General features: G+C 37.7%; 11 protein-coding genes across 18 annotated transcripts; 6 read left to right on the forward strand and 5 right to left on the reverse strand.

The window, feature by feature from the left end:
* Nucleotides 1-2059: 2059 nt before the first annotated feature.
* LOC306860918 (dehydrogenase/reductase SDR family member 7B-like) lies at nt 2060-8934 on the forward strand. The gene is made up of 7 exons (XM_079402942.1): nt 2060-2105; nt 3016-3173; nt 3281-3396; nt 4366-4576; nt 7921-8013; nt 8082-8234; nt 8363-8934. The coding sequence occupies exons 2-7, from the start codon at nt 3020-3022 to the stop codon at nt 8566-8568; spliced, it is 933 nt and encodes a 310-aa protein (XP_079259068.1). The 5' UTR covers nt 2060-2105; nt 3016-3019; the 3' UTR covers nt 8569-8934.
* A 2391-nt stretch (nt 8935-11325) lies between these two features.
* On the reverse strand, nt 11326-15412 carry LOC306866196 (transmembrane protein 11, mitochondrial-like). 2 transcript variants are annotated; one of them, XM_079411280.1, is made up of 2 exons: nt 14716-14767; nt 11326-13071 (listed from the first exon to the last, which is right to left on the reverse strand). In XM_079411280.1, exons 1-2 carry the CDS (start codon nt 14760-14762, stop codon nt 12555-12557), a joined length of 564 nt encoding a protein of 187 aa, XP_079267406.1. In that variant the 5' UTR covers nt 14763-14767; the 3' UTR covers nt 11326-12554. The 2 variants fall into 2 exon arrangements, with proteins under 2 accessions (XP_079267406.1, XP_079267407.1); XM_079411281.1 differs by lacking the exon at nt 14716-14767 and adding an exon at nt 15256-15412 and having other exon boundaries at nt 11509-13071.
* Nucleotides 15413-17130: 1718 nt separating this feature from the next.
* LOC306868937 (protein NATD1-like) lies at nt 17131-19528 on the reverse strand. Its single transcript, XM_079415416.1, has 3 exons — nt 19294-19528; nt 18403-18521; nt 17131-18293 (listed from the first exon to the last, which is right to left on the reverse strand). The coding sequence occupies exons 1-3, from the start codon at nt 19451-19453 to the stop codon at nt 18177-18179; spliced, it is 396 nt and encodes a 131-aa protein (XP_079271542.1). The 5' UTR covers nt 19454-19528; the 3' UTR covers nt 17131-18176.
* A 1697-nt stretch (nt 19529-21225) lies between these two features.
* LOC306868940 (putative phosphatase phospho1) lies at nt 21226-23779 on the reverse strand. The gene is made up of 3 exons (XM_079415420.1): nt 23674-23779; nt 23194-23235; nt 21226-22405 (listed from the first exon to the last, which is right to left on the reverse strand). Exon 3 carries the CDS (start codon nt 22339-22341, stop codon nt 21490-21492), a length of 852 nt encoding a protein of 283 aa, XP_079271546.1. The 5' UTR covers nt 22342-22405; nt 23194-23235; nt 23674-23779; the 3' UTR covers nt 21226-21489.
* A 908-nt stretch (nt 23780-24687) lies between these two features.
* LOC306868921 (zinc finger protein 652-like) lies at nt 24688-47335 on the reverse strand. Of its 2 annotated transcripts, none has more exons than XM_079415395.1 (7): nt 46976-47335; nt 39125-39360; nt 33063-34282; nt 30527-30674; nt 30265-30380; nt 28361-28505; nt 24688-27605 (listed from the first exon to the last, which is right to left on the reverse strand). In XM_079415395.1, exons 3-7 carry the CDS (start codon nt 34083-34085, stop codon nt 27040-27042), a joined length of 1998 nt encoding a protein of 665 aa, XP_079271521.1. In that variant the 5' UTR covers nt 34086-34282; nt 39125-39360; nt 46976-47335; the 3' UTR covers nt 24688-27039. The 2 variants fall into 2 exon arrangements, with proteins under 2 accessions (XP_079271521.1, XP_079271522.1); XM_079415396.1 differs by lacking the exon at nt 46976-47335 and adding an exon at nt 46872-46966.
* Nucleotides 47336-56473: 9138 nt separating this feature from the next.
* Nucleotides 56474-63805, reverse strand: LOC306867530 (prohibitin 1). 3 transcript variants are annotated; one of them, XM_079413243.1, is made up of 8 exons: nt 63467-63805; nt 61421-61522; nt 60846-60948; nt 60318-60479; nt 60002-60144; nt 58860-58976; nt 58688-58783; nt 56474-57871 (listed from the first exon to the last, which is right to left on the reverse strand). In XM_079413243.1, the coding sequence occupies exons 3-8, from the start codon at nt 60928-60930 to the stop codon at nt 57659-57661; spliced, it is 816 nt and encodes a 271-aa protein (XP_079269369.1). In that variant the 5' UTR covers nt 60931-60948; nt 61421-61522; nt 63467-63805; the 3' UTR covers nt 56474-57658. The 3 variants fall into 3 exon arrangements, with proteins under 3 accessions (XP_079269369.1, XP_079269368.1, XP_079269370.1); XM_079413242.1 differs by having other exon boundaries at nt 63285-63469; XM_079413244.1 differs by lacking the exon at nt 63467-63805 and having other exon boundaries at nt 61388-61430.
* Nucleotides 63806-68396: 4591 nt separating this feature from the next.
* LOC306868854 (major vault protein) lies at nt 68397-85010 on the forward strand. Of its 2 annotated transcripts, none has more exons than XM_079415266.1 (17): nt 68397-68717; nt 70293-70459; nt 71532-71727; nt 72001-72124; nt 73151-73282; nt 73519-73613; nt 73812-74048; nt 75172-75297; nt 78856-79050; nt 79791-80026; nt 80290-80487; nt 80611-80755; nt 82226-82437; nt 84057-84173; nt 84264-84390; nt 84478-84666; nt 84810-85010. In XM_079415266.1, the coding sequence occupies exons 2-17, from the start codon at nt 70323-70325 to the stop codon at nt 84933-84935; spliced, it is 2592 nt and encodes an 863-aa protein (XP_079271392.1). In that variant the 5' UTR covers nt 68397-68717; nt 70293-70322; the 3' UTR covers nt 84936-85010. The 2 variants fall into 2 exon arrangements, with proteins under 2 accessions (XP_079271392.1, XP_079271391.1); XM_079415265.1 differs by having other exon boundaries at nt 68407-68717; nt 78853-79050.
* Nucleotides 85011-89750: 4740 nt separating this feature from the next.
* LOC306868505 (uncharacterized protein) lies at nt 89751-93285 on the forward strand (the record flags this gene model as incomplete). Its single annotated transcript, XM_079414707.1, has 3 exons — nt 89751-90015; nt 92531-92823; nt 93058-93285. The coding sequence occupies 3 exons, from the start codon at nt 89751-89753 to the stop codon at nt 93283-93285; spliced, it is 786 nt and encodes a 261-aa protein (XP_079270833.1).
* A 9007-nt stretch (nt 93286-102292) lies between these two features.
* On the forward strand, nt 102293-106220 carry LOC306868982 (uncharacterized protein). The gene is made up of 2 exons (XM_079415498.1): nt 102293-102554; nt 104183-106220. The coding sequence occupies exons 1-2, from the start codon at nt 102365-102367 to the stop codon at nt 105010-105012; spliced, it is 1020 nt and encodes a 339-aa protein (XP_079271624.1). The 5' UTR covers nt 102293-102364; the 3' UTR covers nt 105013-106220.
* A 510-nt stretch (nt 106221-106730) lies between these two features.
* LOC306868981 (uncharacterized protein) lies at nt 106731-120229 on the forward strand. 3 transcript variants are annotated; one of them, XM_079415497.1, is made up of 14 exons: nt 106731-107117; nt 107635-108125; nt 108570-108923; nt 110883-111053; nt 111147-111362; nt 112315-113109; nt 113825-114052; nt 114223-115542; nt 115699-118332; nt 118498-118570; nt 118767-118850; nt 118981-119069; nt 119146-119228; nt 119345-120229. In XM_079415497.1, exons 1-9 carry the CDS (start codon nt 106928-106930, stop codon nt 115735-115737), a joined length of 3804 nt encoding a protein of 1267 aa, XP_079271623.1. In that variant the 5' UTR covers nt 106731-106927; the 3' UTR covers nt 115738-118332; nt 118498-118570; nt 118767-118850; nt 118981-119069; nt 119146-119228; nt 119345-120229. The 3 variants fall into 3 exon arrangements, with proteins under 3 accessions (XP_079271623.1, XP_079271621.1, XP_079271622.1); XM_079415495.1 differs by lacking the exons at nt 118498-118570; nt 118767-118850; nt 118981-119069; nt 119146-119228; nt 119345-120229 and having other exon boundaries at nt 114223-115707; XM_079415496.1 differs by lacking the exons at nt 118498-118570; nt 118767-118850; nt 118981-119069; nt 119146-119228; nt 119345-120229 and having other exon boundaries at nt 113828-114052; nt 114223-115707.
* A 508-nt stretch (nt 120230-120737) lies between these two features.
* LOC306868983 (uncharacterized protein) lies at nt 120738-124673 on the forward strand. Its single transcript, XM_079415499.1, has 3 exons — nt 120738-121164; nt 123331-124059; nt 124194-124673. The coding sequence occupies exons 1-3, from the start codon at nt 120975-120977 to the stop codon at nt 124259-124261; spliced, it is 987 nt and encodes a 328-aa protein (XP_079271625.1). The 5' UTR covers nt 120738-120974; the 3' UTR covers nt 124262-124673.
* Nucleotides 124674-125322: the final 649 nt, after the last annotated feature.

Consider the following 125322-nt stretch of genomic DNA (forward strand, 5'->3'; position numbering starts at 1 on the left):
TACATGCGTGTGCAGTTGCCCTGCTGTATTAAGGCTTTAATTGGGATAAAGCCATATATTAAAATCTAACAGAAGCAGTAGCACTTTCAAATAACAGCTTATCTAAAAGTATGAACCAACAACAACAACCAAAAAAAACATACCATTAAAAGCCATGCTTGCACAGGTTCTGCGTGATCCTCTTCACTAATATCCTCTCAGTCTCATTCGGGCTCAAATTGATAAGCAATATAGATGATGCCATTGTTTACAATACAATCGGAGCACATGCTGCTGAGGTAAGGGGCAGGATGTTCAGACGCGCACTAGAGGCGGTTTAGTCAATCACAACACACTGGACCAGCTAACCAATCAGATCCCATTACGCATTTCTGAGGGAGGGGCTTCATAAAACCAGGAAATAATCGGGGCGTTTATCAGAGAGGTGTGGAATAAAGGTGAATTATGTGAAAAATAATGCGTTTTTTTTTTTTTAAATAAGCATGAATACATGTTTGACTGCACCCCATATACACAATCAAGCCTAGAAAAAAAACAATCAACCACCCCTTTAAAGCAAAAGGAGCCCCTACTAAGTATTGAGTACATATACAGTAAATGAACATTCGTTCCAGAAGGCCAACAAGTCACTAAAAAGTTTCAGGTTTGCACACACTGCAGCAGGGATTTTGGCCCACTCCTCCATACAGATCTTCTCCAGATCTTTCAGGTTTTGCGGCTGTCGCTGGGCAACATGGAGTTTCAGCTCCCTCCATACATTTTCTATTGGCTAGGCCACTCCAGGACCTTGAAATGCTTCTTACGGAGCCACTCCTTAGTTCCCCTTGCTGTGCGTTTGGGGTCATTGTCATGCTGGAAGACCGAACCACGACCAATCTTCAATGCTCTTACTGAGGGAAGGAGGTTGTTGCCCAAAATCTTGCGATACATGGCCCCATCCATCCTCCCCTCAATACGGTGCAGTCGTCCTGTCCCCTTTGCTGAAAAGCACCCCCAAAGCATGATGTTTCCACCTCCATGCTTCACGGTTGGGATGGTGTTCTCGGGATTGTACTCGTCCTTCTTCTTCCAAACACGGCGAGTGGAATTTATACCAAAAAGTTCTATTTTGGTCTCATCTGACCACATGAGCTTCTCCCATGCCTCCTCTGGATCATCCAGATGGTCTTTGGCAAACTTCAGATGGACCTGGACATGTGCTGTGTTACTAATGATAACCGTTGAGACTATGGTCCCAGCTCTCTTCAGGTCATTGACTAGGTCCTCCCGTGTAGTTCTAGGCTGATCCCTCACTTTTCTCAGGATCACTGAAACTCCACGAGGTGAGATCTTGCATGGAGCCCCAGTCCGAGGGAGATTGACAGTCATCTTGAATTTCTTCCATTTTCTAATAATTGCGCCAACAGTTGTTGCCTTCTCACCAAGCTGTTTGCCTATTGTCCTGTAGCCCATCCCAGCCTTGTGCAGGTCTACAATTTTGTCCCTAGTGCCCTTAGACAGCTCTTTGGTCTTGCCCATAGTGGAGAGGTTGGAGTCTGATTGATTGAATGTGTGAACAAGTGTCTTTTGTACAGGGAACGAGTTCAAACAGGTGCAATTAATACAGGTAATGAGTGGAGGATAGGAGGGACTAACAGGTTTGTGAGAGCCAGAATTCTTGCTGGTTGGTAGGTGATCAAATACTTATTTCATGCAATAAAATGGAAATTAATTATTCAGAAATCATACAATGTGATTTTCTGGATTTTTTTTTTATATTCTGTCTCTCACAGTTGAGGTGTACCTACGGTGAAAATTACAGATTTCGCCATTCTTTGTAAGTGGGAAAACTTGAAAAATCGGCAGTGTATCAAATATTTATTGCCCCACTGTATATATATATATATATATATATATATATATATATATATATTATTAACCTAAAAGAACACTTGTGTCTGTATCTTATTTGTCCTTTATCATATCCATTGATGTGTTTGCTTGCTGGATTCTGTAGAGGGCGTAATAGCTTCGTCCCATCGGAATGTTATTGGACAGCCGAAATCACGTGATTGTGTTGATTTCCGGTTTCTCCATTCAGTCATATGGGTCTTATTTTACGGAAGGTAATGTGTTATTATTCCTGCCAGTTTATTTTATGTTTGCAAAACAGTACATGCAGGTCTTACAGATACTGATTATTAGAGATATTAAGATTGTTTTGTGAAAATAAGTTCGGTTGCATAATGCAATGAAACGTTTATACGTGATTTAATATTCAAGATAGTTGTTGTGGATTAATTAGTGTAACGTTACTATACATCAGTGATAATTACTCTGTATTATCGAACAGAATAAGGGATGTTTTAACAATAAATCAATCACGAAAATGTCTGAGCGACACCTGACCACTGATGCCCCTGACAGATGTGTGTTTTCAGTGTTTGCATAATATTATAGTATTTATTAATATTTTGAACGAATTTTGTTTTCATATTTCAGCTTTCATTTTAGTTTAAAAATACTAGTATTTTTATGTTTGTAATTTTTACTTTTTTTTTTATAAATAGTTTTTACTATTTTAAAATATTTAATGTTTTTGTCATTTGTCATCTTATTTTTATTTCAGCTTTATATCAATTAAACGTATTACATTTATTTCAATCAAAAAGGTTATGGATTTTTGGTGTGTGTGTGTTTTCTATTCGACTCTTAATTTTTTTTAAAGTGTAAGGTAAAAGTATTTTATGTGCTTAACTGGTCACCTTTTTTAGGTTTTCATCTTTTAAAAAATAATAATTTTTAAAATGCAAATATTTTATGTAAAAACGTGCGGTATAAAAGAGTTATACCGATCATATACAATGTTCTTCTATAAAATATTGTTTACAATTTACAGTTCTGTCAGCATGTAAAAAAAACATACCCACATTAAAGTTCAATGGTGTTTTCACAGAATACTGCCATGTTACATTTAGATAAAGATGCTAGGCTGAGTTTTAATATATGTGAATTAATATATGCATATGTGTACAGTCACATGGAGCGTGTGTTCGGTTTAGGCGTTGGGCCACTAGCAGCTGGGACCGTGGGGCTGCTGATTTTGCTGAAAGTGATCCAGAGATTGAGACACAAGCAGAGAGTACAGGATAAAGTGGTGGTGATCACTGGAGCCAGTTCAGGCCTGGGCAAAGGTTACATGAACAAACTCACTTATAATGCTGATCATAATGTCTTATCAATGGCATTTGGCTCTAGATATTACATCATTAATATTCTCAATCTGTCTTTTGTGTTTCAGAGTGTGCGCGGGTCTTCCATGAGGCGGGGGCCCGACTGATCCTGTGCGGACGGGACCAGAAGAGACTACAGGAGGTCGTGGAGGAGCTGGGAAACAAAACCAGTGGAAAGACACAGGTGAAAACAGGCAATCAAATCTTGCCAGTGCACTCAAAGTGATGTTATCTCTTAAGGTGTTTGTTACGGCCCGTAACCATTTTAAGGCTCGTTAATTCAAACAATTAAATAAAGGACACAGGCCGAACATATGAAAAGAATGATGTGACACCTGATGTGAATTTCAAGACGCTTCTTATTTAATTCACTTACGGTATTCAACTCAAACCTTCAGATAATAATACACAACAGTTCACAAATAATATTTATAAACAATCTTAATGAGTAATAACAAAGAAAAAAATAGTCAGCTCACGGGTAGGAAAGCTAAGAAAACAGACTCCTAACTAAACCTGTTCTCGGAACAAAGCACTTACCTGACTCCCGAAATAAAAATAAGAATAGGTGAGTCTACCGGACACCCGCTTCCCTCGCTCAGTTCTTACTAAATAAACAAAACATGAACTAGTAATTAAATACTCTACCCGCAACTGATAAGTAAAAAGAATATCACATACCAAAACACAAATTTACAAGTTAAACCTAAGCATAACGAAAAACAAAAATATAGCCTCAAAGAGGCGATGAAATATCTGGAATCCTTGATGACGTCACACGACTCTGCAGAATGGAAATCCCCCACAAGGCCACCTATGGGCTTACATTTACATTTACATTACATTTATTCATTTAGCTGACGCTTTTATCCAAAGCGACTTACAATTGCTATATATGTCAGAGCTCGCACGCCTCTGGAGCAACTAGGGGTTAAGTGGACACATTGGTGTCTCACAGTGGATTCGAACCCGGGTCTCTCACACCAAAGGCATGTGTCTTATCCACTGCGCCATCACCACCCCCTTAGAATATAAATATAAATATAAATGTCACACAGATACGCGTAACAGTGTTATATACACTAGGCAAATATATGCAAGCATACATATGTCCAGTCTCTTAACTAGGTTTATTTATGACTTTCTTTTTCAGACTTACACTCCCTGCACTGTCATCTTTGACCTCTCCAACACATCTGTGGTTTCCAGCGCCGCCGAGGAGATTTTGAAGTGCCACGGTCATGTCGATGTCCTCATCAACAATGCAGGCATTAGTTACCGTGGCAACATCCTGGACACCCATGTATCAGTACAGCGAGATGTCATGGAGACTAACTACTTCGGTCCTGTTGCTCTTACACAAGGTTAGTGGAGATGAGTCTCAGAAAGAGATCAGCGGAACAATTATATATTTGCTTATACAGTAACTTACCAAGGCTGCATTTATTTGATTAAAATACAGTTAAAACTGTAATATTGTGAAATATTACTACAATTTAAAATTTGCATATATTTTAAATTGTAATTTATTCCTGTGATGCAAAGCTGAATTTTCAGCATCATTACTCCAGTTTTCAGTGTGATGCTTCAGAAATCAGTCTGATATGCCCGATTTGCAGCTTAATAATAGTTTCTTAGTATTATATCAGTGCTGAAAACAGTTGTTCTGCTTAATATTTTTGTGGAAACCGAGATATTTATTTTTCAAATGCTGGTTTTTAACTCTCTATCAATTGTAGTATCCTGAAAAAAAAGTATTTTGTAGCACTGTCTTTACTGTCACTTTTGAGTAATTTCATGAGTCATTGCTGAATATTATTTAAAAATAAATTAATAAATAACTTTCTGGCCACCAACTTTTGAACCATAGTGTATGTGGGTCAAAGACATTAAGATGTCCGCATCAAAAGAAATTGACAAAAGTGATTTTATGTCCATAGAAAGCACATTAAATGTAAGTAATGTGTCTACTTTTAAGGTTTCAAATAAGTTTTTGGAGAATAAAATGTCAAAATTTGGTTGAAATAATGTTACATTGTCATTCAGTGTAACAATATTTATGTAAGAATTCAAACAACATGCTTATTCTGATTTCTACATATTAAAATATATAAAAAAGAATCAGGGAACATATGAAATTTCATTGTGTTTTAAATGAGTAAAATATTCTTACTAACAAATGGGCAAAACCTAGGATAGTGGCAAATTTGTAAAATGTAAAATAACAACTAATTAGTATTTGGGGTGAAGGTAATTAGTATTTTAATATGTCATAAATTTAATTTTGTTGTAAATATGCCTGACATTGTTACACTGAATGACATTTTAGTGAGTGTCTTCTGTAAATCAGGGGAAAATGTATGATATTTATTTTTTGCTCAGAAAAACAAAAACAAGACTGCAATTAAATTAAACCGAAAACTTGTTAATTGTTTTTTTTTGGGGGGGGGGGGGTGACAGCAATTTAAAGCAGTATTACACTTATTGTTTTATGCTTAAACACTTTTTCGTCTTTGACCCATGTATATTAATGTAAAAATAATATTAAATGTGAAAAAATACAAAATTATAGGCTTACACATTAGTGCTGTAAATTATATCTTCTTATCTAATTATATCTTATCTTATACCTTCAACATTTCTCACATTATCACAGTTTATTTGCTATCGTTTAGAAAATGGTAATAAAATATGACAGGAACTCAGAGCTAAATTGTGTCAGAACAAATTCATTTTGATATGTCAGATAACTTTGATAAAAAGGTATGTAATGAATTGGGTTGAATAGCTGTCAGGTGTTAAATTTAAGTACACAATTAGATAGGTCAACCAATTACCAAGCAATGCTTAATTTCGTTCAGTCTTTGTTGCATAAAGTTCTAATAAGCAACTATTAGAACGAAAAACATGGTCAGTTCAAAGTGTCTGAATCATTTTTAGTCCCACATTTTGATCAGTTTATCAATCATACAGTTTTACTGTATATGAAGAATTTTGGGGTATAATGTCACAGTTTACTTTATTGTGCTTTCCACACTTACAGTGCCTTCATTTTTTCATGTTATGTTTTGTTCCTGCCTTGTGTTAAACTGCTTTAAATTACGTTTCTTTCCACATCAATCTACACTCCATATACCATAATGGTAAAGCAAAAAACAGGTTTTTAACATCTAAAAATAAAAAACTTGAATGATTCCATTGCATAAGTAATCATACCCTTATCTGGGACAGTTGGAATTTAGTTCAGGAGCATTCATATTGCTTGTAGGTGTTACTACACTTCGAGTGAAGGTAACCTGTGGCAAATTCAATTGAATGGGTGTGATTTGGAAAGGCACATAGGTCTTAATAAAAGGTCTAACAGCTGATAATGCATATCAGAGCAAAAACCAAGCCCTGAGGTCAAAAGGACTGCCTGTAGAGCTCAGAAACAGGTTTGCGTCGAGCCACACATCTGGAGAAGAGTTCAGAAAAAACTGCTTCATTGAAGGGTCACAGAAGCATGTAATCTCTGTTACCCTTAATGGAAGAAGTTTGAAACAACCAGGACTCTTCCTAGAGCTGGACATCTGTTCAAACTGAGCAATTGTTGGAGACGGGCTTTGGTTAGAGTGGTGACGAAGAACCTGATTGTCACTCTAGTTGAGCACCATGATCGTATATGCAGATGGGAGAAACCTACAGAAGGACAAACATCACTGCAACACTCCACCGATCTGGGCTTTATGGCAGTGTGGCCAAACTCAATGCTCTCCTCAATGAAGACACATGAAGACACACTTGGAAAAAGCACTTAAAGGACCCTCAGACTCTGAGAAACAAGATTCTCTGGTCTGATGAACATCAATTCTAAGCATCCTGTTTGAAGGGAACCAGCTTTGCTCATCACCTGCAGAATACCATCCCAAAAGTAAAGTGTGCTGGTAGCAGCCTCATGCTATGGGGCTGTTTTTCAGCAGCAGGGACTGAGGGACTCATCAGAATAGAAGAAAAGCTTAATGCACCAAACTATTGAGCCTTAATGAAAACCCAGACCAGAGCATTCAGAACCTCAGACTGGGCAGAAGGTTTACCTTCCAACAGGACAGTGACCCTAAGCACACAGCAAGAGTGGCTTATACACAACGCTGTGAATGTCTTTGAGTGGCCCAGCCACAGCCTGGACTTGAACCCAATCAAATATTTCTGGAGAAACCTGAAAATGTGCATCTTCCCCCAGCCAACCTGAAAGAGCTTGAGAGGTGAAGAGGTGAGGAGACAAATGGCAGATAATTGCCAAATGTTGATGAGCAAAGCTTGTCTTGAGAGACTTGAGACTGTAAAGGTGCTTCAGCTAAATATTTAGTTCAGGGTATGAATACTTATGCAGTGTACTTTATTTTTGTTATATTAAATACATTTACGAATCTGTAACAGTTCTGTTTTTGCTTTATCAATATGGTGTATGGAGTGTAGATTGATATGATTAAAGCAGTTTAACATCAGGCAGCAACATAACATAAAATGTGAAAAAAATGAAATTAATACTTTTGCAAGGCACTGTGCATAAATGAACTATTGTCCTGCACCCACTAGTAGAAAATATATACAATTATATCTGGTGTCTGAATAATTTTTGGTTTGACTGTATAACATTATGTAGATTTTTATTATAATTAAGAATTATAATTTTAATTATTCTTATTAAAACATTTTTTATTCAATCCAGCCATTCTGCCTTCAATGGTGGATAGACGCAGTGGGCATATTGTAGTCATCAGCAGCGTGCAGGGAAAGATCTCCATACCGTACAGATCTGCATGTGAGTATACGTTCACAAAAGAAGGCATTTCTGTACCTTGCTTGCATATCTGAAATGTTTTCTGTCAGATTCTGCATCCAAGCATGCGACGCAGGCCTACTTTGACTGTTTGAGGGCAGAGGTGGACCGGTTCGGCCTGCAGGTGTCAGTCATCAGCCCTGGTTACATCAGAACCAACCTGTCCATTAATGCAGTCACGGGGGACGGCTCCAAATATGGAGGTGAGAGCATGTTGTTCTTGTCAACAATCTGAGTTATAAAAGATGTTTTGGAAAATGAGTATCATAAATGTGCAAATTTTAATATTATTCATACGTTTCTTATTGTGTGTGTTCTTTTGGATCTGAAGTAATGGACAAAACCACAGCGAGGGGGTCGGATCCGGTGGACGTGGCACATGCTGTTCTGAAAGCTGTCTGTCACAAACAGAAAGACGTTGTATTGGCTGGGCTGCTGCCTACTGCAGCCATCTATCTGCGCACCCTGTGGCCCGCTCTCTACTTCAGACTGATGGCTTCACGCGCCATAAAAGAACACAAAGTGAAGGAGGAATAAGAGAAAACAGTATCTTTGCATCTTTCTTCTGAAGATTTCAGTCTGATTTTTATGCCTAAAGATAAATGCTCATGGAATGTATTTAATAAATATTTAAAAATGGATTCAGTTGCTCGAATCATCCCTGATCTTTGAAAAACACTTATATAAGCAAAACACACATTCATCACACAAGAACCAGATTACATCTATTTAATCAAATTTCTGCTGGTCTTAAACCGTTTTAATTTGCCCTTCCACAAATTAAGGCCTTGAAAGGTCTAAAATTCAGTCAAAAGTCAAAAATGTTACATGCATTGCAATAAAAATGTATATCTTTGTCAGTATTATTGTTTTGTGTTTCAATACAAATATCTAAACATCCTTAATTTAAGATCTATTTACTTGAAATGCAAAATGAAGACACGAAGTCTTGATTTTTAATAAAATGAACAAAATTGAATGAGTTCATCTTAATAAAATGGGTATGGGGTATGAAAAGAAAGTTTCCCCTTTGAATTAAGTACTCGACTAAATAGATATTTCTGCTTTTTTTTTCAAACATGAATTCAATTAATTTTGATAAATTTCTCAGAAAACGTGTCATTTTTGAATCGATCTTGATTTTTGTGTAAAAGTTAATGGAGATTTTACATTTCATTTTCAAACTTTGAAGTGCTGCTTTAACAATTCATCCTCACAGTTTTTTCAACTGGTCTTAAAAAGTCTTACATTTACCTTCATAAAACTCACAGAAGGTCCATTATATAGTCCTGTATTCAGTAATTTGTTACTTTAGGCACCCTATTAGACTTGGTGCATTTCCATTTCACCTTTTGCCTACAGTTATAAATCAGATCACGTCTCTTTGTAGTTCCCTTTCGGTTATCACTGATTGTCATCATAGTGTTCAGGTGCCCCTTATTACAACAGGAAGTTGAAATAATCTGAACGTTCAATGATTTGTTTTAATAAAGCTTTCACCTGCCTTCTGCCCCAATTATATATTACTTGAAACATTTCCATGGCAACAAAAAACAATAAGAACCCATGTGGAGCATCACTGCAAGGACCTCATGATAATCTGCTTATGACAGATACGTGACACGTTTTGTTTTTTTTGGTAGAGATGCGCCACACATATGCAGCTCTCAATAAGAACCCGGGAAATGTTTGTGCTTTAGAAGAAAAGCAATCTCTAAGTGCAATAACTGATATATAGAGGAGGATTTTCTTCAAGAACCTTACCAGTGGGCTATGATGTTCGTTCAAATTAAAGCTGCCCATTTGCAACTTCCTTGCAACATTTTAGTCCTGAAAAACCAAAACACTAAGGACTTCGCAATGCCAGCCAGGTGATTTTTGTCTCCAAATAAGGTTGATACTGGAAACTCAGCAGACATTTCTGTCACAGCAATGTTATTTAAATGGTGTTCAAACAGTCAGTCTAAACACAACGAAAATTACTGCCTCATTCAGTCCTTAGTTTCCACCGGTTCACACACAGCTCTAAACTCCCAGATATAAAAAGGTGTCCATGAAATATGTGGTATTTTGCCCGATTCTTCTTCCACAAGTTTACCTTTAAGATGAGTTTCACATTCTCAGTTTTAAGCCTAGTTTCCTTTTAAACCCAGTAAAACATCAAAACCATTTAGGGATAACCCCAATTCCAGTCCCCTAAAAACCCTGCTCATATTTGATTAAAACCCAGCTGAATTGATGTGACAAGCATATTTTAAACAGATTTTTTAAACACACAACACATAAACTCACCTTCTGACCTGAGATCATCACAGACATGAACTATGGAAGAATTTCCTCACATGACCTATAGACATGAACTTGGTCTTTGTGTTTAAGCACTAATCTTGAATCAATTTTTACCTAAAAATGTATCTTAATTCCTAATTATTCTTGAATTAAGCATTATTTCTTTACGTAGTGTCACCTTTTAGGACATTCTAAAATATGTGGTTTTGATGAACCAACAATGCCAGGCCAAAAAATGCCATTTTTAAGAAACACTGACAAACCATGCATCTGACAAGTCAAGAATTAGGCTTTTCTATCTGGCTCCTGCAGACAAAAGATGACAAACATGTTTGACAAAATATCAATTTTGCAATTCTAGTGAGCAGAAAATTACACTTAAAGGGATAGCTCACCCAAAAATGACAATTCTGTTATTAATTACTCACCCTCATGTCGTTCCAAACCCGTAAGACCTTTGTTCATCTTCAGAACACAAATTAAGGTATTTTTGATGAAATCCGAGAGCTTTCTGATCCTCCATAGACGGCAACGCAACTGACACCTTCAAGGCCCAGAAAGGTAGTAAGGACATTGATAAAATAGTCCCTGTGACAACATTGGTTCAACTGTAATTTTACGAAGCTGAAACATGTGATTTGGAGGAGAAGAATGTTTTTGGGGTTTAGTTTGCACAAAAAAGATTTTCGTAGCTCTGGTATTTAATTAAAAATTTGTGTTCTGAAGATGAATGAAGGTCTTAAAAGGTTTGGAGCGACGTGAGGGTGAGTAATTAATGACAGAATTTACATTTTTGGGTGAAATAACCCTTTAAAATAAAGACTGACCATTTTGAGCCTACCTTTTTCTCTTTGAATATCCTGTTTCAGATATTATACTCTACAATATGTAAATAAAACATATCAGAAAACTAATTTAAGCTCGACAGGCTGGGGTGCATTCATAAAAACACTATAAATCATTTGAGGCTTAAACTTTCACAAAGTTGTCTTATGCAAACTGTTAAGCAATAGTAATTCAGTTAAACTGGTTTATCTGCTAATTCAAGGTATAGTGAATGAAGAAAAAAAATTAAACAACAGCATGGGTCTGGAACACAAGTAAATGATAAAACATTAATATATGAGTGAACTTTGCATTTCAGATGTGTTCCCATTTACTGCTCATCTTTTTTTTTTTTTTATATTCAACTTCATAAGAGCTGGATTTACACTAATCCATTTACTGCCGCATTCAGTCCTTTGTTTCAAACACAGTTCCAATCTCTCTGATTTGAAAAGGAGTCCATGTGCATTAAATATACTCTATTTTTCCACAAGTTTACCCTTCAGATTTCTTAAGATGAGTTACGCATTTCCATTTTGACCTCTAGTTTCCTTTGACAGCATATATAGGTCTAGATCATCACAAATGACAAAATTTTAGGGGCGAAGTGAACTATCCATTTCAGATGAGCTCACATTTTCTGATCACCTTTCATATTTACTTTTCATAACTTCATACGAAGATTCAAACTGATCCATTACAAACCACGGCTTGTAAAGCAAATCTGGCCGTGAGCTCTGCGTGAAGGCTAAAACTCAGATGTGCGCCAAGAAAGAATCTGAGCCCTTGAGGGTCAAATAAAGGTGGTCAGAGATGCCAGTGAAGTTAAATCTCCTACTGTTTAATGAAAAGGTGATGCACCAAAGGCAGGGTACAGTAAAACTACACAGAGGGAGAAAAGAGAGGATTCAAAGGTCATTCTTAAAACATGATCCGTCCGTCTGTCCACCACACGTTTAGTTCGACAGGTCGCTGTCCGGGTGTGGAAGTTCCGTGTGGGTGGCAGGTGACGTTTGGGGAGGGCGCCGGGACGAGGAAGGGGCTGGACAGGCACAGGGAAGGAGCGGGAAGGGGGGCTCAAGTGCACTGGTGATAACACTTTTAAAGTACAGAGAAAAGGGGAAGATTCATTCAGAACTACAAGCTCCCCCCCAACCCTTCCTCTCATCCATCCATCCAATCTTTAACCGATTGAAAGCAAAACCCTGAAAAAGCGTAAAAGAGAGAGCGACGCCTCCTTTTGTTTTCCCATCACTCTCTCCGTCGGTCCATCCATGTTTTGTTTGGTGTGTGTGTGTGTGTATCTGCCAGTGTCGGGTGTTTAGTAGTGCTTCTCACCTCCCTGTTGCGTTTTTGTGTGTACGCATATATCAGTATCTGTATGCGTGTGTGTGCATGTGCCATAGCGCTCATAGGGCGTACAGTTCATAGATCTTCTTGGCACAGTACGCCAGGGCCGCCAACGCTATCGTGTTGTGCAGTCTCTTTCTGTGCACGTCGTCTCGCCGAACCAGAACCACCGGCGAGGAGGTGGTGAGTGTGTGCAGCGGCAGCCGCGAGAGCTTCTGACTGTCGTACTCCACCTGGTATTTGCAGCAGGGGTCGAACTGCCAGGAGATGCTGTAGAGCGCGGCGCAGGCGAGGCTCAGAGCGCCAGCGGGGAGCGCCACGTAACGGGAGTATTCGACGGGAAGGGCGAGCGGCGTCAGGAGGCACGTGGCCCCTGCCAGAACGGCGGTTTTGTGCAGGCAGTTTCCCACGGCCACCCAGCGGGCCGTCTCGTCTCCGATGCGCGTGGGTTCGATTACGATGTAGCGGTACTGCGCCTCCAGAGCCTGCTCAAGCTCGTACTCAAACTGCTCCTGTGCATTCTCGCCGTTGTAGATCTCGTGGACGATGTAACACTCCGTGGCCGCCATCACTCCCCTGAAGAGAGCGATAGAAAGTGAGAATTCATCAATCTGAATTAAACCAATCCAGATTCTGAAAGTTCTGTTTATGAAACCTAAAAGCTGCAATCTGATTCACATATTCATTTACATGCATCACATGTAATCTAAACAAAACCCAGTTGGCGCAGTGAGAATTGGAGAAAACCAACCTTATATTGTCACAGGAGCGATGGGGAGTATTTTTTTTTTTTTAGCAAAAAAAAAACCCGCCCAGTTCTTAAGATGTGTGTAAACAGATGCATCACTGTGCATGAGGTATTTTTGAATGTGATTGAGAAAACTGTTGTATCAAAGCATTTATTTGTTTCCTGCTTATCGGATTATTTCAGGTCTACATCAAAAACCAGCGTAATAATGTCAATGAGTTGTTGTTTTTGCATGTCAGAAGAGTTTTTAGCTAATATTCAGTAAATATTTAGTCTCCTCCACTGACCAGTTTGTAGGACACAAGTAAACATGCTCATGTTCGTCAGACATATGTAAACATATTAAGGTATTATTGATTCACATTGAGAAAACAGTTAGATTCAATGCTTCATTTCTTCATATCGATCATTTATCATTATTTCAGGTCTACACCACCCCTACCAAACTGAAATCAACAGGGGCATTTACATGAAGCCTTTTCAGTCCATCTTTGTATTTATTTAATTGCATGTAAATTTAACTACTAAAATGTACTGTGTGGAAAAAAGTATAACGGACTACAAAAAATAGATACTTTAAGACCAGCCAACATCTACCAAGATGGGATGGTATGGTTTTTTTTTGTTAATTAAGCAGAATGTTTCAAAAAGCATTTTAAAATAACTATATAAAATCCAAAATGACCGTGTATTCTGGTCTTTATTAGACACGACCTGTCTCGTGTTATCTAAATCAGCCAGACCATCTGCGGCCTGAGTTCACAGTCAGACAAGACACTTTTGAGCGATGTTATGAAGCATAAAGGCTGATGGGAATTTTTTTACGTGTACGATGAAAGACATTTTGCTCTGGTTGGTATATAATTCAAATCTTATTTCAAAATGCCCATTATTTCAGTAAACACTGAGCTGCTAAATAAATCGACAGAGACAAGTGAGAGCGGTAACTTACGTCTTTTAAAACGGTTAAATTAACGCATACTGTCAGTTTAACAAGCAGTGCATTAAACAACCATATTATTAGGAGGAAAAATACAATTTCTTCCAGTTGTCAAGACATTTGCGGCAAACACGAAAGTTTGTATAAAGACTATAACCCCCTGCTAACTGTACACATCTCCTTGAAACCCGTTGTCGTGGCTATGAAGCGCTATTTTAACTTGTTCCTCTCGTGTCAATATGGGTAACACATACTGCAAAAAAACACGAGTGATCAATGTCGAGACTTCAGCCATAAAAACACATTTTTGCCGGTCTGTGCACTGCTAATCGGCGGAGGGACCCCAGAGTCAGTAAGCTAATCAAAACAACACATGAGCTCTATTCAAACCATATTTATTAGTGTTTGCGGCTCTACAAAACTACAAAAGTCTTAGTATTTTAAGGATACCAAACTAACTTAAATTCTGCATGAAGCCTAAAAATTTCACGTCAAGGTTTATGAAATAATGACAGGTTTTAGTCTAACTGACCTCTCCCTGTTGACTGGGACACCGCGCCTCCTTCCCAGCGACGCCATCTTGAAAATGCAACGGACTAGAATTGACGCAAAACCTGTCGCGGTGCACTGTGGGTAATGTAGTTCTAATCTCCTCCTCTGTTGATAACGTTAAACGTTCTCGTCAAACTTAATTTAGACTACAAATCCCGTGAACCAGTTTAGTAGAGGACCCTACCACCTGAACAGAATGTGTAACGATATTAATATTTGCATTGTTTTATTAAAGACAGTTGTTTTTAATATATGAAACATTCTTTCGCAACTGTAACTGATTTTGATTATAGCTTAATCCGTCAGGCTATATAATTTAGGCTTGTGTTTTTGAATAGCGGAGGTGACCAATCGAAAGCAAGGACAACACTATGGGGCTTTTAGTAGGACAAACCATTCCCAAAGCGAATGAAAACGTTGCACAAAGAATGTGGTCTGACAAAACGACTTAGCTGTTTTGTAGCGTGTCCAAAACTTTCGGTCATGTTGTGAACGTGGATGCGATCAACAAGGCACTCACCCATAATGTGGTCGGTTCTCGTTTATGCGGTGAGTCCCGTCCTCGTACGGCGCTGACGGAGCTGGTGCATCAGGGGGTGGAGGGGAGCCGTGTTATAACAACTACACGGTGGACGGTAACACGTGCAGGCTTCGCGCTCTCTGTCTCCCCCAATAGTGATGGATTGCATAACAAACATTGAAACCAATAACTTGATATCTGCATGCATTAACATAAGTGAGGAAACAAAGTGAAATAAATTAAAGAGATTTTTAAGAGAGAGAATAATGGTAATTATAGTCAACTAAAAACTCAGTTGACTATAATAACCGTTACTTGAAATAAAATGTAATTTAATTGCCTGTATTCGTTGTAAGGCCTCATGCACCGAACCTAGATGTCCGTACCGTGACTGTTCGGTATGAATACATACATACAACCCGAATTCCGGAAATGTCATGAGCCAATTCTTCACAATAGAACATAGAGAACATAACAAATGTTTAAACGGAGAAATTTTTACACTTTTAGCCACTAAATGAGCTCACTTCAAATTTGATGCCTGCTACAGGTCTCAAAAAAAGCTGGCATGGGGGCTGAAAAAGCAAGAAATTTTGAAAAGGTTCAGCTGGGAGAACATCCAGCAACTAATTAAGTTTTAAAGGGATGTCTAAGAGAGGCTCTCAGAAGTAAAGATGGGCAGAGGCTCTCCAATCTGTGAAAGAGTGCGTAAAAAGATTGTGGAATACTTTAAAAACAACGTTCCTCAACATCAAATCTCATCATCTACAGTGCATAACATCATCAAAAGATTCAGAGTAACTGGAGAAATCTCTGTGCGTAAGGGACAAGGCCGAAGACCTTTGTTGGATGCCCGTGGTCTTCAGGCCCTCAGACGACACTGCATCATTTATCGGCATGATTCTGTCATTAACATTACTAAATGGGCCCAGGAATACTTCCAGAAACCACTGTCGGTAAACACAATCCGCCGTGCCATCTAAAGATGCCAACTAAAGCTCTATCATGCAAAAAGGAAGCCATATGTGAACATGGTCCAGAAGCGCTGTCATGTCCTGTGGGCCAAGGCTCATTTAAAATGGACTGTTTCAAAGTGGAAAAGTGTTCTATGGTCAGACGAGTCCAAATTTGACATTCTTGTTGGAAATCACAGACGCCGTGTCCTCCGGGAGACCTTCCAGCGTGTTATCAGCGTTCAGTTCAAAAGCCAGCATCTCCGATGATATGGGGGTGCATAAGTGCATACGGTATGGGCAGCTTGTATGTTTTGGAAGGCACTATGAATGCTGAAATGTATATAAAGGTTTTAGAGCAACATAATGCTCCCCTCCAAACAACATCTATTTCAGGGAAGGTCTTGTGTATTTCAGCAGGACAATGCAAAACCACATACTGCAGCTATTACAACAGCATGGCTTCGTAGTAGACGAGTCCAGGTGCTGAATTGGCCTGCCTGCAGTCCAGATCTTTCACCTGTAGAGAACATTTGGTGTATCATTAAACGAAAAACACATCAAAGACAACCACAAACTCTTCAGCAGCTGGAAACCTATATCTATAACCAACACCAAAACTCCAGAAAGTCATAACCTCGATGCTCAGACGTCTTCAAACTGTTTTGAAAAGAAGAGGAGAAGCTACACCATGGTAAACATGCCCCCGTCCCAACTATTTTGAGACCTGTAGCAGGCATCAAATTTGAATCTCATTTTGTACATAAACATTTATCTATGTTCTATTGTGAATAAAATATTGGCTCATGTGATTTTAAATCTTTTAGCTTTCATTTCATTCAAATTTAAACAAATGTAAGTACACACAATGATAATGCTAAAATTATGATAATGATAACTCATGGACATAAACACTCAAGCTAAGTTTTATCTTAAAATTTTTATTCAAAACCATTGAGAGTAAGATTAAGAGTACATAAGTGTGTAAAAACAGATGAATTTCAGACATCTTTAGTCTTTATTACATCAAAAGTTGACATAACAGAGCCCAGTTGCTTTACTTAAAAAAAGATAGCCTTCATCACCAGGAATATCATGGTCATCAATGGTGTCAGCACAGAACATGGCATGATGGTCTGCTCTGTGCAGTGCCTACCCTGTAAACAACCGATCTTGCTCAAGGCAGTTCATCAACTGACTTTTAATAGGACCCCTGGGAATTTTGGGAGTAACTAACATACGCTCATATTCGGTTATTCAACGCACACACACACACATCCAGCCACATGTAACAGAATCCCCTATGCAGAGTTGCTTTATTGTTTTTATAAAGTGTGCATCCTGAGAGGTTCAGCCCTGCGAATATATGGGCAGGCGATTGTCTCCAGAGTCTGAGCTCCTCACTGGCCATAGTATACAGACACACACATGCAAAAGCACAAGATCAGCCTAGAACATGCACAGAAGAAAATAGTCATTTCTGATAGGACGGTTAGATTGTGATGTCCCTAAAACTCCACGCCAGGCTGAGTGTGCACGTTCTGCACATGTGGGAACACAAGTACACATGTATCTCTCTCGTGAGCACCACTAAATCTGAAGGTGTAAGGCCAGAGATGCATATGGAGTCTAACATCACTCTTATGATCATATCAAACAGTTGATATTTTGAGTTCATAACGGGTGTCATAATCCTCTCACTCCTCTGGATTGGCTTGAAAGTCTGCTTGAGACACTGGGAAACTAGCCCACCTCAAAGTCCACACTCTTATCTGTCCTAAGAAAACGTTTTGTATTTGCAGATCTCTCCCCTTCTTAAATCGCACTCACTCGCAAACAAAAAAATAAATCTCTTTCTTTTGTGGAGTTTCAAGACCAGTCAGACAGATTAGGGAATCCCAAAAGATACCCATCCCACCCAATCCCAAATCATCCTAGTAGAATGGAGATCGTGCCCATCTCTGGCTCTCAGTGAAGGATGTGCTCCAGGTAATGGGGGTGAGGGTTTTCTTTGACGTATTTCTGGATATACCAGCAGGTTAAATGGGCTTTCAGGTCTTCCTCTACCACAAAATCCATTGCAGCCTAGCAAAAACAATCACAAACTGTTATATAATGCACACCAACGAACAGCATAATGTAATATCATCATGTACAAACCAGTTCACAATGATCTCGAGTAACCTTCTACAACCTTGGCAAGGTGTTTGGCGATCTCTCGTCCTCGGTAAGCCTCAGGAACCTCAGTGTGCTGCAGATCCACGGTCTTCTTCCCCACATATTCATACAGCAGAACAGCCCTGTCATGGGAACCTTCAATACAGATGCAAATACATTAGACAGCGCACAGTAAACAAAGTTATTCGTGACCATGAAGAACTGCTCAGTCAGACAGGATGCATGTCTGTGCTTTGTTTTTCATTTCCACACGACCGCTTTCCGGGGAAATAGTCGCATAGTCGTGGGGGCTGGGTTTATGTCTCTATGCTACCGTCATTTTCGTGAATGCAAACCCTTTATTTTCATGTGAAACCCCGCAAGTGATAAACGCAAGTCTGTTCCTGTTCCTCCGCTGTTGCTACAGAATGACATAAACGTAGCGAGTTTGCTTTGTACCGAGATAAAGACGAGGGAACAGGAAGTAGCCTAAAACAAAGTCTGGATGGGATGGCTAGCGGGTAAGCTAGCAACTTAGTTACTGATTCAGACAGAGAAGAAAACAAAGCTTGCGTTAGAGAAACTGGTGACAGGCGAGATTTACTGCAGCTCAAAACAAAACTAATAATTGCTGCATGAATCCGACTCATTAAGCGCTTGCTAAAAGACCTACAACCCAGAAACATAAATCATATGCTGATTCGTTCCAGCAAAACAACTACTTAATGTCATATTGCATTAACTACTGGCCAGGGATCAAAGCATAAGCGTACTACTATATAAGTAGGACGGATTTTATTAGATAACGTGTTTAGAAGCGAAATGTAATCAACAAAAGGCATATTTTGCAGGCGGAGCGCACGGTGGTTTGTTTGTCCTCCTCCCCCCGCGACCACCATCTCGTTATATCTGACGCATTATTACTGACCGTTCAGTCGGATGCTGAATTGTCGTCTTTTCTTGTCGTGCTCCACTCGGAGAGGAGTGCTGATGTCCAGGACGCTCATCTGTGCAGCCTGGGCCATAACGACTGTGGGTCTGCTGTCTGGGAGAGCTGTGTGTCTGTAAGACGGCGATGAGAGGCGCATTCATGCCTCGCCGAGGTGAAGACGAGCGTCTGATCCTGCGAAAACACACCATCCGCGGAAATCAGCTGTGAAGTCACGTGCTCGCCGCCGGCCAATCAGGACACGCGCGGTCTCTTTAAAAAGAGCGTGCTGCGCGGCCGCCAGGTGGAGATAAATGTTTGCTGTTCAGTTTTATTAGCTATATATGTTCGGAGCTTATTATATAAACGAGTACAATATATTACAAAGGCATTTTAGAGAAAAAATATAAGCTTGTTTTCTCTATTCTTGTGTACTGCCTTACCAAAATCAAAATATGGTGATGTATAGTTAGTTCATTTCTTTTTAGCTGTACTTAAAGCCTAATATAAGAGTGATATAAATGCTCATTTAAAAAGAAATGATCAATTAGTTTAATCTCTCTCTCTAAGATGTTGTGATGATGTCACAGTTAAAGTTTTGCATCAAAAGTCACACAGAGGACAAAAGATCTCAAGGATCTCAAGTTTTGTCTCTCTCTCTCTCTCTCTCTTCAGTGGCGAGTGTTGCATGGTTTATAGCAGTTCATGCTTTTATTTCAGTCCTGAATCCAACTGTGCAAGATAAATGTCCTTTTTGTACTGACAGAGTTTTTCACTGTTTCATGCATTGTGAGAGATTGAGATCTGTTTACAATGATTGCTTATTTTTGGATTTAAGTATTGTTCAAAAAAAAAAAAAAAGAGGAAAGGACGCTTGTTAAATTTCATTTTAGGATAAGCAAAATGGTGATATATATTAGTAGAAGGTACAAAATCCTCTATGATACAAATTGTCAAGTTGAACTGGTTTTAAAGGGCATGTTAAATGGTTTTATTTTATTTTTTTTACCTATGAAGGAGGTGGATTAGTTTGAAGACATTTGTTGTGTTGGGTTGAAAATGATGTATTGTCTTTTGCTGAGAATATTGTATAATCTAATGAGGTGTTTTGTATGGAATGTGAGTTTTATTGGAAATTTGTATTAATTTTGTATTAAATAAAGGTGTTATCTCTCTCTCTCTCTATATATATATATATATTTATGATATCTAAGTTTTCTTTATAGTGGTTAAAACTATTTCCCAAAGCTTTTTGTGTGTCAGGTAGTCAGATTCTGATTATACAAAATGACATGTACTGTAAAAAGTGTTACACAAGTCAACATGACTTAAGTTGATTCTGGAATTTGATCTCATTGTGTCTATAGATATCCTGAAAACCATGTAAGACACATGACAGGTGCTGGGGTGTGGGGTCAAAACATACACAGGGTTGAGTAAATGGCTTTATATCCATGCTGGTGAGGTTCAGAGATTTCAGATCCATAGTCTCACATCCAAAGTTCACAGACTTTGCATAAAAGATAGGAACAAACACAAAACCAAACACAAATTCTTCAAATCACAGGTTAAAAAATACAGCACATCCTGCCAACAGAGGATAGTTTACTAATAAAAACCATAGCATACAATACACACAGTATTTCAACGGCAAATACTAACTATTGGAATTTATTTCTCATTAGTAAGATGATCATTTTAGTGAATCACTTTAGCATTTTTCACATAAATAATCACCTATAGCACCTCAGATTTGCATCTTTAAAAATAACAATATAAAATATTTGAATTTGTGGAAATGACAGTACAATACAGAAATTGGTCCTAAGCATGATAATAATAATAATAATAATAATAATAATAATAATAATGCATTTAGGGATAGACACCACTGGCCAGTCTTAGTGTTAATGTAATCAGATTTTTTTTTTTAAGTCTAAGAGGCTCAATCATACACACACACGCATTATAAATTCATTCTCATATAGATGTGTCTGTGTATTTAAATGTAAGTTTATAGCGGTGATATTTCAAATGTACAAACAATGCATCTTATTAAAAGACCCTTAACAGCCTGGCAGTTTCTAGACAGAACTAAGTTGATGCATATTTGGTAAAACCAAAATAATATAGTTTGGAATGCACTCTAGAAAGCCCTACACATTATTAGGGCCTCATTTAGGTGTATGTATATATTTAGGGCCTCTCTAATATCTTCCTCAGGGTGTTGATGACATCCTCTCCACTGTTCCAGGGCACCACACTGGCCCTGAACTCTCCAGGTTTGGCTTGTTCCATCTCTTGGATCAGCTTGTGCATGGGAAAGTCCCGGCGTGGGAATGCTATATCGCCCGGTGACAGTGTGAGTGATGGGCAAAAGTCATTGGCCCCATCGCCCACGTACAACACCTTCTGGTACGGTCGTCCGCCCCTCTCTCGCACACGCTGGGCCACGTATTGCCTCACCACCACTGTTTTGCACATGTTCGCCGGGCATCGCTGGCACTCATGGGAGTGGAAGGGGCGAAGCTGCAGCTGCCCATTATCATCAAAGTGAGCTGGGTTGGTGAAAATGCGCAGAAACAGCGGGTGGAAGCCCAGGTGCTGCAGCCACGTCTCGATGAAGACTGTATTGGCATCTGACACACAAATTACTTCAAAGTCCTTTGAAGGCTGGGAGAGCAGGAAATGCATCAAAGTGGGGATGCCTGGGCAGGGAGGGAGTTTCTCCACTGTGCCTCGAATAGCTGCCGGGGTGACGCCCTGTTCGGCGAGGTAGGCCAGCACACGCTGCATGTACTCATTGTAGCGGCCGGGAAGGTAGGTGTCTTTCAGCCAGCCGGGCAGGACTCCACCAGGCGCCACAGTAACCATAGAGTCGTCGCTGCACTCGTCCACCAGGGTCTCATCAAAGTCAAAGAATATAAGGAAACGCCTGTCGTTAAGGGGCGGAGCCTGAGCTCTGCTTCTGTGTTGGTGGGGCTCCTCCACTCCACTAGGAGGATGGGGTGGAGAAACACAGCAGTTGAAGACAGAGTCCCGCATCATGGATGGGAGGGAAGATTATGTCAGCACAGATGTCTTTTACGTCTCTGACTTTTTTGCTCCTCAACTGCAAATGAAAAGAGCAATCCAGTTATTCAAGATTCAAGAGTTTTATTTGTCACATACACAATTATACAGGGTATAACCTGCCAGATTTTGCATAGATGCCAGATATTCAAGCAGACAAAAGGAAAAGAAAAAAAAAGATAAGCAGAAAGCGGTAGCAGAAGAAAAAACAATACATTGAAACAGCTGTGAAGTAAATAAAACTTTAGCCTTAATATTGAACATTTACAAAGTCAATTCATTGCATGAGTCTCGTTCATGCTCCTTCCATAAAAAAAATAAAATAAACAAAAAGATTTTTCCCCCAGATTCAGCTACAAGGTCAAATATTTATTTTAAAGATTGACTAATCTGGCAGTCACTTGACTGAATACATGAATTGAGACTACACTTAAACTGAGTTTCTATGTATGCAGTTTTCTTCTGAATTGTTTTGAAAGTTAAGAGAATTTTGTTCACAGCGTCACAATATAAATGTATTTAATATGTAGTAATATTTTCTTTAAAAGATAAGGCATCTTATAGTTGTGTTCTTCTAGAATTTAATATATTTATTTGACATAAAACATTTATTTATTGTCTTGAGGATTGAGTTTTTATTAAGTGGTAATCTCATAAATAAAAAGAAAACAATGAAATTATGCATTTGTGTTAAGAGCATTAGTGATCATCTCTGGAAATGTTGCCATTTTATCAACTGATGTGTGTCTTATGTCAACCAATATCAGTAAGTCGATTCACAGAAGTGGTTTTGACTTGTTGAACTAAACTTATGATGATGCAACTCACCTCTTTTCACCTTAAGCTCGCCGCTGCGCATGCAGTGTCAACCTACAACAGAAGAATACAGAGAAATATGACGTTACATTTACCAACCTATACCCAACTCACAAATGTTTCCATTAAGCGAGAACAGTCTCGTTAACAGTGAGCATTCACAAAATGTGCTGTTAAACGATATAGCCAACTGAAACTGGAGTTAGATGACAGTGTGATTATTCATGTCTCGCTCTAATGGCTTGTAATCAAAAGCAGATCCGCATCGTATTTCTATGACCTTGGTTTCACGTTACATGCATTACAGAACAGATGATGCAACAGAAGCACCTGGCTTTTCCTGCGCTTCGATACTCGGCAAGGTATAGTTTTAAAGCTGAGCAGAATAATTAAATTGCCAATTAATTTCAAATATGTGCAACAGAAAGTATTTCATAAGATAATTATCCTACTAAAAATCCCACAGCATCTACAGGCAAAAAAGCAGAATACCTTGAGCAGGACGTCCAGTTTAGATGTTCATCACTACCGAAGTCTTCGGCTTCTGCCTGGCTCCTCAAAAGTGCTGGAGATTTATGGTCCGAGCCTGTTTTATGGAGCCACGGTGGCGCGCATCGGACGGGCACCGCCTCTCATCCATCACCGCATCCACTGACAACCTCGCTACAGTACAGATCAGATCATCTACTGCTAGAGCTTTTACTGAGAAAATACACAAGGAACTCTATTTATTAAATAAAAGAAATATCGCAATGTAACCTACTTGGGCTATTTGTACATTTCTATTGTACATTCAGTATACTTCCATAAGAGCGTGAGAATGGGATGACATTGTAGGGGGTTTTAAAATATACTTTTGCTTAATTTTTTTTTTTTACATTTATGCATGTATGCACTTTGTTGCATAAGTATATTTACACGTCACTCGCGTTAATAAAAATATATTAGCTACAAAAGCACATAAAAAAAAATTGTGCGCAAAAAAAGTTCTAGTATTGCATTCTAGTATCATTTATGACTAAATTAAAACTGAGAATTTTAAATGGCTTTTAACGGGGGTATAATTTAAGGTGAGTGCAGTTTGTTATAGTTCCTTCTGTTGAGAAAAGCTAATGACAGCCTGTTAAAAAAGCTATTTTTGGGAGGGGTAGAAAAGGGAACCGGTTTGTCATTATCACCATCCCTAAACAGGAAAGTCTTGATAGCCTACTTGATGGAATGTATGTTAGTATAGGCCTATAGGCTACTCTACATTCAAATGAACTCTTTCTGCAGGTCTATGTTGACTACTGATATATTCCAAGGGCATCTGGACATAAGGGCATCAGTCAATGCAGTTGCAGATGTAACTCTACACAGATAACGATCAAATAGGTAACATTGTGAAGAAAAACACTCAATGCAAATGTCCCGTTTCATTTTCATCACCAGAGTTCAATGAGTTCAGGACACTCTAATCACGTGCTTCACTGATGTATCACTTCTGCATTCAACACACACACAGTTGGGTTTCCATGTTTTATGGGGACATCACATAGGCATAATGGTTTTTATACAGTACAAAATATTATCCCTTACCCTAACCCTACCCCTAAATCTATGCCTCACACAAAACTTTCTGCTATTTTAGATGAAAAAAATTGCTGTTTTCATTTATATATTCAATATAAAGCCTTCCTTTCTCTCTCTCTCTCTATATATATATAATGTTTGTTTCACATTTAAAAGTGCTTGCCTAATATTTTTTTTCAAATCAATGCAAGACTAAAACCAAAAGAACTTGCATATAACTTTATCTAATCTTTACTAAACAAGGTCAAAAGGTATAAAGAGATTGAGGTCATACTCACAAAACAGGCCCTTTCTAGTCATTAAAAATGCCCCACTTCCAATACTGCTTTTAGTCTCCCCCAAACACAATTACAAATGCACAAATACACAAATTCAGACAAATGAGTTGTGCTTGTGGCTAATTCAATTTTACTTAAAGTTAGCAGAAAGTGTTAAATGAACAATATAAAAAAGGCCCAACATTAATGCAAGTCCATCCTGGTGTCTCAAAAACAGGAAAACAATACAAAACAGAACTCAACCAAGATCAGATGTTTCTGTACCAGACACAACGCAAAAAATAAAACACTGCTGAAGTCGTGAGGGTAGAGAAGTTGAAACAGACTAGCTGAGAAAAGATTTGAGTAAAAACACCTCACAAGAATAAACAATATTATGGTCTGCTTATTTTTCTTATCTAGCAAGGTTTTATTAGAAAGTGCATTCCATTAACTGATGGAGAATGGAGAGAATCAGACAACAAGTAGCCCAAAACACGGAATAAAAAAAAAATTGACAGCCACCTGAACCAATAACAGTACTTCTCAGGTGAGGAGGGCGGGGCATAAAGGCAAAACACAGCTTCTTACGAGACAAACTACAGTTCTCTGACGTGTAACAAAAAATCCAAATCCCCTTGCGATTCTCCCCATTTTCCAACAGCCAGCCATCTTTCACATGTCAGTCACATGATAAACAATTCTTTGTCAGTTGCACAAACCTCTTACTTGGCAGTAAAGTGCAGAGGACAGATGCCTTTGTCTAATGAAAGAGAAAAATAATTCACAATCAATCAGCCGAGTCTGATTGACTCAAGACTTTCAATCACTTTATCTGTGCTGCTCCTATCGTCACTATTTAACATATAAGCAACCATTTTAACACTCACTCACACACTAATCATCTGCATGATAAAGAATCATGTACCAGGAAAAGACAGAGAGCAACTAAAAAGCAGCTTTTGATACCAGCACCAGACATAAGATCAGTCAAAGACACACACACACACACACACTCTCCACTCCTACATTCGGTTGAATACATGATTAGAAACAAACCCTTTCTGCATCTTCCAACCCATCAGACTCTCACAAGCACACATCTCAATTCAACATAGAAATCTGATTTCCTTTTTAAAAAAGTCTCACAGAGCATCTACTTTATACAAATAAAAATATTGGTTAAGTGAGTTACGGTTGAATAGAACATACAGTAAAACTAATAAATGATCTTGTTTCGCTTTTAATTGCAGTCTTCCTATGACACATCACAGCATTGGTCTTCCTTAACAGTCTCAACCTCCGACTGGACACGCCGGAGAGCTACAGGCATTACCCAGTAAGCATATTTTTATTTTATTTTATTTAAAAAACAAAAAAAGGAAAGACAACTCCAATATCTGAATAAAATCACTGACAACCACAATCAGGCAACAGAAACTTTTCAGTCATTTAGACTACGCTGAGTTTACCGCTTAAGTGCTGTATACTATGTTTTGTGTAATGACTTGTATATGATTCATTAAGTAGAATAGGAATAGTTTACATTGTTGGGAAGACCTGCATTTCTAAAGAGGTTACACTGCATTTTTTGAAATCTAGACCTTTAACCTGTGAACGTTTAAACCCGTAGAACCTTTGCAACAGCAGCTGAGTTGATAAAGAGTTAGAGAGAGAACCACGTTTGTGCCACTGAAATCCCAGTGGCCCATCGTTTTGATTGTTGTGACAGAGTTTGAAGCGAGGTGAAGTGAATCCGAGTAATGCTTTAAGAAGTTTGCGCTTGTGTTTTTGAGATCAGTCCTGTTTGGTCACGAGTGCTAGTGGCAAGTTGGTTTGTAGTATCAGTTCTGTATCTCTCACACACACACACACACACACACACATATACATAAACATTTCATTGCATTTCACTGAGTTCCAGCTTTCAGATTCCTGTGAGAATTAGATACATGTGGTCAGTCGGTCCGCTCTGTTCTCCAGCGAGCACCTGATTTCACATTAGTGAGTTTGTGTACGAGAGACTGTTTCAGTGGTGTTGCGGAGCGGCGCCCTGTTGCAGGTACGCATCCTCGTGTGCGCAGTGGTTTATTGGCTCGCTCTTAAACAGGGCGGGGGGAGGGGGCAGGACAGAAGGCTGCACTGAGATCTGCAGAGGGGTGTGGCTCGTCATGGGGGCGTGTCCTGTGTGATGGACAGGAGTGTGAGTGTGTGCGGGGTGATGTTGCGTGGGCGCCGTCTGCATGTGCAAATGAGAGAAGCCGTGGGTGGTGACCACCTGTTGCGGACTGATCATTATGGGGCCCACGGGCGTTGACTGAGTGGGCTGGGTTGGGCTAGGGGTGTGGCTTGCAGAAGGCGTGTGGCTGGTGAGGTGAATGGGAAGCACCATGCTGGCAGGCTGAAGGGTCACCGGGCTGGTGACCCGGAAGCACTTCTCTCGGTGCGCCTTGAGCATGTTGGAAAAGCGGAAACGCTGGCCGCAGATTTCGCAAGGGTATGGCTTTTCCCCCGTGTGCGTGCGCCGGTGCCGCTTCATGTTGGGCCGACTGGTAAAACTCTTCCCACAGATCTCACAGATGAACGGCTTCTCACCTGAAGAGAAAGAGAAAGATGGGAGAGACATGGGAGAGGAAAATTTCCTAAAAAAATAATTTTCAGGGTGAACTATGACTTCAAGTCTTTTCAACAACACTAAATAAACAAATTAACAGAACTGTTCTACTCTTTACATTTTATGTAAGACATACGTCTTAAAATATTTTACAACTGCTTCTAATTGATATAGTTTTGGCCAAAACCATACTTCCTATAACCATATTTTAATTTAGTAAATGGGTTCATGATGTTATATTAAACAAATAATGCTCCAATACATTTCCAACATGTTTGTGTTGGTCCGGTGAAAGTTTAAAATGTTAGTATTTTTCTCACACACACTTCAGAAGACACTGATTCATCAACGGGGGTCATATGGATTACCGCTATGTTAGTTTTGTGTAATTTAACTTAAAAACTTTAAGGGACCCTTTCACTTGTATTATATGGACTCGTAGAGATGGCTTATAATTCTAAATATCTCAGTTTGTGTTGCACAGAATAAAGTAAGATTGTTGTGAAATGTGCTGCTTGAAAAGTGTGCTTTTTGCAAATTTCATTCGAATTGTTATTTTATTATCTAAAGCAACATCATTTATATATATATATATATATATATATATATATATAAAAGTGAGCCCAAATGTTTTTTGGGGCCACTGTAAATTAGAATAATTATTATTATAGTAAAACTCCCAAATGTGTGTGCAATAACAACACAATCAATTCATTCACCATGTAGGTCAACTCACCTGTGTGGGTCTTCATGTGCTCGTCGAAATACTGTTTCATGTTAAAGTCTTTGCCACACCACTGGCACATAAACTGCTTATGTCCTATATGGATGCTCATATGAGACCGCAGTTGGTATTTGTACTGGAACCTCTCGTCGCAGTTCTAGACACACACACACACACACACATACAGAAATAGACAGCGTGTGGGTGGATGCTGTTTTAGCCTCACTTCAAATCAGGGCCAGACTGAAGCAATCCCAACTTTGTAATACAACCATAATAACCTGTCATTACGGTTCATAAGCCTGTCATTGAAATACTATTTATAGGAATCAGGCCAATCCCACTCATTCAGACTCTCTCACACTGCACCCTTACGTGAAACCAATGAGCCCCACCCTGACCACCCTCACAGAGCGTTAACCCCCCGATGCATTTCTAAGGAAAAGATACCCCAACGAACAGCTCAGGAAAAAACCAAAAGAGAATATTAGAGATGCAAAATGAATCTGCACAGTGTGAACTGACTCAGACGCTGGTCTTAACAGTGATGACGAGACAAGTTTCCACTGACAAGCAGTTCATCCATCTACACTAGAGCTGCTTTTTTCACTTAAATATTTGCAAAAATTTAGTTACATTTAAATTTTAATAACAATTTCAGTTAGAAGGAGAAGATCAGCGAACACAAGATTTCTAAACCAACAGTCCACAAGAGAGCGCCCTAAATATAAACTAAGCAACAACGTATCATTGTTTGAAGAAAACATTGATGAGTTAAAAAATATTCTTTTTAGAATTTAGTCTATATTTTTTGACACCATGTTCATTGTGAAGAACATAACATTCATCTGGTTACAAAAATATTTTTTCTCCATTGATGACCTTAGCTGTGTATTTAATCAGCAAAAATACCACTGAAATAAATGGGAATGTTAACGGATAGTTTTCTATCCTAACACTGGTTAGGGCAGTGTCAAAAATACAGAGAAATTAGCACCAAGAGAGTAATTCATGCTGAAATAACTGATATTTCCAATGCTAATAGGGAAAAAAAAAAAAAATTGCAAATGCATTTTCTGTTGTGTATTTACACACAAGCACACAGAGGTCTGGTTACTGACTGACAAACAGCACTTTCAGAATAGCTCTAGTCCAATGGCAACACTGCAGACATAAATGAGCCAAAAGACGTCAGTAAACAAATGTAACAAACAAAATGCTATGAACAGTAATAAGCAAATCTTTATTCGCTCCCTTATTCAAATATACAGAAATACAGTGTTGTTTGTGCATCAACATCCTGCCGTGGATGTGGCATCTTACAGCATTTGCAAAAAACAAATTAAACCTGTAAATATGGAAACGCACACATTTTCAAATATAATTATTATTTAAATATTGTTTGCTTAATACTCTTTGACTTTTGGAATGTATTTTAGAGTTTTCACATCAATAAAGAGTCACTGATGACAGAAAACAGTCAAATCCACAAATAAATAGGGGGTTCAATTTGGGGAAACCATGTTGCCAACAGAGGGGGATGTAAATTCTGTACCAAATTACAGGAAGACTTTCCAGGGGAGGAAAAAGGGTTTATGTGGAGCAGTGGTTTGTAACCGGTTTTGGTTCAGGCCCCAGATTTTTCACTGGGTATCAAACAAGGATTCAACCTGTACCAACCTTGTAACCAGTATTATATCTTTCCTTTACCTGGTGTAATAAGTTTTTATTTTATTTTATAATTTTGGAATTTATGGTTTCTAGGATACGCATGTCACTTAATCAGTCTATGATCTGTATGTCTATTAACATGAACACATCCCAAATGCATGGTTTTATGTAATTTGCATTGTATTTTATGGAGTTCCTATTCAAACCAGACCACTTGCGTATCGTGTCATATAATGTGTTCATACCTCACAACGGAAGGGCTTCTCTCCTGAATGCTGCAGTGAATGCACTTTCAGTGACATGCTGCGCTTAAAAGACTTTCCACAGGTTTCACAGGTAAACGGCATGTCCTTTGTGTGAGCTAGAGACAAACAGAAGACCTGCTGTATTAGGCATACAAATGTTTGATATGCATTTTGTATAGACATTTAAAAAGATATCATATGGTTTAAAGGTTTCACTCGCGCAGTGCTGAAGTGCATCTCTGTGCACATTTACTGTACGTACCAACCATGTGCTTACGGACATGAGCCATGGTGTAGAATTTCTTCTCACAAATCTCACAGGCAAATTTCTTCTCGGCAAAGCCATGGACAATCTTAATATGCTCGTGGAGGGACCACAGCTTCTTAAAGGACTTACTACATGACACACACTGGGGCACAAAAAACAGAGACACACTGTTGTACAGTACAAGAATAACATATTTAGTGGTATATCTACTCTCAGACCCCTTTTTTCTGAGTCTCAATGGCCCTCGAAACATGAATGAAGTCTCCCTCTGCTGGTCAGGACCAATTTGAACACATTCCTAACCTTTAATGCACTTTATATTTCAAATCAGATCTAAGATGTATGCCACAGTTATCAATTTATTTGAGAATTATCTCAATTGGCTAATATTGGACATTTAGGTTAATTGCACGTTAGTTTCTCTAATTTTTACCTTTGCCACTGAAAACACTACACACTTAATAATAACACTGCTAAATGTAATCTTCAGCAAATTAATATAAAAATAATTTTGAAAATTAATATGCATCCTTCATACTGTACATTATAAAGTTGTAATGCCTAAATTCAATGTTTCAATTTATTTAATTTTTTTTAAATCTACAATTTCTGCATTTAGCAGACGATTTTATCCAGAGCGACTAACAATAAAGTAACAATCTACTGCTTTGTTGGTATTTTACTTTACATAATTTATATATTGGTCATTTATCAGCCCTAACATGAAAACAATTATTGGCATATGCAAGAATTTTAATATCAGTGCATCCTTAATTACAATAATCATTATTGAAGTACAAAGTCATATACTTTTAATTTTACTTAAGCATTTAATATGGAAAATAAAATTAAACCTTTTGCAACTTTGGCTTTTAAGCTGTAGTCAATGTTAATTTAATATTATATTTTGTATCGCACATACACCATCATTCACATGTTTGGGGCTGGTAAGATTTTTTAATGCTTTTGAAAACAAAAAAATTGTCTTATGCTCACCATGGCTACATTTATTTGACCAAAAATGCTATAAAAAAACATTAATATTGTGAATTATTATTGCAATTTGAAAACATCAATTTATTTTTGTGATGACAACAATGAAATTGAAGCCTTTCAAAAAAAAAAAAAAAAATAAGATGGAACAAAAATTGCTGGAATATCTTGTAGCAGAATCAGGGACTCACTCTGTCCCTCACAGCCTCATTTCCAATTGAGTCACATTAAAGGGGTCATGAACTGAGTGTTGTACTATAAAAACATCCAGTAAATGTCAAAACTCAAAACTTTCTCATTAGTCTAAAAACAGCTTATATTGAAGCCAATCTGACAAAACGACAGCTTGTGGAATGTTCTACTCTATGATGTAATAGAAGTGAAGTGAAGTGACATACTGCCAAGTATGGTGACCCATACTCGGAATCTGCATTTAACCCATCCAACGTGCACACACACAGCAGTGAACACACACACACACACAGCAGTGAACACACACACACCGTGAACACACACCCGGAGCAGTGGGCAGCCAGTTATGCTGCGGCGCCCGGGGAGCAGTTGGGGGTTCGGTGCCTTGCTCAAGGGCACCTCAGTCGTGGTATTGAGGGTGGAGAGAGCGCTAGACATTCACTCCCCCCACCTACAATCCCTGCCGGCCCGAGACTCGAACCCGCAACCTTTGGATTACAAGTCCGACTCTCTAACCATTAGGCCACGGCTTCCCTTTTTTATTTTTTTTTTGTTTTGTTTTAAAGAAGAAATAGTGTGGATAAGCACCGCCTCCTCAGAAGATGATCAACGCCTGCTTCTACATCACTGCCTGTTTAGCACCCCCATCGATTCATGCATGTAGCGTTTAGGAGAGGCGAACACAGGTCTACACAGAAGGCAAATGATAAAATTTGATGGACTTTATTTTTAATGAAGTTCCAAACCGCATCAGTACGAACTTTTGTTCCATTTATTTTACTGTGGATTTGTTTACAAACAAGGCACAATTCAACATGATTTTTAGAAAGACCGAAACTAAAAGACGATGCTGTGCCGACTACACTGATTCAACAGTAATGTCACAACACACAAGTGTGAGTAGCTGTTTTCATTACGTGATCACTATTGCTTTGTCTGTTATTACAGATCGTTTGACATGTATTGAGTTATTTATGCTTTTTGACCTAAATCACAGCAGGGTCCATCTATGACGAATGTACGCTGTCAAACACAACACACAATACACAATTAAATTCAATACACTACTATTAACCAATCACAGCAGTGGGTGTTTACTTCTGAGTCTACAATCCGCCACACCTATTTAAACAGCGTTCTGATGAGGGGGATAAAAACAGGACAGAAAATAGATCGTGTTTTTGATGTAAATATCTTGATAACATTATAGAGAACAGTACAAAATAATAAAAAAGACGTTTTTGACCCCTTTAAATATGTCTTCTGCTTGGACTAATGTCTTAACAATACTTGTACTTCACCAAGCATGTGGCTTTTCAATACAAGTTTGGGAAGATACTCTCACCTGGATGTTCTTCTCGCAGTCTGTCTGCTGGTGAAGAGCCAGTTCACTCTCCAGCACAAACTTCTTCCCACACTTGTCGCAGATCTGCATGCGTCTGTGCGTCACATTCATGTGCTTCTCCAGGTACCAACGGGTATTGAACACACGTGGACATTTTTCACACGCTAGCGTCTCTTTCCCCTCACCCTCTCTCTTGGCCCCTCCTCCTCCTCCTGCAACTGTCGCTCCTGAGGTGGAGGAGGCGGAGCTTCTGGGCTCCTTGGCAGGTCTACGCTTTTGGGACGGACCCTCCGCTTTCTTCCTCCGCCCCCTGGTTGTAACGCCGGCAGTCGCAGTGGTTACGCTCCCAGTTGATGAAGCGGCTACGCGGCGACTCTTTCGCCGTGGCGGAGCAGCGGCTCGACCCCTGTGCGTCCGTTGCGCTCTTGTTCGCCGACTGTTGTTTTCCTCTTCCTCATCATCTTGATCCTCCTCATCCAGATCCTCCTCTGCGCTGTAGTCATCTTCAACGCTGTCATCTTCTTCCTCCTCCTCTTCATCTTCCTCCTCCTCCTCACTATTGCTCTTGTCGTCTCCCGCAGTGTTTGCATTTGCCGCGTCGTCTCCTTTGGACACGTGCAGGGTCTGGTTATTGAGGTTAACCTCTACAATGATCTGTCCTCGTTTGAATTCATCCTCCACCCCGGCTTCCTCTTCGGCTTCAGAATCTTCCGACGTCCCACAGTTTCCGCTCTTCGTCTCAGCTGCTCCGGACCCTTCCCGGTAAAACGGTTGAGTCGGAGTAGGATGGAGATTTAGGTCTGAGGGCATCTGTGACTCGGGCCTCATAGCCATCGTGTTGTCAATGACCAAAGAGTACGGCTTGGCCGCAGCTTCTCGCTTGTACAGCTTTGCTGACAGCTCGGCATCAGGAGCAGAGGTGTTGTGGAAGTACGTTTGGGAGGGTTGAGTCATTTGCCCCTCCTCTTGAGACATCGTCTCCGGGCCGGACACCTCCTCCTTCAGTGTCTGGCAGGACTTCATCAGCAGCCGAACACTCGGTTAAATCGGAGTACTTCCCTCTTTATGTTTGAGAATAACCACTGTATGCTGTCAAGGGCGATACAGGAGGCAATGTACCCCTCCTCTCGAATGAATGAGAGGAGGGCAAGAGAGCGTAAAGGAGGAGAGATGAGGAGAGACACCTTAGCCCAGCCCAAACCGAGCCTCCATTACTTTCACTAGGACATGAAAGAGAAAGAAACAGGTATGAGAAAAGGAAAATAAAGAAAATGAATAAGACATGTTTTAGAGCTGCATTATTAATTTAACTAAAACTGAAGTTGTGATATGGCTTAGTGTGATTTACAAATTACAAAGGCTATGACTTAGCTGAATGAATAAATGCAGTACCGCCGCTCCCTATACGCAGAGTACACAGTTAGCATAGGGCACCAACTCCCAGGGGGGCACCATCCCAGTTGCTCAAAAAAAAAAAAAAAAAAAAAAAAACTTTCATTCTATATTAATATAAAAATTAACATATACATTAATAAAAATCTAAACATGAATACACACACATACATATATATATATATATATATATAGAGAGAGATAAAAAAATACAAATTTAAGGTGAACGCAGTAGGCAGGCTAAGCACACGTGATGCGCCATTCCCGCATCCGCACACGCTCGCACTATGTTTGCGGCTGAATGCAAATGATCATTATTGATAGACAACTATGCCTGTGAAAAGACATCAGCAGTCCGGTGCCGAGAAAAGAAAAAAAAGATGAAGCCTTCAGGTACATTCATAATCCAGTGAAACTTTTCTTTGGCTGTTGAGGTTAACGTGTTTTAATGGTAAAAATGTAACCACCAACAACACATCTAAAATTCTCCCTGAGGTTCCATGTTCCCTTATGAAAATTAGCCATGGTTTTTACTACGAATAAAACCAAAAATCATAGTTCTTGTAGCCATGGATGGCATCCACAAATTAACCATGGTTTTGTTAGGCTATTTCAAATAATAGTTTACAAAGAATTAAGACAGTATTACAGTAAGACAATATTCTTTGTGGTTATAAAAACAGACCTAACCCAACAACAGCCTTTAAAATTACTTAAAATGCATTATATAAAACAATGAGGCAATGATTAATTAATAATTATATGATTTCATTGAATAACACTGTTTATTTTGTATTACATTATGTATTTTAACAATTTATGTACAATACATATTACTACAAATGCCTTTAAAGAGCACCAAAGGCCTGGTATTTGCAGTTACAGGATGATCAAATCCATGTTATATTGACCAAACATTTAGGCCAATTCAAATATCCACTTAATCTTTCATTTCTGGCCACCTTTTTACGATAGAAATGTTACAGCCTCTAATTTCTTCAACAAAAACATGTGGACATCACAACCCTTAAAAAAATTAACCATGGTATAAATCGCAGTAAAACTGCTTAATTTTCTTTTGCTTGATTTTTGAATGCTTAAAAATCAATCAGACAAATTATATCCATAGGTAACTGAGATACAATTGTAATTTTTAAATAATAGTTTAATTACAATTTATTTAATTAATCAATTAATTTACTTTTATATTTTAAAGTTCTATTTTGATCCCTTTAGGTGTTTTTTTTTTAATCCACAATATTTGGGGGAGGGTGCACAACCATACAGTTCTGCTTAGGGCACCTATTTGGCCAGCAGTGGCCCTGAAAAAAAAAGTCTTAAAAGTATATGATATTTATTGTACTTGAGTCCGAAAAGTATTTTTTAAATCTTAAACGTACTTAAGTATTGAATGAAAAAGTACAAGTAAATGCAAAATGGAAAAGAAGCAAATAAATATATATTTTTTAAAAAGTTCATACACAGCTGGAGTAGCAAGTTCAGTTTTAACTCTTTCTTCGATTTTGTATTTTTGGGTAAGAATAAGAAGCACTTCATCCGGTTCTTAGTGTCTTTCATTCTAACATAAAAAAACATTTCTGGAATCTGCATCTGAAATAGCATTTAGATGTATTTACATAGTTTAATGTTTCTCAGAGGGGACATGGATGCATTTAAACTGCAGTTACAGATGCATAAATAGGCCTAATGTTTTGTTATTAACACAAAACGTAGAATACTGATATTTAAAATAATTTAAGACACGAAAAAAATAGTCGAAATGTGAAATTAAATGTGACCGCATGTGACTGTTAATGAGTGAGTCATTGAGATTCAACCGATTCACTCAAACGGCTGATTCATTCAGAAACAAAGCATTTGACTGTGTTAATGAGTGAATACTGAATCATTTATATCATCCGATTAGTTCAAAAAGCTGATTCATTCAATAAGTAAACACCGTCCATTGCTCAGAGACGCAAAACAGTGCTGTCATCTTTGTTCGGAACTATTTTACGTTGGCAAAATTGACCAAAAACAAGCAATATTATGTCTAAAATGTAAGACACTTATTGCTTTACTGAACTTGTATAAATGATTCTTAAATGTGTTATGCTGATATCTACAGAAAAACGGTACTCTTTGTGTGATATAGATTAAGTTAACTATATTAAATTATGCAAATATAAAAAGCATACATAAGCGTTTTGCCATCTAGAATTAGAATGTAGACGGCAAAACGCTTCTGAGTAAAAGTATACATTTTAATTAGGAAATGTAGTGGAGTAAAAGTAAAAGTTGGCTGAAATATAAAACTCAAGTAAAGTACAGATACTCCGAAGACTTGTGTTGCATTTCGGGGGGAAACAAAAAAACGTTGTCGAACAACAATATAAAATGCGGGAAACTATTCATTGGTTATTTTACAATCAATTGAATTACAAATTATACTACAATTGGAAAATACTAAAAATTGATAAACCGTTCGGCATGATGATGTTGAATGTCTCCGACAGCGCCTGCAGTCCCATTTAGCAACCGTATTTTTTAAGAAACACAACAGTTCCGGGTTTTCGCCTACAAAGTGACATCATAGTTCCAGCACTCTATATGGCGGGATAGTCCCACCTTCTAAATGAAAGAGCCAATCGTTGATTGGTAAAGTCATTGCGTCACTGCAGCGGCTGTTAGAAGCTCCGGTTTCCCATAGAAACCTGGGGCTGGACCAGCAGTCATAAGCGCGTTGGAGCTACGCATGCGCACTGGCTGGTTTAGCCTGAAAAATAAGCTTTTTAAACGCTATTTGAGCATAAGAAACAACATTCATGGGGCAGTTCATTTCAGATTTTATTGCTGATTTGAAATGAAATGAGCGAACTGTTTTTGAGATTTCAGGATTCCCCCCCTTCATTTAGATAGGACTTGGTCTTGTCTGAGCTGCCCAGATGCGTTGCAAATATGGCGGCCGAGTGAACGGACTTTCCTTGAAAGGGACTTTGCTAGCGTGAATTAGCAGAAGGCAATTCGCATCGCGCTCAGTGTGAAACGGCCTTCAGAGTGGCTTGTTTTGAATCTTTGCATCTGCTCTGTGTTCGGTAGCTTATAAAGTGCATTAGAAAACACTATAAACACTAATCTTTCCAAACTTGTAATGAAAAGAGCCTTTAAAGCGGTTGCCATCAACAAACGGTTGCCGCGATATCGGGTACAGCCCTAGTGTGCCTAGTAAGAGCTTGATTAGCTGCTTCAGGTGTGTTTAATTAGGGTTGGAGCTAAACTCTGCAGGACACCGGCCCTCCAGGACCGAGTTTGGACAGCCCTGGTCTAGAAAGTGCCAATCAAAAACACAGATCAGGAAGACGCAGAAACGAGCAATCTCATATGTAAGCATATGCATATGAAAATTAATGCGATCATCAAAACTAACCACATATGAATGAAAACTGCCTAATGTTACGGAGTGAAATGTCGATCCAGGAAATGGTAAAGGCCTGTGCAAGCTTTGGGAGTGCTGATGGAAGCCATCTACTGCATCTTTGCTTTGAAAATATTACTGAATATGATCCAGATGTAGTATTTGATCAAATTTAATTCTCAGGTTTTTGCTCAAAATTTTGTTTTTTTAATGAAACCTACCTACATTCAAGTTGATGAAAAGAAAACAATGCTTGAAGCTTGAATGCTTGATTTAAAAAAAATTTTTAAAGTAGAGGGTGATCTTTATTTTGATGGATTGCATGTTCAGATACTCATACAACAAAATATTCTGGGGGCCAAGAACTTTGAGTGAAAATCAGCAAAAACACTGGCGGTGGCTGGCAACTTTTTTCAAAAACAGCGGGGAAAGAGTTAAAGGTGTAGTTCACGCAAAAATGAAAATTCTGTCATTAATTACTCTCCCTCAAGTAATTAAAAAAACCATACAAACAAAAAAAGAAAAAGAAAACAAAAACAATGATTTTATTCACAATTTCTTCTCTTCTATGTCAGTGCTCAACACGTGTTCACGACAGTACCATGACACATGCGTCTGCATTCCTCTGCTTGCTAACAAGACGCTGCACATCCGGTTTCTACGGCAGAACACCGGCTCCTGCATCAGCAGCACCACACGCATGCATGGTTCTCTCGTGAATGCGTGTCGTAGACATACGGGGAAGAGAAGAATTTGTTGATTAAAGTTATTTTTGTTTTCTGTGTGCACAAAAAGTATTCTTGTAGCTTCATAAAATTAGGATTGAACCACTGATGTCACATGGACTATTTTAACAATGTCCTTACTACCTTTCTGGGCCTTGAACATGATAGTTGCATTGCTGTCTATGGAGCATCAAAAAGCTCTCGGATTTCATCAAAAATACCTTCATTTGTGTTCCGAAGATGAACGAAGGTTTTACAGGTTTGGAACGACATGAAGGTGAGCAATTAATAACAGAATTTGCATTTTTGGATGAACTATCCCTTTAAATACTATAAATCTGAAATACTTAATATTTTTAATACTGAGTATTTGTTTTGTTTAATATTTTAATTTAATAAAAAATAATAATATAATTATTATTGTTACTATAAGTTTTTATGGTCACATTGATATATTACAAAAAAAATACAGCCTTAAAAACAGGCACGGCAAACCTTTAGCCAACTCATGTAGTCTTAAAAGTACTCACATCCAAATGAAACTCGTCTTGGCTTTAGACCCAAACTTCAGTTTCTCAACAGCATCTCGGTTTCACTTGGAAAGACAATAGCGGCACCTCATCTGCAAATCTCTGCTGATTCAGCTACAAAAGCCTCCTCCTCTCTGTCAGTGATGTGACGGCGTCTCCGCGCCGTTAAACTCAGCGCTTAGATCGCGCAGTCATTACCAGCTGCTCCGAATCAACACCCTGCAGCCAGATGTTACCTGAAAGACAGCAAGAAACAATGTGAAAGGTTGCGAAAGGAATGAAAGAAAATTGAAAGCAATTATATCAGGAGTCACCCAAGACATCACATTTAATTCAGTACCTCAAAGCAGGTAAATGAACCACAACTACCATTGAAACAAGAGCAGTGTGTCATCAAACGCAGATATTCAAGAATGAGCACAACAGCGCTCCATACCTCAACAACACTTCTGAAATTATAGTCAGTGCAATGACTGTTACCTGGTAAAACCTTCTGGTCTTCTAATCAGGTGCCATACATTCTTTATATGTAAGTGTGTGTGTGTGTGTGTGTGTGTGAGAAAGAAGCAAGCAAGTGAATAAAAGAGGGGAAAAGAAAGAGAAATGAAACTGCAGCCTGGTTAAGGTGTAGACATCTAGAATCTCACTACTAATCAGATACACACACCAAACCGCAACCGTTTCGTTTTTCAGTGAAGTGTGTGTGAGCAGCTCAAAATTAAACCACAAGAAGTTATGAACAGAAAACACACTCACACAATGAGGAAGAAACCCTCCTTTTATATTTTCATACTGGACAGTCTCTCACACTTCGTTACTGCCACCTAACATGTTAACAGCGACTCGCCTCGTGCTGAAGTAGCCATGTGGTGGCTGGAGTGTTGCTTATTTGCCTAGTAGGCCTGTAGTGATTATTTAATCTGATCATGAATGTTTAACTGCGATTATTGTGCACTTTAAATTCCTGTCCCATATTCCAATCCAATAGTTTAACAAATATTGAAGCACAAATGAGCATTTTTATGCTTCTATTTCTGGTGCAGTAGCGCACATGAAAGTGAATATTTTAGGACAGAAATATGTTATTATTGCATAAAATCACAATATTATAATCCGCTTTAAAACAGACACATTTGCACCTCAATCAATAAGTCTTTTCACTGCCTCTGAGATTGTCATTTCTAACATGTCATGGCTTTGATATGATGCAATATAGTCTAAATGTCAATACCACTGTATGCTGTGAATATGCCATTGATGGATTCTTGTTGTTACAGAGATGGCAGCTATAATACAGATGCATAATGACATAATATATTAATTATAATTTTTTTTAAATGGAAAAGGAATGCTATTACCATTTGAACAAACACCTATATTAAATTTGTATATACATAATTGTACAAGTTTTAATATGTAAATATATAATTGTCAAAAGATATATAAATAAATATAACTTTCTAAAAATAACTGAACAAAAAATCATTACACCCAATCTGCTAAGTGATTGAGCTATTTGTCTTTGATCTGTATGGCATTCACTCAACAGAGAGACAGATTCAACCGAAAATTGAGACAGTTACACACTGATGAACCAAAACGAGACCACAAGTTTCAGTGTGAGTGAATTGAAACGGGTGTGGGGAGGGAGTGTGTGCGCTCAAGGAATAATCTTCCCCAATCAATGGCTCCTTTATATGCTAATATGCAACAATAGACTAAGAAATCAGATATCAGAGTGACCCTGTTAATTCACCAAGATCAAAACAAGACTCTACCTTACACGCGGAGTCATCACGATCAAAAACACCACCACCTATACAAGTAAACAGCAGCCACAAACAGGAAAAATAGCTCTGTTTTTGCGTTTTACTCTTAACGGCTTCGACCTTGACTTCCTGGCTCTCTGTGAACATCTCTGTTCTGTTTGAGTGCATGTGTGCCAGTCATCGTCTGCGTGAGCTGAACAGACATTTCTGTGAAACATACATGGCTCTTCAGAACAATACTGCATTGTAAAGCACTGGCTGTGTACAACATGCATTACATGATAAAATCTAAAGCCTTGTGACTAGCAAGATAATTACAGTCTAGTCAGTTTGCTGCATCTGTGAGAAGACCAACAGCGTGACTCACATTAACCCACCTCTATAAGTCAAAGAAAACTATGTTTTTTTATTTGTCTGACAAACTATCAGAGAGCTGCACAGTAGCAAATGTCAAATTTTATAATAATAAAGTTACAGATATGTTCATGTGTCGCAAACCCTTTGACTCATCAAGGTGTGTGTGTGAGCATCTAGAAAAGAAAATTAGTTCATTCTATCCTTGGCAACAGGAAAAGGTGTCTGACACAGCGTACGCATACATACAGTGAGCTATTCTGTGAATGTATCGTGACTGACTATCGTGTGTCTGAGGGTGGGAAGCATCATTTGAATGATGAAAAGCGAAAAAAGGGCAGTTAGGGCAGTTAAAACAGAAATATGAGGTCAGAAGAGAAATGGCATAACGTATACAGTTCACCTTTGAGTCACCTTTAGGACAGATGAGCCTACTTTACGACACATTAAAGTTAATTCTGTCATCATTTAATCAACTTCATGTCATGCTAAACCTGTGTTAAACATTTTCTATTCTAATCTATTTTTATACATAAAATTAAACATTTAATGTCAAATGTTGTTTTGGACCACTTCGACAAAAAAAAAATAATAATAATAGTAATAAATTTTTTATGTGCCACAGAAGCAGGGATGGGCGGTATGACCAAAATCTTTCATGGTAATGGTATATCTTGCAATATAGTTATTTTTGTTTTAAAAAAAGGTCTTTATGATATCAAAAAATTTTATACCATAGAAAGTTCATAATTCTTGTCACCAATGTCAATATCACAAAAAACTAACACTAGCCTAAAAAACCCACAAAAAAAAAAAACTCAAGCTCACCGAAGACAAGTAAACAGTCAGTGATTAAATAAGAATAAAAAAAACTAATTACAAGTAATAGGACAAAAAAACTACAGTAGAACAAATAAAGAAGAAATGCTACAAATACATTGTATAAAGTAATCAAATGTATAAAAACACTGCATATTCTTCACTATGGGAATTAAATATAAATATTTAAGATTACAAAAGTGATTTAGTCAAGAGCAGTGAGAGATTTTCTCTCTTTTGTTGTTTAATTAACATAAATGACAAACAACAGGAAGACTGCTGTCACTTTTGTATGAAGGACAGCTTCATACATCAGGCTGTCAGGAAGCTGAACTCCCTACCGTCCCTGCCCCCCCTCCCCTCTTTTTACCCCATACAACACTGAACTCTGACACTATGAGAGACCCCACACCCCCAGGACCAGCCATATCAAATCAATATATTATGAAATGTTAAGTGTTTTTAATGAGTAACTGATATTGGTTTGAAATGTATATTCACCCCATTTATTTTCTAAATGCATGCTGTTGATCTTATGGTGAACAATTCATCCGTGCAATTTTCCTTTTTTAAACATTATTTTGGCCTTTAATGAAAACGTCATAATTTAAACTTCCAGTAAAGTACATCGGACTTCTCCAGTCATTTGGTCCGCTGAAATGCCGCCACAATCGACTGCAAGCTCACATTCAGATCTGCCTCCATCCAATCAACAACTGATGCATAGAATCAAATTCCCATCCTGTATTTAGTTCATTTTCGACAATTTGTTTCACTCGGTTGTATGTCACAGCATGGAAAAAAGATCTCACAACTTTAAAAGAACCAGTTCATATGAGTGTTTTTTTTTTTCATGAATCAGGTGAAGTTTTTGCATGCATCCAGTGAAGACATCACCATAGAAAAATTGTGTAGGAATATTTAATTATTTTTGTAGTCTTCATCTCAGGTTATGCAGCAAACTTATAGCTCAGGTATCAATGTCTTCAGCTTTAGATTCAGCATAGCAGTAGGCTATATGATTCCTGCTTGTGTTTTGTTTACGGTAACACAGTGGAGCAAAACCTAGAAAAACACTTAAAGACAATTCAGTTAAAAACAATTCAACTCAGCCTTGCATGGTAACTACTGAGGGTGACGTTATTCGTCCGAATCATGCAGCTCTCCTGCAGCGACAGTTTACATTGCTGGAACGGCCACACATTCATGCATAAACCTACCCACACAAATAAAACCATATACACATACACAAACGCCCACACGTATACAATTATACACACACACACAAACACATACCCACACATATACAGCCATATACACACACCTCCACCTTTCTTCCTGTGCGCTTTGAAACTTTCTGAGAATTGGAGAGCGCAGTGTATGTGACCACATGATGGGTGCATAAGGGGTCACACATCTCAGAGAGTGTGCGTTGGAGTCACAGGAAAATAGCCGGCATATAACACACATATTACTGTAGGTGTATTTCAAAGACTGGCCCGGCACACTTTTCACTGTGAGTAAATTCTGTTGTGTGTTTTAAATAAAATACCAAATGGTGCTCTGCATTCATATTAAACAGACTTGCAAAGTTAATTCTTCGCTGAAGATCTCCGAAGAGCTAGTGACTCTTGACTTGAGTGCACCCATCAGAAGGATGCCAGAAATGCAGCAGCCGGAGGAGCGTGAGAATCTGCAACACAGCGTCTACAACACATCTGAGGAGGAAATGAAGGAAAACGCTCTACTTATTTACACAAGAATGCAAGACGCGTGTGTTTGCATCTACACATCTGTTGATGTCTGCAGCCACTTACAGGTCTAGAGTTTGCATGCTCCGGAGCAATACAGAAGAAGAAAAGCAGAGTGAAATTCAGTGTGAAGACAATATCAATGCATTCATTTTTCTTGCTTCAAGACCGACAAGTGCAACTGAAGTTTTGCAATGCCTCAGGCTGCTCCTCTCATCATCGTGAGCAAGTAGGTGGACGATAACGATGACTAATCCCGGGCTTCCTCGCACATGAAAAAATGCAAGCTGCTTTGATGTGGGTGACAATCACACAATCTAAATTTCTACGACCAATGAAATTACTCATCTTTTAGCTTATATATTCTGATCATATCTCCAAGCACTGGGGATCAAGCCCACCTCATCTCGTCCATTCAACAATGAACACATTTTTCTCATTCAATCACCAGAACCACTTTAATCTCTTTAACTGACACATTGCAGACAAAATAACCTTTCATGCTCTGATCTTAAGGTGGGTTTAGTACACAGGAAATGTTTTTTAAGTAGCTACACCAATGACTTCAGGATTTATTTATGCAGGTTTTAATAACTGAAAGTGAAACTTCCAACTGCTAGAAACTAAAAATGCACAGGTTTTTTTTTTTTTTGCTCTTCAATTTTCCCCCATCTCCAACTTCTCTGACCTGCTGGCCTTGTGCTGGACTCCAACAGCAGCAGATCTCTGATAATCTGACTAATTATTTAATCACGGGAGATGAACCATGACAGTACTGTGAATCCACGATCTGACTTTCTATCAGAAAGGTTCGCCGGGTTCTTTGAGCACTGTTATGCAACTGTATTAACCACAAGCAAGCAAGCTGAGTCACTCTATTCTTTTCAGATGCTCTTAAACTAACCCACCAACTGAAGGCCTTTAATACAGGTAACTCTACAGCAGCGCAGGGAGAGCACAGAAAGGATGTCAGAAACGAGCGACATCTTCAAGTCTGAATGAAATGAAAATGAACCCTATTTATAATCTAAATGCATGTTATAGATCTTATTGTGAATGATTGATCCATGTATTTTATATAAAAAAACATCTTTAATCATTCAGTCTGCTTAAACCCTGCAAGATCACCTTCGTCTGTTTTACATTTTTGAGTGCAACATCCACATCTCAAAATCCAGTCAACAACTAATGCACAAAACCCAAGTTTTCATTGCTACTTCAGTTACATCACTACTTTAAAAGTGAAGTCCATATTTCTGCAACATCTGGTTGGATAAATTAAGCCCCGCCCCAAATTCTAATGTTAATGAATTTGGAGTATTACAAGTTGCATAAAATACGGCCAAACCAGGCTTTCTGCACAACCTTTCCTTTACAGCCCTTTTGTCACTCAGAAAACATACTGGTATTGTTACACACAGAAACCTCATGGCTGGAACTGTAACAAAGCTTCGCTGAAATACATTTGCGATGAAATATCATCTTATGTCATTTTTGCATTTGTGGTTCCAGTTTTTCGTCCAAGTTATTATTATTTTTTTAAGTTTAAAATAAAATATATTATGAAAATTATTGGTGAATCATGATTTCCTTATAAAAAAAACATTTGTACGCAGATTTTTACATACAATTTTATGCATGAACACTAAGTGAATAAAACACTTTTTTATGGCACAACAAACTTAACACTTTATTTCTGCATACTAGGCTGGAATAAAAGAAAGTAACAAAAAAAACGACATACTGCCTATCTAAAAACTATATCAGTCTATATCAAGTCTTTTTGATCATCACTTTATAAAGACATTTATATACAAAATATTTCCATTTAAGAAGGGATTCGTGCAGTTTAAATTCTTTATCTTATAAAAATAATAAGTTTAGTAGCAGATGGGCCCTGAATAATATTTATATTCCCATGATACTCACACATTGCAGCCTGAATGTGTCAATGATATGTTATGAAGACAGCATTATGAAAATGTTTAGCAGACTAAGTTAAGGTAAAAGCAAGGTAAAAAAAGCTAATACTAATACTTTGTGGGTGTCATAGGACATTGTGAATTACACCAGCTCTGGAGAAAATCTCTTTGACTAATAAGTTGGTGAGACTTCATAGCAGCTTGGGAACTGGATAAAGGGAAGCGGGGGAAAACCTCACAAAATAATGAGCTAACCAAAGCTTTTTGGCTTGTCAGGCACACAGATGCATCGTTGCAGTTCCAAACTAAGTTCAACAAAGAAAGAGACCAAAATAATAAGAATAAAAGAGGTAAAACAGAGAGCAAAATTCCTTCGCCCCCTACTCCTAAAATCCGCGCTAGCAGCTCGAGCTAACGTCGCAGGTTGAGAAGGGCCTAGCGCGCGCATCCACAACACACCTCCAAACTGCAACACGTCCACCCCAAAAAAGGAGGATAAATACTGGCATACGGCGTGGATGGACCATACTATCCTGTCGGAACAGATAGAAAAGCAGCAAAGGGTGTACGGCGACTCATTGGCAAAGAGTAACTTTTTTGGGAAAGCGACGCAAAGAAAGGGTTAAACAGAAGGAAACATTGGTTGGTTGGGACGGCAGGCGTGCAGGCCGATCGGCTAGCACAGCTAACATCCCGAGTGCATGTACATACAGCTGTGTGCACTGGACTCCAGCTACGACAGGACCTGCTTTTGCAAAATTGCTAAACGCGATTACAAAAACCTCAACCGAGGTGATTTCAATCTATCTGCTTTGAAAAGCGCGTGCAACGAGAATACGACTATTTAACCCTGTGGATCATAGCAAGCTAACATCCTCGTCGTGGACGACTTTCACTTCTTGCACCCCCAAACCGCCCAGATTTATACTCCTTCAGAGATTTTTCTCTTTCATATTGACGAGCACTCGCGGTCTGCGAGCAGCTAGCTGCAGGAGACTCTCAGTGCATTTGCATGCAAAACAGCATTAGGCAAGAAAACAATAACAATTTTGACGATTCCTGCTCTATCCGAACAAAACCCTTCAGATCGACCGGTGAAAATAAGTCGTGTCGTGCATTGACAGCATCGTACCTTGACAGATGTCCGAGGGACGGTTTCTATGCATGCGGCGAACAACTGTCATCGCTGTAAATAAATGCAAACGCAGAAATTAACTTGTAGCAAAGACTACTCACCCGAGACACGAGCGCCCTCTCCCTCATATCGTCCACCTCAAGTTGTGTAGCGATCCGATAAAACACAGATCCACAAAAAACGATTTGCTTCAGATAAACTACTCCTCGCGGACACTGAGTTTTGGCGAGCAGCGTGAAGTCGCATGCACAAGCGGACAAACTATCACAAATCGCTCTGGTTTGCCTCTAGACTGAACGAGCCCACCGCTGCTCCGGTTTACAAGCCATCGCTACGTGGCTGGCCTAGGTCTCGCGCATCAACCATCCTCCGAGTTCATCCGAGGCGCTCGAGCCGCCGCTGTCTGCACTGGAGAAAGCGCGCGTGGCGTCGGGTTTTTTTTCTTCCCGTAATCAAAGAGCGAGACCAGACAGCGTTCAGTGCGCGCGCGCCTGTCTTCCTCCCTGCGGTGAACCACCTCGATAAAAGTGACTTTTCACTTGATGGACCGTTTGCCAAACAAGACGAGATATTGCAGCTGCCTGTTCAATGTTGTTAGAAAGCGCCGCTTTGTTTTCTAAACCATCACCACATCGGACCAGGCCTAATGTGAACTTAATGCTGTCAGTTGTACATTAAAATCCAATAAAAATGTAAATAAAAGTTATTTATTGGCATGCTTCCATGAAGAACCTTTAACATCCATTGAATCTTTATATGCACAAAAGGTTCTTCACACTAATAGTTAAAAAAGGTTATTTGGGGAACCAAAATTCATTCCTCTCTGGCATTGCAGTGAAAATTTGTTTATAAACCTTTATTTTAAGAATGTAGAAATGTGATTTTCTTATTCACTGTGCAATGAAATAAAGGCATTCACTTTGTGGTATTGTTTAGACACTTTTAGACGTTTTTATGAGTCTTGTTATGTTTATAAGATAGTACTAATGCACTAGGCTGAATCCAGTAAAAAGTGTTGTTATATGATTTCAAAGCTCTCCGTGGCCTAGCACCAGAGTATATTTCTGATTTAATTATTTTACATAATTTTTTGAGATCTCTTTGCTCAAATGATCAGCTGAGTCTGACAGTTTCTTGATCGCGCCATTAATGTAAAGGTGATAGAGCTTTTTATGTGGCCGCTTCTGGAACGAGCTTTCATTGTTCTTAAAAACCTCATTTATTTTCTTTAGCTTTTAGCAGTGTGTTGTAAATTGTATGGATTTTGTTGAATTTTGGCTTCATATATGATTACTTTTGTATGGTTCTGTTTGAAAGTGCTGTAGAAATATACTTAAGCTGAAAGTTGAGTTGAGCTGAGCATGGATTTAATAGGTTAGACTTAAGAATGCAGGAACTGATATTACGTATACTTTATTCATGCATTTAGCCGATGCTTTTATCCAAAGCAACTCATATTGCATACAATGTTAAATCTACTTGTGCTCCTTATTTGATTGACTAAACAGCATCTGAAGAGCTGATTTAGTAAAAAATGTGTCTGTTTACAGTGTTTCAGAATTCTATAAGTGGTGCAGAATCAAAGGGAAGCTGGCTTTTTGCAAATGTCTCTTTCAACAAAGACAGGAATGTTTTTTGCACTAATGCGACAAAGAGTAAAGGATGAACATTACATGTGTAATTGATTCATTATCTGTGTATTTTATCATTTATATGCTGCCATAAATAGATTACACAAGGCTGTCTCCTCATAAATTAGCTAGATTAGTGTTTTCTGGCCGGTTTTATTATTCTTCCTCATCAAAAGAGCACGTCAATACTCACAATTACAGCTATTACCACCAATTTGCTACTTCCATTAATTGACACGCCATTCCATCATATACAGCAATCATGTCTCTTCAGAAAACTTGGATTTGAACCGCTCGGTTAATATGGATTTATTTTACAATCTCTTTATAAACTTTTTGAAGCATCTTGGAAAGAATTTTCAATGGCGAGACAGATATCTCTCAAGTTTGTCATCTGACGCCTGTCTGATGTTTAAGATCCTAAATGGCAAAGTGTAAGAAAGTTGCGCACATCCCACAATCCCAAATCAGGTGCAGGACAAAAAAATTTTAACTATAGCAAAGGAACAAACGTAATGTCCGCACACTGAATTGACTGCTCCATAAAAATGTATATTTTATTGCAACGTTTCGACGAAGACCCAATGAAAGTTCCTCCACCACCCAACAGCAGAAAAATTTAAACAATAGATCTACAAGATCCGCTCAGAGAGGCAATTGAGGTGAAATTCCTTTCAGGTCCACCTCCTTTAGCCAATAATGCGTTTCCGTAAGAGTGTTTCATTTGTGGAATACACTTACAATTGAAATTAACGCTGCAAGCAATGTTGAAAGGGCCCTCGCACCCAGGCTCACCGCCACCCAGTGGCTTTAAGAAAACAGTGAACATTCAGCAATATGCATTTAAAAGTGGTAAATATTGGAGGAATATGTCAAAGTCATTTATATGTGACAAACTTCCTGTTGCCAGCTGGTGGTGCTATTATAACTGAATATGGGCATGGGCATGTGTTCAGGACAGGACTCTTATCAAACATGTGAAGTTTGGGGCAGATCGGACATGGCATGCCTGAGTTATAACCACTTCCTATTTCATGGTGAAACATCGAAGTTTGACATGACATGCCACAGACATGCCCTTCGAAAACGCAAGACCAAATAGTATTTAAAACCAGATAGTTTGAGCATGTACATTCAACAGAGTTGCACAACTCATTCAATATTGCACACACTGTTCAGTTAAGTTGCTGCAGTAATCAAAACAGATGGCTTAAGCATAGAAGACTGGTAATCACACATACGACAGAGTTGCACAACTCATTCAATATTGCACATAATGATCAGTTAAGTTGTTGCAGTATTTAAAACAAATATGTAAACTATTCACATCACATTCAAGAGAGATGAACACTTCTCTAAAACACATGATGTTTAGTTTACATTTTTGAAGTAGTCAGAACAGAAATAGCCTTGGCATAGAAACTATTCCTTAATCGAGTTTTTAGCACCCTGTACCTTCTGCCCAATGGTAGCAATTCAAAAAGAGAATGTCCTGGGTGAGATGGATCCTTGAGAATTTTTTGAGCTTCAAAGAGACACTGTGTAACTCTTCCATAGAGGGGAGGGGACAACCGATTACCTTCTTGGCTGTGGTGATGATCCTCTGGAGAGCCTTCCTTTCCGCAGCAGTGCAGCTTGAAAAGCACACACAAATGCAGTATGTCAGAATGCTCTCAACAGAGCAACGGTAAACGGACACCAACAGGTTTTGTGTGAGCTGGTAATTCTCAGGAAATGCAGTCTCTGCTGTGCCTTCTTGATGACAGTAGTGGTATTGACACTCCAGGTCAGATTGTCCTCTATGTGAATGCCCAGAAACCGGAAGTCCGAGACCCTCTCCACACAGTCACCGCTGATGAAAAGAGGCTGAATGTCTGTTTTCTTCCTTCTGAAGTCTATGATCAGCTCCTTGGTCTTGGTGGTGTTCAAGATCAAATTGTTTTTGTACTCCACACAGACAACTGCTCCACCTCATCCGCGGACTCGTCCCCCCCAGAGAAGATGGAAAGGGGTGCGTTGAGGGCCTAAACATGCTTGAAAACTCATGAAATTTTGCACACAGCCCAGAAGTGGCGAATATTTACATCTGGTATGGGTTTGAGAAGTGGATGTGCCAAAATGGCTCAATAGCGCCACCTATAAAATTTCAACAAAATGCCCCTTGAGCTATGTTTCACATACATGTATGAAATTCGGTAGACACATGTAACGCACCAATAACTACAAAAAAGTATCCGGTACGAAGTCCAAAACCCCACAAGAAGTCTGTTATTTTGCTGTTATTTTACAGAAATGTGGATTAATGTGTGTTGTCCTTATATATGAAATAAATAAAAATAAAAAAGTTTCCTTAAAAAATTATTTTTGGTTTAACTAAGAACTCTTCAAAGAAATTAACAAGTTTTCCACTTGTAATAATGGCTCACATGCCAGATTATGGATTCACGTGCCATAATCTCATAAATACAATATTTCCAGCATGACATTACTCACATTGAATATCAGCATGGCTATTATTACCCGTTACACAAGGCCATTCTGATATTCAGTATTCAGTAACTGCACTCCATGATCTATATCATATTCAAATGTGGGTGTGTTTTGCATTCTGTGACTGTTTGACTGTAGCATTTGCTGTAATTACACCTGTCCAGTGATGACACATGATGGCCTCTCAGCTAAACCATTAAAATAATCTCCGATATTCATCTGCCTTCCTTCCATAGCCATGATGACTGACAAACAGGAGAGAGCAGCTGCTGTTTTAATTTATTTTATATATCACTAAGCTGATGCAGAGATTTAAAAAACTCAGTCAGAGTAACTCTCACCACACTATTCACTCCGAGCACAGAAGGATGTGAGGGAATCAATGATATTTGACTATATTAATCATTTGAATTCTATGAATAGTGTCCTCTGGTTGGTATAAAACAAGTTTATAGCAAATCAATTTTTCAACAAAAGTACATTGTAAAACTTTACATAATCCTGTACAATTTATTCAAACTCCAAATCATTTGAAACGTGTCAAAGATAAACATTTGTGTTGTAGGTGCCCACAAATGTGTTTTGAGCACAAGTGTAAAACAGGAAAGAAACATCAACATCCTGTGTGTGAAGACTGTTCTGTCTGTGAAGTCTAATATAGTTATAGTAATTTTAAAACATTAGCTCACTAAAAAATAAATCATTTCTGATAAATGACTTAACCACAAACAACCTGGATTTTATGTTTCTAAATGAAACCTGGCTAGAAGACAGCTGCAGTGCAACAGTCCTCAATGACTTTAGTCCTCCTAACTTTACTTTTATAAGTGTCTGCAGGACTGTTAGGAGAGGTGGAGGTGTAGATTCTCTATTTAAGGATGTCTATCACTGCAAGCAAGTGTCATTTGGTCAGTACTTGTCTTTTGAATATCTAGGTATTGTGCTGAAAGGTGCTCCACGCATTCTGTTTATCATTATTTACAGGCCTCCAAAATACTCTCCAGCCTTTGTTGAAGAGTTCATTGACTTATCAATGATTTCCTCAGAGTTTGACTGTTTTGCTATTGCAGGGGATTTTAATATTCATATAGATAATGCAGAAATCAAAGCTACAGAAATAAAAAATGCAGAAATAAAAAAAAAAGATATCACAACTGTTTTAAACACTTTTGACCTGATTCAGCATGTGCAATTGTGCATGGACCCACACACAATCGAGGACACACTCTAGATTTACTCATCAGTAGAGGTCTAAACATTTCTTCCATTGTTATTAAGGATGTAGCACTATCTGATCACTTCTGTATTTTCTTTGATACATTGATCTCTGCTCCCACTGAAGCTAGATCTGTCTCTGTCAGAGAGAGATGCATTAACGAGAACACTAGTATGCTATTTATGAAGGCTATATCTTTAACACCAAGCATTCCTTGATTCCCTTAAATCAAAAGTTAAGAATGTTATTGATGATATTGCTCCTGTGCAGGTCGGCAAGAAGACTGGCAGACAAAAATCACCTTGAAAAAATCAACAGCAATACAGAGTATGAAAAGACAATGCAGAAAAGCTGAGCAGATGTGGCTGAAGACAAAATTTGAAATTCACTATAGTATCTATAAGCTTCATGCTTTCGATGTGGAACTAGCCACAACTAGACAGACCTTCTTCTCAAAACGTACAACTAGTGGACGACCAAAATATCCCCAAACAAATCTTTAAATGACAAATTAACATCAAATTTCAAAAACCTTGCAAACTTAGTCGAACCCAGTTGTGAGATCTTATAAAGTGTGCATTTGTATCCTGCATGATCGTATGTTCTCTGCGTAAATTTCGATCCGTGCGAATTGAATACAGGAGGAGAGTTCAGATTCACTGGAGACGCGGGATCCACAAACTTTCATCCAAACAACTCGTGATTTTAAATTATGCAACGCTTTATGCTTTTTTTGGCCACTGTCATATTCATGTAATTGTCACTGTGTTGTATGTAAAATGAGTGTTACCTTGGCTTTAGTGAAAAAATATGATTCCCAGTGTGCACAAACTTCCCAGAATACTGAGAGCCCTGTTGGTTAAAGTGTTTACTTCCTTTTTAATTATATTAAATATTTATTTATTTGTGAAAAATACTTTGTCATCTAAAGTATAAGTATGTTTATTTTACACATTTTTTTTCATCCATTTTCAAATGATTTCAAATTTCTTAAATATTAAAATAAATAAAATTATATCTGCTTTATATCGGACATCAGCCACCCTGCTTTCCAAGATATCAGCATCGGCTGTCAAAAAAACAATATCGATCGACCACTACTTATAAACAGTAACTTAAACAACACTCGCAACTCTTTTTGCTACTGTTTAGAGACTAACAACCACCCCAAGTCAGATTCCAAGTGAAATGCTCTCCGACCGCAAATGCAATGAGTTTGCTTCCTTCTTTTCTGAGAAGATCAATAATATCAGAAAGGCGATTTGCACATCCTCAAGTTATGCAGAGGTCAACCAGATTCAAATGCAATTTCAAAAAGAAGTTACTATGTCTGTTTTTCAAGCAATTGATAGCAAAATTTTGGAAGTAGTAGTACAGCACCTTAAATCGTCAACCTGCTATCTTGACTAAAAGTGTGCTTAACTGTTTAGAAGCAGATCTCTTAGAAGTGGTGAATGGCTAACTTCTTTCTGGGACTTTTCCAAATTACCTGAAAACTGCAGTTGTTAAGCCCCTTCTGAAAAAGAGCTAAAACAGCTGAACAACTACTTAAACTCAAATGGATACCTGGACAATTTTCAATCTGGTTTCCGACCGCATCACAGCACAGAGACAGCGCTCATTAAGATAATAAATGATATTCGCTTTAATTCTGATTCTGGCAAAATATCTTTGCTGGTACTACTAGATCTTAGTGCTGCGTTTGACACTGTCGATCATGACATACTTCTAGTGAGACTGGAAAACTGGGTCGGGCTTTCTGGGATGGTACTCAAATGGTTCAGGTCATACATAGAAGGGAGAGGTTATTATGTGAGTGTAGGTGAGCATAAGTCTAAGTGGACGTCCATGACACGCGGAGTCCCACAAGGCTCAATTCTTGCACCGCTCTTGTTTAGCCTGTATATCAGGGGACGGCAAGTAAGTTTGGCATCGGGCCAAAAAAAAAATTTGCCACAACATAGTCAAAAGATAATTTAAGAAATTAATTGATGAAAAATGCAACTAGAATTGCCTGTGACATACTGTTACAGTGTCTTTTGTAACTGTGAGCTGTTACTCGGTGTTACATCCTGTGGTAGGACAGTCATTAACAAAATGCCACATTTGTGTGGCGGTGACAGGCAGAGTATGCTATGTGAGCGGCGTGGATCGTCAACAATTTCCCCTCCGCGCTCTGGGCATTTAATAACTCTGCTCCTGCTCCGCTCCGGGTTCACCATTTCCCGCTCCCGCTCCACTCTGCGCTCACTGAAATCAGAAACACCGCTCTGCCTTCGCTCCGTGGCTCAAGTATTTCAGTATCACAGTTCTGTTCATAGGCCTATATTAAAAAATTAAATAAATAAAAGATTGTTTCAACGTGGCTTATTGGAACACTTATTGTGTGCAAACTTTTTTTTCCTATCACATGACAAGCTAATTACATGGTTGTCAGCATTAAAAGGCATAATTGCTGCTTTTTGCAGTGCAATTTTTATTTTTTTGTGATGAAAATATCAGTACGTTTTCGTCAGTTATTTTACCTACGAATCGATGCATTTCTTACAGATTTCTGCTCATTCGAAATCGGATACAGATGAAAGATTACATTTGTTTGAATGCATTATTGAGAGAGCGATTGCGTGTGAATAAGTGTTGTAGTAGTTGTTTAAATCATGCTTTCAGCTGAAAATATTCTGTATCTAGAAGGAACAAACTAATTCCTTGACAACTATTATAACTTCCCGCTCATGTCCATTACCGTCATTCACATTCTTTCTGATTTGAGTGATCCTTCTATCAAGCTATATATTTTAAACTTGTGAATTCTTGCTAAATATGCAGTTATATTACGGCCGGGTCGTTGGCATGAATTGTAGCCTACTCTTGATGGAGCGGTGATGGAGCGAGTGAAAACCACACCGCTCCGACTTTTAAAAAATCCGCTCATCGCTACATCACACCACTCCAAGATATTATTGCTGGCGGGCCACTTTTAGCCTGTGGACGGCCTGTTGCCGATCACTGCTGTATGTGCTCCCACTAAGTCAAATAATGAGAAAGAATCAAATTGCCTATCACAGCTATGCTGATAATACCCAGATTTAACTTGCCTTTTCTCCAATGACTACAGTCCCATTGACTCCCTTTGCCAATGCATTGATGAAATTAACAGTTGGATGGGCCAGAAATTCCTTCAGTTAAACAAGGAGAAAACTCATTGCATTTGGAAACAAAGATGAAGTTCTCAAGGTGAATGCATACCTTGACTCTAGGGGTCAAACAACTAAAAAATCGTGGGGTGATTCTGGAGACAGACCTTAGTTTCAGTAGTCATGTCAAAACAGTAACTAAATCAGTATATTGTCATCCCAAAAATATTGCAAGAATTAGATGTTTTGTTTCCAGTCAAGACTTGGAGAAACTTGTTCATGCCTTTATCACCAGCAGGGTGGATTACTGTAATGGTCTCCTCACCGGCCTTCCCAAGAAGACCATTAGACAGCTGCAGCTCATCCAGAATGCTGCTGCCAGGATTCTGACTAGAACCAGAAAATCTGAGCATATCACACCAGTCCTCAGGTCCTTACACTGGCTTCCAGTTACATTTAGGATTCATTTTAAAGTACTTTCACTCTTTTATAAATCACTCAGTGGGCTAAGACCTAAATACATTGCAGATATGCTCACTGAATATACACACAGACCACTCAGATCATTAGGATCGAGTCAGTTAGAAATACCAAGGGTTCACACAAAACAAGGGGAGTCTGCTTTTAGCTATTATGCCGTCCGCAGTTGGAACCAGCTTCCAGAAGAGATCAGATGTGCTAAAACATTAGCCACATTTAAATCCAGACTCAAAACTCATCTATTTAACTGTGCATTTGTTGAATGAGCTACATCCGAACCGACTGCACTGTATTTTATGTATAATAATTAATAATGTATAATAATAATTTTCTATTTTTTAACTGTTGTAAATTAATTTTAAACCAATTTTTAAATCATTTTAAGTGTTTAAATTCCTTGTTTTATTGTTGTGATTATTTTACTTATTTTTATGTAAAGAAATGCTGTGAAGGTAAAGAGAATGAGGGCAAAGAAATACAAGTTTGTTGGTTAATCAGTTGAAAGCAGGACCTCTGAGGTGATGGTCAAAGTAGGGGGTGAAGTTGTGGAATAGTATTTTGAAAGGATTTTTCACTTAGTGGGGAAGAGTTTGAACAAAGTTTGAGAATGTTTTTTGTGTGTGTAAGAACACACCACTAACAGTTTTTAAAATTCTTGCTTTTATTGTTGTGAATATTTTTTTTATGATTATATTACTTCCTTTCATGTAAAGCACTTTGAATTACCATTGTGTATGAAATGTGCTATATAAAGTTGCCTTGCTCATTCCTGTGTATACTGTACTCCTGCAGTGAAGTTAAAGTCTGACAAAAGAATGACAAAGACAGGATGAGAAAATAACAGGTGTGTAAATTGTTACAAAATATAAAGAAAATCTCTGAAAAGAAACCAACTCGTATAAATTTGGTCTTTAAAATGGGAAAATGAGACAGGCAAAATAAATGGTCGATGTTTATTTTTCCAATAAAGAAAATCTGTATATTAGTATAACTACAATTAATGTTTCCAATTGTATTACTGCATTAAACATTGTCAATTTTTTTTGTATGCATTTCATGGTCCGATATAGTGAGCAGCTTTTTTTTTTTCATAAGCACTGGTGCTCACTAGAGGACACACACTATAAGGCATATTTGCCCTCTGAAGTGTGCTTCACAACCAGTGAGGAACAAAGTGGTCTATATATCATAAAAAAAATGTTTGTGTGTCTACAAACTATAATAATGGATCTCTATAATAATGAGAGGCATTCACCTGTATTTTGATTTAGTATAAATGAATAATTGTTTATTGATTATTTTATCCGTTCACCACTTGTGAAACAAGGGAGTTCCTTCTGCCACATACAACAACAAAAACACATTCAAACCAAAAAACAACAGTCGTTCTTGCAGGAGCTGATTGATGTCAATCATCCAGCACTCACTACTCATGAATGTACAATTTAATTTAGCTTTGCAAGGTACTTAGATCAATTTCTGTGTATATCAATTTAACTGAAATGGCTTATGGGTTTCAAATAATATTGACTCACATTTAACCAAGGAAAATGTTTCCACGTGCAAATATATGCACCTGGAGCACATTTACATACACACAGACTCTTCCCCTGGGTTTCCCTTCACTCTTTCCAAATGCTGAAACCACCTTGTGGCATTCTATACTTTTAGGACTAAAAGAGAAAAAAACACCAGGCAGCTTTGTCTCTTTAAAATTTCTCTATAGGTTGATCAGATAGTTTCATGGGTTCTACAGACATCACCATTTCCAAAAGTAGCCAAGCTTAGAGGAGAAGAAGTGAAGTGAGTGTGTGTGTGTCTCTAGTTTCCCTATCACTGTGGTAACTGAAGGAGCGTTCCTTGCCCAGACGGGAGGTAGGTAACATTGCGAGAGCGGCTGAGCTGGAAGGCGATGTCCTCTGCTGCCTCCAGCTTTCTTAGCTCCACCAGGCCATCACCAGCTACTGCCAGAGAATCAGCGATCAACAGTGCAGCCTGGGAGTCTCCCTCCGCTGATATAACGGCTGCCTGCTTCTGCTGCTCTGCCTAGGAGACAAATACAGAGAACATTAAATCACCTGTTGCTTTTGGACAAATAAAACATTATTTTTCAGTTTTATATGTTAGAATAGTTAATATTTATTGAAATCACTTTTAAATGTTTAACAAAAAAATGAAATATAATAATATAATTGTTATAAATAAATATACATAACTATAAACAAAAAATACAAATATACACTACTGTTAAAAGTTGTAGTTGATAATTTTTTAAAGAAACAAACTTATAAGGATGCATTGAAGTGACCAAAAGTGACAGTAGAGACATTTGTATCGTTACAAAAGATTTAAATAAATGCAGTTCTTTTCAACTTTCTACATAACTGTTTTCAACATTAATAATAATAATAAATGTTTGAGCACCACATCAGCATATTAGAATGATTCCTAAAAGATCATGCAGTGTTGATGACGATAAGAGACTTCCTTTAAAAGTATTACATTATGCAAACTTTTGTACAGTATTATACATGTAAAGTGTGGAAAATACAAAGGATTATTTTGCTATTATTTTAATGCAAGCAATATTCCAAACTATTTAGGTAACTGATGATACATCTTCCATCAAGAAAAATGCACATTTTATTTAGTTGATGCTTTTGGTATTTGATTCTATGCATCACTTACGACACCAAGAGTCAGATTATTATTCTTTACAATTCTACTTAATCCATATAAATATTGCTGTACCGAATAGGTTTGGAATCAAACTGGAGAGTAGTTCTGTTTTAATTACTAATCTCGTTTTACTCGCATTTGGGGAATGTTCTCTTTGGCACGGTTACATTTTGAGGCTCTTACCTTTTCTACAACAAACCTGGCTCTCTCAGCCTCCTGCTGTGCAACCTGCTTCATCTCAACAGCCTCTGTGAACTCCTTGCCAAACGTCAGATGTGTCTGAGGGGAGGTAATTTGTTAAGGTGAGGCACGGCAGTAAAGAAAAACAGAAACAGAGAAAAGCAGAGGTCTTTACCAGGGAGACGTCATCTAGAATGAGGCCGAAGGTGGATGCTCTTTCTGTCAGATCGTCACTGACCTGCCTGGACACCAGCTCTCTCTGAGTGATGAGCTCACCGGCATCAAAACGGGCCTGTGGAAAAATTCATACACTCCATTTAATCCAAGTTTTCTATTTCATCTCCTGTCCCGTATACGTTGCCCAACACCCAGCCCTGTATACACTACTGTTCAAAAGTCTGGGGTCAGTAAGATACATATATTTATGAATGTTTTTGAAAGAACTCTCATCAAGGCTGCATTTATTTGATCAAACAAACAGTTAAATTGAGAAATATTACAATTTAAAGGAACCTTTGTATTTTAATATAATTTAAAATTGACCTTTTCCACGTAATTGCGTATTACGTGACGTCACGAACATGCATCACAGAACAGAGCAAGGCCAGCATTTGTGCTTATAAAACTTAAACTTTTTTATTTATTTTTGAAATGACCGATCGTTTCGCTAGATAAGACCCTTATTCATCGTCTGGTATCGTTTAAAGCCCTTTGAAGCTGCACTGAAACTGTAATTTGGACCTTGAACCGTTTGGGTCCCATTGAAGTCCATTATATGGAGAAATGTTTTCATCAAAAACCTTAATTTCTTTTCGACTGAAGAAAGAAAGACATGGACATCTTGGATGACATGGGGGTGAGTAAATTATCAGCAAAAGTTTTTTTAAAAGTGAACTAATCCTTTAATAGCGCTCCAACATATTTACACACTGACATGCCCCCAACTTTAAGTATCCCACTTATAATTACAGTTTTATGGTGGCATTCATGTGCATTCAATTCATAAATATGATCTAATGAATGTACCACTATTATTAACCATTATTATCATCATCTATGTAAGTGGCACAGCTTAATATTTGTGTGGAAAGTGATACACTTTTTTTCAGGATCCTTTGAACAGAAAGTCCAAAAGAACAGCATTTATTTGAAATATAAATATTTTTGTAACATAAATTTTACAATTTAATCCATCCTTGCTGAATAAAAGTATTAATTTCTTTAAAAAAAATAAAATAAAAAAAATAAAAAAAAAACTTACCGACCCTTTTTTGATAGCAATAAACCCGTTTTCACAGCATTATGTATGACACTCACCACTACAGCCTTCAGAACCTCAGTGGTGATGGAGGGCAGCACTCTCTCATCATAGTCCTCTCCGATGCTGGTGAAAATCCGCGGCAGCTGTGTAGCGACCGGCCGGAAGAGGATCCTCAACGTGATGTTCACATTCTGCAAATCTGAGAGGGACAAAGACAGACCATTGTGCAGTTTCCTAAGTTTTATTAGTAAAAGCAAAAGAAAAAACATATTGTGATACGGAGAGACAGAATGATATAGGCATTAAAGAATAAATGAAGAACAGACGCCAGACAGAATCAGTAAGAGAAATAAATACTGAGGAATGACGTACCTTTGCTGCCAGTGATGACAGGCACATTGCGTGGACGGGACCTGCAGTCAAAGATGATTGGCTTCTGCACCCAGGGAATTAGGAAGTGTGTGCCCTCCCCAACAACAGAATCCTGAACACCTCGAAACCTGTCGAAGATGACCGCCCTGTGTCCCGCATCCACTGCAATGAAAAACCCCACAAAGTTAGACAACAGCTCTTCAAATATCATTTAAAACCTGGCAAAGAAACACCTGGCTTTATACAATAATTCAGAGGTCTTCAACCCTGCTCTTGGGGACCCACTCTCCTGGAAAGTTTATTTCCAACCGGCTTCAGCACACCTGCCTGCAATATTCAAGCAGTCTTCAGGAGATTGATTGGCTGCTTCAGGTGTGTTTTTGTTTGATTAGGGTTGTAGCTAAATTCTTCAGGATAGTAGGTCCCCAGGAACAGGGTTGAATACCTCTGTAATAATTGTATAAACTCAAAACAATTGTGTCACTGTTTTATTAGGTACATTACAAAGCAATTTAGCACTGAACTTACCATTGAAAAGTGCAGAGTTTACAACACCTCCTCCTACAGCCAAGGCCAATCCCAGCTTTCCAATGGACTCAAAGAGCTTTGCCATGGCAGCAATTCAACAGTCCTGGGGAGAGAAGCATATTCACCATAAGCATCTCATTATGGCATCTCTCATGAATGTAAAACCCTTCAATAATTAAACCATTCTGACTCTTCAGCAGTGACACTGACACGAATGAAACGTGCTAACCTGGTTCAGACATGAAAAGCATTGATAAAGCAACCTTACAATTATTAAACTGTCCTGGTAAAAAAGGTATTCGCTAATACAATAAATTACATCAGGGATTAAAAACTAAGAGGGATTAAAATAATCCCGTTGTAGCTAAATTTATTTAATTAGCCTGCTACACGCTAATGCTGCAACTGACATGCAATCAAGTCCCGCTGCCTACTTTAACCACCAAAACGCGCTAATCATGCTTGTTTCTCTTTCAAAACGCCACATTATTATTATCGGCCTTTATATAAAGTAAATAAACACCAAGTCCATATTAAAATACCGCTAGTTTCTTACGACGTGATCACGCACTCACCAACAGCGCTGTTAGATCAGAGTGACCTCCACCGGAGCCTGCGTAAGAACCACATGAGAAGGTGACTTCTGAGCATGCGCGGAACCTTCAACATAGAGTTCTCTGATTGGACAGAGGGACACAGAAGAGAACGCCCACATGAGTAACGATAACTGTTATTGGTCAACGTCTGCTCGTGGGTTTAAAGACTGAACAGCAGTATGAGATATGCTGCGTCCCAATGTGCCTACTTATACTAACTACGCCCTTAAAGTATGTACTCTTTTGATGAAGTACTTTTGAGTGTGTAGTGAAGAGTTTTTTTTAATTGAATGCATGAAAAAACAATAACAATAGTCATCGTCAAATCACAACAACAGTCCAGGGTCATTCAGATTTTCAGTCCAGAGGAAGTCCTTCAACAAAGCCACTGCTCTTATTGCTTTCAAGTTCGTGGAGAATTAAATAGATTTAAAATACATTTTCAATTCAAGTTTGAATCGTACAAAAAGAGGTGTACATTTGGAAAATTTACATGTATGAATATGATATTTAGCTAAAAGGAATCACTTTTTTCACAATCATGAAAGCCAAAAATGACATTGCTATAAGTAAACTCAAAATTAGGATTCACATAATATTTGATAAAGTCAAGAATGTCACACCAAAATGATGTTTAAGAGCAATTCCAGAATAAATGTAAAGACGTTTCATTGTTTTCTAAACAGAAAGAACAGTTGGTCTTAATATCATTCTGAAGTCTTTTAAGAGAGCACTTATCCGGGTAAACTCTATGAATCAACTTAAATGCAATTTCTCTCATTTTGTTAGTAATTAAATATTTGTGAGGTAATGAGCAAACTTTCTTCCAGGGAATATCACTTACTAAACCATCCCAATAAGAGATTACATACAGAAATAGACTCCATCTGAAACAAAACTCTTATTTTCTTATTGTTTTTTGACTTGGATGACGAAAGGCACTGTTTTCCAACAAATGTTTTACAAATATCCACTGAGTGACATGAGATTGGAAAAGAGCTCTGAAAAGCATGAGAACTCATGTGGCACTGCATCAGCAACAATTGCAAACTCTTTCGGACTAATTCCATGCTTAGCTAAAAACTCAGAGTAATTACAGATTGAACCATTTTGATTGAAAAGTTGAGGCACAAAAATAATAAAATTTTTAAACCAATTTTCCAAAAAAAAAAAGAGATTTATACAGTAGATTCATGTTATTCCAGATTAGAAGAGTAAGCAAGCTTTGGGACATACTATCACGTCACACAACTGCATCTTTAGGACCGCTCTGTCGCACCTGTTGCATGCACCCTGACACTGTAAACTGGCCTGTCAATCATCTTGTCACATGATGTGGTTGCTGATCTAACCTTACAAGATGTTATGTACGGAATAACGAAAGAGTGCTCTGTTTTGCATGACTTGATTAATAATATTATATTATTAGCTAAATTCTTTATACATAAATGTCGATATTTTAAATCTCCTCCCTTGTTTATTGTGTTTAAAAATGATTTAAAATACTTTTTAGATGCCCTTAGTAAAATGAAAAATCCAAAGGCAGTAAAACTGTTTAATTTGTTTGTATAATATAATTTGTTGTAATTATATTTTCTTTTTCTTTTTTTATTATAATTATTTTTTTTCGTTCCTGTTTCTTTTCTTTTTATCTTATTATGTTTTTTGGAATATTTTGTGATATGTTTTGTCTGGAATTAATATGGTATTATTGTGTTAAGCCTTCCATACCAGATTTTTTTGTATAGGCCTACTAATTAAGGCCATTTTGTTGTACTCAGATTTTGTACTCAATAATAATTCAAAAACGGTTAACATCCTCCACATTTAATTTAATTCCTACCTTATTAGAGAGAAAATAAGTAGCTCGTTGATCTTCCAGTCGCGGGTCTTTCATGCGGAGAGCTCATATTTTCTGCATAATGATGCATTTAAAAGTTAACGACCAAATTGATGTTTATAAAAGTTCACATTGCGGTTGCAGATGAAATATAACATGGATAACAATAAATATATATTTTTTACCTCTCTACTTAACTGTCGATCTCGTCATCCGCCATGTTTGTAGTTTTCTAACGCGTTTTATACGTGTTTGTAGTCCTGGAGCGAATCCTTCGCCAAAGCGCAATGAATTGTGGGCAGTTAGAGTGTGCACGTATCCACACTTCAAAAATCGACCTGAAATAGCAGACCATCCGGGGACTTTTGGCATACTCTTTTCAACATACTATGCTTTGGGACACACTTATTGTAATCTCACATAATATTTAGGATGGATAGTATGAACATTGGGACACAGGGGGTGTTTCAACCATAGACATCTCCCGCTCTCTCTCTCTCTTGAAACCAACACGGAAGTGACTTAAACTGTAATTCGCCAACTGGCCGCTAGAGACTGGCTGCAAAAGGGAGTCAATCCCATGTTAAAATGCCCAACTTTACAGCAGAAAAAAACGTTTACAGCCTGGTTCAAAAACTGATTTTGGTCTATATAGCTAATTTTGCCCTTCATGACAACTGTGAGGGGGGTGAATTTTTTTTTATAACTCATCCGTTTAAATTATATCAAGCCTTTAAAATTCTGCATAATTAAGGGCGTGGCCAATTGAGTGACAGGGATTGCCGCTGCTGGGCGGGGCGACACGCCCACCTCCAATTTCATTGGTTTATAATACAGCAGAGTTTATTGGTGTATATTTATGGTTTATGGTTATTTTTACAGTCTATGGTGTAGACCTTTGCGCAGGATCATTCCTTTATATATGTTTTTATGAATGATCTACGCTGATTGGCTGTATTACAGAAATATTAAGTGCTAACAACAGCGATTTTAGTTAGAATCAATTAGAAAATGTGTTTTTTTTATTTATTTATGACGAATTAGCTAGATTAAGTTCCTATCAAACGCTTGGTGGCTTTGGGCAGAACGTGTAATATGAGCGGCTCACAAAATAAGTCTGGGAAACAAATTCTTAATTCGTGGCCATGATATAGTCCTACCTATGCTATAAATAGTCTCACCTATGAGAAATATTAATTATGTTTCTGTGTGATGAACGTAAATAGTGGTCCTCAATCTCAACAGGTGGGTTGCATGTTAAATGAAGTCAGATATTATTGCACTTTTCACAGTACATGAAGCAGACATACTTAAACATTGAGCAGTTCTAGCTGGGCGATGCTGATAAAAATGATCCACTGTTTGAGATTTAGCTGTTTTGTATAATGTATATTTATAGCCATATTCTTTATTTTAGGATCGGTGAATAAGCAAAAACTTACGATAATACACTGTAGTTCAGTAAGACATAGGACAAACCCGCAAATGGTGTGGTGACAAATAAGACAATAATACCAACTAGTCCATCAGCATGAACTGGGGTTTTATGTGTGGATAATGGGAATAAAAACCTTGCTGAAACTATTTTTTTTTTTTGCATATAGGCCTATTTTAAATGTTTTTGTTTACTAAAACAGCTGTTATTAAATCTGACCTACAGCAAATATTATTATTAATGTTCTTTATTGCGTATTTAAACAATAAACGTTAATTTTCTCTGCAACATTTTTATTTATACTTTTATAGACTATATGAACAAATTAAATTACTGGTTTTGTGGCTCAGTCCTTTAAAAAGAACCAGGAATCACTGTACTATATTGATTTTATATTTTTATTATAGTCTTTGATAAATAATAAAATATTAATCACAGAGAATGTCTCTTTTACTCATTAAAAGTGCTCACGTAGCCTATACCTATTGCACAGATTTACAGCTCTGAGTGATTTACTATTCGATAGTTATGCAGGTCTATTTTTTAGGCCAAAATTGAAAGATTAAGTGGATATTTGTATTAAATGTTTGGTCTATAGCTATTAAACAAGGATATGCTCGTTCTGTAAGTATAGCAATTACCAGACATTTGGAGCCCTTTACAGGCATTTGTAATAACATGTAATGTTGAAAAAAACACCATCATAAAATTTTTAATGGTAATCTTTAATTTTTGGAGGACACAGGCTCTATAATTTCTTCAACAAAAATATGTGGACATCACAACCCTTATGGTTTTATCGCAGTAAAACTGCTTAATTTTCTTTAGCGTGATTTGTGAATGCTTGAGATTATTAAATCAATCAGACAACTGTATTAATAAAGTAATAGCCATAGGTAACTGTCTAGAGCTACAATTGCAATTTGTAAAATAATGCAATTTAATTACAATTTATTTATTTACTTTTATATTTTATTAAAGTTATATTTTGACCCATATAGTAGGTTTTTTTTTTTTACTTCCATAATATTTGAGGGAGGGGGCACAACAATACAATCCTTAGGGCACCCATTTGGCCAGCAGCGGCCCTGTCTAAAATACATCTAAATTATTCTAAATTATCATAATTTGCGTATAAAATCCCAATTTAGTGCCGATCCTCAAGGAAATATGAATGAAGCGCTATTCAGCCCGAAGAACCAGGAGGTGCTGTCATCAAGAGTTGTAAACAATGACTTCATCTGACTAAAATTACCATGGTTACTAAACAGATAATAATTAAGATAGGCCTATGATTCTAGAGATATCACATAATATTTCAGTAATATGGCCAAATCAATTACAAAATCGTACACAAAGGAATGCGCATGCTCGGGTCTACTCCAATAGAGAATAGAGTTACACCACCTTCTCATTCTCTATAAGATTTGCTGTGTTATAAACCAATGAAATTGGGGTGTGTGTCGCTCAATGTGTCGCCCCGCCCCAATCGTCCAGATTGCACTCTGGAAAGTACTTGCTGCTGTCACCACTGTCGTGCTTGCCGGGCGTGGTTTCAGCAACCAGCTCCACTCACATCCCGCCTTTTTTGCCCATTTTCGATTATCTGGGAGTGACGCGAAGCCAAGATGGCGATGGCCATCTCCGCCCACTTTGAGCTTCAAAAATGCTCTTCAGAAACCAATGGGTGACGTCACGGACACTACGTCCATTTTTTTTAGTCTATGATCAGAACACGTAGTCTGTTTCAGTTGATCTTCACTGTTTGTGGTTTTGTGATGTTTGAAATGTTTAAAAGCAGTCATGAATTGCCTTTGTTTTATTTTGTTCTGTTCTCTGAGGTCCTCTTATAATGTTATCAACATATTTATTTACATCAAAAACATCATAATTTAGAGATTTTGGGCTTTTTCTGTTCTGTTTTTAACCCTTTTCATTAGAACATAGGCGTGGCAGATTCTAGACTCGGAAGTAAATGCCCACTACTATGATTGGAAATATATAAATGCTAAAAAGTAAGGGGCTTAAAATTGAACCTTGAGGAACACCCGTGCAGACAGGGCCCATCTCAGACCGTGAACCATTCATATAAACAAACTGTTGACGATCAGTGAGGTAAGATCTAAACCAAATTAAAACAGTCTCAGAAACACCAAAGACATTTTCCAGATGATTGAGTAAAAGGATGCACTAAGACCAAGAAGAATAATAATAGAGAGAGAGCCAGAATCTGAGGCTATTAGCAGATCATTGGTGACCTTGACCAAAGCTGTCTCAGTACTACGAAATTTTCAGAAGCCAGACTGAAGGGGTTCAAAAAGATTATTTACTATGAGATGATTGCGTTCTCAAATTTTTGCAAGGAATTGAAGGTTTGATGTAGGACGATAATTATTTAAGTTATCCAAGTCAGCATTATGCTTCTTTGGAACAGGTGTTAAAGCAGCAGTTTTCAATGCTGCTGGTACAACACCAGTACACAGAGAATCATTAACAATGCTGAGAACAGCTGGGCACAAAGAGTCAAAACAAGACTTAAATAAGCTTGTAGGGAGGGGATCAAGCACGCAAGTGGTGGCTTTCATACACGATACCTCCCTAGTAAGCAGCTCAGAGTCAATTTGAGAAAAAGTTGTAGACAATGTGCCATGGAAACAAGACGGGCAAACTGTAGAAGATGAAACGGGTGCAACTTGAATAAGTTTGTAAACGTTGTCAATTTTGGAACTGAAAAAATTAAGAAAATCATTACACAACTTATTTGAGACAAGTAGAGAAATACCATCATTACCTTGACACATCTTTTTCGCCAGCACCTGATCAATTAATAGTAGCACTTAGCTATTCTATTTTATTCTAATCAATTCTATTCGTTTTTGGTCTAATTTATTTATTTAAAAAACAACAACAACCTTGCTTTGTGTACTGTGCTAGACTAACTGAGACTTGTCACAGCACTTGTATACTGTTGCTCTATTGTTGATGTGATTGCTTCTATTGCTCACCTCATTTGTAAGTCGCTTTGGATAAAAGCGTCTGCTAAATGATTAAATGTAAAGGTAAATGTTTGTAAATGAATCTGCGGTGAAATTAAGTGAACAAAGGACCGAGTTCTTACTGACGCAGTCTGGAACTTCATTAAAAATAAAATTCATCAAAATAAGATTATAGTTTCTAGACCTGCATTTGCCTCTCTCGTTATTTACACTACATGTTTGAATTGGTAGGCGGGGCTAAAGCAGTGATGTAGAAGCAGGCGTTGATCTTCCTCTGTGGAGGCGGTGCTTATCCACACTATTATGTCATAAAGTGTCACATTCCTCAACCAGTCATTTTATTCAGCTGTTTTTAGACTAACAAGAAAGTTTTGAGTTCTGAAACTTACAGGATGTTTTTATGGTAATAACCTCTTATATGTCAAAAGATCAAGGGAATTTAGATTTTTCAGTTTATGAGCCTTTAAATAAAGCCATACAATGTCACATAGTCAACTGTACAAAGAAAGTTAGCCTGTTTAACTTAGTTTGATTTTAACACCACTCTAACAGTACTAAATATTTCCAATGTACTGCTTGTAGCTCATACAAGCAACCTTTAGTCTACCGCAACCTCAGTAAAAACAGGAAGTTGTGTTTTGGCAGAAGGCTATGTGGACGCAGTGGCAATCATTTGATCGCAATGTTACAAAGTGAATACACAGGTGGTTGATTAAGAGAGGGAGCTGCCAGAAAGACCTGCCACCCCTTTACTGCTGATTAACGCTTTGAAATAAAGTTATTATTTATTTGCTGAAATAGGCCTGTATCACACGATCTAGGATGTACTCTCTCTATACCCAGCTCCAGTATGCCACGTGATACTGCTCCCCTCCTCCTTCTCGGAACGACACACCTCTACCAGCGCGAGTTATTATAAACCATCGCACAGCATTCATACAGTCGTCTTAAACTCACAGATTCAACCTCGGACTGGCAGCTTTAAGGACGCACTCTTCTGAAAATGTGAGTCTTGTTTGTGTCGCAATTTTTGGAAGACGAGTCTTGAAAGGATAAATTAGTACAACATTCATCTAACTTGCTTAGTTGTGAATGTTGCTGCGTTGTCATGATGAACGAATGAAAATGTAAAGCATGGAGGATGATGTATTTTTTTTAAGCAGTTAAGTTATTTAGTCAGTTCTTTCATAAGCCATGGGATGCTGCAGTTTTTATAGTCGCTAAAGTAATAGATTGCATTAATGTAATTCTGTTATTTCCGCGTGCATCTTCTACTGTTTTACTATTGGTGCACCTTGAACTTGGCCAGCCCTCCTGCTGACGTCTGGGCATGATTGATTGATTTGAGACGATGTGTTTGTTTTACGGGTGTAGCTGTGGAGAGTCAATTTGTGTATGCCTAAATTTACGTATTACAGCCAATAAACACAAAATATGTACCAGGGACATAAGATGTTTGGGTTTTTTTTCTGTTCTGAATGCAGCCATAAATAATAAAACATCTGCTTATGGTGTTTTAATAGTTATTTCAAATGTTAATTTGATCACTGTCAGACAAGGCCAGATAAAATGTGTAGGAGGATTATCTAGAAGTTTTGTAATAGTATACAACATTAAGAAATGAGAGAAATCTAACCCTGCAATAATAATTATTATGACCGTATATTATAACTAAAATAAAGTCTCCAATTCACACTGAAACAGTACAGCTGTTATTGATAAAGTTCTAAGACATAAATATAGTAGTTAAAATTTGCCACAAAGTCCACCTTGCTTAATTTCAAAATAATATGCTCTTTGTCAGAAAGAAACAATGTCATAGGTGACTTTGTAGCACCTAATCCAATAATCCTTTGAAATTTGCGTGGCACCAATTGATAAATGAATAAAGACACACCAGAGAAAGGTGATGTCCATTACAATGCACACGCAGTCTGAAGGGATTCATGAAAAATTACACTTTCTTCTTTGAAGAACAGTTAGATTTCATGGCATTGCTTAATTGAAATAATAATATACTGAAATAATAAATAACTGAACTTGCCAGGTAATCGACTTGACTAGTTTAGGATAAGGAGCGATGAAAGTGTTGGGCAACATTCTTAGAGGTTGGTGTAACAATTGTTTGGGTGTGTGTGAGATAAGAATTTTGATTGACAGATTTTTCTTGCACCAAACTAAATCTATAATTTAGACTTGATAAAATCAAGGATTTATCAGCATTTTATCACTTATAATCCCAGTTTAAAAAGACAACAAGCTAAGTGTTGTCATCTGACCCTTAGCAGCGCTATCATGAATTTGCCCCAAAGAGATAAGAAGCTGAGGTGTGTTCGATCATGAAAACGAATTCTGCTGACCTTTATATTATTGGATTTTTCATGCATAATACAAACTGACATAGACAGAGGTAGGTTTTTAAAGTATCGTGGAGCGAATGGAAGGCAGCATAAATGTTTAATCAGATTGTGGGAGTAATATCACATGACCCTGAAGAAGTAGTCGCATGCACAGATTATCATTATCTCTCTGTTATTTTACTGCATTTTGGTCACTAATCTCTACATTTCTCCAAATTAGAGTTTGTGAGGAGTACCAGTGGGAAGAAACATGGACGCTGATCATCTGCTCGGGGCCTCAATCATCAGGATCCCACCTCACCACTACATCCATGTGTTGGATCAGAACACCAACATTGCACGGGTGGAACTCGGCCCTCTCACCTATATACGCCAGGACAATGAGAGGTAACCTGGAAAACATCAGGTTAACTACTGTGTGATGCAACAGCCGTTGAAATACAGGTTCCCACTGGTTTGATCGTTTTTTTAACTGTTTATTGAATTTTATTCTGTGGAACAGTTGTATAAAACAAAAAGCAGAAGTACAAATTTAGAACCCATCCCAAAAATAAAATAAATAATAATAATAAAAATACAGTATATTAATTAATATTAATAGATCAACTTTTTACAAAGATTTTAGAAAAGATCTAAATAGATTTTTAATTTTAATGTATACAAATACATTTTAGTGGCTAAACTGGGACATTATATGTAGGACATTTGCAAATTAGGAGCGTGTCCGGTTTCAAGCGGTGATGAAAGATGAAGGGATACATGGTGTGTAATCAAGCTTATTTCAAATCCTCCATTGCCCAGAATCCAAACAACAGCTGATTTGAACTATTTATTAATAGTGTCAGTGTCCTGTTTCATAGATTTTATTTGTAGTCTATCAGTTTCTTTTTTACTCTTCTTTACAAAACGTCATCTTGAAGCTGTTTTTCAGGTTTTTTTCTACAAATACAAATCACCATTTCAATTCAGAAGTTTGTGTTTAATAAAATTTGTTAATGTTTTTGAAAGAAGCCTCTTATGCTCACCAAGGCTACATTTATTTGATCAAAAATACAGTGAAAACAGTTATATTCTGAAATAATTAATTTTTGTTTATAATTTTCAGCATAATTACTCCAGTCTTCAGTGTCACATGATCCTTCAGAAATCATTCTAATATACTGATTTGCTTAAGAAACATTTCTTATTATTATTAATATTGAAAACCGTTGTGCTGCTTAATATTTTTGTGCAAACTGTGTTTTTTTTTTTTTAACATTAAGATTCTTTGGTTAATAAAAAGTTCACGAGAGCAGCATTTATTAGATATATTTTGTAATATTATGTGTCTTTACTCTGATATTTAATCAATCAAATGCATCCTTACTGAATAAAAGTACCAACCCCATACTTTTGAATGAGAGTGCATATGTCCTGATATTACGTGATTCACTGAAATCTTCCTCCCGTTTTCTCTCAGGGTTCTGTTTGCCCCTGTCCGCATGATCATGGTGCCGCCCAGGCACTATTGTGTTGTGCTCAACCCTGTTGCCCGTAATGACGAAGGCCAAGTTCAGTTTGATGCATCCGGTCAAGCTAAGCTCAGACATGCTGACCTGGAGATCCGCCTGACCCAGGACCCCTTCCCCCTCTACCCTGGTGAAGAAATTCAGAAGGTATGGAGTTGAGAAACATGTTGCTTTGCAGCTTGTGGCTTAAGAGCTCAGACTTGTGGGTAGTTTCAACAGGTGGTGGTTTCCGCCTAAAAGTGGCAAATCTGTGTCACTTACGTTTTTTTTCCATCAGCTCACGTTGACTAGATCACAGCGAGCACCATTTTGCAGTAGTTCTCTTATCATTATATCATAATTTCTATTAATTATTAATATATATTTTCTTCTTCTTATTATTGTTATTAAATACTTGTTCTATTTCTCTGTCTCTCACAGGATGTGACGCCACTGCAGATTGTGTACCCGGACACAGCCCTGCGTCTGCAGGCCCTGCTGGACTTTGAAGAGGAGGGAGAAGAGAAGAGGGTAGCAGGAGACGAGTGGCTGTTTGAGGGACCAGGTACCACTGTTGCACAACGAGTTTTGTGTGCCAGGCTGGACTAGTTTACCTGCTCAAAGCAATTGACAGTTTAAAATAATGAAGTTCAGAGGGAAATAAAAGGCAGTAAAGATGTTCCTCATGGGGCAATGCTACAGTACATAGAAGAACACTATTCAGTTGTTGTTTCCTACACATCATAAGTGAAAACCAAATAATTTTCAAGAAGGTTTTTTGCTTATTTAGTTTTGCCTGCTTTGTAAAATCCGATAAGTTCAGAAAACTGAGAAACTTTTAAGTAAGCCAACTCAAAGATTAAGTTAATAGAAAAATACATTTGTACTACACAAACATGTTAATTACAGTTTAATTGAAATATTCATAACGAAGTCATTGATTATATTGTTTGCATATTTTGCTTTATGGTTAAGTACTAGTTATCAATAGCACACTTGCATGTGCTAACATAACTATCTAAGAGACTATTACTATATACTTGCATGTATATGTTAAGCAACATGCAGTATATATCGTCTTCGAGCTTTGAAGCCCTTCTGCAGCCTAACCACAGCTGTTTGCAACACAACTTGCCTCCATAATATGACAACAGGATGCGTAATGAGAAAACAGTGAATTAGGATATTTAATGAGAAAAAAAGGGAGATTGGACTTGATTTTGATCTTTAGGAAAGTAATTGACTGGATTGTGAAAAGTTGCTATTACATACCTGAATGGAGCCAGTGAATGAAGACAAACATTTTCTGGAAAGGCATTCATAGATAAACCCAGAAACATGCAGTAAATAGGGGTCAAATTTGAGTCCAGCAGTAGCTTGTTCAGGAATTATTATGGAATAACATTCTTGACTTGACTTAAATTGTATTTTCATGGTGACTATGAATTGAAAAAAATGGTGAAAAGGGGGGGATGCAAGTTACTCTCAATCACAGTAAAGTGCACTGCATCCATCGTAATGTATGCATGCATTATAGGTGACGTCATATGATGTAAGATGTTTAACCTGGTGAGCGTTTTATTTCCGGCAGGGACGTACATTCCCAGGAAGGAGGTGGCGGTACTTGAAGTCATAAAGGCCACAGTGATCAGAGATAATCAGGCCATTCGCCTCCGAGCACGCAAAGAGGGCCTGGACCGCAGTGGAGTCCAAAGAGTTACCGGTTTGTGAGATAGTTCACCCCCGAAAATTCACATTTTCATTACTTGTTCACCCTCGTGTTGTTCCAAACTTGGATGACTTTTATCCTTCTGTGGAACACACAAAGGATATTTTATGTCTATACAATGGAAGTCAGTGGCCTTTTAGTGGCCAATTGCCTTTTATTGTGTAGGCAAACATAGTTCATATTTTGCATGCATATTCAAATACATATGGCTGAAATTGTGTGTGCTTCAGGTGAGGAATGGCAGGTCAGTAAGGTGGGAGCTTATCTGCCTGGAGCTCACGAGGAGGTGGTGGATATCGTCAATGCTTTCATCCTCACGGACAAGGTACCCTCTTCTGTTCCTTTCCCTGTAGTTCCCAGGAGCATGTTTTATTTCTCCATTCACACTTTAAGTAGATGGGTAATAAGGGATTGCGGGGTTAATTGGTTAACGTATAGCACATACTGATTAAGGATGAAAACGATTTTAGATTTTGCTCCAAGCTTAATTATCAACGCCTGCTTGTCATTCCCCCATGATTAGAAAGCTTTGCATGTGCGCGCTCTCCGTCCGTTCCGTGACGCCGGGGGCCGAGATCGGCGCACCGGAGAAGAGTGGCTGGTGACCGTGGCAGACAGAGAGGCTCACATTCCCTCTGTGGCTGAGGAGGTTGTCGGGGTGGTGGATGTAACGACCCTGAACAGCAGGCAGTACTGCGTGGTTCTGGACCCCGTGGGGGCTGATGGGAAACCTCAGCTCGGGCAGAAGAGAGTGGTGAAGGTGAGCGAATCGTTCTGTGGTTTCAACACAGGAAAATTACAGCTTTTAATGTTAAGTGCCTATTACTGAAACCCATCATTACATTTAAGGCTGCTGCACTAGATAAGCAGGGGCCTAATAAAGAACTCTTAAGTCACACATAAAAATATATGAATGAAATTAAATGAATGAAAATGGCATCTGTAAACAAGCAAATGATTTTTTTTTTTTTTTAGCAAAAATAAATACAATGCAAAGGGTGCAAGATGTGAAGTTTCCAACATAATTATCATGAGCATGTGTAACAAAAGTTAAGACAAATTTAACAAAGAAACGGTAATATTGATAAATATATTTTAAAATGTCATTTATTCCTGTGATGTCAAAGCTGAATTTTCATCATCATCACTCCAGTCTTCAGTGTCACATGATGCTTCAGAAATGATTCAGGCATGCTGATTTGGTGCTCAAGAAACATTTTGTATTTCTTGTTATTGCTTAATATTCTTGTGGGAACTGTGATGCATTTTTTCAGGATTCTATTATACATAGTAATAATTTATTTGAAATTGAAATGTTTTCTAATGTTTTTCTTAAAGTGTCTTATAGCTATTAATTAATTTTACATATTATAATCCAATGTGATGGACATTTTTGCAGCCACTGCACTTTAAACCTAATCATAAAATACTAATTGACTAGAGAATCATCACTAGCTATTTAAGTTTTTATGTTGTATGTTGAAACCACTGTAAATTCGGTAACACTTTAGTATTGGGACCAATTCTCACTATTATTTGCTTATTATCATGCCTTTTATTAACATATTGGCTGTTTATTAGTGCTTATAAAGCACATATTCTGCATGACCGTATTCTACATCCCTAATCCTAAACTTGACAACTAATTTAATAACTCTTAGTAAGCAGCAAATTAGGAGTTTGAGGCAAAAGTCGCATGGTTTGTTAATAGTGAGAATTGGACCTTAAAATAAAACGCGACCATAAATTCTAATAGAACCATACATATAGATTATACATTAGTTTTCTAATTGAAAGAAACTTGCAAATTCAACGTATAAGAACTTTGCTATGTAAATTTCAAATGTAACTTGCATCGACTCCTTTCATCCTATTTCTTACAGGGTGAGCGTTCGTTCTTCCTCCGGCCAGGAGAGCATTTGGAGAATGGCATTCAGGATGTGTACGTGCTGTCAGAGGAGGAGGGGCTTGTGCTGCGTGCTGTCGAAGCCTTCATTGACACTGAGGGGGTAAAGGACATGTTTGATCATCCGTAATGAATTACTAAAATCACTCATGTAGTACATAATGAACTAGAAATTGAGTGTATGAACAGCTGTTAAGGTCGTTGAATGTGCAGCTTGAAGGTGTTCTGAACACCTGCGGTCTGCAGTAGGAAAATGAAGAGAGCAGTATTCAAACAAGGAGAGAAATGAGTGAAAATGCAGGGTGTAGCCCGACTAGGTTGTTGGAGATTTCAGAACAAAAGAAGGCAAATAGAGAGTGGGTGTATTGTGCTTACAGACGTTACCTGTTTCATAGGGTGCTGCCGTTGCCCAGATCATATAGATCATATAACTCTTTCAGCATTCCCGAAATGTTTGTCTTTGTTTATGATATAAGACAAGAGAGTGCTTTTTGAGTGCGTTTAGAGCACTATAGGCGGCTGCATATATGAAAAAAAACCACCTGACCCTAAAAAAATTCTAACAAAAGGTTTCTCAGTTGTTTTTTGTGGTAATAGGTGTCCTTAATAACATACTAAAAGTTTACCAAAGTTTGACCACTAGAAAGGTGTAATTTTCAAGATGGTGTCCAAGATGGGCAGGAAGCCCTTAAAATATCCTAACTCCTTCATTATTTGACCTAGCCAAGTAATCTTGGTATCTAACCCCATGTTTTCTTGGTCTATGAATCCATTGGACTTGTCTAAATTGCACTGACATGATTACATACTTATGGAATACATGATTTTGTGAGATTACTGTAAGGTTTTATCATTGTTTGGGGTGAACCAGAGATGTAAACGATTTAGCTTATGTCATGTAACTCCTACTCAGTAAGTGTTTTTGGACACATACCCTTTTTTTTTGCTAAATAGATGTTTTCCTCTATAGATGTTTTGAGTATAAAGGTGGCATTATACTTATCCCAACAAAACTAAATTCACAATTTTCAGCAATTCAGAAGATGGTGGAAGAGAATACTGACATTTTGATATTGCTTGTCTCATTGAAATGTTGTTGGCAGCACAGTGTATACCATTTTGCTCAAACAAAATTCATCCTTGACTACTTAAACCACCCCCCCCCCCCACCAAGATTTCTAACACATGAAAAAGGCCAACAATGTGTGAGTGTGTTAAGAGAGGATGACATTGTTGAATTAGCTTGAGAAAAAAAGTACACTCCAAATGCAATTTTGACCATGAGTCATGTTGTTGTAAACCAAGAAACCTGCCCCATTTGCTGTAAAAACTTAAGAGATGGCTCTGATGTGGTTGAGGTTCATCAGAAGGGAGCTGATGGAATCAACAATGCAAGTGTACAAAGAGACGACGACGTACACATTTCCGCTGGTGAAATAGTACACTCAAAATGTTGACAGAAGTACATAAATAAAAAAGACATTAAAATCCAACAAGATAATAAATCTGAGCCACCAAAAAGAAGTACCAGAGAAGCAACTGGTCCTTTCAATAGCCAAACTGATTGTCTTTTCTGTGGGACTACGATAACACATGGAAATAAAGACACAAGTAGTGTTAAGACTGATACGCTCGCAGAGTCCATTCTTGAGTGTTGTGACAATCGTGCAGATCAATGGGCTTTCACTGGATTGGAAAGGAAGACATGAACACAGTGGATTGGGGATGGAAACTGGTGAACAACCGGTTCCTGCCAGTTATGACTAGTAAGACTGCTGCCCCAGAAAGCCTCCTGCAGATGATCCACTGTAATTGCACAACTGCCTGCCGAACACAACGGTGCTGTTGCAGGGCATATGGACTACGGTGCATGCCTGCTTTACCCCTTTTCCACCAAAGCAGTTCCAGTGCTGGTTCGGAGCCAGAGCCGGTTGTTTCAAACCGGTTCTTTAGTTTTTTCGACACCCAAAGCACCAGCTCCGAACCAGTAAAAGTGGTTCGTAAGTAGCACCAAAACATTGCTGGGCTAGAAGGAAGAACCTCTTGCGTCAGGGGCTGGGGGTGGGGTTACTGTGACCAACAAGACGAACAGAAACTTGGACCGCCATATTTGAAATAGCAGCTAAATGCTAACACGTTTGATTCGCCGTGTTTGGATGCCGATGTAGGTTCGCAAAGCCATGAACATCAATAGCAACGCAACGTCCGCCATTGATGATAGTTTGTTTAGGCTTGTCCGGGATGGATCGGCGCTGCGTGGACTGGTCGGTGCGAGGCATATCGGAGTGCTGTGGGAGCGACTGGAAAGCAGACGGCTCTATATGCTTTTGGATCGCTCTCGCGGTGCTTTAGTGTGTTGTATGCCGATCGATCTGCGTGGCGCTGATGCACCTCGAACAAGCCTGTTGTACCGCGCTAGTGAACCGAAACATGAAACGTATTCAGTGACGTAAGCCCTGGCTCTGTATTGGCTCTCTAGCCTGTGGAAAAGCAACCGGTTCTTAAAGGGTTCGCCAGTCGAACCAACTAAGAACCAGCTATAGCACTGGCTCTGAACTAGCACCTGGAACTGCTTTGGTGGAAAAGGGGTACTTGTAGACCATGTCAAGTTGGGAATTGTGAGAATCACTATAATCAACCTCTATGGGAGGAAGAGTGTGACGACTAATGGTAAATCTAGTGAAGGTCACAGTGCAAAAAAGTATAACATATAAACCAGAATAAGAGGAAACAACTGAAGAAAATAGAAAAGTATAAAATATATATATATATATATATATATATATATATATATATATATATATATATATATATATAAAAAACAAAAGGCAAAAAAAAAAAACCCATTAAAAAAAATATAAAAAACATTTTAAAAAATAAAACACTATTAAAACAGTAATTTTACAGTACCACACAGTTTTAATGAATTTATTATTTATTGGAATCAAAAGAATTATGAACCACAGAAACCACCAACACTAGGCAAAACAATATGAGAAAGGAGAAATATGCAATTACTTAAGGGGAATTGTACTTATTTTTCGCATAAATATGCTTGTAACCAATTGATTTAATATATAATTGTACTTGTAATCACTTATCTATAATGCAAATATGCTAATTAGAATATTACATGGCCAAAACATGTATCAGGCACCAGTATTCCTGGTCTAGGAGGAATACAAAGGAGTAATGGTCATTTTAAGGACCTGACAGCCGCCATTTTGAAAATGGGGCCTTTCTTGGAGTCAAACTTTGGTAAACTTTTAGTATGTTTTTAAGTACATCTGATACTACTGTAAACCACTGAGAAACCTTTTGTTAGAATTTTTTTGGGGTCAAGCCATATTTGCAGCTGACTACTAATATGGTAGAAAGAGGGGCAAATCACTTTCTTCATTAATTCATTCCCTTCTTCCCCATCCCTATTATGAATCCTTTAATTCCCATCCTCATTTGTTTTGATAAATATAATTTTTATGCATTCTCTTAATTTTTTCTTGTCATTCACCTTGGCTTATGCACACACACATACACACAGTCTGATCGCATGCCACTTGTGCTGCAGTGTCTGTCCCTAACTTACACTAATGTTTGCTATTGTTACTCCTCCCTCCTGCTTTCTTTCACCTCACCTCCCCACTCCTCAATGCTTCAGCAGGAAGAGGTGGATGAAGAAGAAGGGGAAAGCCGAGCCAAAAAGAGGGGAATACAGCGGCGTCCAGGTGACCGTTGGATGCTGCGCGGCCCAATCGAATACGTGCCACCCGCCACCGTAGAGGTGTTGGTTAGACGAGATGCTATCCCGCTGGATGAGAATGAGGGTATATACGTCCGTGACATCAAAACTGGAAAGGCAAGATTTGAAGATTATAAAGAATCGATCGAGCAAATGCATTCTTGAAATTTCTAAGATTTCCAGAATCACATATGAGTGTTTAAACTCTTTAGAATAGTCACGTGGGACAATTAGGCGATATTTTGAGACTAGGCCTGAGAGCATAAAGTTCAGTGTCAGTTAAAGCAATTGTTCAGACAAAGACAAAAATGAAATTTTGTCAAGCTTTACAGAGACTGAAATGTACAACTTTATTTGTTGTAAAGTGTGCATCCAATGACCTCATATATTTGATTATAAGCCACAGCAGAGGGGAAGATTTGTTTTAAATATTGGCTTACATTTCAGATTATTTCACACACAAAGCTGTCATATGGCTTCAGAATATTAAAATAACAGATATACTATTAAAATAAATATTATTATTAATATTTAGGTTACACTTTATTTTAAGGTGTCCTTTTTACAGTGTAATTATACATTTATAAAAATATAAGAATAAAAAATAAAGATTTTTTTTTAATTTTGAGGTGAAACATTCCTTAATCTTTTATTTCAGTTTAGTAAATTAAAGAGATGTAACATAATAAGGCAGAATCATGTTTCTTATTGGAGAAATACAGTGTAACTTGAGTTTGATTAATTAAATTAATATTCACAAAACCAAACAAGCTCAAGGGTAAATGCTAAAACTTCACAAACAACATAATGAAATGAAAGTGCTTTATATCCCTGCTGACCGTACATCTGTTTTTCAGGTGCGTGCTGTTATTGGCCAGACCTACATGCTAACGCATGATGAGGAACTGTGGGAGAAAGAGCTTCCAGCCAATGTGGAGACTCTTCTGTCTCAATCCCGTGACCCGCTAGCTGACCGCTCGGATCGAGGAAGAATCTCTGCGCAAGCTGAGAGAGATAAAACCAGAGTGGTGTCCTATCGTGTCCCACACAATGCAGCCTTGCAGGTGTACGACTACAGAGAGAAGAAGGCCAGGTATGCAGTGATACTTGTTTGAGTGACAGTTATTTGGTTATGCAATGTCTTTCCTAAGACCATTAGGTCCATATTTAAGTGCTGTGGAATTCTTCAAAGTATTTTTATTTTTATTATTTATTTGTTTTATAAAAATTTTTGTGTGTGTGTGTAGCTAATTGTTACATTTCTAAGTTAAAAACTTTAATTAGAACTCTGATTTCATAATTTGGACATTCTAAATCAGCTTTGCCATTCTCTTTCTCATTCTGTTTCTCTCACAGGGTGGTGTTTGGCCCTGAAATGGTGATGCTGGGTCCTGATGAGCAGTTTACAGTTCTTTCCCTTTCCGGAGACAAACCCAAACGTCCTAATGTCATCAAAACCATTTGTCTCCTGCTTGGCCCAGACTTTTGCACGGACATCATCACCATCGAGACGGCCGATCACGCTCGCTTGCAGCTGCAGCTCTCTTACAACTGGTATGTAGTGTCTGTGTGTGCTCTAAAGACTTATTAGAAAACGTCTTGAGGAGTAAAAATCAAGTGCAAATAAACAATAGGCTGATCAGAGGAGTGAGCTCACTTTCTTTCTCTCTGTGTCAGGCACTTTGATATCAAACAGCCCACTGAAGCGGCCAAGGCTACGGCTCTGTTCTCTGTGCCAGACTTTGTGGGTGACGCGTGCAAAGCCATTGCTTCCAGAATCCGAGGAGCAGTTGCCTCAGTGCAGTTTGATGATTTCCACAAGGTATGTGACACTCCTTTAGGCTTTAGAGTTTTATTGCTCTGATACCTCTCTTTGTTTAGTGCTCTGGCTTTTGGCCATGATTGTAAGTGTGGCAGTTGAAGTTAAACTTTGCACTGCTATTCAAAAGTTTGGGGTCATTAAGGCTACGTCCACACGAAGCCAGATTTCTCCCTATCCGATCTTTTTTTTTTGCCTCAAATTCCATAAACACGGAGTCGTCTCAGGAAATATCTGCGTCCACACGGAATCACTGAAACCGACTGAAAACGATGTAGTACACATGCCAGGCCAATATGTGGCGCTGTAATTCTGCCACAGAGATACAAAAAAACAGAGAAGAAGACTTGGACCATGTGCGTAAACCTTGCTCGCTGAATATTAACTAACACACAAAGCAGAAGATTTTGCTTTAATAAAGTTAATGAGCTCAGTGGGTTCTGCAGCACGAACACAGGCACGTAGTCTGACGTTGTTGTTGTCGCTATTATGTGACGTAGCGCTATTATGTGACGCAGCCCACGTCTCGCCCCCTGATTAGGGGCGAGACGTGGGCTGATGACGTCATCGTTTCAGAAAATATACGGATTCGCCGTCCACACGAAAACGTGAAAACGGCGTTTTCAAATTTATCCACCCTGGGACCCGGTTTCAATAATAATCAGTTTCACTCTTCGAAAACGCCGGATTCGTGTGGACGAAACGCCTATACGGTAAAAAATGTATGCGTATACAGCGAAACGCGTCTTCGTGTGGACGGGGGCCTAAGATATGCACTTTTTTAAATTAACATAGCACATTTATATAACAAGGATGCAATGTTAATGTGCAAAGTTACATTAAAAAAATAGTTTAACGTTTCTCTTCTTTAAATAATCCTGAGAAAATGTATCAAGGTTTCCACAAAAATATTTAGCTGTTACAACATTTATAAGAAATATATAGAAGAAACATTTCTTGAGCAGCAAATCAACATATCAGAATGATTTCTGAAGGATCATATGACACTGAAAACTAGAGTAATGCTGAAAATTCAGTTTTTCCATCACAGGAATTAACTACATTTAAAATAGCAAACAGTTATTTTAAATTGTAATAATATTTGAAAGTTTTTACTGCTTATTTGGTTAAAGAAATGCAGGTGAGCATATAATACTTCTTTCAAAAGCGTTAAAATTCTTACCCAACCCAAGCTTGAGAACAGTAATGTATATTGTTGTCTTTTCTATCTTTGACCTGTGTGTCCATAAGTGTTACAAATTGCTTTGAAAACTTTAGAAAATTCCTAAAATATTGCAGCTGCATTTGTTATTTACTGTAAAGCTTTCATGTTGTGTTTCTCTTGATTTGTTCATTTTCAATGTATGCTTAATCACCTAAAAGCAAAGAAAGCAGCATATATCCCAAAGACGTCAATTCAAGGATGTGATCAGGCTTGTTCGTCTTATGTCTTTGCATCTATTCCTTTTTCAGAACTCCATCAGGATCATCTGTTCGGCTGTCTTTGGTTTTGATGAGAAGCTTGCGGTGCGGTCCAGCCTGCGCTTTAATCAGAACGGGTTAGTTATCAGCAGCGTGGACATTCAGTCTGTGGAGCCGGTGGACCAGCGCACACGTGATGCCCTGCAGAAGAGTGTACAACTAGCCATCGAAATCACCACCAATTCACAGGAGGCTACTGCACGGTACAAACCAAACACTTCATCTTACCGTCTTTATAGTCTTTTCTTTAAATTATTTTTTATTTAAATAAATTATTTAAACATTAAACATTTAAATTCTTTCATTTACATATAATTTTAATAATTTAAGTATAATAATTTAAATTAAAATCCTTAAATTCAACATTATAACATACTTTTAAGATGTCTTTTCACTATCTCCGACAAACAACAGATTAATTTCCAATAAGAGTAGTGCAGGAGCTGCGTAATGTTACAATCAAATGCGTATGCAGACTTTTACTGATCCAGAGCTTCAGATGCATTGGAATATTCAAACCTTTTAGCTTTTCTAGCCAGTTTTAAATTGGTTAGTACATTAAGATTAGTTTATTGTTGTTTTCTGATTAATGTGTATGCATATATATATATATATATATATATATATATATATATATATATATATATATATATATATATATATATATATATATATAACACATTTTCTGTACAGCACTGTTGCTTTTAAATGTGCTATAGAAATGCATTTTGACTTGACTTAATAATTTATATTAATTAGCCCTAGGAAACCACCTATGTTTTTTTCAGATGTATTGACAGTCATTGTTTTTTTTGTGTGGATATATATATATTTATAAATTCATTATTTATTAATTTTCCCCTGGTGAATAAGCGGAGGGTAACTGCTCCTTCATAAATAATGTATAAATAAAGTTCTGTGCGACTGCCACTATGAGGCAGAATGCAACAATCGTATGCAAGTGTCAGCCGGTATTGGGGAGAGTTACTTTTAAAAGTAATGCATTACAATATTGCGTTACTCCCTAAAAAAGTAACTAATTACGTTACTTGGCTACTTTTTATGGTTTGCATTACTTTTTAAATATGAGCAGGGCTTGATTGTTTTTAATACAAGAAGCTCTATTTATAGCAAATGTAAAAGCCCTTTCACACCAAAAAGTGTAATGAATGAACCTCAGGCTGAAGGAAAAGTAAATTCACGTCTGTAAAGTACAACTCGGGATAAGAAGGTTTAACACTCTTCGGCAATAAAAAAACAATGAAGCTTTTTTTTTTTTGAAAAAGTAACTCGGATATTTTCTTGTAAATTAAAAAGTAATGCGTTACTTTACTAGTTACTTGAAAAAAAATAATATTATTATGTAACTTGCTTTATTTGTAATGCGTTACCCCCAACACTGGTGTCAGCGATAATGAAAAGCTTGATGGGTATTTTTTTTTCCTTCCCCCAATGCTTAGCCTGAGAGTCCCAATGTGCATACTATCCATCCTAAATTCTATGTGATTATTAGACATTTCCAATACTATTTAGGGCAGATAGGGCTGATAATATCCACATTGGGACGCAGAGTTAGTCTCTCTGAATCTCTCAATTTACATAAACAATGGTTTCCTCTGATGTTTTCTTTAAAGGTACACTATATAACTTACAATGGTCTTTCGCAAGACACACACCGTTTCATTTATTAACTGCTAGAGTGCCAAACATTACATAGTGTACCTTTAAAGAAGACTGAAACTTCTGTTATTCTACCAGCTTTCCCTATTTTTCCTATGTATTTGTCTGTCATGCCCATTTACATTCATTTTCCTTCTTTCAGACACGAGGCAGAGCGTCTAGAGCAGGAGGCTCGGGGTCGCCTGGAGAGGCAGAAGATCACAGACCAGGCCGAGGCAGAGAAAGCCAGGAAGGAGCTGCTTGAGCTGGAGGCTCAGAGGTGAGTTCACTACGAGGGCCAATGCTATGCTAAAGTTTGTCTGCACATTTAACGTTTTCATTGTCAATAATCAGTGTGTGTGTTTCCCAGTGCTGCAGTGGAGAGTACAGGAGCGGCGAAGGCTGAGGCACAATCTAAAGCTGAGGCGGCTCGTATACAGGGAGAGGCAGCGGTCGAAGAGGCCAAACTCAAAGCAGAAGCTCAGAAAATCGAGGCCGTATGTCATCCAGACTTTGCTAGTTCTCATCTTTTTCTATTCTTAACCTGTTATAATTTGACCATTTTCCTCTGCTCTGTGTGTCAGGACGCTGAGCTGGCCCGTCTGTGTAAGGCGCGTGAGCAGGAGCTGAGTTACAAGAAGGAGATGGACCAACTGGAGGTACAGAAGCAGCAGAAATTGGCAGAGATCGAGAGCCTGCGCTTCAAGCAGTTGATCGACAGCCTGGGCACAGAAACCCTGAAGGAAATGGCCCGAGCTGGGCCCGAACTACAAGTAAGTCAGCATTGGGATAGCAAATTAACATCTTTCTGTAGTGGCTTTTCATCACAAATGTTTTATGGATGGATGTAGATTCATCAGATTGATAAATAACCTAATAAAATAATTTGTCTGACATGTACCATGTTTTCTTCCAGGTGAAGCTCCTGCAGTCTTTGGGTCTGAAGTCTACTCTTATTACAGATGGCTCCTCTCCTATTAATCTCTTTACTACTGCCAATGGCCTTCTGGGGGCTCTGCAGGGCAAAGGACAGGATGAATAAATAAAAAATAGGAGAGACAGAGGTTAAGAGGCCTTAAACCACTTGATATGCATGAATAAAAACTGTGATGCTGTACTCTGTTATTGTTTTCATTCCTAATAGCTATTACAGTAAAACCATGTAAGTGCAGCATTAGTAGTACCTTTTCTGTCTAAAGCCTGGAATACACTACGCGATTTTTGCCCCGATTTTACAGTCTGAAGAAGTTGATGCTAGTTGAGGAAAGTCAGAGCCAGTCTGTAGATTACAGCTGACAGATTCCACAGAAAATCTTGTAGTGTATGATGGTCACAGACTTTTTTAGCTTCAGACTTTGATTCTATCCAGTCAGAGGTGATATTTGCAGACGATTTTAGAACACATGTTTTCATTTATCATGCATCTCCTAGCAACAAGGCACACGTTTCTGCGTGAGTTCGTTGTGATCGGAACAACTTTAAAGTCTGGTAGTGTATGATCTTCAGTCACGTAGTGTATGATGCCCAGTTTTCCTTTGTCTATGGTGCCTTAAATAATTCAGTTCAACCAAAAGAGCTTTCTAGAATATGTTTATTTACTATGCTTTGCTTTTTACAGCAATAATACCTCAAATATCAAATAAAATATTTTGCATTGCTCATCAGCGCTCTTCATTTATTTCATTTCATAAAATTATAGTTAGACTATTTATAGTTTCGATGCTATCTATCAGTCATCAACTGTGTGTCAAGCCTCGTGGTGTAGAGCAACTGCAGGGAGCAGGATCCCGGGAGAATGATCAAGCAGACAGAGCCAAGTGTACTACCATAACAGTCTCAAGTTTATTAGGGAATATGGATCATATTTATACCACAGATTCATACAACAACATAAACGATGTCCTGGGGCTGGACATCTAATCAGAGTACTCAAAATGTGTGCGTGTGTGTGTGTGTGTACTTTATGTTTATGCTACATTGTGTGTCCCCACAAGGATAGTAAAACCTGAAGGGAAAAAAATGATTAAAAATAGTAGATGGGTTAATATAGTCTAGGTGTATCCGAGATGGACACAAAACAGAAAGGCAGTCAGAAGTAAAGCCCAAGAAATAAGAAATATTAACATAATAAACATTTTTTAATAAATGCGGGTTTTGAATGCTTGTAAATTTAAATATTTAGCTACATGTATAGTGTTTTTATTAATTTTACTCATTTAATCTTCTACTTAAAATGTTATATTTTAAACCGATTACCCATAGGTGTTCAGTCTTTGCAAAGTCTTTATCAAATCCCAAATTAGAAAAAAGAGAAATAAAAATTACTTCACCACTTGGAAGTACAGGTGCATCTAAAAAAAATAGAATATTGTGAAAAAGTAAATATTTGAATTTTTTATATTAACTTATTTCAAAAAATGAAACTTTCATATATTCTAGATTTATTACATGTAAAGTAAAACATGACAAAAGTTTTTTTTGTTTCAATTTTGATGATTAGAGCTTACAGCTTACATCCCCATTATTGTGGCTTCAAAGAACAAGAGATAGCCTGAATTTATACTGTAGAGATGGTCATTTAATGAAACTCAAATGTAAATATTCTAATATTTTGAGATACTGATTTTTGACTTTCATCAGCTGTAAGCTCTAATCATAAAAATGCTTTACTTTACATGTAATGAATGTAAAGTAAACGTAACAGTGTAACAATGTAACAGTAATATGTTTTCCATCAAACATATTAAGGTTCTGCAATATATAAATATATTGTGGAAACTTAAATTCCTGTAGAGCTGTTTTGCAACGATTTGTATCATAAAAAGCGCTATACAAATAAACTTGAATTGAATTGAATGAATCTAGAATATATGAAAGTTTCCCTTTTTGAAATAAGTTACAATAAAATGAACTTTTTCACGATATGCAATTTTTTTGAGATGCACCTGTAGTTTATGTTTCACATGACATATGCGATGAAAGCGTTCATGAATAGGCATGAAAGTAGTTCAGCTCACAACACTTAAATAAATGTGATGGATGACCTTGTGGGCGCGTCTGTCAGCTGTGGCAAGGCTTTACAGTTTTATGGAGGTTTATATCTTTGATACTTATTTTATCTTGTACATTGTTACGCCTGCAGGTGGCGACATTGCAAGGGAGTCATTAAATAGTTCACTCAACAGATTCGTTAAACACTACTTAAGTCATTCTGTTTTTTTGTTTTGTTTTTTGTTTTTATGTTAAGTATTTCTGTATAATTGATTTTGAAAGAGAGAGAAAACAACAACAACAAAGCTGAACAAAAACATATAATTATCTAAAAAACAGTATCTAATATTAAAGCATTGTTTAAACATCATAATCATTTTCTCTACAAAGTAACATCAGAGCAGATCGATTCCCTCTGTTTTTCATCTACTGTGCAAGAATTAACCTTAAATGCCACACACTCACTGGTGCCTGATGGAACCGAGCAAAAAGGAACACTGGATGAATCATGCGAATGAATCGTTTTATTCAACCGACTCAAAAGATTCGAATCACCGAATCAAAATCCCTAACACTACCCAGAGCTTTCTCTCTACGAGAAACCACCAAAAAAGAGAAACGCGGAGCACACGTACAGGTTCACGCAGTGAGGGAGAACAGAGTCATAAACGCAGTGGATCATATGCCGACAGATCACCCCACGTTTTTACACTGATACACTAGTATATGACAGGATAAAGACATTCTTTATTTTCATTCTTAATTCTGTGGCACCACATGAACTTCGATGTGCTACTGTTTATTAAATTCAAAATGAGAAATATCCTAATGATTTTTGCATTAGACTAAGGTGAGTTCACTTTCGATCTGCATGCTTGCTCCTGGTTTATTACCATCATTTCGGTCCTCGCATCAGTGCATCAGCCGTGGCTCGGGTGCTGTGGGTGTGTCTCTGTTCTTACTGCTGTTTTCTGTATGTATGTGCATGCACTGCTCCATTATTCTCACTGAATTATGATCTAGCCATTTGGCAGGTGTAGAGGACCCGTGTGTGACTGTGTGTGTTGTGTGTTAATATCTCTAGACTGGTATCTCTTTGAATTTCAAAGCTTGAGACAGATGAAAGGGGAAAGTCATTGATGTGAGATTGATTATTCAACTGATTTGAGGGTTATGTTAAAAGTGTTAAAAGAGTCAGTTGCAGTGTTCAGTTAGTATATATTGTCATAAATCATACAATGTTTATAGTTGCAGATATTTGATGCTCTTTGTTTTCTCACAGATGTTGGTGTATAGGCTATATCTAAGGCTCACGTGGGCTTTAGAGTACAGCGTGTACTTTATGTAATGAGAATACTTTGTTTCTATGAGTATGATGAATATGATTAGGGTCTTTTGTTGGTTTGATTTTACACTGAATAGGTGTTTTTCTGAGATCTTGGGTGTGACGGCTTGTTTTAAAGACCATACACAGCTACAACATGTTAGGCAGTTCATGGCTGCAGCTCTCCCACAAAAATCTGTCATCTTTCAGATCTGTACGACGAGGCGGATGAGGATCGCACACAAACAAGGCTGTGGTCTTTATGTTTCATTTTTGTCGCTGCAGGGTCTCAGGACAAAAAACTTCACTTGACAAAATGATTTACCATACCTTGGTAAATGATGGAGTAAAGAACAGATAAAGTATAGTGAATTTGTTTACATATTATCTCCAAATGATAGCAGCTTAATATAGATTTTTATTTTGGTTTCTCCTGTTCCAGCTTAATATTCAGCAACAACAATTCAGCCAATTGATTTCCTCAAAAAGTGTGGACACTGTGGCTCTGTAGCACAATCAAAATATTGCTCTGTATGTTTTAAATACCAACATTTCTGTTCAGTGTTTGGGGCATGACTATCTGTTTTTCAAACCAGAGGTAGACAGGGGTAGTGTTTGGGAAGCTGCTTTGAAAACAGACAAATTCTATTCGATGTAAAAATTACTTCACCTTTAAACAGGCCGATAAGGGCACAAGTTAGGTTTTACAAAAAAGCTCTCAAGTGCTAGTAAGAAGAGTAGTTCCAGTAATTGGTTACACATTTATACATGTTCATTTTTAGCATGTGTAAAACGTAACTGCATTGAAAAATTTACAGAATGTAATTTTAAGTTGTAAGTTTGGGGTCAGTACGATTTTTCAAAATTTCTGAATGGTTCTGAAAAACAAAAAAACAGTACTATTATTTTTAACCAAATAAATACAGTAAAAACATATTATTTATATTTATATTTATATTATATTACATTTATATTATTACCTTTTTAAATAAATGTTTGTTATTCTGATATATTTTAAAATGTAATTATTCCTGTGATAGTAAAGCTGTATTTTCAGCATCATTACTCCAGTCTTCAGTGGCACATGATCCTTCAGAAATCAGTCTAATATGCTGATTTAGTGCTAACGAAACATTTGTTATAGACTAGGCTATTGTGCTACTTACTATTTTTTTGTGGCATCCATGATACATTTGTCAGGATTCTTTGATGAATATAAAGTTTAATAGAACAACATTTTGTAATTATACAAATTAGAAACTTCTTTAGTGTCACTTTTGATCATCCTTGCTAAAAAAGTAATAATTTAGTTTTAAGAAATTATATATATATATATATATATATATACACACAAGACTGGTAGTGTAAATTATTGGCTTCATAATATAAAACGCATGTGAATAGGCATTGCAATTTATATAATGCCTTAAATATTTTTTATTGATTTTTACCCAACAGTTATCAACGAATCAGAAACCCTAAATTTATACGGACATATAAGCTTGATTTTGCCACACATCAGTTGTCATAAACATCTTGGGAATGGATGCGAATGCTGAGGCCAGCATTCCCACTGCTGCTCCCGGTGCAGTGGAGGAAGAACAGCAACAGCAACAATCAGAGCAAGAGACCAGTCAGCAACCAGGTACAGAGTCGCACCTCACCGCCAACACCTCACAGCCAGTCAAGACCGAGCAACAAGATCCACCCCCCACCACAACACCTACCCCCACTGGAGACCCCGCCCCCTCTCAGGATGCCCCACCCAGAGATCGCCTGACAGTCATCGACGAGAATATGGAAACAAGTAAATAACTTTTAAAATTATTTTAATCATGCATTTTGCATTGTTTGTTTATTAAATAGTTTATAGAATATTTTTCAATCTAAATTCATTTTAATTTTACATTTAGGGTAGTAGATTAGGACCTGCTCATATCACCTGTCATCAGACCCCATGGCAACAAAATTAGAGTTTTGTGGCATTAAGTCCATATCTGCTAGCTTTGAGGCCATCTGTATTCTAGTGTACACCTAAAAGCTTACAAAATTAACATTTAGTAGATTCAAATTGATTAGACTCATGACATTATCTTGCACTCACAGGCATATATATATTTTAGACAGCACTTCCCCAAATACCACTTGCCTCTGACTAGCAATATTAATTAGCAAATTTTGTAGCCCTTTGATATGGGCAGTCGTGGCCTAATGGTTAGAGAGTTGGACTCGTAATGCAGAGCACGAATTCCGAGTATGGGTCACCATACTTGGCAGTATGTCACTTCACTCACTTATATGACACCCCTTACTTCCTGTTTCAGTAGGAAACTTACAGCACTGTTAAAAATTTTGGGGTAAGATTTTTTTTAACGTCTTTGAAAGAAGTCTCTTATGTCTACCATTGCTGCATTTATTTGATCACAAATACAGTAAAACATTAATATTGTGATATATTATTACAATTGAATAACTATTAATAACTGTTTTCTGTTTTAATATATGTGACCCTGGACCACAAAACCAGTCATAAGTAGCTAGCACTGGTATATTTGTAGCAATAGCCAACAATACATTGTATGGGTCAAAATTATAAATTTTTCTTTAATGCCATTTGGATATTAATTAAAGATCAGGTTCCATGAAGATGTTTTGTAAATTTCCTATAGAAAATATATCAAAATTTAGATATATACAAAACATAGCATTGCTAAGGACTTCGTTTTGGACAACTTTAAAGGTGATTTTCTCAATATTTAGATTTTTTGCACCCTCAGACTCAGATTTTCAAATAGTTTTATCTTGGTCAAATATTGTCCTATCCTTACAAACCACACATCAATGGAAAGCTTATTCATTCAGCTTTTAGATTATGTAAAATATCGCTGGGAAACATTTATCGCTGGGCGATAAAACAATAACTATAATTATATAGTGATATAATTTTTTTTTCTCGAACAACCAAGTTCGATAAATATTCAATGTAATGTTTATGCGGCAAAAGCGGAACACAACAGTGCTATACTCATTTGAACCATGCCACAAGGACCATATCTGCTCGGTTCAGACAGCGGCGCTGCGCAGATCGAGCGGACTAGAGCAGATGTGTTTACTCACCGATCACACAACCACTAAACAGCGCTGTGAGATCCAGTGAGAAGCGCTTGAATTCAGCGAAGAACACAAATGACTGGTATAAACTAGTATCAGTCAATATCAGTCAACTGGTATAAATCACAGCTCTGACAAACAGCAGAAAACACTGTGTGCAACGATACAGACAGAAGGCTTTTCAATCTACAAGTCGCCATCGTTTACTATGGATTTACTGTAGTAACACTAACTGCACCATGGTATTGTGGCAGAAATGTTTGTGCATTTATAATAAATGTATTTAGACTACTGTTTTACATACAAACAGGCTACCTAGAAACCATATAGTTGCATTTTTACCACAGTATTGAGGTGCTATGTGTGTGGTTTTAACTCTGTTTATCATGATGTAAATGTATGCTACTATAGAAGAACAATGGTTAATTTGAATAAAACTCAAACAGTCAGAAAAATAATATTTCATCATATAAAAAGGAGGTTGTTGCAATTTTTACAGATGTTACTGGTTTTGATAATGAACATAAATTTACTTCTGCATTCTAACTCAAACTACTACTGTCAACTCAATGTCAAATGTGCATTTCCAAGAGACAAAAAAAAATATTATTATTGCATTTATATGAGGAGGGGGGGGGGCATGATAAAAAGGTTGGGAACCACTGTTCTAAAGAACTGCAGCAAAACCCGTTTTTGTTAATTTTATAAACAATCTCTTTGTCAGCTTTTAATAATTCAGTGCATTCTTACTAACTTTTGACAGAGTGACAGTGCATTAACAAAGGAAAGAAAACAGCACTTGTCAAGGCATGGGGTCTTTAATAATCACCATATAGTCCCACAGTGATGTACAAGCTGCTCCTTCTGTCCTTACCAGAAAAATTATCTCTCAGCTTTTTTTCTTTGAGTCTTAATCTTAGACCAGGAGCCAGACTGTTACAAAATGATTTACAACCTCGCTCTGCTTTCACTCCCTTTTATTCTCAGCTTTTGTACCATCCCCCACTCTCTTTTCTTGTCTGTTTTTCTCAAAAAGTAGATGAGTCAGATGCAGTTCCCCTCTGCCAGTAAAAACTAAGCAGGAGATATCGGTGCCTTTAGTTTAGAAACAAACAAAAGTATCTCTTCTTTTAAAAATAGACACTCTGAAATGCAGGCTTATATGCATCCAGCTATTGTATCACGTGTTTCTCTCTTTTGCATCACTCTAGGTAATGGTGTTTGCCCTGGTCCTATCGAAAGGTCTCCGAGCGCTGCTTCTCCTACTCGTCAGCAGCACGCCAAGCCCAACCATGCGCACGTAAACGGGCGAGCCAGGCGGAGCAGCCGCTCTGGATCAGTGATTCACTCTGGGTCACCTCGACCGTCACTCACCCGACAGCCCAGCGCGGCCACCGATGTCGGAGATGGATCCAAACCCAACGATTATCTCATATGGGCGATTCTGGCCTGCCTCTGCCCTGTCTGGCCCATTAACATCGTCGGCTTGACCTTCTCAGTCATGGTGTGTGCTTGTGTGTTCATGGGGTGGGATTGCTGGATACAGTTTCTGTCGAGTAAGGAGGGACTGCGATTTCACTTGTGTATGCAAGAATTATGCTACGCAGTGTACGAAAGTAACTTCTTTGCCTTTGGAGGTTCAATAGAACACATTTCTTACTAGCTGGTGATAATGGAATTATTTGTTCTCTATGTATATTTTTCCTCCTTTTCATTCAACTTCTCTTTTTACTCTCAGTCTCGAAACAGTCTGCAGCAGGGCAATCTGGATGGTGCGCGTCGTCTTGGCCAGAATGCAAAAATCCTGTCCATCGTGTCATTGGTGGGTGGGATTCTCGTCATTATTATTACTATCGTCATCAACTGGGGTGGTGAGTATCCTTCCCATGAGGCCAGAGCATGTGAAATTGAATGCAAGCTTAGAGCTCACTTTGTGATATGTATCAATGTCAAGTTGAAGCTTTAGCTTACGGTCAGGATTTGAATTAGATCTGATTACAGGTGAGATCGATCTTTGGCCTGTATCTAATGGATCTAAGTTTGTTTTTTTATAGTTTGTAGAAGTAGTGATCTGATATTATATTTTAAGGATTAGATTAGACAAATTATTAGACAATTTTTTTGTCATTTCAAGATCTGGAATGTGACATGCACCATTTAAAAGTCTGGGTCAGTACATTTTTTGAATGTTTTCTGAAAGAAGTCTCTTATACTCTTATACAAGACTGCATTTATTTGATCAAAAATATAGTATAAAATAGTATTAATGTAAAATATTAATACAATTTTAAATCACTGTTTTCTATTTTAATATATTTTAACATGGCAAGCTGAATTTCAGCATCATTACTCCAGTGGTCAGTGTAACATGATCCTTCAGAAATCATTCTAATATGTGACCCTGGACCACAAAATCAGTCATAGGTGTCAATTTTTCGAAATTGAGATTTCTGCATCATCTGAAAGCTGAATAAATAAGCTTTCCATTGATGTATGGTTTGTTATGATAGGATATTTGACCGAGATACAACTATTTGAAAATCTGGAATCTGAGGGTGCACAAAAATCTAAATATTGAGCAAATCACCAAATGAAGTTCTTAGTTATGCATATTACTGATCAAAAATTAAGTTTTAATACATTTACGGTAGGAAATTTACAAAATATTTTCATGGAACATGATCTTTACTTAAAAGCCTAATGATTTTTGGCATAAAAGAAAAATTGATAATTTTGACCCATACAATGTATTTTTGGCTATTGCTACAAATATACCATAGCAACATAAGACTGGTTTTGTGGTCCATGGTCACATATGCTGATTTGGTGCTCAAGAAACATTTATTATTATTATCAATGTAATTAATCCTTTCTGAATAAAAGCATTAATTTATTAGAAAAAAATCTTACTGGCCCCAAAAGTTTGAATGGGTTTGAAAAAATATATTCTATGCTAAAGAACAGAAACATCACAAGCTGGCTTTGTAAAGCAATATTGTTTGTTGTGTCTCTTTTTGTGTCTATTGTAGACAAAAAAAAGTTTTGTGCAAAGAAATTGTGCAACTTTTTTTATAATTAATGTTTTTTTCTATTGAATTGTTTATATGTGTATCATTTTTGAAGTAGGTATTTTGTTTGTAATTCACTATGCTTCATTCTTTCAACACCTCTTCTTCTCTTTCAGTAATACTTAAGACCTGATGGCCGTCACGACATTTAGGATGAAGTAAAATTCACAGCCAACAACCAATCCATGATGACCATTTTCTTCTTCCATGTGTTATTCATCCCTCTACATCTGAATGCTCCTGAATGCTTTTTCAGTTGTTTTGTACTCTATCTGAAGACTCCAAAGCTGGATGTTACATTTATCTTGTATCGTGCCAGAACTATAAAAAACAACATGGACTCTTCATCTCCTCGTATGCCTGGAATCACGAGCGAAGCGGCAAGGCATGCATGTTTTTTTTGTTTGATTGTTTTGTTTTTTCAACAAAAGACTCGTCGTTTGAGATGATGTCAGTGAGGAGACCACACATATGATCTCATTTCATTTGTCATGCACCCCTTGAGGATGTGAGGGAGAAAAAGAATGAGAGGGGATTTGGTTCAGAAGTATTTCTTATGCACAAGCTGATTTTAGTATCCCTGTTCAGAAGTGTGAATCCATAAAGAAAAGCTCAGATTCAAATGTAATTGATTATATAAACAGCAGATGGCTTCCGAGTTGGCATCCACCCACAGATGAGTCTGATTACCTTAAGAGCTGCTCTAGACACACTTTTGTCTAGGCTTTCTTTTTTCCTTTGATGAAAGGATGAGCTGCACCCAGCGTTTAAACATGGGCTCTTCGTTTTTGATTAGACATGATGATTTTGTCTAAAAGATTGAAAACGATGTGGAAAAACAGCACAGGAGCCTCTTTCTCTCTTTCTCTCTCGCAATGTAAAGATATTAAGATGAGAAATGATGCATCAGAGAATCCTACAGATAGAGAAGGAGGGAGAGGTGAGGAGAAAGTGGGAGGGCTCGAGACCTAGCCGCAGTCTTTTGTTTCACACAGATGGAGGGATTGAGAGAGAAGGATAGAGGAGGAGAGGAGGGGGGCAGTAGCTTCAGATGAAAAGATACCCCAGAGATGGCGAGATGTTGGGAATGCAGTAGTGTTGAGAGGGATCTGAGCTGCCTCTGATTGGCTGCTTGCGTGTGTGTGTGAGTGTGAGGAAGCCAATATCGTGACGCTCACCAACATGCCCTCCCCTCTTCCTCACAGCTATGCTCAGCCAGATCCTTCAAGGCAAACAGAAAGCAGACCATTCATTTAGTATTGTGTTTTTGCAGTATGAGGCAAAACCATGATACAAACAGTCATGTTACCGTAATTTTTACAGTAGAATCAGACACATTCAGGACGTTTCGACCATGACAAATTATTTTACACAGCTACAAACTGTTTGTTTGGTGCAATGATTTGTGTTGCTCAACAGAATGATACCTGAATCATTCCTGGTCAGGCCACACCGACTGTGCCAAAATTCAGACTCTGCCAAGACTCCAGCTTAGGTGGGCATGTTTGTGACTGAAACAGGAAATGAGAGCATGGATGCATTTTTAAGAAGGCATATATGTAGGGATGCACTGATATTAAAATTCTAGCCCATACTCATAAGCCATTAATTGTTCTCTTGTTATGGCCGATAGCAGACAAATGGCTAATATTAAATATGCATACTATTTTGTCTATAAAAAGACTGAAATGCTAAAAATGTAATTTAGGCTTGAAAAAGTGCTTAAAATGTACTTTTTAAAGATTACATTTCACAGTGTTATTGAATTATTCATGTGTTTTAAGATTAATGAGATGACAAAGGTAATCTAAATGTAAAAATAGAGGAAATCAGAATGCACATTTATAAATCCAATATAAGCCTTAAAAATTTAAAAAATGACTGATACGTTTAAATATATAACATTTTTAAAAAGAGGAAATGGGCATGCACAAGCAAATATATAATATCAACTAAAGAGTATCCAATATTGCCATGCAGATCAATTTAAATGCTACAGACTGATAATTAAATGTAAAAACAGAAGAAATTAGTATCCAGAATATCCAGATTTAACATCAATTTAAATACTACCAAACTGTATATTTAAAAGATCAGGATCTTATTGTGCATCCCTACATATGGAGTTCTTTTATAGATACAATTACAAATCCCTCATTTTCATGGCTTCAGGTCTCTTGCATGCAGAATGTGACTGTTTAATTGATGTTTACATATTTTTGATGGTGATAGGGGCACTTGTTAACTCTCTGAAATCAAGTATTCTAATTTTTTTTTTACAAGGCAAAACCTTTGCTGTGTAGCACTTTGTAAATGTTCTGTATCTAGCGCAACATATTCTTTACCACAAACAGTATGAATGTCGATAAGCATGCTGACTCAGGTTGGGCGATGAGAGGGTGAGAGGCCCCCATTTTTGGGGCTTACTTTGGGTTCGGCTTGCATGAACGGACGGGGCTACAATCGTCGTTTTGATACATTTCAGTTTGCAACTACATCCCCACCACTCAAATATGAATGAGCGTAGCATGCACATTTGATCCAACCGCGTGCAGTCAGTGAATGCAAGCTTGACTTTTGTTCTCTTGAATTTTTCTGCTCAGCTATATTTATATTTAACTAAATATATTTATTTCATGCTTGTATATACGTATGTATGTATATATGTGTCTGTACATATTTGTATCGCTTCCATTCGTGTCTGGTAATCTGAATCGATGGACATGAACAGTGTTCGTAATGCAAATGTTGACTGTTAACACAGCAGTGCTTTCACAAATTTGATCATTCTTGAGTATTTTTATTGGTATGTATTTTGAAATTGGCCCTCTCAGCGTACAATAAGTCCGCGGCCATTTGTTTTGTATGCCGTTTGTGCTTTGCTGAAACTTTGACCTTACAAGCATGTTTACACACCGATTACAGGTCGCCTATGCTGCACAGTGCAATTCTATAAAGAAATGTTTCAGCGACACCAGCCGAGTCTATTCTCTGGGTTAAAAGTTCTACCTGCTGTTCAAAGTACTTGTTTATTGATGTGAAGAACAATTCTGTTTTAATTGTGTTTATTAAACATTCCCTTACAAATTAAATTGCATTTTGGTGAAAGCACCTGTGCTAGTCAAGACTTTTCCTCTGTGACATGAAATGACTTGAGAGGCATTGTGATAACACTTGTTGCTAATATATTCCTGATTTCATGCAGATCTGCCTGTGCATGCCTTAATTAATTGCTTTGGAACAACAATATGTGATGTACACTGTATCTGAACCGAAGCATTTGATAGATCTTGCGGTATTGATCCTTCTTCTGCTCTGTACCGACACTGATTATGCATCATTGAGTCCAGTGAATAAACGGTCTCTCATTATGCCACTCCTGTGTGTTCGTTCTGTGTCATTATAAACACATTTGAGGCTCCGTGTGCCAGCCGCTAGGTCTCAGATAAGGGCTTTTCACACTTTTAACCCTGGGTTATTGTCGTTCTAATCCTGCTTTTAACCTGAGTAAAGGTATCATATTTGACAGCTGTTTTACTATAGAAATGTTAAACAACCAACACTAATATCCAGTGATGCAAACTACTCAACCTTTTAATGGAAAATATATCATTTATGTGACTCCAGTCAATGACACGGACACCGCAAATATACACAGCAAAATCTCCAGAGTTAAATCAACTCTGCTCAGAGTACATATTGTCCCAATCTACAGAGTGTTAAAGTAACACTGGAGTAGAGTTACCACTGTTGAGGATTATGAGATAAATTTTCATGTCTAAAAGCCAGAGCAGTAGTTGTTCATCTTCAACATTGTTAACAACGGGTTTTCTTTTCTAATGCTCACTCATCACTTAATGAATCACTTAATTATCCCATTAACTTTAACTCTACTTCAGTGTTACTTTAACACTCTGTAGATTGGGACAATATGTACTCTGAGCAGAGTTGATTTAACTCTGGGGATTTTGCTGTGTACAATAGTAACCCATGTTTTAGGATTTTACAGTGTGAAATAACAGTGCATGTTAATTGTTAAACCATGTGTAAATTATCAAGCAAGATTCTGTTTATCCAGGGTTCAGAATGACCCAGGGTTAGCTATTTCAAGTGGGAAAAGCCCTTAGTTTATTCATTCCTCACAGGACACACTCTTTCCATCTCTGCTGTTTCCTTGCTCCCTCAATACCGCATATGTCTCCAGGACGTTACAGTTTCCAGGGCAACGGTTGGTAGGCAAGGAGGACAGTGAGGGACCGGGGTGCAGCAGGATAGGGAAAATGAGAGCGTGTGCTCAGATTTCACTGGTGTGTTTAAAAAATCTATCTCATTTGAATTTTATAGCAGCATGCATTATTAAAAGACTCTGGAGGAGTGGAGACGGCGAGAGAAAGTGTGAGTGAGTCAGGTTAATGGCAGCTGCAGAGACAGACTGGTTTAAAGTTGAAGCTTTGAAATGGAGACAGTGAAAATGGGATATTTTTGTGCAACAGACGGGAAGAGGAGGGATTGATCGAAAAAAGAAATTGCACAGACACTAAAAATGTATAAGGACATGCTGTTTTAGCCAATATGCTTGGCATATGATTATATAAGGATGTTTTGTTTAATATAGTGAGCATAATCAAGTAATATGTCGAAAAGTGAATGATAATGCTGCCAGGGAGGGTGGGCCGGACACGACAGAGAGAAAGATTTCTAACTGCAACAATTACAGCTGAAACATTATTTTGAAGAAGGATACTTCAGGTTTTGCTTAGGGGATAAAAAGGGTTCATAGAAGGTGGTTCAAGGGAGATAAACTAGACAAATAACCCAAGTCATCCTAAATGCAATGGGAAAGTTGGATGGATGAAGTAGCAGTAATAGGGTAACTTTATTTATTTGGTGCCTATTTTTATACCTAGGTCTGATTCGCATATTACATGTAGGATTGTACAACGGATGTTTTTATTATTCTATTCACATCTTGTCTAATATGTATTATATTGCAATATGTAATTACCTTAAAAAAAATATGTATTACCTTTCAAAAGTTTGGGGTCAGTAAGAATTGTTTTGGAGAAAAAAAAATTGTATTCAGCAATTATACACTAAATTGATCAAAAGTGACATTAAATGCATTTATAATGCTAAAAATATTTTTAAATGATTAAACAGCACAACTGTTTTCTTATAATAATCAGAAATGTTTCAGACTGATTTCTGAAGCAGGAGTAATGACTGCTGGAAATTCAGCTTTACCATCACAGAATAAATTACATTTGAAAAAATATTCAAATAGAAAAACGTTACGTACTTAAATAGTAATAATATGTACTGTATTTTTGGTCAAATTAGTGGTGAGCACAAGAGATTTCTTTCAACAACCTTGAAAAATTTTCCTGACACCAACCTTTTGCCTATACACATAAAATGCTAGATTTGCTAAATGGATCTCTGCTGCTATTGAATAAGCTTAATGATGCTTAAATTAACACTTCATCTGAATTTAGCCAATGCACAATTCCTAACTTCCAAATATGTTCTTATATATGCACTGAACAGATTGAGAGAGACCGGTAAAGGTTAAATGTCACTCACAAAACAGACCAGAAGTATAGTGGAGACGACAAGACGGAGTGCACACTTAACCTTGTTGGATTTAATTACACAATCTAATCAAATAACATGATTGCTAAATCTGATCTAAGTGGCAGAGATTGTATCATTGTCTGCTTGGCTGGCTTTAGGTTCTTGTTTGACTGTGATGGTAATAGCAGTTGAGAACTCAGTGAGGGTGGGAGTAATATACAGATACCGAGCTCACATTAAACCTTCTGATGCATGTTCATTACAGTGGACAGGTCTTTAAAAGCCATTTTAACTATGATGTTGCATGCAAACAACCTCTTTGAGGTTGACTGATGTATTAACATAAAACTGATCTCGGATGATTTGATCTCGGATATTTTTTTATATACACACACACACACACACACACACACACACACACACACACACACACACACACACACATACATATATATATATATATATATATATATATATATATATATATATACATATATATATATATATATATATACATATATATATATATATATATATATATATATATATATATACATATATATATATATATATATATATATATAATAAAGTATTAAATATTATTAAATGTAAATCCTTTTTATTAATTTTTTTCCCCCTATCTTCATTATTTGCCACTTCTATTTCTGATACTGCATGTAATTCCATTATGCTTGAGAATGAAATAATACAAAAAGGACACCGACTGTCTGTCATTGTGTGCCAGACTACGTAACTCTTTCACTGGCTTACAGCAGTAGACATGTTTTAGATAAGGACAACTGTGCTCAGAACTTAATTAATACCTGAGATGGAAAGAGATGTGATTACCTGCAATACAATTATCCATCTTGGGATTAAAGGCTAAGACATTTATTAGATGGAAAGCTCAGTTCCTCTGAGACAGATGAAGGTTGTCTGTAACAGGACTTAAACTACTGTGTTTATCTAAGGTTTAACTAAGTAAGGAATATTCCAGGCTCATGAAAGTTTAGAGTGTAAACTGCTCAGATATTGTATCCAAATTCTCAAGTTTCGCAACCTTGAAATATTCAACCCAAAATTAAATATGCAGTTTAGAGCAGTTTTATAAGATTGAATAGGACTGCATTGGTCGCTGCCAAACATGATATCACACAACAGCTCCTTCCTATGCTCGTCTAAAACACCACCAAGCCAAAATGTGTTTGCAGTATTTACTCCTCTCTTTGAGTAACATGTAAAGGGAATACAAACATTAACATAAATACATACATTTAAGAGTTATTATTGTTGTTATTCCGGTTTCTGACTAAGACTGCGGACTAATTTGACTTGAGTGATTACAGTCTCCAGAGTAAAACGTGAAAAGTTACTAAAATAATTTCTCAGAATATCGTTACTTGTTCATAGGTATAGTATAGTTTTAAACATCAATGAAAAAAGCACAAATAAACGCAAAGGAGTGAAAAATAATCTCTTGGTACTGTGAAAAAGTACATAGTTCGGCTAAATATGGATTCAGATTCAGTATAATGACAAAGCCTGTGAGATGAGCTGGCTCAAATCTATCTTTATAGACATAAACTCACCCAGAAATGTCAGTCAGTTGTGGAAAATTGTATTTATCCTCTTTCCTACTACTTGTTTCACTTCTGTTTCAGTTTTTAAAAATTTTCTATATAACCATTTCTCTGTTGTTTTTTTTAGCATGTGTGTTTGGCTCAGTGTTATTTTGTTAAACTAATGTAGTTTGACTTTTATTTGTTATCTATTTTAATTTTAGTTAAAGTTGGAGTAATGTCTGTCATTTTATTAGTTTTTTTATTATGTCCGAATAGGTTGTTTCATTAAATTTGAGTTTTTATTTAATTTGAGCTATTTTAGTACTTCAACAAACTATACGGAAATGAACGAATATTGAATTTATAAATGTGTATATATGTGTGTGGCTGTACATACACATATGGAGTTGTTTTTGTGTGTGTTTGGCTTAGTGTTATGCTAGAATCATTATTATACCTTTTGTTCTTTTATATTTTGAATTGTTTTTAGCTTTATTTTTTGTTTTCATTTAAATGTTAAGTTTTGATATTTTGTTGTACGCATTTGTGATTTTTATTTAATTTCTTAATTAAAAAAAAGTATATATATAGTATTTATAACGTTTTAGCTTTTAATTTTGGATGTGTTTTGAGTTGTTTTAATACTACCATTGCTTGCTTCCGTTGTCCGCATTTGTAAGTCGCTTTATGTAAATATAAATGTAAATGTTCACACAGTACAGTAGGTGGCAGAGACACGCATCTAGAGTCTGCGAACAGCCATTAAAACAAGAGGAGAATAAGCAAGTGTGGAGAGTTGCTTTTATTCGCCGGATTTATTTTCGTTTTATACTTCGTGAAAATGTCAAGACTAGATAAGATACATTCTAACCTGATGAAGCGGATGTCAATTGTCATTCGTGATATTTGGGTGGAGGTGGAAGCGACGGTGAAGGACTATCAGAAGGAAGCAGCCCAAACACGGTCAGAAAACGCGAGGCTGAAACAACAGCTCAGGGATGCGCTGAGCAAGAATCAGGCACATTTAAACGGTGAATTCACACTTAAACACACACAGACGCTTTTTGGGTCAGTTGAAGGGTCATTGCATTTTCTTTAAACTCCACATTTTATTGTAGAAATGCAGGTCGCAGAAGCGTAGATGGCATTTTGTTCACTAAGTTTCTGTCTCGCATCACTGGTCTTGTCCTTTCTCGTCATATCCTGCAATTACAATATCAGAATTTTAACAAAGCTTGTTGAATGGATATCCGATTCATTGTAAAAAAGGTAATAGCAGCTAACTCTTTTACATTCAGAAAGATGGAGACAGGACAGTGGCTACAGCTGCAGGGCCACAAAAGAAGGAAAGATAGGATTGGTGTATGAAAGCTTGACCTGTCCGCCTCAATCGTTAATTGGTCGTTTTTACTCAAAGCATTTTTAACGTTATATATATTTGGATTTGATAAAATGTCAATTTGAATGCAAGTAAAAATGTTGAACTTATATGCAAAAGTTCTAACTAAATTTAGAACTTTTAAGGTTCTAAAAGATTACAAAAGTTCTAAATTTTTACTTGCATTCAAATTAACATTACGTAACTTCAAAAAATCCAAATATACATAGTAAAAATGACCAATTAACGATTGTGGCGGACTGGTCAAGCTTTCATAACATTTTTATAACATATTTAGGATTTCAGTAAAATAAAACAATATTTTTTAATACATATTAATGTTAATTATTTATCATACTTTTATTCAGTAAGGTTGCAATAATCGAACAAAAATGACAGTAGACATTTATAATGTTACAGAATATTTCTGTTTCAAAAAATTTGTTCATCGAAGAATGTTTAAAAAACTTTAGTTATATTAAAAATATTATGCAACCCTACCACTGATGATAATAAAGAATATTCCTTGAGCACCAAATCGGTGTATAAGAATGATTTCTGAAAGATCACTGAAGGAATTAATGACATTTTTAAATGCAGAACACTTATTTTAAATAGTAATAATGCTTCACAACATTCCTGTTTTTACTGTGTACTTTGATCAAATAACGGTAGCCATAATGAAGAGAAAACATTTAAAAAAATCTTATCGATCACAGACTTTAGGCCACACCTCGTTTCTTGTTTTTGACTTCCACACTCTTTGACTCAATCAAGGGAATTCTAAAGAGTCTACTAAACTAAATTCCGTTCAATTTCATATAATAGTTTTATATAAATATTAAAATAATAGTTTAATTTTAGTGACATTAATGGATAAGAGTTCATAAAATTTGGGAACAATGGAGAAAAGTTTTGCTCTTAAATTGTCAATTTTTTTGTTCATGCAAATAATGAAAATATGATGATGACACAGAAATGATCGTTATCTTGATGAAACTAACAATGCCTTGCTTAAATGGCTGCTGTGAGTAATGCACGTAATGTGAAATGTAATTCCTCAATAGCGCACTTAACTCTGACACCAAACAGACTGTCAAACAGGTTTCAATGAGATAAACATTCAGCCATTACAACCCAAAAAGGTCACTCTGTACATCCTTATGACATCTTTAATACTGTCAAACTTAAATTTATGCATTTGATGAATAAAATGACCAGTACTGCTACTAATAATGCAAACAAGTAAGTGAATGCCGTTTTCATGCTTTCACCATACAGGAGTCCACTATGTCCCTCCTGATGAAGCCTCACCCACAGAATTACCAGCATGTGGATATGGGTCCCCAGCTGAATCGGAAGACCCAGAAGATCAGCAAACGGAGGGCGATGCCCAGAGTCAGGATTCATCTAGTGAACTGAAGCCACGCATACTAGATGTCATTTCAATTTGTAAGACAGAGGCAGAAGATAGAGATCTAGGGCATCAAAAAGATGTCTCATCTGCAGTTGAACAACGGCTCTTCCCTCAGTTTGACAGCTCGAGTACAGATGAGACGTGGAACAGGAATGCACCCACTGTGGCAACACCGAGGGTCAAGATTGAGCCCGAGGACACCATCATCACAATAACGTCTTCAGTTACTACCACCCCTGCCCACGCCGGTCCGTGTCAAGACTCAGAACCCACCCACCAGATGAGAACAGCCAGTGATGCTTCAACCCTGTTGAGGAGACCGCAGAAAAAGGAGCGCCTTCGCACACGATACACCATGGCCAGGAGAGCATCCGCAAAAGATCACGATCACGAAGAGCCGTATAAGTGTAACAAATGTGGAAGGCAGTTAAAGGACTTGGCAAAGCTGCAACTGCACAAGAAATTACATGAAAGATCCTTCATCTGCCACTGGTGCGGCAGAAACTTCTCAAAGTTTGACTACCTTCGGATGCATATGCGCACACACACCGGAGAACGGCCTTACCGCTGCAACTGGTGCTCAAAGACCTTCAGCCAGAGCGGGAACATGAGGAGACATGAGCGCACGTGCCGGAGTTTCAACGAAGAATCAACATCACACGGGCTGGAAGATCAACAGCTGCCCGCCGAGTGACCAGTGCATCTTTGTTGCCAGATCGCTGCGGGCAAACCTCGAGAAAGAACCTGTTGTTGTGATAAAGAGCTGAAATTAGATTTTTTTTCATTGGATATATTGGGATATTTATTGTTTTATCAAGTATATTAGAAGCTTCCACCTTACAGAAAATACAGAACACCGATATGCTGTTTGACCAACATTTCTATGACCTTTTCAGGCCGTATGTGTGCACAAATGTCGCCAGTAAGACAAAAAACATCATGAGAATGAACTTTTGCCCTTTTGAGGAAGATCACGTTGTGTTCCATACGGAGTACCATGACCTACCGTACTTCAAGACTGATGTTAAATATATATAAATACTCCACAGAGAGCAGTATCTAGCTAATGAAATGTTTTTTAGGCATTGCATAACTATAAAAATGTGTATTCGCTATAGTAAGGAATGAATTTCATTACTTGTTTTATTTTTCATTTTTTTCTGGCCTACACATTACAATTTGACAATTGCAGGTTTTTAGTGACTGTGGGAATTACAGAGGACGAGTTAAATCTAAAGCAGTACATTAGGATGTGAATCAGTGTGGTAGACTGAACAGCAAAATGTACTTAAACAGCAAAATTGTCAAGAAAATCATGTAATTTGAAAAGATGACTGTCAATTGAGGAACTTTGTCGTATGTAAAAACAAACGCTTGAATAAACTAGATTCAGTTTAATTTGACGTCAGTAATCGTCTGTATCTGAGGAAAATGTTTATCTGGAAATTGTGAAGTTACTGTATGTATGCGTGTGTGTAATATGCATACCTAGGTATGCTCAATTTTGCCTTCTCTTGGAAATATTTTACAACCTTGTCATTTAGCATATATTATTTATCCAAAACCTTCAGTTCAATCACTGAATCACCAGTTACTACCACTGTGGTTAAATTCATTTATATTGATTCTGTGACTAACACTGATTTATTTGTCACACATACTGCATTTAGCATTCTTTCTTTCTAAGTGATGTTTTTATATTATTATTCGTAATTTTCTTGTCTTTCTGTTCCTGTGTAGTAGACCCCGGCTTTCTCCCAGGTTTAGTGGGGTTCTGTCTTTTCACGTCTAATTTAGGCAAATGTTCAGCTAATGTAGATTTCATGTAAAACAATTAACGTTAACCTAGAGGAACTGTTACTAGTGTACACCTTTATTAAATTAATGTTTTACAAACCGCGTAAGAAGCTTTCAGAATACTTTTTTTAAACACTGTTTTAAATTAGTAAATATAATTTCAGTTACTACAGTCATTTGATGGACACTATGGTTATGATCATCGGGAGAGACAACCGGAAACCTTCTCTTGGGCCCTGTGATGATGGGTCCCCACAAGACTTTCAGTTGTATACTTGACTCATTTTAGCAGGAGCTGTGCATATTTTCAAGGAATATTCTCCAAAAATGAAAATTTTGACTAAAGAACTTTAAATGTCTGCTTAATTATTAATTGTAAGGTAACCTGAGGAGTTTTGCACAGTTATCTAAACTACTTTCAAAACACATTTTTTTGTGATATGTAAATATATTTAAAAAAGAAAAATACGTAATGACAGTATTTGTTACCACGTGAAAAAATTGCATGGTGGCAAAGTTTATGCAACTGGCCCCTGATCTCCTCCCAAATCTTCTTTTTCTCGATACTACCACGTTTATCCTTGTATATAAACAACTTTTACTACCATTTTGTTTGGACTTCCTCTCAGTTTGCTCTTGCTCAGCTGTACTGTAGTATTTATTTATCCAGTGCGGTAGGTGGCAGTCAGTAGTTCCCGGCTGCCTTCGAAATTTGGAGGAGAAAGGCAAACTCTTCATGCAACGGGGATAGCAGCTAGCGCTTTCAGTGGTTTGTGTTTGCTGCTGAATTTAACTGCTGGAAAAAATACAAGATGACCAAGCTGCAGCTTCTGCACCGCGCGCTGAACGAGCGCCTGATGGCGGCGGTGGAGCAGATCATGGAGATGGTCGGCGGTACGGTGCTGGAGTACGAGGAAGAGACGATCCGAGCACGCAAAGAAAACGAGGCTCTGAGACGCAGGCTCCGGTGGATGGAGGGGGCAAACCGAGCCGACTGGCCAGGTAGCATGACAGACCGACAGTAATGTAGTTCTAATGCAAAATACTGCGCAGGACAGATAGCACGACTTGATAATAGTCGTGAGGGGAGTTTTCTTGAAACATTTATTTGGTTGCTGCTACATAGTTGTGTTTTACTTTCTATGCACGGCCGTGGACTTTGTTTTGGTGAGATTATCCGCGTGCATTCAGCCTTTGCTCTTCATTATAAAAGAAGTTATACATACTTGTTGTCAGAACTATACTAGCAATTGCATTAGGCAATTAAACACTGATCTCTGTCCGATATTTTCGCTCCAAAACGTTCAGGGGGCACGCAGATGAAAGCTGCCCCCTCTAGAGTCCACAGGAAGAACATTTCCAGTCGCATAAACGCATTATACGACACAACAGGCCATTAACTTGCATTTCCTTTTGCACATACCAGCACATTTTACCTACAGATACTCAGTTATGTATAAACAGAAATCACACTTTATTTCATCAAAATGTTGCACTTTTTTAATCTTTTTATTCTCAGGCCCATCAGAACCTGTTACGCTTTCCACCACAGACGAGGCCAATCCATCCCGGCAACATGAGGGCGCTGTCAACTTTGGACCGGAATCAGAAGCTCTTGTGATCAAAACCGAGTCGACTGATCTCCCCCTGTGCAGCGTCACCACATTACCTCAAAGCATTGATCAGGGACCTGACAATGCCGGGACAGGCGCTGGTATTGCCTATGGCCTGGTGGACAGCATGACCTGGGACTCTGCCCAAAGTTACATGGCCCCTCTGGACTTTGATCCAACTTCAGGCCCCAGCAGGGTCCGGCACTGGAGAGGACAGAACAGAAGGCAGAGGATGTCCTTTGCCTGTCCAGACTGTGGTAAAGTCTTTGGTAGTAAACAAAGGCTGATGGTTCATATGCGCATTCATTCCACCGAGAGGCCTTATGCGTACCGCCGGCGCAAGGCGTGCTTCTACGGTGACAATAAGAAAAAGAGGAAGCTGCACATGCTCTCTCAGGTAAACAGCAGCACCATTAAAGTCTACATGACATCTAAACCGACCCATTTTTACTTTTTAATGCACTTTTTTTTTTGTCTGATTGTTGTAAATGCAATGTATTAAAAATCAAACCTACCTTTAACTTTTTCACATTTAATATACAGATTAGATTGCCTTTCAGTCATCTAACACTCAAAAGGTTTTGATAATTAACACCGTTAAATGTAATTTTAGCAGATATAAAAATGTATACATTGTTCGTGATGATTTGTTGTGTACGATTATGTTGTGTAGTGTTATTTTGAATTTGCTCAGACAAAATAATATAGAATTTGAATATTGTATTTAATTTAACATTTTAATATGTTACTATACAGGAAACTAATGAACTTTTATTAATGCAAAATGAGGACGTTTTAACAAACAATATTATAATAGCTTGTGTTATTTTCTCACACGCAGCTGTCAAGAGAAATTGTGGACGATCTGTCAGATGGCTCTGAGCAGACGAACAGGAGTAGTGCATCACCTGAAACTACTGCACCAGGCCATGAAGAAGAGCCTGAGAGTGACCACACCAGCAGTGATAAAGAACCAGAAAAGAGAATTAACACCTCTGTGCGGAATCAGCGTGAAAAAAAAAGAGTTGTAAACCAGATGTGTCGGTGCCCTCATTGCCCTCATCGAGTGTTCGCTCGGCCCTGTCAGTTAGCCTTGCACATGAAGACCCACACAGTCACAGCTCTTGTCAACCTGCCCACCCAAGCACAGTCAGGAACTCAGGACATAGTGGATGCGAACAGGAAATTACCCAAGGTACTGCACGTTCTCTAGTGTCATAAATAGTGTGTGTAGGTATGCATACATAGAGATTTTCTTTCCTTCACACATAAATCCCTCTTAAGAATGTAAACCGATAGAATGGGGAGAAAATGCTATATATATAAAAAAAAAAAAGCTATATAATTCAACCACTATTCTGAATATTTGGTGTGATGTGCATCGACACAATGTTGTTTGATGCATGCAATAAGAGTCAATAAAAGTAGTAAGAAAGTGTCAAAAAAAGATATTGCATAGTGCACATTTTGAAGTAGTGGTTGACCAATATGAGGTTTTCAACGACCGATACCAATATCTAGAAAGTAGGGTGGCTGATATTCAATAATAGCAAATGTACACAAACTTTCTGAAATAAAAAGAAAACACATTTACTCAAAATACACTTTAAAAACAAAGTTGTTTGCTATCCTTTGACAAAGTGATGAGTGGAATTTAGGGGGATATATACACTTTATGGTTATTGGCTGATGGCTCAAAATACGCAAATACAGGCTGATTCATTGGTTTTGCCACCAGCGTGTATGAATAATGACCGGTCCATAGTAGTTCAGCGAATCCTAAGATAGTAAGCATGTATCTTAGAATGAACTAAGCGCACTCATACAGCTACAACCAATCTACGAAGAGAACAAGAAAGCAACCATTGAAGCGGATGCTGTTTTAACGGTGAGTCTGAGGCCAAAAATGACAGTTATGAAAACAACAGATGATATGTGGCTTAAAACACATGCTGTTCATTCAAACAAACTTCATTTGGTCATTAGTTAAGAAATTTCAAAGAAAATTCAATGTTTTCTGGGACCCATGGTTGAAAACCCTGCATTTAAGACCAGTATCACCAGTGAGCTGAAGAAAATGTTGGATTATTTGACTATTAAATTCTTGTTGTTCATATCAAGTCAGTTATTATTAACTGTTTACTTAGTTGAAGTTCATTTTCTAGGCCTGCTTTCATCACTGCATTTAAAGCCATACCTACAATTATCTGAATGCATTCTGTGTTGTATAATATTTTATTGAAAATATATGAATATATTGAATGCAAATAAGTATCACTATAGTGTGACACAAAGCTTATGCACGTTTTTTTTTTTTTATTGCTTCACAGGTGGAGTTTGTTTCAAACCGCTGTTTTAGCAAAGTTTGGGACTACTTTTCAAAAGATGTATATGGTGAAGTCTTCTGCCATGCATGTTCAGCCAGAGTTAGCCAGGGCTCCAGCAAGGCGGCTCGGAAGAACACCTCTAATTTATGGTCTCATCTTAGAATAAACCATCGACGTGCCTATTTAAAGGCAAAAGGGTTCAGCCGACCAGTCAATATGCTGATCAACACTTTGGACACAACTCCGATTAAATTAGAGCGTTTTGAGCCAGAAGAACGCATTGTAGAGGGAGGAGGTGAAATAAAACCGGGTTTGATACCCGAAGAACCATCCAATGGAACTTTGTAAATATGTAAACAATGTTTATATATGTATATAAAAATGAGAAAATCACAAACTTTTGGATTTTTAAAAGAAAATATAAACCAGTTGTGTATATATACAGTGCAATTCTAATGCAGTTGTTTTAATAAAATTTGTTTGAAATTCATGAATTGTAGTCTTTTCTGCGGGTGGTTTGGTGGTTTACTTTAATATAGTCATATATATTTCACATTTTCGTAATGCCATGACATCTTGGGGAAAAATGTACTGTAGATTTGAAATGCCACTCATTGTCCTACAGTATCAGTGCAGTGAATTTGCCACTTTCAAGTTCACTGTTGGAGTCAGTGTTTAAATATGCTGTTTACCTGGGATGACTTCTATTAAAGAAAATACAGACATTATTCATCCACTTTCATATCCAGGGCGTAATACGTTTGGAGCTCACTGCGTATGTCTTTCCATGCTTCTCTCATTGTTAAATGGACTTGCATGTCTTTCAGAGGCAAAGAAAAAATGATGTGGAGAAGGTGGCCAAAGTTGCTGACAAAAGTGAGTTCCATTGTCCAGACTGTGGCAAAGTCTTCTTTCATGCAAGCCAGTTGCGTGTCCACATGAAGTCCCATAAGACCAAAAGGGTTTTAATTACCAAAACTCGGCCAATCAAGACTGAGGTACCTGCTCACACATTGTATAATTTTGATGGGATGTATGATCATTCTCATTAATGTGTTTCTATTAAGTTTGGATATTTGTATTCCTCGTAGCTGACTAAAGAAGAAACAATGGAGGCAGTGCCTAAAACTACAGAAGTACAGAATGTGAAGAAAACCTATGCGTGCCCGCATTGTGATAAAGTGTTTGCTCGTGAAGGATGGATGAGGCCACACATTCGCACTCGGCACGGGGATGTAAAGAACAGGAATGATTACTTTAACGTGTATGGCAATGGCCGTACAAGGTCACAACAGCTTGTAACCGAGGTTAGTTTTCATATTTGTAACTGAATATGCAGATGTTAAAGGGGTCATCGGATACAAATTCACTTTTACAAGGTGTTTGAACTGAAATGTATCTTGGCAGTGTGTGTGTACACAATACTGATGTATATAATGATAAAAATCTGAAAGTATAATGATAAAAATGATAACCCCTTTCTCAGATCAAGTTGTTCTCAGATTCTTGCCCGTGTGATGTCACAAAGACAGGCCCCTCCCACGATTGTTGATTGACACTGGTGTTTTAACTTTGACCCACCCTGAGTGAGCTGTCATCAGTCCGCCATTGTTTAGATGTCCTTGCGGTTGTAGACAAGAATGGCTCCTAAACGATTGAGGTGTTTTGTTAATGGATGTAATAATGAACATAGCAGTCGTCGTTCACTCCCGACATCTGAGACACTGAAGACGCAGTGGATTACTTTTGTTTTTGAAGGGAATGCACCCTTATCTGCCTAAAATGCCTAAATGTGTTTTTGTTCGCGCAAATCATTCGTGATCTAGCTTTACCTACAGAAGATGTGAGTATAAGTTTTTATGAATCTTTGCAAATCGCCTTTCATAATAATGCGCTAGTTAGCAAGTTCCGCGGCTAAATGCAGCTGATGTTAACAGTCTCAGAGAACGGCTCGTCACCTCACAGAAGAGAGGGGCGGGGTGAGCAGAGCTCATTAGCATTTAAAGGGACATGCATTGAAATGGGTTGCTGTGAACAGAGCTGGTTTTGACAGGGTGAAAAGGGTGTTGTTTTCCACTACCATTGAGAATTTTTTACCAAAGTATGTTATAGACTTTTCACCCTTAAGAATCATATTAATCATAACTTGTGGAAAATGGGCATCCGATGACCCCTTTAATATATACTTTACCTAGACTGATAATTTTTTTACTTTATTTCTGTATAATAACCCACATTCCTTTTTTATTGATCAATAAGCGATTACGTAAGCGCAAAGCTCAGAAACAGGAAGTCACTGAGAAGATGAGACAGAATAGCCAGAAAACTAAAGGATCAAGAAAGGTCAACGCTAAACCACGTCAAGCAAGTGATGAGTCCTTCCTGATTGTTGATGTGCCAACATTCAGAACAGATGAGGATGAAGAAAGTACAGATCTTCCTATATTGAGCACAGATGAGGCTGAAGAAAGTGAAAATCTTACTATGATGGGCACAGATGAGGCACAGCAAAGTACAGATCTTCCTAAAACGGCCACAGATGAGGCTGAAGAAAGTGAAAATCTTACTATGATGGGCACAGATGAGGCACAACAAAGTACAGATCTTCCTAAAATGGCCACAGATGAGGCTGAAGAAAGTGAAGATCTTCCTAAAACAGGAACAGATGAGGCACAACAAAGTGCAGATCTTACAATAACGGGCACAGATGAGGCACAACAAAGTGCAGATCTTCCTAAAACGGCAACAGATGAGTCAGAGAGCACTTCTAAGCAATCAAAGGACATCTCAGGCTCTGACTGTGGAACATCAAGCTCTAAATATCTGAAGAGGATGTTTCCATGCAAAATATGTGGCAAGGACTTTGTTCTGGAGAAGAGGCTGAAGAAGCACTCAAGGAAACATATAGGACGTAGGTTACAAGATGAAAAGAAAAGGAAAAGAGAGCAAGCTAAAATGGAAAAGGAGCTTGCAGAACAAGAAAAAAGTAAATGGGAGGGAAAAAAGACGCTTGATGGTGAGATGTCAACAAGTAATCACAACCCAAATACCACGGTATGTGTTCTTTACAAAAACCTGAAGAATGATCCGAATATACCTTCAAATTTCATAGTTTTAAATCACAAAAACAGACAAGCTTGATTTGTTTAATGATAAGGATCTTGAAAATCTTTCGCAATCACTGGAACCAGAATTAAGAAAATTAAGGATAAACGTGGCTCCTGTTTCTGCACAATTTCTGGTAAAGTCTATGGCTGTAAGAATTGGCATGAACGAGCGATTGATGCTAAGACAAACAATCAGAAACCAATAAGAGGCATAGAAAACAAGGAAAAGGCAATAAACTTGTACGTGGAATAATAGCAAAACTGACACGTGGGTTAGTCTACAAAATGGGTGCCATTTGATTTTCACATTGAAGTGTAAATGATAACTTTATTAGTAACTGATACCAAATTTAGTAGATAATAGTCCATTTTTTTAAAGCAAAAATCTTACAACTTTAATGTGTTTACTGAAGAATGTGTTTTTGTATATTGATTTTGTAAATTCCAATATAGGAATCTGCATGGTTAGTAATGCCTTTCCGAAAGCACTATTATGTTCCAACTTGTATTCTATCAATTTAGATTGAGATAATACATGGCAAGGTATTTTATTTTACACCTAAAATCTTATATTGTGTAAATCATTTTCGTTAAAGGCCCTAATTTTATAGATTACCTCATGCACAAATATGTATTAAAATGATTTTTTCGTACCCCTTCAGCAGACACCTCATGGATCCCCAAACAAAGACTCATTACAGAAAAGCAGAACCAGAGGTCAAGGGCCACTACCCTGCCCATTTTGTGGCAAAGTTTTTGCTTGGGAAATGCGGCTATTGATGCATATGCAGATTCACTGTGGTGAGAAACCCTACGCCTATCGGCAGCGCAAGAAACGTTTTTATGGTGTCCTGAAAAGGTGCCAACTCCCGAAAATCCATAATCAGGAGGTAGGAAAGACTCTGTGATTTAATCATTTTGACTGCTTGTTTCATCCAGTTTCATATCTTCGGGAAAAAAGAAGAATTGTTTGTGCATTGAATCCTAGGTCATGTTGACCTTAAAGACTGTTGTTGAAGTCGTTATAAGAATGGTTGATTGTCGCTTTCCCCCAATGCAGCCTTCGGGGGACAAAAGTGATGAGTCTGAAGAATCTGGGAGTGAAAAGACGGTGATTAAGGACGGATCTGCACATCTGAACAGCAATGCAACCACTGCAGTGTCTGGAGCTCTCACAAGTAGCACAGCTATTGAGCAGCCTACCACCTCTTACAAGAGTAATCAAAGAACCAAAACCGAGCTGGTCAGTGACATCATGAGCCACTTCAATATGCAGCCCAGGATTGTTCTGCAACCAATTATGACTGCATGGAAGTACTGGAGCTTAGTGCCTGGGGTAGCTGACTCAAAATCAGGTTGCTCTGAAAAAAGTAGTGGCTTTGATCATGAACAAACCTCAGTACGGGTTGATGATGAAATGGTGGATGCCGTGGAAGATAGAATTGTGGATTCCAATCTTTGCACATTGCCAGTGGAGTTCTCTGGTCATGGCATCCAAAACAATCCTGAAATATGCTACACTGAGACAGAAATGGTCTCTGTGAGGGTTGGATCTCCACAGCTTGATTCGGAAGTAGAGCATGACAAGATTGGGGGCTCACTGGCCTTTGAATCCTCTGAGGGAAATAACGCAAAGAGTCAACAAAAAGACAACTGCAACTTAAATTTTTCTGGTGTTTCAGAAAACACAGCCAGAGACCAGGTATCACTGATAGTAATAGATGATGAAATGGAGCAATCAAATGAAAGAACTGATGCTGAAAACGCTCTGTCTGAATGTGGAAGAACAAAGTGTGATTGGAAGTGTGACTGTAGGAACATTTCTGCTATGAAATTAACCGTAATGCCACAGAGTAGCGTTTTAGAATCTTTCTTCAAGGAAACTAGTTCTGGCACCATGCAGAAGAACATTGACTCAAAAATAGTTTGTGTTGTCATCTCAGATGTTGAAGACCATGTTGATGAAGATGTGTTGAGTCCCTCCAAAGGTTTAGATAAAAAGAAAACCGCCTCTGTTCCTAGCATCCAAAATGAACACTTAGATGTGGGGAGCACGCCTGGCAAAAATCCCTCCAGTGACTCCAACTTTCCAGCTCCAGATGCAACTGAATCTACCAAATCTATCGATGGTGCCTCACAACATACTGATGATCAGAGTATCTCAAATTACCCAGTCAGAGACCAGATGGCCTTTACTGCCATCAAACAAACAGAGGACAGGCCCACTAGTTCAAAGGAGAGAATATCATGTCAAACATCTGATATGGTATTTGCTGGTCAAGAATCTCTGTCGGATGTAAATTCTGACAAGGAACTGCTAGACATGGAGACTGTCAGTAGCGGTGAGATAAAAAATAAGATACTGGGTCTGAACAACCAGGTATGCAATAGTAGTAGATTGAAAAGTACAATACGGACTCAAAAGTAAATCTGTTCTTAATCAGCCTGTGGAAATGTAAAGAGATATGTAAATACTTGAACAGAGAAATCTCAATATTTAATTATGCTGTTTTCTTTTGATTTTTTTTTATGTCAGATGTCAGAATCTGTTCTGGAAGATTCAACTGACAACTGATATCTCAGGGATGAATGTACCTTCTGTACACAATTTGAAAACCATTGAGTTATTTGTGAAAAGTTCTGAAGAATTCGAAATGCCCTCAGACTTTCTCACATCCTATCAAACCTCTAACGGTAGATGCAAGACTGCAGTGAGCAGTGGAGAACAAAAAAAAAAGCAATGCTAGCTCAGGAAACCTTGCTCCAGACACCTTTAGAGCCAACTAATGCTCCTTTATCAGTTCTCTCGGATTTAGTCAATTGCCCTATTCCAGAAACTAGGACATATAAGTTGGAGAACCATGCTTTAGTGTCAGATCGTCCCCAAATTCTGTACACTAGTGATAGCCCAGCACAGAAGATTTGTGATCTGAAACCCACAAGCCCTCCGAATCTTGACTCTTGCCAAAGTGCTGCTCTGAAAACATAACTTCCAGAAGTGGAGGTGCCTACTGTTTCTAACATTGACAGCAGCATAGCTCAAATTGATCTTGATGCACAATTATTAAAGAACACCATCTGTTCTAGATTTTTATCAGGGTTCCGCATTAAATCCTGCTCATTTGGAATCTTCATTTAGTACATCACGGAACCCTGATTTGGAGATACTAGAACCACCCATACTAGATTCCTGTCAAACAACACAAGTCGTAGAATCTACAGTTCCAAGCCTTCCTATTTCAAACTCTGGTTGCAGTGTTCTTCAGCAGTCCCTTATAAAACAAACAGATCATCCCCGACTTGTGAACCAGCCATTTTCTTCAGATCCAGAAGTGTCTTGTGATCTAGAAACTGATGGTTATTCTTCTTGTGATACTGGGTGTTTTGACTTCCTTCAGCTCTCTTCGAAACTAAAGGTTCCTTCAAGTCCTGCATCCTTAAGCACTTATCCAGAATGCAATTCAGAATCAAAATGTACTCTTAATCTAGCTGTGTTTGATGATACATATTTGATCACTAATGAGACAGAGCAAACCCAAGATTCAGATGTAGAAAGGAACATCTTCATGGTCTCTGATGTGCATCCAGAAACTGAAAGTCATACTCCAGATCCTAATAGATGTAACATTGAACAAACCTAGTGTCAGCAGCCTGAAAGTATTGAAAGTCCAGATGTTGGCAGAATTGGGAATCAGCTAACAGCTGATCTAGAATTCAACTCAATTCCTTCGATTCAAGAAATCAAATCCGGAGCCATAAGACACGTGTCTTACCTTAAAATTCCAAGAGTGTGATATACAAGAAGACCCTGAGAAGATCACTGACGAGAATAGCAACAATTGTGCTGTTGAAGTTCAATATGACTCAAGCATATCAGTGACAAGCGAGCAGAAGAGAAAAAGAGTCTACCAGATCAGCTGTCTGAAAGAGGAGTCAAAGAAACCTTGTCCAAGCTCTCATTCTCAGGTTGTTAATTTTTTAAGTGTTTTTTTGTTTGTTTGTTTGATTTATGATGTAGCCTTTTAGTGCTTACTTTTCATTGAACTCTGTTGTAGTATTATACATACAACAGTGCCAATCTTTTAGTGCTAAAATGCAAAAACTGACCATATAAAGAATTTTTAATTATATTATTTGATTATTTAATTTATTATGCTCTTTTAAAATGTGGATGCATTTATTATTTGTTATTGTTTTGTTATTGTTCCATTGGTCCTGAATCCCAAACCAATTCCGCTGATGACAACTCCAGCGTATACAAGATACATCACTGCTGTTACTGCAAGCAGCCACATCATAGAATGATGGATCATCTTCAGTCAGTTCATCCTTATGAACCAGAAGTGGCAAAAGCTCTCACAATTGACAAGAGCTCACAAGAAAGGAAACAAGTTTTGAACCTTCTACAAACTTGGGGAAATATTCTACACAACACAAATGTGGTTCAAAGTAGTAAACAAGATTCAAAACCATTTGGGAAGTTTGCATCGGTTTGTTCATTTGATGATAGTGTTTATTGCATCTACTGTTTAAGGTTATTTAACAAGAAGTCTTTTGCTTCACATTTAGAGCAGTTCAAGGGCAAATATACTCACAGTGCTGAGGCTAGCTGTGGTGAAATTCTTCCTAATGCTGGGCTCATTCCTCCAACTCCTACACTTATTTCCCCCTCTAGTCCAGAAGAGATTGATGCCAATATAGAACCATCAGCTTTTCATTGCCTAAATACCCTCTATGAAGCCGATTTTGAAAACGAACAAGGAAGTTCTTCCTTTCCAGACCTCAGTTGCATTGAACAACCAGACACCTCAAGTCCAAATGAGAAGTTTAGAAACAATAGACAGGCAGAGGGTGCCATTTTACAATTCAGTAAAAAAGTAGGTAATTCTCCTAATCCAAGCACTGGTCAAGAATCAACAGACTATAAGAATGAAGGAGCAACTCTCCCAAAGTGTGATGTTGATCAAGAAAGAGCTATGACACCAACATCAGACACCAGCTCCATCGGTCCTTACCCAGAATACGACGTTCTCAGAAATGATAATCCATGTGATGATTTCAGTCCACCTCAAAATGCCCAAACTGTGTGTAATGACACACCCAAGAGTAGCGTGAAAGCCCAAACTTATGGAAGAGGAGGAGGAAGAGGCGCTCACGTGTCCATAATCAGGTAAATATCATTGATAAATTACACATTCTGAATTTTGTACTTTGTCTAATACACGGAATGTTAACACATGAGCAGAACTGCGAAGTTCTCGTTATCCAGTATATAGCCAGTATTTTCAATGAACATAGGATAAACAGTGGCATTGTTTTCTCCTCATTTGTATAGTCACTGATCATGGATGATGACTTGCTGTGTGAAGGAGAGATGTCCAACTCCAAACTGCATGTCTGCCAGCACTGTAAGGCAACTTTTGGCAGTCCATACACGCTGCGCAGACATGAATACACTCACAGTGTGTGCACTCACACTTTTGCCAGTGTGTGCAAAACAATTTTTTAATTGGTATCACACTTATAAGCAAAATAGTCACAGTGCCAAGAGCCAGGATCGTTATTTATGCTCGTTCACGTTTAGTTTTTTTCATTTCCACACAGGTGAGAGGCCATTCTGGTGCCATCAGTGTAATATGGGCTTTATCCATAAGTATTGACTTTTAAAGCACACGTTTGCATGCCATGGTGAGTTTATTCCACTTGAGTTGAGTTTACATTTGTTGAGGTTGCTTAATTCTGTATTTTTTACTTTTATGTAATTCATAAAAATCAGAGCTTTGTATGAACTGTTGAAGTGGTTTTTGTTGTCTTCAAGGGGACACACCAGATCAGGAAAAACTGAAAAGGGCAAAGATATCAATTCAAGATGAAGAGACGTCAGTGAGGGATGAAGCTAGTATAGAGGTAAAGAGAGTTTTTGCTTCAAAATACTTTGTTCTTATATAAGAGGATGGAATTAACATTCTTGTTTTATTGACAGCCAGCAACAAAGAGTCTTGAGGATTTACCAAATGCTGTTACAGATGACACGGGGGGGGGGGTGATTTGCAGACATAAAGCAAGGTAAAGTTACTGCTTGTCATGTAAACTTAAAATGCAACAAAATACCCAAAAAGTATTTTCTTGTCCATCTTTTAAAGCTTGTAACTTTTTTTTGACTGAAGATGCTTTTGTTTCAGACAGAGGTGAGAGAGTTCCAATATGAAGAAGCAGAGCACAGTACAGTCAAAGACTGACAAATTTTGCTAGAAGTTATTGTTTACATCTTAGTGTTGTTGTTTTTTATGTAAATGTTTTACAATGTTGTCTCAATCTGATGGGTTCAATACTTTTCTGCATTGATTACTTTCAGCCTGCTGTATTGTGCAGCTCATAGCATATGTTTAATAATTAACTTCAGATTGAGAATAAAAAAAGTTAGAGGAATCTAAGGGTATATTGGTCTTTTTTGTTATCTGTTATGTGACTTGAGGCAGTATTCAGTTACTCATTTCAATTTTACTCCGGTCTTCAGTGTCACATGAACCTTCAGAAATTATTCTAATATGCTGATTTGCTGCTCAAGAAACTTACCATCAGTGATGAAAACAGTTGTGCTGCTTAATGTTTTTGTGTAACTCATGATACGTTTATTTTAAGATTTGTTGTTTTCAAAGATTCTTTTTTAAGATTGATGAATAGAAAGTTCAAAAGAACAGTATTTTGAAATATAACAGTATAAAAATAATATATACACAAATCTAAAATCATTATACATGTCTTTGCTGTCACTTAATCATTTAGTATAAACCACTAAAACCACTCTTTCTTCTTCTGTTCAAAGGTCATTTACATACTTAATGCATATCGTCACCTAACTTGTTGTGCAATCATTTTTTTTCCGTTTTTTCCGTAATCTGTAATCCTTGAGAATAAGAATTAGATTGTTTGTTTGATGCTAATTATATAATAAATATATGTATTTTTATTATAAAACTACATGATAGAAAATGCAGATCCATGATGTGTGAGATGATAAAATATAATAAACGTATAATATAATAAAATAAACATTACCTTGTCATAATAGTGTTTTATCATTTATACAGATAACTATTATATTTGCCAATACATATATTATATTTATTATAATAAACAACCATATTAGAATAATATTACATATTATCTATATATATAACTTTATTGTAATAATATATAATATTGCGCGCTATCTGTCACCCACTGGAGTCTCGTCAGTGGATCACGCATGCGCAGATGGCTCTGAAGGGAGCAGGTTATCTTCTGAGAGCAAGTTGCTATGGTTACATACATGCCCTGAAAGTTACCTCTGTTTTTGGAACCGAAAGTTGAGGTTATATTGGCTTACTTACTCTTAAACATACCCGGGTATGTCACATAACCTGCTTTCTGGAACACCCCCCTGGTTTTCTTGTTGAAGGTTTTTTGTTTTTATTCCAGGTACCAAAAGATAATAGTGTTTTTGATAAAGATGGTGTCTGGCTCTGTTCTCATGTAAGCCACTATGACATCTCATAAAAGTATGTTTATTAGATTGACTGTTTATCATTACAGGTGCTGTGCATGAGTGTGAGGCTATGACTGAACATGGATCATATGAACGACGATGTTATTGGGTTTGACAGTAAAAGCTGTACTGTCTCCTCCTGTCCTGCGAAGGGTGCTAGAGTCACTTCAGTTAGCAGAGCAACCTTATGTGCTGCTGGTTTGATTTTAAAGGGGGAACTTTCACGCGCTCGTCTGTGTTGCTACCTGTATTGTCTGTATTTATCGTTTAAATAGAGCAGAACAATGACTAAACTGGATCGTCTGAACACTTTCATGACCGAGCGCTTGATGGCTGCTGTGAAGGAGATCCTCTTCACCGTCGGCAGAACGGTTCGGGAGTATGAAGAGGAAACGGAGCGAATCCGGAGCGAAAACAAGCGACTGAAAGAAATGTTGCGAGACTCTGGGTGCTTCAGTGAAGAAACACATACCGGTAAGACGAATACAATGATTAAACTCTACAAAATATGGTCAATGTTACTGTCATGTTTAGAACAGGGCGTAACATTTTGACTTGATCTGTATATTGTTTTCATTTGTCCGCGTGTTTTGGTTGTGGTCATGTTTGATTTATAACCACGAGGTAATTCATAAATGTATCTATTTTTGATTACATGGTATTCGAGGATGTGTTACTCAATACTGACCGTAATAATATGATGGAAAAATGCATAGTATAATAGTCAAGCAGTCCTTTTATATAAGATTTTTTGGTTTTAATCCAGTTTTATCTAGTGTACTCTTAAAACTTGCCGAAATAATATTAAATTCTTTCGAAATTGGAAAACGGACCAGAAATATTAATTACTCATCCTGCACTCGTGGGTGTGTCCAATTTTTGTCCAATCAGATGCTTCAGAATGACATTTCACAACAATAACTAGCATATGGTGGTTCACTGCTGTGACACAAGTTAAACTCGACATGAAGTGAAAATCGAAAAGTCTGTTTGCATGTTATTGATCTTATGAGCCATTAATCCATGCATACTTTTTTTTTATCTGACGGCTTAATATTTAATCAGGATATTATAAATCAGTCTTCTGGTGAAATAACTTTTCTCTGGAGACTTCTCCAATGCATGTCTTCTCCAATCATTTAGTCCACTTTAACCACGCCACTGCAAACTCACATTCACCTGCTTGCGTTATTGAGCACAATGCCCATGTCTCAAAATCCAGTCAACAGCTAATGACTAGAATTCAGTCCATGCCTTAGAATTTTTCAATAATTTGTTTCACTTGAATGTACATCACAATGTGAAAGAAAAGATCTGTTGCTACCTTCATTTAATCACAACGAAGACTGTTTTTCATTTTAAAGGGGTCATATGACATTGGTAAAAATAACAATATTTAGGGTATTTGGTGCAATGTGTTTGTGGTTTAAAGTAAAAAAAAAACATTATTTTCCACATACTGTACATTATTGTTGCTCCTCTATGCCCCGCCTTTCTGAAACGCGTTACAAAGCTCATCGTTCGAGAAGCGAGGCATGCTCTGATTGGCTGGCTATCCTGTGCGTTGTGATTGGCTGAATACCTCAAGCGTGAGACTGAAATGTTACACCCCTCACCGCATTGTGATGCTGTGTCCCGGCGTGATGAGACTAAAACAATAAAACCCATTACAAACGAGGCATTTGTTGCATCCAGTGGGGACATAATTAATGATTATAATGACTTATGCTGTCTTTTTACGCGTCGCGTTGCATCGCGCTGCGTAAACATTACCATGTATGCATTTGTGATCGGAGAAACGACAAACAACAGGCACTGCTCAAAACTCGCGTTTGAATCGTCAGTAGCAGAAATGTACTTACAGGCTGTGAGTCAGAAGCACCAGACTGTTCTTGCAAAGTTGGATTGCCCCACTTTATAGAAACAGCCTTTGAGCAAGCCAGCATTGTAGGCTAATGTTACTCTTCCAGGTTCAGGAAATAGTCCTCTATAAAATGCGCTGCACACACTCGACTATTTGCGTTGTACTGTTCTGAAACCGTGTTGTAAATACAACTTAACCACTGATTTCTAGTTGTGTCCTCTTTTGGAAGCCCAAACAAAGTACTTTCACTCACAATGAAACACAGCGTCTCTACGACATGGCACCGGCGGCAGCAACAATACTTCAGCCAGATTAAAAATCACGTACTCTTTCTTTGCGTAAACATTTGGCCGGTGTTATGAAAATCTCCCCACATAGTGGCGTAGACATGTGGTGGCGTGTTTGAATGAGTTGTTTTAGGAGGCGTGGACAAGTCTTAACTTTTATAAAGAATATCTCTTTGGTTTTGAGACTTTAGTCTTTGCAACTTCAGGGATTTGATCTATGCATGAACAGCTTGTAACACTCCAAAGAGAAAGGAAAACTTGAAATCGCATCATATGACCTCTTTAAAAAGTGAGGAGAAGCCCTCTAATATATTCTGTTCCAGCTTTCTGTTTTAATAAATCAACAGAGGAACAAAATCTGTTCATCTCTAAGTCTAATGTCATCAAAGATGTAGCTGTAGTGCACATTACAGATTCACGTGGATTTTCAGTTCAACAGTATCTTTTTATCTGCATGATGTAAATGTTATTATGTTGTTGTTTTTCCAGCTCCTGTGCAGTCTTATCAGCTCGTCTCCCCTGGGCAGCCCGGATGGATCTGCAGCCAGAATGAGGAGCCAGAACCCTGTGAAGAGATCCAGCAGGACCAAAGCCAGAGGCTCTGCGAACATCCCTTCATAAAACCGGAAAAGCCTGAGTACTCTGTCGATGCTTACAGGGAATCTGTAGCTTTGCCATCGAAAGCCAGCAACAATGAAGGCTCACACGTGTGCGCCGATCACACAGACACAAATCCTATTGAGGATGACATGACAAACTATCATTTCCCATCTAAAATCAAAGTTGAATTCATGAACTCCAGCTTGTGTTCAGGCGATGCAATGGGAAGCACTGAAGATGCATATCAGAGCTGGTCGCCACACAGTCCAGATTTGCCTTTAGGGACTTCAGACATCTACAGAGCACAACATCCAAACCAGCCAATATGTGCTAACAGCGAAGCTCCTGCCACAGTATCTCAGCATAGCAGTTCATCTCATGATGCCAATCACGTTTCATATCACAACATATTATGTACAAACAGGGCCTACTGTAGCAGTAAATGCTGTGAAATGCAAAAGAGGACAATAGCCAAATCAAGCCCTGTATGGAAGTATTTCTCTCTAAAAGAGGGAGACTGTAGCAAAGCAGTGTGCCTTATGTGTAAGGCCGTCATATCTCGTGGTCGCAAAGAATACACAACATCGGCTCTTCTAAAGCACCTTCGGATGAAACATGGTAAATGTTGACTTTATCGTTTGTTCTCTGATTTTATATGTGTACAGTCTTTTCTGCTCAACTACTTTTACGGTGCTTAAATAATAGGATAAATATGAGGAAAGCCAGACATTATCTTTGTGTTATTCCTGCAGGAAATGCGCTAATCTTTGGCAGTGCTAAGAAGAGACGAATGAAAGAAATTACGAGAAAGACTGTGTGAAAACCACTCTGAGCCAGTATGGACACTGGCTGTTGTGCATCATGGCCAACCTTTGAGTGTTTTCAAACAAATTGTTTAATCAAAATCTACATCATATGGAGTGGGTTGAGATAGGGAAGTCAGAAATGTAAGCATACAATAAGTCATCTAAGGTATTTGGTTATGGTTACGGAGAAAGAGTTGGGAAAAAATGTCACAATCTTGTAACTAGTGAATTAACAAAATAACGATGTAAATACTAGCTAGGACAATATTAATATCAATGAAAACTAATAAAGAAATAGATTTAATAATTTTACAGACATTTACAGAATATTTTACCACCCCACTGAAATATAAGATGTTCAGGTTTGAAGTTTTGAACTTGATTTGTCTTTTATACTAATTTTTGCAATAAATGAGTCATGGTTTAACAGTGTGTTGAGAATTCTGTTTGTCGTTGTTTCAATGTGAGCCAGCTAAACATTTTTTTAAAAAGTTTGTTCAACTTCCAAATCTTTTATTTATAGACATAGGAACATAAATAAAGGAGGTTTATGCATCTGTTAACAAAGCTCAAGCCTACAATAGAGTCTGGTACTTGCACTCTCAGACACTTGCGCTTCCGTGAGTGACGTCACTGGCAGTCTTTTTTATTTTGTTCTATTTATTGATAATTTTTAGTTTGAATCGCTCAACATTTAACAACAGTAGCCAGGTGGTAAAGAAAAAAGAAACTAAATTACAATGTCACTTGCAATCGCAGCTTGCACTCTCTGCTACCTGCGACATCACTTGCATTCGACACGAATCGTGTGCGTTGCTAATGGAGACAAGATGCTGTGGTGCTTAAACGATTAAAACTAATTTAGTGCAATAACGAACAGGGTCCTGCAAGTCATCTGTAGGAGAAAAAGACAAGACCCGCAAATCTGTGGCTACAGAACAGCATAAAATGAACGCAATGCGCAAAGTTTTTAGAAAACCATAAACTTAATATGGCTTAATGTATTAAGATGTATTAAGTGCAATTAAAAGATAAAATTTGACGTATAGTTATTAAATGTACTACAAGGCAAGCA

The sequence above is a fragment of the Barbus barbus genome (assembly GCF_936440315.1).
Source record: "Barbus barbus genome assembly, chromosome: 4".
NCBI lineage: Eukaryota > Metazoa > Chordata > Actinopteri > Cypriniformes > Cyprinidae > Barbus > Barbus barbus.

Excerpts from the sequence above, each read along its gene's own strand:
- LOC306868982 (XM_079415498.1), top strand. The coding sequence starts at position 102,365 with ATGTCAAGACTAGATAAGATACATTCTAACCTGATGAAGCGGATGTCA. Across the intron at positions 102,555-104,182 it reads GAATCAGGCACATTTAAACG|GAGTCCACTATGTCCCTCCT; the intron begins GTGAATTCACAC and ends TTCACCATACAG.
- LOC306868854 (XM_079415265.1), top strand. The coding sequence starts at position 70,323 with ATGGACGCTGATCATCTGCTCGGGGCCTCAATCATCAGGATCCCACCT. Across the intron at positions 74,049-75,171 it reads GGCAGAAGAGAGTGGTGAAG|GGTGAGCGTTCGTTCTTCCT; the intron begins GTGAGCGAATCG and ends TATTTCTTACAG. Across the intron at positions 79,051-79,790 it reads GTGACATCAAAACTGGAAAG|GTGCGTGCTGTTATTGGCCA; the intron begins GCAAGATTTGAA and ends TCTGTTTTTCAG.
- LOC306868921 (XM_079415395.1), bottom strand. The coding sequence starts at position 34,085 with ATGAAGTCCTGCCAGACACTGAAGGAGGAGGTGTCCGGCCCGGAGACG. Across the intron at positions 30,675-33,062 it reads ACTGCGAGAAGAACATCCAG|TGTGTGTCATGTAGTAAGTC; the intron begins GTGAGAGTATCT and ends TTTGTGCCCCAG. Across the intron at positions 30,381-30,526 it reads TGTCCGTAAGCACATGGTTG|CTCACACAAAGGACATGCCG; the intron begins GTACGTACAGTA and ends GTTTGTCTCTAG.
- LOC306860918 (XM_079402942.1), top strand. The coding sequence starts at position 3,020 with ATGGAGCGTGTGTTCGGTTTAGGCGTTGGGCCACTAGCAGCTGGGACC. Across the intron at positions 8,014-8,081 it reads CATACCGTACAGATCTGCAT|ATTCTGCATCCAAGCATGCG; the intron begins GTGAGTATACGT and ends GTTTTCTGTCAG. Across the intron at positions 8,235-8,362 it reads GGACGGCTCCAAATATGGAG|TAATGGACAAAACCACAGCG; the intron begins GTGAGAGCATGT and ends TTGGATCTGAAG.
- LOC306868940 (XM_079415420.1), bottom strand. The coding sequence starts at position 22,341 with ATGATGCGGGACTCTGTCTTCAACTGCTGTGTTTCTCCACCCCATCCT.
- LOC306867530 (XM_079413243.1), bottom strand. The coding sequence starts at position 60,930 with ATGGCAAAGCTCTTTGAGTCCATTGGAAAGCTGGGATTGGCCTTGGCT. Across the intron at positions 58,977-60,001 it reads AGGTTCTGAAGGCTGTAGTG|GCCCGTTTTGATGCCGGTGA; the intron begins GTGAGTGTCATA and ends ATTTTTCCACAG. Across the intron at positions 58,784-58,859 it reads TTCTAGATGACGTCTCCCTG|ACACATCTGACGTTTGGCAA; the intron begins GTAAAGACCTCT and ends ACCTCCCCTCAG.
- LOC306868937 (XM_079415416.1), bottom strand. The coding sequence starts at position 19,453 with ATGCGCCTCTCATCGCCGTCTTACAGACACACAGCTCTCCCAGACAGC. Across the intron at positions 18,522-19,293 it reads ATTCAGCATCCGACTGAACG|GTTCCCATGACAGGGCTGTT; the intron begins GTCAGTAATAAT and ends TCTGTATTGAAG. Across the intron at positions 18,294-18,402 it reads TCGCCAAACACCTTGCCAAG|GCTGCAATGGATTTTGTGGT; the intron begins GTTGTAGAAGGT and ends TGTTTTTGCTAG.
- LOC306868981 (XM_079415495.1), top strand. The coding sequence starts at position 106,928 with ATGACCAAGCTGCAGCTTCTGCACCGCGCGCTGAACGAGCGCCTGATG. Across the intron at positions 108,126-108,569 it reads AGCTGCACATGCTCTCTCAG|CTGTCAAGAGAAATTGTGGA; the intron begins GTAAACAGCAGC and ends TCTCACACGCAG. Across the intron at positions 113,110-113,824 it reads ATCACAACCCAAATACCACG|CAGACACCTCATGGATCCCC; the intron begins GTATGTGTTCTT and ends GTACCCCTTCAG.
- LOC306866196 (XM_079411280.1), bottom strand. The coding sequence starts at position 14,762 with ATGGCGTCGCTGGGAAGGAGGCGCGGTGTCCCAGTCAACAGGGAGAG. Across the intron at positions 13,072-14,715 it reads GTCCCAGTCAACAGGGAGAG|GGGAGTGATGGCGGCCACGG; the intron begins GTCAGTTAGACT and ends CGCTCTCTTCAG.
- LOC306868983 (XM_079415499.1), top strand. The coding sequence starts at position 120,975 with ATGACTAAACTGGATCGTCTGAACACTTTCATGACCGAGCGCTTGATG. Across the intron at positions 121,165-123,330 it reads CAGTGAAGAAACACATACCG|CTCCTGTGCAGTCTTATCAG; the intron begins GTAAGACGAATA and ends TTGTTTTTCCAG. Across the intron at positions 124,060-124,193 it reads GCACCTTCGGATGAAACATG|GAAATGCGCTAATCTTTGGC; the intron begins GTAAATGTTGAC and ends TTATTCCTGCAG.